This window comes from Andrographis paniculata, unplaced genomic scaffold (assembly GCF_009805555.1).
Source record: "Andrographis paniculata isolate CXL003 unplaced genomic scaffold, ASM980555v1 Contig71END, whole genome shotgun sequence".
Taxonomy (NCBI): Eukaryota; Viridiplantae; Streptophyta; class Magnoliopsida; order Lamiales; family Acanthaceae; genus Andrographis; species Andrographis paniculata.
The window spans coordinates 5038130-5182308 of record NW_026137608.1 but is presented as its reverse complement, the minus strand read 5'-3'; the positions used below and the strand labels follow the sequence as shown (position 1 = coordinate 5182308).

Below are 144179 nucleotides of genomic sequence, written 5' to 3'. Positions count from 1 at the left end.
ATTATAATATATGTATTATTTATAATGGATTATTAAAAATATTATAAAATAATTTAATATTTTATTTTAATTAATTATTATATAAAAATTATTAAATTTTGCCTAAAATACATTTAAAGTAATAAAAAGATAGATATTAACTAAAAATAAAAGAGTCTTTTAATATTAATACTATTTTAGTATTATTTAATATTTTCTATAAGAAAATAATTAATTATATTTTCTCTATCAGTCTCTAAGAATTATATTTATATTTTGTATAATTGGACTTAATATTAAAATTATTTTTATATTTATATAATTTTTTATACAAATATTATTATATTAGTATTTTATTATAGTATTATTATAATAAACTTGACTTTATACTAAATTATAATAATACATAATAATCACATGAATCACATGATTAAGTTGAATAAAATAATATTATCTATCATAATTATTGAAAGTAAACACACTCTAAAGTCTAAATATAGGAATGGAAGACTTAGGGGCAAAATTGTTCTATCATTTATTATTATTATTATTATTTTGTATAATTTCAATATATTTTGAATTATGAATAATCAATTTTTATATGAACTTGGTAATTTAATTTTTATTAGTAAAATAAATATAAAGAAATATGTGTAAATGTGTTGAAATTTCTAAACTATTTATTAATTTTATTTATTTCAATTTCTAAAGTTGTAAATTATGAGATATTAGTATATTAATATTTAATGCTTGATCGATAGCGATAAGATGAGTCAAGTTGTTCAATTTGAGGTTAGACAATTCAACTATTTTGTCATGGAAATAGTGCTGATTTAGAAAAATCAGAATAATATTGATTTCTCAAGTCGGCACACATAAAATATACAAAATAACATGTCTCTAAGTCAGCACATATACTATATTAAATAAAAATATTTGCTATATGTTCATACTTAAAATTTATGTTATATAAAGTATGTTTGTTAAAATAAACTGTTACATTTGATATATGAAATTATATCATGCGTTATTTGTTAGTTCATGCATTGTATTTATATTATATTAATATAAATTATGTATTCTTTGTAGTACTCTTATATGTTACGGTGTTAGAAAAATAATGTATTGTTAATATAATGTTGAATTTTAGTAACTAGTCGCATTTATCTTTATATTTTATATGCATATATATACTAATATGAATAAAATGATCAACATATATATATACATACATACATATGTACGTACATATTATCTAAAAAACTATTTGTTTTTTTTATAAATTAACAAAAGAGTAAAACTGCAAAATCTCTGGAGTTAGGTTAGTATTAAGTTAACTTTCGTGTATAGATGAGACGAAGCTAAGTTATCATTTTGAATTAAGAGTTATTTAATGTACTCTCTCTCTATATATATATATATATTTTTTTTATCCACAAAAAATTGTACACGTCATAGTAAACAATTCTTACAATTTCTTTAATTTATACCATTTAAGAAAATATTTGATAAAAATAGATTTGGTTAGATAGGATTTAAAACAAATATGTAAAGACCTCATGGCAGTCCGTTCCTCAAGCTAGTGATGGTCCTCTCAAGACTAAAGAAGTCAACGGTAGTTGACAAACATGCGCTCTGTGTAAACTTTGGATTGAATTTAATAGTCTGCAAATTAAATCTTATAAGGCAAGCTACACTAGTCTAATCATGTATGACAATAAGGCCCGGAGGCGTCAAAGATTTAAACCGATGATGTCACGGTCACAAGTCCACCATCACACCACCGGACCATTCCTTACCGAACATCTTTTATAATTATTCTAACCTGAAAGCAAAAATTAGAATAAATGCTCTTCAAGACAATTTCCTAAATTTTTCATGTCTTTGTTATTTTATTCTATATGGAATGAACAATACATTTCCTCGTAAAAACTAAGTACAATCTATAGTTTATTCCAACACACGTAATATGTTCGTACAACACAGTTATATATTTTTATGTAACTCTCCATGTGTTGGTTTGTATTTATATTTTATAATAACTACTCCTTCTATCTATTTTTTAATGTCATATTTAATATTTACAAGCATTTTTAGGCGATTAGGGTTTTTGTTATAAAATAATAAATTTGTCCTTAATCTTGTGTATAGAAAATGAAAGAGTAAATAAAGTAAGGGTAAAAGAGTAAATTTTGTGTATAAAAATAGAAATATGACAATAATTATTGGACATTTCAAATAAAAAAGTAGGACGTTATTTTGTGGACGGAGGGAGTATATTTTTACTATTTATTTACATAGCTGGTGAATTTTTAAATTAGTATAATAACCACCTGCAGTTGATGAATAGTTAAAAACAAAGTTGAAAATAAATAAAACTCTAGCTTTGTTTGCTTGCGGAATTTCAACCTAAAACAATATTGTTTTACTATTTTGTCTATTTCAAAATAATAATTTTATCTTCGTAAATAATCATATAATCATAAAATTATTCATTTTTTTTCACTATTATTACATAAATATTATTATTATTATTATTATTTTTACATAAACACACTTACAAGAATATATATATATTTATACTGTATCTCGACTATAAATATAATATCAATATTTCTTAAATCTTGTACTTAATATAAATCTACCTATTCTTTTAGGGTAGTATCGAATTCAATTTAAAATTTTTATATTTTATATTATACTAAAAAATAATTTTACATTTAAAATTTTATATTAATATCTATTTATATCACATTAATAAATATTTCAATCAAAATTTACTAACAAACATAGCTTAAAAAAAGGCAAAGGCGCACATTTGGTGGTGGGCTGGACTATTGATTGTACCATTATGGGCCTTCTAGAAAAGGCCCAATAACTAACAAATCTCTCTTAAGTTGGCCCAATTCATCGAGCAAAATCAAAATAGTGTGTAAATTGAAGAAAGCTTGTAATCAAAACAAACAGATAGAGAGAGAGAGAGAGAGAGAGAGAAATGGATAGTGTAATAAGGCCTCTTTCTTCTTCTTCTTCTTGTCCACTCATACAACATTCTTCTTCTTCTTCTTCATCGTCTTCGTCTTCATGGACGATGATATTACAGAAACCCTACTTCCAATCATTATCGATGAAACTTCATAATAGGGCAGCACAATTCTCTGTTCCTGTCTCCTTCAACCCTTCTGGGAATGCTAATAATGATCTCGACCTCTCTCTCTTCGACGATGGTATTTTTTTTTTTTATTTTATTATTATTATTATTATTATAAAGAATTTAGATTGTTCGGAGTTTCCCAAGAAGAATTAATATGATTATTAATAATTAATGGGTGGCAGAAGAAGCAGTGAAAGCGGCGCCGCCAATGCCTCCGACGGAAGGCAGGTACGAGGTTGTCATCAGCAATGACGTCATCGCCCGCCTCGACTTGACTCCATTCTATACAGCTACGGGAATCCGATTAGCCTCTCTAGACTCAGGTAATTAATTAATTAATTATATTAGCAGATGATGATAAACTGTGACTGCTAAGTACATATTTCTTGCTCACTGCATTAACTTTGATAAAAAATAATATTTTTTTTTAGTCCCTATCAAATTTCTATTTTTATTTTAGGATTCTAGATAAATTATGTTTGGGATTTGAATAATAAAGATTTTAAATTTGAATAGTTCTACGATGTGATATAAATAGGTATTGATGTAATGTTTTGAATGTAAAATTGATTTTTAGTATAATATAAAAAATAAAAAATAAAAAATAGGTGTTTGATTTGATGTTTTAAAGAGCGAAAAATTGAATGAATAATGTATTTGAGGAAAATCCCTCAAACAAACACACCCTAAATAAATATTGTATGAAAACTGTGTAGCAATTAATTTTTTTTTTTTTTGCAAAGATGATTCTCCTTCGCCCGAATTGACGCGTCACCGATGATGTAGCTCACCAATACTGATTTGGCGTTGCCGTGTTAGACACATCAGCGCCACGTAGGGCGACAAGTGAAAAAATTCACATGTCGCCAATGTGGCACCAAATCAACACCAGCGAGCCGTATCGTCGGTGACGTGTTGATTCCGATGGCGAAAGATCATTTCTATGAAAAAAATTAGTTGTGGTACAATTTCCATACGAGATCCATTTAGAGTCATAAAATAATACTACCTTCGTCCAACTCGAAGGGTCTCATTTACTTGTTGCGTATTGATATTTGAATATTAATTATTATTTCAAAATATAATATAAATTAATAAAAAAATTGCAAAAATATTTTCATTAGTGTTTTATAATACTAATAGAAGGACATTTGTACAAAAAAAAATTATATAAATATAAGGATATTTTTAGGGTGTGTTTGTTTGAGGGTTTGAATTTTGAGTTGGGATTTGAATAGTAAAAATTTTGAATTTGAATAGTTGTATGATGTGATATAAATAGGTGTTGATGTGATGTTTTGAATGTAAAATTGATTTTTAGTATAATATAAAAATGAAAAATAGGTATTTGATTTGATGTTTTTGGGGGGAAAAAATTGGATGAATAGTAGAAATCTAATTAAATCCCCCAAACAAACACACCCTTAATGTAAAATACAATAACGCAAAAGATAAATGTGATCATCAGAGGCGGACGGAAGAAGCAATATGAATCAACTAAAAGACTAACAAAACATTTACCCATTTTATTAATATCGAATATAGGCTTCCTAATAATATTTTTAAAATTAGATTAGATCTATGGTGATTGGTTATTTTGATAGGGAGAAATCAGCACATATGTTTTTTATTAACATACTACATATTGTATTAAATAAAAATATATGATCATTTATACCCATAAGTATGTTATATGAATACAAGATATGTTATGATATAATTTAGCATATGATATTTTATAATGTAATACTATCTGTCTAATTTCTATTGTCTTAAAGTATATTTGCACGGTTTTTTAGGTGATTGTCTTTTTATTATGAATTGACAAATTTGCCCTTAATTGTATGGTAGAGATTAAAAGTAATAAATGAATGAAGGGTAAAAATGTAAAATTTGTATTTAAAAAAGAAAATAGGACAATAGTTGTTGGACGTCCCAAATAAGAAAGTAGGACATTAGTTTGTGGACGGAGGAAGTATATGTTATGTTACATATGTTGATTACTTTTATATGCTGACTCGAACAAATCAATACAATACTGATTTAATTACTAAGCACCTGATATAGACTATAATAATATAGAAAGCCAAATCTTAAAAATCTGATTGTAATATTTTATAATATAAGCACTATTTTATTTTTTAAAAAAAATATATTTGGGTCGGTTTGTTAAAATATTGGAAATAAGTTCATAGTTGGGCTTCTTGTGTAACCTTTGGGTTTTTGTTGTATTCAATTAATTGAGAAATAAATTTTTATTTTTATTTTTAAAAAAAAATAAAATTATGATAGTATATTTTTAAATGAAAATTTCATTCTCAATTTAAATTTAAGATAAAGTTAAACTCAATTGTTTTAATATTATAATTTTTAAATTGCACTTAAATCAAAACCTTTTATTTTAAAATACTTGTGTGTTTAATTTGTATTTATATTTTGAATATCCATAGTTATTTAATATAATATTTTATGAGAGAATAATTAGTAATTTTGAGCTACGAATGTACGTTTCGATGCAGCAATGGCAAAGGATTATCTTGATCGTTCGATTGGATTTACAATAAACTATGAGAGACAAGATCCAAATGACCCTCGAGAACTATCAGAATTCCCCGACGTGAGGCTTTGGTTCGTACGATTGGACACTACGTTTCCATGGCTCCCTGTAGTGTTGGATTGGCGCGCCGGAGAACTTGCACGTTACACGGCTATGCTTGTCCCTCACCAGGTATAACATACATACGCATGGATCAGTTGTTGATCCGATCAAGTCAGCATAATGCTGATTTGACCGAATCAACATATGTTATAGAGGTGATCGACATATATTTATACATATTTTAACATATTTATAATACAATCATATGTTATACTAACTCAACATATGTTATATTATAACACATCAAATATGTATAAACAAATGTTGGTCACCTCTATGACATATGCTGACCGATCAAATAAGCATCACGCTGACTTAGCCGAATTAGCACAGAATCTCCGGCCCACATACATATACACATATAGGGATTTGATGTTGATTGGATCAAATAAGCATGGTACTTATCAGGTATACACATATATATGGGCACAAATCTGATGTTGATTGAGTCGAATCAACATGGTACTGATTTCACCCAATCAACATATATATAATAAAAGCATACAATATATATTTATGTTATAATATGTTATATTGTATAGAACCATCTCTTCCCATTTCTTTTTTCTTTGTCTTGTGTTATAAATAAATCATATTGTATTAACAGAAATATATATTATATACCTTCTTCCATACTGATTTGACTCAATCAACATAAAATTTGTTGCCACACACACATATATATATATATATATATATATCCGAGCTAGATAACATTAATGCATGCATACTCGAATAAAAATGAATTTATGTATATATATATATATTGTAGATGAGTATGAGAATGGGAGTAGTGTTCAATCCCGAGGCATTGGAGTTGTTCGTTGTGCGAAAGGTGATGATCGTGTACTCGTGGCTCAAGGAGCACGGCGTGGCGAAGCCAAGACTGAAAGCTAAGGACATGGCAAGAATGCTAGGGTTCGGAATTGGAGATGAACTCTTTGATTTGGTTGACAACAACCCTTGATGGTCTTGTTGTTACATGTAAATCGTCAACTATTTATATCGTAACAATTGTTTCTAATGTCTTAAAAAAATTTATATACATTCCAATTACACAATTGAATTCTTTTGTCCATGGATGTGAATGTAAGGTTCTCTTTGTTTTGTAGTTGGAACCAAAATTATTACTATTTGACAATGTGTTTCCAATTTATTCATAGTCAATGTACATGTAATTCCATGTAGGTAGAGGTGGGTACAGTTCGATTATTTGTAAATATCCAGACAATTTATATTCGAACTGAACTGAACAAATACTCGAAATTGTGAATTATATTCGAATCGAAATTCGAACCAAACCAGAATTTTAAAAATATATTACAAAAATTAATTAACATTTCAATTAAACAAAAATTTTTGCAAATATTTCAAACTAAACTGAACCAAATCGAAACCGAATATAATATAATTATTAATATACGTTGAAAATATAATAATATAAATACATTCCATTTGATTCCTTTCAATTAACTAAAAAAAATATCAGAAACCAAAACTAAATCAAAATATACGATATTTATATTCAAATTGAATTTGTTTGGTTAACTAAAAATTCAATTTGATCTTGTTCGATTTTTTTTACCCACCCCAAGTTTCCAACATGTCAAGATTTTTCACATACATCACATTCCATACATTTGAAGCCATTATTTTTATTTTTTCTAAATCCAACTTATCGCATGATTCACATCAAACAATATTTACTTCAACTAGCTCTCAATCAACACATTAATATTATAAATTTAACATATAATCAAATACCATCCCAACATTTTCAATTCCAAAAAAAAAAAAAAAAAAGCGTTTTAGATGCATATATTAATTAAATTAAAAAATTAATATTGTTCATATTTTGTATTGTATTATTGAAACATCATATGGATTATATTCCCAAACTGCTGTTTAATATATTGTTTAAAGTTTAGGAATTATAATTATCCTATTTGAGATGTATTGATGTATCAAGTATTTTTAATTATACATTAAAAAAATTGAAAAACATCACTACCAACATATTACAAAATGGACTTGTTATGATTAAGCATTACCATTTTAAAAATGAAAGAATATATTCCCAATGAATACAATAATCTATAATATATGTTACAATCAAACCAAATAATCATGGAATATATTAAACTTTGTTTTTCCATTCGATATCAAATATTATTTCTCTAATTGAATTATTTTACGTCCAACACAGTTTGGTTTTGGTTTGAGTGAGTTGAGTTTTCTTTAAAAAAAAAAAAAAAAAAAAAAAATAGTTTAAATAATATTTTGTTAAAAAAAATAATATTCCCTCCGTCCCATTGGAAGGGTGACGTTTGTTTTTTGCACATAAATTTTTGAATATTAGTATTATATTGGATTATAGTAAAAAAAGATAAAAATACCTCTATTAGTATGGTGTAATATAAAAGTAATGACATTTGTATTTATTATGTTAAGTAGGTAGTACAATTATTAAATTAGAAAATGATCATCTTTGTATTGGGACGGACAGAAATGAAAAATGATAACATTTCAATCGTACGAATGGAGTGTATTTTTATTAAAATTCGTACATATGAAATAATATTGATTTTGATTTGGAGAAAAAAAAAAAAAAAAAACCCCTTAATTATATATTGCATTGAATATCTATTTTTTTATTATTTCTGAATTACAAAACTAAAATATATTGCAAACCGTATTTAAACACAACCTTGAATATTAGCCCTGATTTTGATCACAATTAATAGCATGAAATTGGCGCAAAAATTACATATACTTTTATATTTATTTGTTGAGATATTTTAAATAAAATTGACGCGAAAAATAATATTTTCTTTTATAAAATTTAAAAATTAAAAATACACCATAAATTAAATATTTCCATATATATATATATATATATCGCTAAAACAACAACATATTCATCGTTAAAGTTTGATAACATTAAATAAATAATGGTCGAGAGATTACATCTATAATCTTCACATGGTACGGCCTAAAAGTGAATATATTATTATTGATTTTTAATTTGTAATATTCTTAACCACTCTCATTATTTGTGGCACATAATTAATTAATTAATTAATTAAATCATGTTCCGATTCTTTTCTTAAACCTACTTTAATTTTGATGAAATTGTAATATATGAATAGGAATATGCTCAAATGATTAATTTTTTTTTTTTTTTACAAGTATAAAAAATTACTATAATTTTATTAACAAATTTGACTATTATAAGTATAGATTCCATTTTGTTGCCGTCGAAAATATTTTCAAGTATTATTATTTAAATACAAATTAAAATTAAAATTAAAATTAAAATTAAAATAGAAAAAAAAGGCAAAAGAACAAATCCTAGTCATCAACGGCAAAATAAGCTTATATTATTATTATAATAATAATTATTATTATTAGGTATAGACACAGTTTGATTATCTACAAATGCAAGTATTTGATAATCGAATCGAATCGAACAAATACTCGAAATTACGAACTGTATTCGAATCAAAAATTTTGATTAATCGAAAATATTTGTAGTACTTGCAAATAACTCGAACCGAATCGAAATTAAGAAAAAATATATAAGAATATAATGAAAATTCTAATTAAATAAAAAGCATTTGCAAATATTTCAAATATCCGAACCGAAACAATACCGAATATAATTATTAATATAAATTTTAAAATAAATAATATAAAAATATATAAATATATTCGGTTCGGTTAACCGAATCGAAAAAAATATAAAAAATCGAAACTGAATCGAACCGAACAATATCAAATATGCAATCTTTGTATTCGAACTGTATTTACTCGATTAATCAAAAATTCAATTCGATTATATGGTTGGGTTCGGTTTTTTTCCCACCCCTAATCATTATTTTGCATTAAATCAATTACTAAAAATATATATATATACTGACAGAATACGTGGAATACATACGGAGTGTGTCACCAAAACCACAGCGCCCAACTGTATCTCTATGGTCACCCAAAACGACTCGAAACTTTGTCGTTTTGATCCCAGTGGGCTGCCCATGGTTTATATTTTTAAACTATGGTCAGATGCTGCTGAATCCAACCCAACTTTCACTATTTCCTATGGGTCCCTGGGAGAATTCATTATTGCATTTTGACCATTCAAATTTTTATAAATACCCGTCCCAAGCGTTTCCTAATTTTCAGACGCTCACACTTCTTTCATTCTTTCAATGGCGGTTTACGCAGCAGCCGGTCGATCGAGCGGACCGGTCATCCGGTCCATCACCATCGCCCCTACCGCCGGTTTCGGCCACCGCTACTCCGCCCATTCGCCGCCCTCCGCCGCCGCGCCGCCGTGCCGGAGGACGTGTCTCTGTGCTCCGACGAATCACCCCGGCTCGTTCCGGTGCAGCCGGCACAAAGGCGGCGGGCCGGGAAATATCTCGCAAACGGCGGCCTATGGGAGCTCCGGTGGCCGGAATATTTCGCGCCCCCCCACCGGGAAGAATTCTCCGGCGCCGATCGGTGGCGCGGAGGGGAATTTGGTGAAGAAGGCTCTGGCGGCGTTGATTCGGCCCTCTCTCCGTCAGCAGCGCCGCCGCGGCGAGTTCAGGTGCGGCCGGAGTAGGCTCTCCGTCATGTCGAAGGCTTGAGATGTGGGGATGATCGGAATTTAGCTTTCGCGGCGGCGGCGGCGGTCGGCCCTTTTCCGTCTGAAGCGCCGCCGCGGCGGGGAAAAGGTTTGAAATTTGGTGACTTTGGACGAAGCTGTGGCTACGGCGGCGATGACGTCACCTCGCCGGATTGGTTCTGAACGGAAAGATTTTTTGTGTTCCGGCGACCGGAGATGCGCCGGACGATAAAAGAACCAAATTGTGTGATACTGTGATTCGACTATTGTGTTTTTTTTTTTTTACATTACATTCCATTTGTAATTTAATGTATACTTTTATTTGAGATATCTAACATTTATTCTTTTGTATTTTTAGATTATTTTTTTATTATTTAAACAATATTAAGTATTTTTTATAGAATAATTTAAGATCAATATTTGATTAAAATTTTATTAGTCCATATGAGGTTTTAAAAATATTAATATTATATTGAGATATAGTATGAATAAAATAGAAATGATTAAAATAATTTTATTAATATTGTGTGATATAAATGTAATGATATTTGTGTAATATATTATAAGTTGTAAGGGTATTTATAATATTAGGTAAATAGTACAATTATTTAAAAAAAAATATTGATACTTTGTTATGGCAGATTAAAATTAAAAAATAAATAATTTATTATGAAAAGAAGGGATTATTAACTTTTTTTATACTAAAATAAAAATGGTATATATATATTTTTAATAATATTGATTATTCTTATTCTTATTTTGGACATTTTTGAAATTTTCTATAAAAAAAATTATAAGGAATAAAGAAATTGTACTAAAGTTGGTTTGAACCAATTTTTTTTTTTTTTTTTTATCTAAATCATAAAAAATTAGGTAGGTAATATAATACTCCCTCCGTCACAGAATTATAGTCTTAATTGAGTTGTGCACGGATTTAAAAAATATTGATATTATATTGATAGTTGGTAAAAAGTATAAACAAAAAACTTTTTTGTCCTTGTAAGTGTATTAGTGTAAAAAATAGTGGCAATTGTGTAATAAAAATGAAAAAGTAGAGTTAGTTTTACAGTGATACGATTATTTATGAAAATAAGACTATTGTTTTGAAAGAGACAAATAACAAACAAAACTATTGCATTGGAACAGAGAGAATAATATGTATTATACATTCATTTTTGTAAAAAATAGTACGTTTATTATGGCAAGAGAAAAATGCACTATAAATATGGTAAAGAATATTAAAACGAAGTTTATGATTAAATGGTATTTTTTTAATAAATTTTAATATTTTGAATTATTTTTAAAATAAAAGTTAATATATGATTTAAATAAAAATGAACAGTAAATATATTTTAGAAAAAAATAATAATACAAAACTTAATATTAAAAATTATTAGTAAAATTGTGGGTCTTATTAATTAGAAGTAAAAGAAAAGTCAGCTGAAATTTATATTTGCAGTTGTTGACAGTTGACCATGGACTGAGACTCGTTCAAGAGTCAAATCGGTTCATCTGTAATTCCAAGTGCACAAAAACTGGGGTAATGATTTTTTAAATTACTTCTAATTATTTTATTATTCGAATTTTGCCGTGTCTACAAATTATATATATATAATTATATTAATTAGATCAATTAATAATATAAAATTAATATAATTATTTTTTACTTATTCAGCTATTTGCTTAAATTAGTTTTTTCAACGATTCTCTCCCATATTTCAAAATATCATGAATATGTATTCCGTGGATAGTCTGTTGGTATAGAGTTGACTTGTGACCGTGAGGTTTGGGTTCAAACCCCCAATGTCTCGGGTCACCTGTCACACATGATACAAACACAAACCTACTAATCGAGTTGCAAGGGCAATCTACATCGCTAGAATCGTTAAGAATTATTCTAAAAACAAACCAAAATAGCATGGAACAGTAGGATAACACATAAGCCTTCCATAGGCCGATGAACTAATTCAGCTACTAAATCACAGTGCCGTAAAAAATGAATGGTCATAAGATAGCAGTCCATGCCAATATGAAGAATTCACTATCCTTAATATATCGGACTTATATTTAAATCGGGGTAACTTACCAGGTAGAAGTAGTGACGCCGGCTAGAGACCTATGCGACGAGAGCACTATCAAATTGCTCGGGAAACATACAGAATTCTTCTTATCTGCTCGCTTTCCTTGGTGGACAAACATATTGCTAGGCTTCAACCACCTTTTTCGTTTTTTGGCCTTCCTTTTTCTTACTGGATTTCTTTGGTTCCTCAGTTGTACCATTGGAGTCAGCTTCAATCTCAATTCGGGCCAACACAGGTTTCGGCTGTGCAGTGACATGGCCTTGCTTAAGCCCTCCCCAATTTGTCTCATTCTGCAAGAATCACAAAGGGCATGTGACTTAGACTGCTCCAAAAATCATAGCATTTTGAAAGGCTTGAGAAAATCAGAGAGAGAGAGAGAAACCCAAGTGACAGCACTGAATTGGTCCTCAGAGTAGCCGAGCTGGGTGTATATTCTCAAAGATAAACTCGGAGTAATTGGAGACAAAGCAATTGCTACGATCCTTATAGCTTCCAACACAATCACTAGATCCTTCACAAGTGAAACAAACTACTTAAAACAATTGAGCATTATTAGCAAGCATAAAAGAAATAGCAAGAACAGTGTGAGTGAAATAAATAGATGCACTGCAGATCTAAAAGTATTAGGATTTCAGTATTTCTAGCATCGTATGAAACAATTGGAATTTGTGCCGGATGGAAACATCAAAACTGAGTTCAAAATAAATATTTCACAATTTTTTTTTTTTGTTTTCCTACAGAATAAAAGATGGACATAAGTAAGAAAGAGTATAAACCTTGGAAGCCATTTCGAAACCAGATTCTCCTTGCTTAAAAAGTGACCATGGTGCTTTTTCATCAATATATACATTTCCAGCAATGCCAATGTCTAGAATAGCTGCGCAGGCTGATGACAGCTCAAGATTCTCATAGTGCTGCCTCGATTTATCGACCTATATGGGAGTGATAATCAAACAGTTAAAAACACCTTTCAGTTTCAAGTATATAGTCCATCATAACGATTTCACGGCTCTACAGGTGAGTAAATAAGTCAATGGGATCAATACATAGACGTATATAGCTCGTATCAAATACCCAATTGCCCTATATTGATTGAGAGATACAGCCACAAACCAGCTCTGTTTTCTGCTTATTTCTATCCATACCAAATCCAATAGCTGCCAAATCTTAATTTTTGGAAACTGCACCCCTAAAATAGTAATATGCATTCCCCAACATGCTTTCCAGAAAACTATCAATTCCCCCAATATTTCACTTACAAACTTGTAGGAATGTCCTACCATTTTCGTATATCTTACATTCTCAAGACTTGTTACATTATTTATGCAAAATATTCCCACTTAAGAAAATTTTTTTAAAAAAATAGTGGTGCTGTATAATCTCCAAAAACTTTTGATCAACATTTTGCATCATCTCATCACTAAAAATGATACTGCAGTTCAAGAAAATTGTATGAAAACTTAATGATGGATTTCCCAAGAAGAACTACAGGATTTCCCTCCAGTCCCAAACACTCAGCTGACCCAATTCACATTAGAAAGCTATGATCATTGTCAATCCAAATCAACCTATGAGATCACTGGGATATGTTCCAAACGGAAGTAGTACAATACATGGCTCTAATTAAACTAAGGACACCATTGGCAGAGCCCATCATGGCCCAGGGGGTGTAGACACACAATGGCTGGTCTGTTGGGTTCCTCTTACTATCAGATTGCATCATATATTTATATATATATGTATATATTTCATTCATGCATATTTCAGAACAATATTCTCACAGTAGTGTACAAACAAAGATTATTTGTATGAGAGTTTTACCAGCTTTTCCACATTATCCTTGAATGCATTTCCTTCTGCAGCAATCGTTGAATCAACAGCAATGGTAGATTGGCAATTTTTTCTCAAAAGCCCAAGTGTACGATTGAGAAGATTACCTGCATTAATGTTAGTGTACAGTCAACACATAACTGAGGTTTCCAGTATGAACAAATGTCATGCATACACAAACACACACCAGCACGTGGTACACTAAATTCAATTAATATATTATCCACACTTGAGAAATTTATAAGCAACTTTATTGGTTGTTCAGATTCAGATGAAAAGTTTAGTTTTTGCAAGACAAACTCCAGAATATCCTTTTGTTTGTCCTTTTACTTAAGCACCAGGGCAAAGAAGTCCTAATTCTATTCTAACCTCTTACAGGAACTATTTATCCCCAAAAATAAAATAACTAATCTGTTTCCCATATTAAGAGGAAAACAACATTGATACGTAAAGTTTAGATCCTGAAAAACCACCATATGTTGCTAATATAGTTTTCTTTTACTCAAGATTAGGGCAGCACAAACAGTTTCCAGTCATATTAGGTGAAGATTTGCTCGAATCTTTGAGATATTAATAAAGTTGTAACCATCACTGGTGAAATCTTCTATGTTACGAAAAGGGGACATGTAATGGCTCTACTATAGTCACATATTATCAAACAGGCAAACCAAGCATAAACACAAGTAGGTCCAATTAATTTCATTTGAAACCATGTTAAATATAGCTTCAATATCAATTCCAACTTTTTACACCGAGGATCAGCATGTGAAAAAAAAGGGCAAGGAATGCAACTGTGGAATGGAGAATATGAGTACCAATAGTATTTGCAAGATTCGCATTAATAATATTGATGAAACGGTCCTCTGAGTAGTCACCATCACAACCAAACTCCACCTCCTTAAGGAAGAAATACCTGACAGCATCAGCTCCAAATCTGTGCACCAAGTCAGTAGGTTCAAGAGTATTTCCCAATGACTTTCCCATTTTCATGCCATCCTAGTACATAAAAAGAAATTCACGTGTAGTGGGGGAAAAAAAGACAGACAGAGAGAGAGAGAGAGAGAGGGGGAGAAAATCAGGGGATGCATACAGGATATGAGATTTGAGAAAAATTAAGGAACACAAAACAACTATGAGATGACACATGGTTACCCATATTGTATTATAGTTGGAAAATATTTATTTCTTCATAGTATATACATTATCTTCTAAAATATTCATGTAAATATAATGAACCAGAAGATTAGCATAGCTATCCTTTTAGGAATTCCAAGGATGGAGAATTAAGAATAGAGCAATTGGGAATGAGTAAAATCAAAATTAGAAAGACTCTAGATGAGAAGTATATCCCAATTTATTCCAAAAGCTGGAAAATGAGATGTAGGACTTCATAGTTTTGATTTTAATGACATTAGAAACAGCCTGAACCCAGAGAAAATAAATCACAGAATATCATTTGAGGCTAACTTGAACACCTTTGTCAAGAATCCATGGCCAAAAACCTTCTTCGGGAGACTGACTCCAGCTGACATCAACATTGCCGGCCAATAAACTGCATGAAACCGTAATATGTCCTGCACATGATTATTATTTGTTATATTGACTTAGCAGTAGGAGAAATTTCTCGATACAATGGACCAGCTAAATTTAACTAATTTTGGTCAACTAGAGAGAAGATATTGCATTCAAGAGAAACAAATCAATGCTATAGAGATAAAAGCACAAAGAGATACATCAAGGATTACAAGATAATGTCCGTGCACGGAGCTCTTTCCAAAATTTCTGAACATATTCAAGGTTCTTCAAGATTAAGAGCCACTAAATAATCCTACAAATGAAATGGAAATAACATAATGAAAGAAAAAGTAACAACACCCTCTAGAATAATAATATAATAATAAGAAACTTCACTTTTAGCTGAGGAAGGAAGCCAATTAGAGTTAATAGTAGTTGGATGCACATGTGAGATTTGTTCAGCAAACACTCGGACCACAATAATTGCAGAAGTCATATAATACAAAAGGGAGGGCACAAAATACCTTCCCAATCAAGTGTAGTGATGCAGGCCAACCAGAGGAAACAGCAGCCTGTAAATTAGGTTGCTTCTTATCATCGGAAAGAGCAGATATGTACCTGCTTAATAAGAGGCCGTAAAAAATGCCCTTAGAATAAGAATCATATTTTCCTATTAAAGAGTATATGAGAAATTTACTAAATTATTATTACAACATTATATATAAACCCAAAATCTTATTATGTTTGAACTACTTTTAACGAATGAAAACATTAATAAATGTGGTGTGTTCCATCGACTACCTTTTTTTTTACTAATTCTTGTATCTATTTTCATGAGAAGTTTCTATGGAACACAATATACTAGATGCAAGTCTTAGGATGAAAGATTACCCCAACAAAGCATCAAACCATACATAAATAGTCTGCTTGTTATCATTTGGCACAGGGATACCCCAGTCCACTGACGCTCGGGAAATGGAGAAATCTCTCAGTCCACTTTTCACCCAGCCTTGTACCTAGGAGAGTTTATGAGAAAATAAGCATTATAATATACAATCAACTGGACTTCATACAAAAAAAGGTGATAGATTTTTCACTGTAAATTAAAATTTTGAAAAGAATAAGGCTCATCAGCTGAGGCAGACAACAGGAGAATATGGTGGAAACTCAAATAGCTGATGCTCGAAATATTGTTGTTCCACATACAGAATCAGATTTGTAATACAAAAAGCAGTATCATTGAAGGAGCCTTTTTCCGTATGTTAAAGCAACTAAAAACTACATAACGATAAAAAAGATACACTACTCTTAACAATTTAAACTTTTAATGGAGGGGGCAGACATTCAACAACGTGTAACATTATTATATCATAGCAGGAGGCTCAGAATTCCAAAATCTCCAGCACAATCCTTCTATGAAAGGTTTGATAATATCATTGTCAGCTGATGAGAAGGCATTTAAAAACGAAAAATAAAATAAAACTTATACACCTTTATCACAGTCAACTCTTACATTATAGGGTCCTTCAACAAATTTAAGACGTTTCTAATATACTGGTGATCAGCATGCCCACAACTTTGAGGTTGCAGATGTTGATCACCTTTTAGCAATAAATGAATTCATACCAAATTTTTTTCAACTTCAATGGACACAGAATTCTACCAACATTCATTTGCAATATCTTATTATAGTTAATTACCATGAATAAGGATTAAGACTTCAACCCTATGACACCCACAAATTTGTAATTGATCTGGTTGATTAAACTTGATTCAAGTATAAATGATTTCCAAACATAGGGGGAACATAAGACTTAGAAAAAAAAAAAAAAAAAACCCTTTGATAGCTAAAAAACCTCGTTCAAACGAAAGGAAGGCTGCACAAAATCGGGGTTATCTGCTAAAATCTCCTCTAACCGCTTTTGAAACTTCGATAGAGCAAAGAAGTAATTATCTTCCTTCCTGCGAACACAAGGCTTCAGATGGATGGGGCAGCACTCATTTTCCAACAAATCTTTCTCATCCTACAGGTTTACAAAGGCAAAATTGCAGGTCAACGACTAATCCCAAAAAAATAAAAATTGATGCACTAATTTACAGACCACATATTCAGCCACGCTTCTAGGACTCTCTCGTTCATCACTACAAAACAATGGCATTATACATGCTATAAACACACAAAGTCCACGTCAATAGAATCACCACCCAAACAGTTGAAACAAAAATAATTTTACAAAATCAGATCATTGAAGTTTTTCGAAGCTAACTATAAGACTGCTTAAACTATATGTAAATCATCAATTTCAGTTCAATTCTCCTCTCAGTGATCCATCAAAAGCATACAACAAAAGTCAAGTACGGTTTATTTCATGAAGAGGACTGACAATACTATAAACTATTCGAGTGCCAAGTGGCAAGCCCAATCAACATAGCCAAAAAATGTCAAATCAACAAAATGGAATTCCTGAAAATAAAAGTGGCATCGCCTAAGTCATAAAAACTCACCAAGTGATTTCATAAAATAAAAATATAACAATATATTACCTCTGTCTAATCTATCATAGCAATGCAACACTATCCTTTTTAAGTGACATACAAAACAGAATAGATGATTTTGAATGATCACCATAACATTTTCCTGTAATAACGTAATTCTAGCTCTTTAAACTACACTAGAATGCTAATAGAAGATACTTATGAATGTGGACTTGATGTAATATCTTTTCCGGTACCAAACAGTACCTTATATTCCTCACAGTTGACACAGTACAGGCCCTCATAATCTGCGCGGTAAATATCTCCATTGGCGAGCACCTTTGAGTAAAATTCCTTGACAATGGCTTCATGATCGGGGTGAGTCGTCCGAATAAACTTGTCATAAGATATGTCTAACTGCCAATAACAGGAGTCCAAATGCTGAATAAAATAGACACCAATGCACACGGTTTTAACCATCAAAATAGAAGATATGACAGAGAAAGAGAATACCTCACTCCAGAGTGACTTATAAGCTTGTGAAATTAGATCACAATGCTCACCGGGACTGGAACCATTGGCAGCAGCAGCTGCAGCAATCTTCTCCCCATGCTCGTCTGTGCCGGTGACAAATATAACACTCTTCCCCAGGAGCCTCTATACTTCAAAAATGTATAATATAAATTATCATATTTTTATGTTCTCATTCAGCATTTTAAGAAGTCAAAACACTTGGCAAGATCATCCACGGAAGTATGTTTACATATGTTTTCAACCTTGTTTTGACACTATTCATAACAGATTCCCTCTCTAAAATATATAATGTTCGATGACCATTTTTCATTAAAATTATTAAACCATAACCTACTTTTCTTATAAGGAAAAATGTATGTTTGCCACATCAAATACCTCTCTTTTATTGAATTTTTCTCTTCTCCCAAAACTTTTGAAAACTACAAGGGTGTCTTTTCCACTTCAAATCCATATTAACACTATTTAACATGATTCTCAATAAAAATATAATATTTCATAGATCACATTAAAATATTATTTAAACTAAAACTCAAATTAAAACTCAATTTCTACTTCAAATCCAAATCATTACTATTTTTCCTTTCCTTTTTCCAATAAAAATAGACTTCTCGATCCGTTTCAAAATAATAGTCCAATTTCCAAAAATAACCATATTACCTTATAACTGTCTCTACTTTTTCATCATTATTATACAAATGCCATTACTTTTTCCGCAAATACACTCACAAATAAATTTTAGCCTTTTACTATCTACTTTATACTCACTTTCAATGTGATATTATTCCTTAAATCCCATACCGAATCCCAATGGGACTATTATTATGGGGCCGAAGAAGTATTTCATTTCACAAACCATCACATACTATTTAAACCAATATTCAAATAAAAATCTCAATTTCAAAAGGTGTTTCTGGTTTCTACTTCAAATCTAAATCAACACTATTTTTCCAATAAAAACACTATTTCATCTCACAAAAATATCATAATCAAAATAATATTTAAATCAAAACTCAAATAAAAAACTTAATTTCAAATCAAAACCAAACAAGCAAAATTTTCAAAACATGTCTATACACGAGCTGTAAAGCTGCTGCAGTTGTATCATGTCATCAAGAAACCACTCTAAATGTTTGCAATTTCCAGTTTCTAAATTACCATATCTAGCAGAAATCAGGAAACAAATATAACTGCAGAAGCAAATAATCAACCATGGAATCCAATCAAGCTGCCAACCCCATTTTCACCAAACACACACCATTCACCACTTGCTCAATATCCAAAATTGTCGCTTCCAAATCGATTATACCCCCAAAACACAGAACTGTGGCTCTAGAATTACCTGAAAACGAGCTATGGCGTCGGCCGCAATGGTAGTGTAAGCGCTTCCCATGTGAGGAGGGGCATTTACATAGTAAAGCGGAGTAGTGATTACAAATGGAGAGCAGTCTGAATTTGCAGCATCCGCAGTGGTACAAGTGCAGTAGAAGGCGCCTCTGGTGAAAGAAATAAGCTTGGAATTCTTGAAACGCAATTTCTGACGAACCTGAATTGGTGAGGGGAAGAAGGAACGGAGTGTGCGGCGCATGGAAGATTGGAGTGTGGAGACCATAGATGGTTGCGGATTTAGAAGAAGAAGAAGAGACATGGACGATGAAGAAGAAAAGCTTGAGCTGGTCTTAGGAATGGTTTCGATTCAATGGCCAATTGGCGGCAGCTACACTCTGATAAGCTTCTCCCCTGCGGGTCTAATCGGGCCAGCCCGAATGGGCCTCGTGTCAGCCCGCGGGCCAATCAAAATCATATATATATATATATATATATTCATTTTTAGCCTTTTTCCCTCCGATTCCAAACTTCTCGGCTTCCACTTTCCGGTCTCGCCGGCTATCATCTTCTCCGATCGTCTTTCCTTCTCTGTCTGTGACTTCCAAGTTCTGAAATTTCTTTCCTACCGTTATCTTCTTATTCTTTCTGGCTTCGTGGTGTTATTCGTTTCTAGTCTTCGACGTCGTCATCCCTGAGAGTGTAGCTTCGCTGTCGTGGTCGTCGACTTGTTTTGTACTTCTACCGAATTTGTAAGTTCAATTCTTGGACTATTTTTGAATTATTTGTTGTTATTAATTTTACAATGCCGGCTGCTGTTGTGATTAGGGTTTGGATTATTTGATGTTGATTGTAATTAGTTGTGTTGATTTTTGATTGCTTTCGAAGGGTTATATTAGGTTGCTTTTTGTTGTCTTTCTGCATTCTTTTGTTGAAATGGGTTTAGGTGCTTACTTTTCAATCTTATACATGTTCTGATATCTGAAGCTATCGCTGTTACTTTATTTTTGACATTTTGGATTTTGACACTATAATACATTTTAAAAATTATCGCATCGAATATATTTTTCTCTCGGTTAGTAACTTTTTACTATTTTCAAAAGTTCAAAATTCTTTGGAAAGCCTTTGTCTTAATAAAGCTTACATTATTGAAAATAATGTAAATTGCCACTTTGAGTGCCTTGAGGTCATATTTATGTTTATGTTCATAGCTCGAACGGAATCGAAAGTAGAGTCAAATGGCTGAATCCTCTGACATAAACAACGAAGTCTATCGCGAAGGCAGTGAGAAGCCTCAGGCCAAACACAAAGGTAAGCATGACAAAGACAAGCCTTGGGATGATCCTTCCATCGATCACTGGAAGATAGAGAAGTTTTTTGTGTTGCCGCTGTCTTTAGGTTGAAGGAAGCATGACTGTCTGGACTACCAGAAAGACACGAGATCCTTATATAATAGTAAAGGCCAGAGATCTCATAAAACTTCTTTCGAGAAGTGTTCCTGCTCCACAGGTAGCTAGCATAGCATGTCTTTTTTCTTATGTAATTGCTTATTTTCATCTTATACAATATTCTCTGCTTTTATTGCACGGATTATAATTTTCTTTAATATATAGCCTATATGAAGCTTTTAACAGCTTTTTGTTGTATGATACTTGCTGATAGCAATGCTTTTCTTAGCAAGCTTTGAATATATTTGCTTAGTATTTGATTGAATCGAAACTTGATGATATCAATGCTTCTTGAATGCTTTCATTTGAACTCATGATCTATATTTCCTACAGGCAATAAAGATTCTCAATGATGAGATGCAATGTGACATCATCAAGATTGGCAGCCTTGTTCGCAATAAGGTTTTCTTTTTCCATTATATGATCATTATGCAGCTAACTATTCTTTATCATAACAATTATAGCCCAACTGATTTTCCATTTATTTCCAAAATAAGTTTTATAAAGGTATAAGAGCCTTTGATTCTTAGGAATCTAAGGGTGTTTAAATGAAAAAATTAAATGACATTGTCTTATAAGAACCTATATCTCCTATAATTCAATATTGTTATCGACATAATAAATGTTCTTTTTATTTTCTTATATTTAATGCAGGAACGATTTGTGAAAAGAAGACAAAACTTGCTTGGTCCAAACTCTTATACTTTGAAGGTTTGAAGTTCATCTTCATATTTAGTGATCTTCTGAATTAAAGCAAGGAATAGAATCAATAAAAAAAATACTGAAAGGGGGTTGTGGAAATTGGAAACGAACTATAATTTATATTGATTCAATGTTTGCACTACAAATTTGGTATATTAATTTCCGATTTTTCTTTTCATTTCCGATTGTTTTCCAATGACTTAACAATTGCTGAACTAATGCAGGCACTGGAAATTTTAACTGAGTGCTACATGCTGGTTCAGGTCAGTATTCACCATGTCTGAATCTTTAATTGGAGATTATAGTGAAGTGTTATTTACTAATCAATTAAATACTTATGTTTTCATTTGTAAGCATAATTAGGTGAACCTAATTGAATATTTTCACTATTACAATGATTAGGGAAACACAGTAGCTGTCATGGGTTCATATAAAGGTGTAAAACAAGCAAGAAAGGTTGTTGAAGACTGCATGCTAAATAAAATGCATCCCGTACAGAGTGTCAAGGTAACATTTTCTGCCATCTTGCCTGTTAGTTTAGAATTTTGTTAATGGATCTAAAGTGAGTGTTTTCCCGTATACACTGAAACCTCACATTCAATGGCGTCAGATTCTAATGATGAAGAGGGAACTAGCAAAACATCCTGAACTGGCAAACGGAAGTTGGGCTAGATTTCTTCCATCTTTCAAAAAGTATGTCATCCAGTCATTAATACCCCGCTGAAATGTGATGGTAAATTAATTCTTCCATTGGTTTGAAATGATTTGATATCCCCACCTTTTGTTTCCCAGAAAAAATGTGAAACAGAAGAAAGTTAAGGCTAAAGAGAAGAAACCTTACACTCCTTTCCCTCCACCACAGCCACCAAGCAAGGTATGTTTTGGCTTGTGGGCTTATATGCATATAATATATGGCGACTACCATCATTCCTTGTTAATTGTCTAGCTGAACACTGTGTATAAACTTGACTTTTGCCTTGACTTTTTTACGGTTAAAATCTGTTTCTCAATCTAGTTGCTTTTATGGCCATATAGAAGAGTGAATAGGTATGGAAAAAAAAAAAAAAAAGAAAAGAAATATTGTACTTGCCGTGGTGTGATTTCCAATTATTGTTGCTTATGAGATTGGGGTATCAAGAACTTTTTGACATGGGTTGTATGACAGACCTGTTACTCCTATTATTTATTTATTTATTTATTATTCTCTGATATTCTTGGAAATCTCGAATAAATTCAGATTGATTTGCAACTCGAAAGTGGAGAGTATTTCCTTAGTGATAAGAAGAAGCAGACCCAAAAATGGTTGGAGAAACAAGAGAAACAAGCAGAGAAAACAGCTGAAAGTAAAAGGAAACGTGAAGAGGCATTTATTCCACCCGAGGTTTGATCTACCAATTCCATGTCAATCGTAGATTGTAAGCCCTATTTTTTTTAGTTTAATTCTGATAATGATTGTTGGTTTGGTTTTCAGGAACCCACAAAACAAATGAAGGAGCATGCTTCTGATGTGGCTCAAACAGCATTGTCTCTGAAGGTAATTGCGATTTCATTATTTCACTTTTATCTGATTCTTGGGATAATGGGATAATGTGCGTTAATTTCTTCAGTATTCTGTTATGCAGAAAAAAGCCAAAGAATTAAAGAAGTTGAAATCTGGTGAAAATATTGATCCAAAGGCATACATTGCTGCTACATCGTCAACTTCAGAGATGCAAATTAAAAAGAAAGCAAAGAAGTCCAACAAGTAAAACGAATAGACACATTGGAGGATGTTTTTCGGTGGTTAAGAAGTCAACAATGCGAATCACACTACATTGTGTTAGAGATTTATTTAATTTCTTGAATTAACTCCTGTTTCTTTCAACACTCCCACACCAAGCTAGAAAGTAGAAAGTAGTTAAAACGTTTTTGATGATTTACAGATACGGAGACCCTTTATATACTATTCAAGTCCACGGTGGATTGTTAAGATCGAATAGATTCATTGTTCTAGATTAATGAATGCATCAAAGAAGTTTTTAAATATTCTACACCATTATAACTCAGCACAATTAAATATACTCTCTAGGCGCATTATTTTATTCATACTGATAAGTTGGATGATATATTGGTTGTAGTTTGCTTAGCGTCTTGTCCCAAGCCCTGGTTCCAAGTATTTTTTGCAGCGTTAATCACAATGTCCCATTTATATTAACTATTTGCGCATTGGAATTTTGGTGCAGCACATGCAAGATGAGGATGCAGGAAGGCCATACAGGAAATTCCGGTTGTCGAAATGAAAGTTAAGAATATTTCATTTATTCATCCAATCGATGCGACTCAACCTGGAGGACATGTACTCTTCAGACCTATTTGGTATTGCATTTCCAGTTTTCCAATATGTTATAACACCAATGCAATATCATCTTATCGACTTTGGATGGCTACATATCTAATAGTTTAAGTAATTTGCTATAGTGTTCTTTTCAAAGATCTCTCGTTTTTGGTCATTTTACATAATGACGATTATGAGGATCATCTTTCTGCCGAGTAAACTTATGCTTGTAGTGTCATGGTCTGCAATGTGTGACACCTAACTTGATTTGCAATACCCCTTAATATGATATTTCTACAATGGCGAAGCACGTAGTTAACATCCGAGATTCTTTCAGTGACCCTATATATGTTATGTGGAAGGGATATGAATATGCAAATAAAACACCCCACTTGCTCGATCTACTATGCTTTCACAATTTGGGGCTATTTATCACTGCATTTGTGTTGCATCATGTTTGAATCCACGGCAACCTTGGCCTCGGATTATAAAACTGTTGTGAGTTGATTTATTTGCATTCGGATTTCAAGCAAGGAAACATCATTCTTGTAGTAAGATCAGTGATGACCTGATTGCTGATACCTTGATAAGATTAATAGGAAGTTCTAACTTTGGTAAAAAGCCATTATTTTCTCAGCAATAGGGTTGTGAAATTGCTGGATTCGAACTCGGAAAAGGCGCTTTTTGACGGGACTATTTTTTCTTAACTCTCAGGTAGATTTTCATCTTCTCTTTAGTATCTTTATAATTCTATCATGCTATTTTGACTTACTATTGATCATTGATTTGTACCTATTTGTTTAAGCTATGCTTTTGATGTGCATCGATTTTAGATAATATTTAAATTTTTTGAAATTACCTTGATGTGAATTTTTTTTTTTAATAACATGGGAATTTGCAACCGAGCTTGATGTGAATTTTGAGTGAATGGCATGTTGTTTTGTTTGTGTTTTATAGGTTTCAATTTTTGTTTTTTCATTTTCTTGTTTCTTTGATGTAAAACAGTAGTAAAATTGAACAATAAAAATCAAATAATGAATTGAAAATTGCAAGCAAATATACCCTTTAATTTATTTCTATTAAAAACTAGTGATTTAGCTGCAATTCCTCAATTTAAATATATATATATATATATATATCCACGTAAGGAGTGGTAAGATAACATGTGATCGTTTCAAATCATGTAGATATCTTCTTGATTGAATTTGTCATATACAACTTTTCTGATCCAACTTATTCAACTAGTGTGATTATCAATATATATATATATATATATATATTTCTATAATTTAAAGTATACTTGCATATTAGATTCAAATGGAGTCATTGGAATTTTTCCATCAGCTCATAGTTTCTAAGTCCTTTTGAACAAATTTAGAAAATCAATTTACTTTGATAATTCAGTTAAATTCTCTTTGTTTCCAATCTATCTACTTCGAGCTTTTTTGTTTTTTCTCGAATTTTTACTATACAAATTTTACAATTCTTTAGAAAATATTTTCTTTCACAAAAATTTGATATATAACTATTATCCTAGTATAAAACACAAACACAAAATCAAAGAACAAAATTTGGACTTGTCGTTATATGTCTACTATTTTTTTAACTTCTCCTTTACTATAGAATTTGGTTATCAATTTTTACGTTTGAGAAAAAGTCAATTTCAAAAAATAAAAAATCAAAAATCAATTCTCTCTAACCGGTACATGTCAATAATGCTCACTCAATCCCCGTCGATCGATCATCCCAAAATAGATCTATCCAATGATGATATAATGAAAAATCGTATCAGTTAAAGAAATAAATTCAAACAGAGTGAAGTTCCTAAAAGAGTCGGGGAATTTGTTGGCGAGGAGGAACAATAATCTATATCATTATATGCATAAAAAAAAAAAAAAAAAAAATCCTCGACGAAATGTTTTACAAATCAAGAAATTATAAAACATGCCTGTAAGGGATGACTAAGTTGGCCGTGGGTGGGCAGATGCAAGATGAAATTAAACTCGTTGACACTTTCCTGGCATTACCTATCACTGGCATTACCTATCACACACGATTTGTCGAATATATTTTACTTTATTGACATAATTTACAAATTATTATGCTGGATAAGGAATTTATCAAATACACACTAGAATATTTAGAAGTATGAATATAGACATAGTTTTGAATCAATATTTGCCAAAATCATTAAAAACACAAAAACAAAATGATCCAAGAATGAGTCATCCAATTTGCAAATCGAGTCATACACAACACACCAACCACCCCACATGATCATGATGATCACTATCACATCCACTTCACACTCCATAGTGTACGTCTTCCTTCCTTGATTTATCGGAATCGGATCTAGTTTGCAGGTTATTAGATCCGGTCAGCAGCGACGGAATCGAGAAAAATTAAATATTTTGAGAAATATTCTACAAAATTATATAAAATCTAATCTTTTATACTTAAAAAAATGATAATAAAATTAAAGACCAAAAGTGCATATCAACCAAATTACAAAATTTTATTATTTTTTACACTATAAAATAAAAAATTAAAAGGAGGCCAAATTAATTAAAATTATATAATTTTATTATTTTTTACCCAAATAAATACATATATGTTGGAGGCTGAAGGTTAGCTACCCCAAATAGATAGTCGCTGCTAGTCGGGTTTACCCAAAGTCCATTCGAAAAATAGTAATTCCGGATTCTTATGCCATAAATATAATATAATATATATATATGGGCTATGTTCTTACTTAGAATTTATTTATTTATTTACCTAATTCCTACAATTTTTTTTTATTAAATACAACATGTAATTCATATTATGTGCAACGAATGTAAAGTAGTTGACGAAGAACAGCATCAATTCAAACTTTAAAAAATCATTTAATGGACTAGGTTTGAATTGATGATAGAAATTAAACGATGAGAAGATAAATTTATATCTAATTTTAAATTAATTATTTTTTAAAATTTTAAAATGATACTTAAATTAAAATTGATAACTATTTAAAATACAAATAAATGAACGTCATAGTCGAAATATGCCACTAATAATTTCCAATCATTAATCAATGTATAAAATAATAAACACAAAATAGGGGAAATGCGACAAACCCCATATGCATGCACCTTAGAAAATAATTAAAATATATATATATAATACATACATTGTGTTAGTAAACGTTATAGATTCTGTGTACATAAATAATATTTAAAATTATTTTATAATTAAAATACAACATAAGTATATGAAATATATATTTAAATGCACAATCAATTTAGGAAAATTTAAATCTACATTATTGCCAAAAAAAAAAAAAAAGAATTAATGGATTTTTAATAAAATTATTTGAAATATCTTTAAGCCAAATCTTTCCCACCAAATGGAGTTTAATAAGGTTATTTTTTAAAATATTTATTATATAATAAAAATAATTATAAACTAAGATTAAAATAATTAAATAATTTAATTAAAATTAAAATAAACATAGAAAAGTAGACAATTATGTGAGCAGTAATACTCTCTCCGTCCCATAAGTATTCATTTGTTTTTTTACATGTATATTAATATTATATTATATATAGCATAAATAAAATAGAAATGATTAAAATAACTTTATTAGTATTATGTGATATAAAAATAATGATATTTGTGTAATATATTATAAGTTGTCAGAGTATTTGTAGTGTTAGGTAGATACTACAATTATTAAAAAAAGAAATTAATGCTTTATTATGGGAGGGGCCAAAAATAAAGAAATAAATAATTGGTTATGGGACGAAGGGAGTATTTAGTAACACGATGAAATTATTATTTTAAAAAATAAAAAATAAAAATTGATGTTAATTATTAATACTACAATAAAAAATGTTAAAATAAAATATTAAAGTAATTTAAATTTATTTATTTTATTTAAAATTTATTCTTAAATTCAAATTCATCGAACCAAACAGACTTTACGTCATTTTTTAGCGGATCCGAAGTATTTTTTTAATTGATGAAAGGAATATTTTAAGAATGACTAATATTATTATAAATATATTTAAAATTAATATATTAAATATTATTATTATTATTATTATTATGATTATTGAATTTTAAAAAATAGAAAAGGCAGGCACGTGGAATCGATAGAGGGTGTGTCACCAAAAAGAGAAGGGTTACGTGGAGTGCATCTAAATTAGGTAGTGATGAAACGACGCAGCACCCTGTCGTTTTGCAGCACGTGCCTGTGTCTGCCCACACTTTCCAATATACCTCTCCCTTTTTAAGACTATTTATTTATATTATAATATGCCTCCTCCGCATTAAATAGACTCCCTTCTTTCGAAGAATAATAGTAATTTATTAATGTCTTAATTTATTCTTTAATTTTTTAATTTAATATAATTTTTTAAATGATAAAATTTTGATAGTTTTTTTTATATTAATACAAATAAAGGATGAAAGTATAAATAAAAAAATTGTAAATACTTTAAAGCATCTTAAAATAAAAATACTCCCTCCGTGTCGGATACCATGTCCACGTTGTCTTTTCTGTCCGTCCCACATACCATGTCACTTTCTTTTTTTGAAAAATAATTACACACTTTAATCTTATTTTAAATTTTTAATTTATTTTTTAATTTTAATTAAACTAATTAGTTACTTAATTAGTTACTTAATCTTAATTTATAATTATTTATATTATATGATAATTATTTTCACTAATATATTCTTAATTATCTACTAATTACACCTCTCCTAAAATACTGTGTCTACAGTGTAGCAGACACGGTATCTGGAACGGAAATAAGATGACGGGATGTATTGTCTATTGCAAATATATTTATTTGTTTAGGTTAGAAAACATTATTTTTGTTTATAATTTAAAATTAATTTGAGATAAGGTATTTGGTTTGAATTTTTATTTAAATAATATTTTATAAAAAATAATATATTTTTATTAACAACGGTATGAACCAAAATTAATAATGGTAAATTTAATTAAAATAACAACCAATACACCTTATTTTCGTGAGGCTCCAATTTAAATTTTTTTAAACGGCTTTAACTTTATTCTAGTGCATTTAAAGATCAAGTAGTGTGAGTCTCGACAGCACTCCACAAAGCTTGTCCGTCATCGGATTAGAAGGCGGCTCTAGCAATAGAGCCATTGCACGACGTCGAGTCTTAACGACTGAATTTGAGAAAATTCGATTAAAATATATAAAAAAATCGAATAAAATATGCATGAAAACTTTTGTCAACATAAAATATGTTGAAATTAACATAATTTGATAAAAATTAAAAATCTACGGATAAGTTACTAGGAAAGTAAAATGATAAAGCTTAATTTTGAATAAGATGTGTGTGTGTGCATCGTGTAAGTTTTTACTAAATATACCTTAAGAATTGAAAATGTAACAACTTCCTAGATTAGTTATTCGTTCAAGTCACGTCTTCACTTCATGAATCCATGTCGTGTTTTTTTTTTTTTTTTTTCTTATCTTTTGGTATTGTAATTGAGTTTTAACTGACCACAACTTGCTTTGGGCCTTATTGCTGGACAGTTTCATAGTTTGGGGGCTCTGGTTCCATCTTCGTTTACGAGTCTTTTCTTTCGAAGTCTTATCTTCTGAAATCGTTTTTTTTAAGTTCGATCGTCTAGAGTCTCATTATTTGGAGTCTTACTGATTGGCAAGTAGGGGTCTCTAACTTCGAAAGGCTCTGGTTATCTACAAGATCCCGAAGCTTTTTCCTGTATTTATTTTTGGTTAAATTTTCTTTATATTCAGGTGTTTTTTTGACTTGATATCCAATAATATTACAATATCCATTGAAATATTAGGCAGACAGACTATTGAGTTGATTAAGATAAATGGTTAATTCATTGTCAATTGAATACTTTTCACTCTCAAATAGATATTAGACTCTCGACTACAAAATTTAGTATGCTTCACAAAGAATAATATACATTAAAGTCAATATTAGAGAAAAATCGTTTTGAAATGAGGAATTTAGTTTGAGACAATTAGAGTTCTTCAAGAATATTGATTTTTATAGGTTGTCTATTTGTGTTTTTTATGCAGAACTTTTTGTACAAATGATGAGTGTTGAAGATACGATTCAAAACATCTAAATTTGAAGATTAAATGCCCACAATAATGACGAAGACACTGATGTTGCGATATTGAGAAGTTGTTCAGCGCTGAGCTATTACAAACCGCATTTTTAATACTAGGTTTGTGTTAGATGTTTATGTTGTATTTGATCGAATGATTGATTGGTTATTTAAGCCAAAATTTGGAATAGAGTTGAAAAATAAATAAACAATTTACGAATTTAATTCGTTTGAGCTCGTTAAGAACTTGTTTGTTAAGATAAACAAACCGAATATAAATATAAATTTTAACTTGTTATTTTCACGAACGAATTTGAACTTGTTCAAAAACGTTTTAAAAAAATTAAATTAATATTTTCATATTTAATAAGTAAATATATTTTTATAAATATAAGATATTTAATTTACTTTTTTTAAAGAGGGCGTTGTCTTGTATCTTAATCATAGAATAGAGAGGTTTTCGGCCTTATTATTTATTTTAATTATAATATATATATTTTTAAAATTTAACAGTTGGGTTATTTGTTTTGTGGATGTCGCCCAAATTAGTAATTACAAAGAGTTTGAGGGCTGAATAGCAATTAATGAAGGCACAAAAGTCACCGTAGAAAAGTGAGCAAACCCTTGGTGGGATTATAAATAGCTGTCCCGAGTAAGGCTCTGTTTGCCAATTTTATTACCAAATAAAAAAAACCGCTCCGGCTAACTATGGCGGCCTACGCAGCTCGTCGATCGGCCGGTCCAGTCATCCGGTCCATCTCTCCTTCCTCACGATTCACCCGCCGGTACTCCGCCCATTCTCCCTCCACCGCCGCCGCTTCCACCGCCCGCTCCTTGTCGTTCTCCACCAGGCCGGAGAAGACCGCCGCCGCCGCCGCCGCGCCCTGCAAGCGTACGTGCCTCTGTTCGCCGACGAATCATCCCGGCTCGTTCCGGTGCAGCCTGCACAAAACCGGCGGCGGATTCCAAAACAATTCGCCGCCGCCGGCGGCGGCTTGCGGCGGCTCCGGCGTCCGGCTGAACATGCGGCGGTCGGCGATGAAGAATTCGCTGGTGCGGATCGGCACCGTCGAAGGCGATCTGATGAAGAGGGCCCTGGCGGCGCTGATTCGACCCTCCTCCCACCACCAGCGCCGCCGCGGCGACTTCCGGCGCCGCCCGAGTCGGCTGTCCGTCGTGTCGAATGCTTTCTGATTTTTTTTACCATCGCCGGCGATGACGTCATCATTGATTCGTGAAACGGGACGGGAAAATTTTTTTTTTTGTGCTCCGGCGACCGGAAACCCGACGGATTCCTAAAGGAACTGTTACTTTGTATATAATAAAGTTGATAATTATTATTATTATAATCAGTAATTGTAATTATGAATTAAATTTGATAATTAATTATTTCCAAAGTGGTTTTTTATTTAATTAAATAAACATTTTTGTTATAATATATAGATTATTTTTAATTTTTGCTTCAATAATTGCACGCCGTTGAGTTACTCCGTTCCGGATGACGTCCCGTTTCGGGTCAGATTTGACGCCGTTTCTTGGCTTCTACGTTTTTCTGAGTGATATAATTAGGACAAACCTCTCTTTTTTCATTTTTCTTATATATTTAAGAATAATAATAAGTTTAGATATTTTTTAGTATTATTTATTATGTATGGTTGCAGCAGGTTAATGGTAATGTCAAAAAAGGTTATAGGGAAGAATGGTGACAAATGACTTTTGAGGGCTTGAAAACTATGCCATGTATTTAGTAGAATTTGAGTGGGACCACATTGGAAACTTTGGACAAGGATTAAAAAATGAGGAATTTCGTTGAGGATGGTCTGGTGGTGTAGAAGTTGAATTTGTGACTGTAACGTCGTCATAGGTTCAAACTCCCGACACCTAAAATTACATTTCACACATGGTTCACTTAGTGTGACTCTATCAGTTTATATAGGTTTCCAAAGCCCTCCGAAGCTAAGAATCATATGCATTTATTGGCCTACGATCGATATTTGACCGTCCAAAACCTCTCAAGGTTAAGGACTACGAGTACATCTTCAACTCGTCGGCCTTCTCATCAAGGGTCACGCACATACCGCACACGATAGTCTGAAGTCCTTTCAAGAGTAAGGATCGCAAACCTCGACCGTCAACAAGACTTTTTTGAATACTTGTTGAAACCCTAAGCCGACTTCTTTTATAGAAATGGTGGAAGGGGGAATACTAAAATTCAAAATATATATATTACACGGAAATCAAGTAATTGCATCAAAGCATGGCGGACCAAAATGTATTTTTATTGAGTTTAGAGATTTAAATTTTTTATTAAAATAATATTTAATACTATAATATTTTGGAGGAAAAAGAAAGAAAAAAAATTATTCATTTAATTTTCTTATTTTTTTATCATAAAAAATTAAAATTACGTGAACTTCTATGTATCAGATAAGTGTCATCATGCACATCTCCAGTGATTGAGGATTAATTGTAAAAAAATAATAAAAATTTACTTACGAGATAATTTCTATACAGACTCTAATTAAAAAAATTATGGTATTTAAAGAAATCGGGATGGAAGATGTGTATGTGTGTTAGTTGGGGGAAAGATGTGTAGTTCACCTTCGTCCCAACTAAATTTAAACTACATTCCTTCGGTAGGTATATTATAGTGTGTGTTTTTGAATGATTTTAATTTTTTATTATACAAATTATTGTTTTTTATAGAAAAAAATATTATTATTTCACCTTATGCAATATCATATTTAAATTACTATTGAAAAGATAATATATATACATACAATTCATATCCTATATCTAAATTATATAATTTTGGTGGAGATTTGAATTTTAAATTGAAATAGTTATATGATGTGATATAAATAGGTGTTTGATATGATATTTTGAATATAAAAATAATTTTTAATACTATAATATAATATAAAAAATAAAAAAATTAGTGATTGATTTTTTTATCTTTTTTTAAGTAGAATTTTGATGAATAATTAAAATCTTGGAAAATCTTCTCATTAACCAAACACACTCAAAATATTACTCCTTCCGTCCACAAACTAATGTCCTACTTTTCTATTTGGGACTTTCAATAATTTTTGTCATATTTTCTTTTTTAAACACAAATTTTATATTTTTACCCTTCATTCATTTATTATTTTTAATCTATACCATACAATTAAAGGTAAATTTATTAATTCATAAAAAAAGACAATCACCTAAAAAATTGTGCAAATATACTTTAGGATAATAGAAATCGAACGGAAGAGAGTAATATTTTATAATTTCCAAAAAAAAAAAAAAGTAAACACACCTTATACAATAGACATAGGGATTATGTATAGAGTGTGAGAGATTTGGATAAGTAGCTCTCTCTATCCGACCTCTCATGCATGCAAAAAGCCATTTTTACTATTTATTATTATTATTATTATTATTTAAAAACATTTGTATTATTTTATTTCATAAAATTTTGAAATAAAATACCAAAAAACACACAATAAAAAAAAAAAAGAAAAAGGAAGTTGCCTTAATTATTTTGTTCATTTTGTATTTTCATAAAATATATATATTTATGTTATATAAGAAAAATCATATCGATAATATTTTATATTGATTTTTTTTTAAAGAAAACATAATATATATATATTTTATAATATATAATTATTTGTATCTATTATATTTTTTTAAATAATATTAATCGAAAATTATATAATAAAAATTATTAAATATGTACAATCAATATTTTTATATTTGTATACTAAATAATACTCTCTAAATCCCACATATCATGTCCACGTTGCCGTTTCTGTCCGTCTCACATACCATGTCACTGTTTTTTTTAAAAAAATTATTACACTTTAATCTCATTTTAAACTTTTAAATTTTTTTTTTAAAATTTTAATTAAACTAATTAGTTTTCTTAATTTTAATTTATAATTATTTATATTATAGGATAATTATTTTTATTAATATATTTTTAATTATCTACTAATTATATCCCTGCTAAAATACTGTATCTACAGTGTAGAAGACATTGTATGTGGGACGGAGGTAGTACTATTTAATTTTATTAATATTGACAATTTCATGCTTACTAAGGGGGTATTTGGGAAACAACGTTTTGAAGAGCTTTTAGCTTATTGAACAGCTTTTAGCTGTTTGACCAGTCAAAACGTTAATTTAGGTGTTTGGTAAATTAGCTTTTTGAAAGAGCTTTTTCGACCCAAAAAGTTAATTTCTGAAAAGCTCATCTACTCAACGTTTTGAAAGAACTTTTTCATTTTAATTTTGATTATTCCTTATTTACCCTTAAAATTTAATTATTTATTTTTTACATATAAATATATTTTTATAGCAGTATTTATTAATTATTTTTAATATATTTAATTTATTAAATTATATTTTTATTTTTATTTTTGTAAATTTAAAATAACTATTATTATTAATTATTAGATATAAATTATTTTATTTGTAAAATATATAATTTAAAACTAAATCAAATAGAAAAAACAAAGGTTATTAATTTATTTATATATTAAAATAATAATTAACATAATAAAAATATATATACGAAATATTTATTATTTTATATTTTACATAATTTCAATAAAAAATTATTATTTTTTAGTAAACATAATTTTCTTGGATCTAAATAATAAAAATACAAATAAATATTTTATAATATTTTTATAATTTTCAATAATTAATAACAAAAATTCTAATAAATTTCAAACCAAAATGAACAAAATTAAATATTTTAAAAAATAACATATCAATGTCTTTAATAGTCATTTTATGTATAAACAGCTAATGTCAAACAGTTGTTTTACCAAACACTTTAATACAAACCGCTAATTGAATCAGTTAGTCAAATCAGCTAATTGAATCAGTTAGTCAAATCAGCTATCAGCTAACCTCTAATTGAATCAGCTATCAGCTAATTGCCAGTACCCTAAATAAAAAATATATATATTTATTATTTTTAGACGTACAAAATAACATAATATGTGTATGGTTAATGGTTATATGTTGCTGAAATTGAAAATTCAAGAAATTGATCAAAAAAAACACACAGGATTGAAAGAAATTTATTAACCCAATTTGATCATAATAATTTATGTTTGAGTTGCATATTTTTTTACTAATATTTTCAAGTATTAATTACAAAGAACACATCAAATAAATATATATATATATATATATATTCACTCTCGAATTCAACCGACGCTCGAGTTACTTTTTCAAGAAGTTCTAATTTTAATTTTATAAATAAAGCTATTAAATGAATCAAATAGTTTGTGAGTCAAACTCGATTTGACTCTTTTATAGAGATAAATAAATAGAACTTGAGCTTTGAAAATTATTTTTTCTGGAAACGAATAGTTGATGTTAAGCTCAGCATGCATACAATAACTCAATTGAACTAGTTATCGATAATATATTTATATTATATATGTTAATATAATATATATATATAATTTTTATACCAAAAAAAGTATTTATTAATAAAATTCTAATATTTTATTATGAAAAATTATGAATAAAATCATATGTATTTATTTTATATATTAAAAAAAAACATCTAGAATATATATAAAATTCAAGCCAAATTCGAACTCAATTTTGAGCCTTACAAATCGAACTCGAGTTTTAATTTGAGCTTAATGAGCTAAGTTCGAGTAATTATTTTCGTTCAGATTCTTAACGAGTCGAGTATGTACAGTAAATAAATTAAAGTCGAGCTCATTTAACATTTCTATTCACAATATATATATATATATATATATTATAATAATAATAATATAAAGAAAAATACTCTAATAAAAAAGGTAGGGCCAAAGAAAAGGAAGAAGAGCCGACCGCATTTATGTATTTATTGTATGCCCCAATAAATGTGATTCGTCCTTACATCAACAGCTAAGGTCCAACTTTCGCTGCCTCAATACTTTTTTTAATTCCAATATTTGTGAAGATTGAATAATAATAATAATAACATAGAGTTAATTTATTTGTATTTTAGAATGTTTTGGATTTTTGGGGTATTTTAAATGTAACAATGTTAAATGAAAATAGTCTTTTGAATAAAATAAATATTTAATATGATATCTAAAAATATATAAAAAGAAATTTGTAATATTTTACTAAACATAGAAAAGTCACGTTGGACGAGCCATGTGTGGTAAGTAATCTGAGACGTCGGAAATTTGAACACATAACCTCACGGTCATAAATTCAACTGTATGGAAATTGCAATTAGAATTGCGTATGGATGTATATATGTCGGAATAATAATAATATTATTATTATTATTATTATTATTATTATTATTGTTGTTGTTGTTGTTGTTATTTGTGTAGAGAGTATTAGTCAATTCGATAGAGACACACAAGTGGGCATTAAAATCGTATGATAATAATATATATATATATATATATTGTCAACTTAATTATCCCCAAAAAAACAATTCATATAAAAAATAAAAAATAAATAAAAAATAAAAGTAACTCTAATTAAATATCTTGAGGTATGTTTGTTCAACTTCTCGCTTGAAAATATCGACCCAACCAAATTCATTTTTTCTATTCAACCTTAGCTTATTTAGTATCGTATAAATAGAGATTTTTAGGGTTTTTAAAATTTAATTTAATTTTTATTTTTTTAAAAATATATATATAATACTCATTCCATTTGGATTTTTTATATCACTCTATTTCAATCCGAAAATTTAAAAATAAAAGTAATTTAATATAAAAGTTTGATAGATAAACAATAGAGTGAGAATATTACGAGAAATTTATTAAAGAATTAATAAAAATAATTATAAATTAAAAATAAGATAATTAATTAGTTTAAATTTAAAAATTATATATTATAAAATTTATAATTATTTTTTAAAAAAATAAATAAATTATGTGTCACATACGTAATAGAAAATATAAACAAATAATATAGAATAGCGAAAGTAATATTTATATGATACAACATAATTTGAAGTATTTAAGCACATTATTTTATTTATTATTTTGATCATTTAAATATTATCTGAATAGTCTAATGCTCTAATTAATTTTAATTTTGTATATGATACTCACACACAAATTATGGGTGTGTTTACTTGAAGATTTTGGCATTGATTTTTGGTTTTACATAGTAAACTTTTGAATTGAAATTATTATTTGATGTTATATAAATATATATATATTGATGTGATATTTTGAATGTAAAATTAAATTTTAATAAATATAATAAATAAAAATACATGTCATTTTTCATAAGTAAATATGACTATTAAAATGATAATACATAAGATATATTCCAAATCATTTTCATAAATAGTCTAATTTGAAATACAAGATTAATAAGCAATGTTACTTACCTAACTAAAATTATTATTTTTATTTACCTTATTATATACTCCCTCCGTCTCAATACAATAGTCTTGTTTATTATTTTTGTCCGTACCAAAACAATAGTCTTATTTTTGTAAATAACCATATCACTATAAAACTACTCTTACTTTTTCATTAATATTACACAATTGTCATTACTTTTTACACTAATACACTCACAAAAGCAAAAAAGTTTTTAACTCGTATTTTTTATCCACTACCAACATAATATCAATATTTCTTAAATCTAAACACAACCCAGACTATAATTTTGGGACGAAAGGAGTATATATGTTGGAGTTATATTAAAAAATACTCCCTCCGTCCCATGTAATATGGGTGTATTACTGTAGACACGGAAATTTAGGTAAAGTATAATTAGTAAGTAATTAAGAAGTGTATTAGTAAAAATAATTATTATTTAGTAAAAATTATTATAGATTAAGATTAAGATACGTAAATAGTTTAATTAAAATTAAGAAAATTATAAAATTTAAAATTTAAAAGGCGATTAAAGTGCATAATTATATTTTCAAAAATTGAAAAGACAAGTTACGTAGGACAGAAAAAAATAAAAAATAAGGACAAATTATATGGGACGGATGGAGTATATATATATATATATATATATAGTATTTTAGCCCAAATAAAGTAAAACACTTATAGGTAGTGATGGCTACATGGGAAGAATATGCAGCTTCCTTCCTTTGTCATCTGCTATTGAGTCCCATGTGCACATGCTTCTAAAGAAAATGATGTTTATATATCCTATTAATTTATTTATTTTTTAATTTAATTTTAATATATATGTTATATGTTTTTTTAAAAAAAAAATAAATTAAATTGATAAATAAATATGTCATCCTTATCTAGAATTTTGTGGATAGGATAAGAATAAACACTTTTGGAGATTCAAGGTAGCATTATTTGTATATTGTCCTCAAATCAAGTATATGTTTACAATGTGTAGGGACCATAGTGATGGAAAACGTCACATTCACTAATTTATTTCTATGTAAATGTATATTATATATTTTTAAAAAACAATATTATATTTTATTATTTAAATTAAATTTCAAAATTCTATGAATTGCATTTAAGGAATTATTTAAAGGTTGTATAGTGTTGTTTTATGTGTAGGAATTATTTTTTTTATTATTATTATATATATTATCCATTAAAATATAACTGAGGAAGATTGTAGTTAAACTTTAATAAAATAAAGATATATTTCCACGCCTTAAATACGTACTTTCGGGTAATGACTGCGGATTTCACGTTATCAAATACTCCATCCGTCCACTTACAAAGTTTATATTTACTTTTGGCGCGGTGTTTAAGAAATAATAGTATTTTAATTATAGTGAGTAGTTAAAAGTAGTGTAATGATATTTTTGCATTTATTTTTTTTTGTGTAAAAGTAATGATGTGATGTAAAGTAAGGGTATTTGTGGAAAAAAATAGGATATTTAATGAAATATTAACTTTGTAATTTGACGTCCTAAAATAGAAATATGTAAACATTGTAAGCGGATGGAGGGAATATATGTCTATGTATATATCAAGTAATATTTAAAACATACAAGAAAACAAGCATATTTGAATAAGTGGGCCTCAATTTTATTTTATTTTGGTCAAGAGGTATTGATCCTATATTTCTAATAATGGGCTAATTCATTGAAAACTATACTTATGTATATATATATATATTAGAATATAAAATTGGTGGGCTCGTAGTTATATGTCACGTGTATGGTTTCAGACTATAGTACTTTATTTTTTTTGTTTAAATGAAAAAAATAAATAAATATTGGATATGATATTATAAGGGAAAAAATTAAAATTAGTTCCACTATAATCAAAGTTTATTAATTTTGATTCTAATATAAAAAAAAGTTCATCAACTTTAATTTATTATAAATAATTTTAATCTATATCAGTCTTACTGGTCAAAAAATTAATATAAATTGCTCACATGGACGTAATGGGATTAATGTAATAATTAAGTTGGACACAATACGACTGTATAAAACAAAACACGATCGTATTCCCATAGTTAGCATATTCTTAAAAAATGAAACTCGGTAGTATTTTATGTATACACGGCCGTGTCCATAATTTAGCGCCAGCAGTGTAGAAAAAAAAATGGAAAAAGAGAGAAAAAAAGTAATCTAACAGAAATAAACGAAACTTGCACGTGGACAACGACAAACGAAAGACGGTGGGGCTCGAGACCTAAAGCTCTAATACCATATTAGATAATCAGAATGAAACGTTCAGGTGAGACGACCACTTACATCTTTTAGAATGCTAAATTATGTATAGGAAAAACACGGCCATGTTTTGCTTTCTAGAATATGTTGTCTATGCAAACACAACTTTTATTTTACACGGCTGTATTGTATCCAATTCAGTGGTTACGTCAATCCTATTATGTTTAGGCTATCAATTTCTATTGATTTTTCAATAGTGGAATTAATATTGATTGAAATTATTTTGTTGATTTTCCAATAGTAGAATTAGTATTGATTAAAATTATTTATAGTGATACCAAAATTGATGATTTTTATATTTAGACCAAAATTAACAAATTTTATTTATATTGGTACTAGTTTTGATATTTTTATATTACTATTAACATAGTACTATTTTTGTTCATAAGTTATGTTTAATTAATATATATGTTTAATTAGTAAATTTGTTTTCATATGATAATGATAATACTAAAATATTCTTATATTTTTATACTATATAATATACTTCATCCGTCCCATAAATATAGTTTTAATTGGGTTGGATACGAGATTTAAAGAATATTAATATTATATTGGTAGTTGATAAAAAGTATAGATAAAAGACTTTTTTGCCCTTGTGAGTGTATTAGTGTAAAAAGTAGCAACAATTGTGTAATAAAAAAATATGGGTAGTTTTATGGTGATATGATTATTTATGGAAATAAGACTATTGTTTTGAAACGAACAAAAATAGTAAACAAAACTATTGTATTGAGACGGATGAAATATAAGATAATAATATTTATTAATTGAAGTAAATATATAATGATTTAAATTAAAAATAATTATCAAATATAATATTTTTAAATTAATTCACCATATGATATAATAAGAAAATAATAGATATGACTCAGGTCATCTGTCATGTTCACCTAGCGTGACTTACCTGGCGGGCCTAGTTTGCATATATTAGATTCAAATGGAGGTTTATCCAGTGTGCACTTTCGGATAGCGACTGCAAATTCCTACGTCATAAAAAATATAGTACATATAACTTAATAATATGAATGTGAATGCGATGAGCAACTGACCATACATGATTCATTACTATTTTTATTATTTAACTTTAGATTATTGTATTATTATTATTACTATTATTATTATTATTATTATACTTGTATTTTCTAAACTTAGAAATAACATTATTGCTGCATAAGTTCAAGGCACAAAATACAACTATACAAGATTACAAGATAGTCAAATTAGCATCGTATTGACTTGAATGAGCCGGCACATATATATAACACATGTAGACATCACATGGATTTTTTTATTTTTTTTTATTATTATTATTTTTTATGTGTAGTTCATATTTATAGTTATAATGTGTGAATTTGTTAAGTCATATATTGTATTTATATAATCTTAACATAGATTATATGTTGTCTATAATTATATCGTGTGTTGACCGTCAACACTGTATTAAAAATTATACGAGGAGAATCGTTTGTTAGGAATTTATGAGGCGGTTGTGTACCACTGTTCCTTCCATTTTTTTTTTCTAAAAAAATATCAAATCAAATATTTTTTTTTTTTTATATTATACTAAAAAATTAATTTTATATTCAGAATATTACATCAACACCTATTTATATCACATCATACAACTATTCAAATTCAAAATTTTTACCATTCAAATCACAACTCAAAATCCAAACTCCCAAACAAACACACCCTTAAAGTAATAGAAAAAAATTTAAAGTGGTAAGTTGGGATGAATAAATGCACCATTGTTAGCCTCAAGGAAAAATACCTAATCTATATTGAAAGATACTATGTGAATTATAAATAAAATATATAAATATATATATAACTGACAATGTATGATAGTTATTTATACTATTTATGTTAAGATTGATCTCAATACAAAAAATATACTAACAATGCATAAATATATACTCTCTCCATCCCAAAATTATAGTATGGGTTGTGTTTTGTACGAGATTTAAGGAATATTGGTATTATATTGGCAGTGGGTAAAAAATACGAGTAAAAGACTTTTTTACCCTTACAGGTGTATTAGTGTAAAAAGTAGTGACAATTGTGTAATAATAATGAAAAAATAAGGGTAGTTTTATAGTGATATGATTATTTATGAAAATGAGATTATTGTTTTAGGACAGATAAAAATGGTAAATAAAACTATTGTATTGAAACGAATGGAGTATTATAAATTAACAGTAGATTGTAGAATCCACATAACACATACTTGTGCTATTGAGTCAAAATGAATGATGAAGTATTATCTTTTCAAGATTTTAGGTTAGCTTCTTTGAGAAATTGATCAAGGCATTTGCCTATTACAATTATGTATAACTAAAGAAGTCCACCATCAAATTTCCTAGGATAATATATACATATATATATATATATATATATTGTAGAATTTATTGTAATAGGTTAGTGGTTGAGGAGATTTTACCATTCAAGACATATATAATATTTTTTTCATCCCTTAACAAACTATTTATTTTTTTATTTTGGTCTGTCTTATAATAAAGTATTTTTTTTAGTAACAGTATTTTTATATTATACAATAGTAATAAGATTATTTTAATCATTTCTATTTTATTCCTACTGTATATCAATATAATAATAATATAATTTAAACTTCTTACAAAAAATAAACAAATATATAATTAAAGGACGGATAGAGTATAAAATCAACACAATTTACCTTTTTCTTAATACAGTACATATTTGTATTGTTTTTTTTTTTTTATTATTATAGATTGTACTGAAATCAACTATAACAGATAATACATATCATGATGAAATATAACAAAATTTATAGTTGATTTTAATACAATCTATAATATCAAAAAAATAATAATAATTATATAAATTTATTTAAGACAATATATATATATATAATGTTAATTTTTTTTTTATACCATGTGGTAATGGTATCTATGTGGGTTTTATGTCATGAAACATCAAAGACCAGAGCGATGACTGAACGCCGCCACCATCTCCGCCGGCGCCGTTCAATTTGGGGCTGAGATCCCATCGGCTCATCGGACTTATCTTCTTCTCCCTATTAACCAACGGGCTGCACCTCCACGAATTCGCCATTACCGATCTCCCATCAAGCGGACCCGAAAACGATACACAGACACCGCCGCCGCACTCCGCCGCCGCCGCCAACGGCCCCGACCACATACCCCTACGCGCCGCCGCCGCATTCGACGCTGGAAACTTGCTTCCGATCCTCCGAATTCCAGCCCACCTGGCGGCAATGTTCTTTTTGAGGAGCTTTCTCGTCTTGTTAATGGCGGAAACGAGCCTGGACGACGGCGACGGGGGTTTTCCGCCGGCGGCGCGCTTGAGGATCTCGAGGCGGTGCTTGGCGACGGCGACGCCGATGCTCTGGAGGAAATCGTGGGTGAAGAGAGGCAGATCGTCCTCTTGGAGATCGTTCCCGACGAATACTCCGGCGTAGTGATACACCATTTTTGGATCGATGTTTGTCTTAGATAGCCATGAGTACCAATCCATAATCAATCTCCACTTTCTACGTCTACATATACATATACATATACATATATAGAGAGAGAGAGAGAGTTGTTATGTGGGATTTTTATTTTTCTTTTTTTTTTTTTTAACAATGAAAATTTCATATATATATATATATATATTTAAGCATGTTACAAATATTATACTCCCTACATCTACATAAAATATAAAGATGCGGTGTTTAAGAAATAATAGTATTTTAATTATAGTGGCCAGTTAAAAAGTAATATAAAGATATTTTCGCCCTTACTTTTTGATGTAAAAGCAATGATGTGAAAGGGTATTTGTGGAAAAAAAGTAAAATAATTAATAAAATATTTATTTTGTTGGACATTTCAAAATAAAAATATGTATACTTTCTAATGAGAGGGGAGTACAATATTTCAAAAATATGAAATAATTAATTATTTTTTATCTCATCATATCATTTAAATATAAAATAATTAATTATTTTTTTATCTCATCTTATTATTTAAATAGAAAATAATTAAGTATTTTGTAATTGGACGATCCAAAATGTTGCACAGCCATATCTAGTGTGTCATGTGCACTATAGAAATAAAAATTTAAGAGATGTATAATTAATAAATAATTAGAAAATATATTAATAAAACTAATTGTAGTACAATACAAATAATTATATATTAAAATTAAATTAATTAAATAAAAAAAATTATAGAGTAAAAAAAATTAAATGTGTATTTTTTTTCCCGAAAAATAAATAAAATATAAGATGTGAGACGAAGTAAAATTGCAACATGAAAGGAAGATATATGATGAATTAAATTGGCAATGTGGAAAGAAAATATGAGACAAATAGAGTGAAAAATAGAATTAGTATATAATTTGTTTGATTATGTTTTTTCCAATTTTCTTCCAACCATCGTTATTATTTACTCCCCCGTCTCAGATATTTTGTGCGTCTTACTGTAGCCACGAGAATTTAGTAGGAGTATAATTAGTAAATAATTAAAAATATATTAGCAAAAATAATTATTCTATAATAAAATAACTTATTAGTATAATTAAAATTTAAGAAATATAAATTAAATTTTTAAAAATAAAATTAAAGTGTATAATTCTTTTCCAAAAAAGGAAAGTGACAAAATAAGTGGGATAGACGAAAATGGAAATGTAGACATGAAAAGTGAGGCGAGAGTATTATATACAATAATTTATTTATTTTTCTCCATTTTATTTAATACTTCTTCCGCCCTGCTGCAAGAGTTCCATGTTATTGTATTTAATATTAAAATATTTTTATATTTGTATAATTTTTATATAAATGTTATTATATTAGTATTATAAGATATTGATAGAAGTATTTATGTTTTTTTTATGATTTATAGTATATTTTGATATAATAATTAATATTCGAATATCAATATAAAAAAAAAAAAAATTAAACAATTGCAACATAACAGAAATAGTATATTACATCTAAATTATATTTAAAATAACACATTAAATACAATTAATTATTCATATCGTAGTATTAAATAATTATTAAAATTGAGTTTTTATAATTGTGTATTTGTTAGGTTTTTAAATTAAAATCAATATTATTTAATGGATGCCAAAAATATGGAAACTACCTATTACTTATAAGAGCTATTCCACTTAATACTCATTAATTTTAATTGAAATTTCAAATCTTTTTCTTAAATTATATTAAATATGTATAAAATAAAAAACGATAGGACATTTATCGGGTATTAAGAGAAACCCCCGTCTTGGATGGCCTTGGAACGCTGTTGTTTTTATTTTTATTGCTAATATTCCCTCCCTCCCATAACTATGTATTCATTTATTTTTAGAAATATTAGTATTATATTAGAATGCAGTAGGAATAAAGTAGAAATGACAAAAATAACCTTATTAGTATTGTGTGATATAAAAGTAATGATATTTGTGTAATATATTGTAAGTTGTAGGGGTATTTGTAATGTTAGATAGATAATACAATTACTAAAAAAAAAAAAAAGGAAATAGATACTTTGTTATGAGACAAACTAAAATGGAAAAATGAATAGTTTGTTATGGGACGGAGGGAGTAGTTTTTTTTATACTCCCTCCATCCCACATACCATATCCACGTTGTCGTTTCTGTCCGTCTCACATTTCATACCACTTTTCTTTTTTGGCAAATGATTACATATTTTAATCTCAATTTAAACTTTTTAATTTTTTTTTAATTTTAATTAAACTAATTAGTTATTTTAATTTTAATTAATAATTATTTATATTATAGGATAATTATTTTCACTAATACATTCTTAATTATCTACTAATTACACATCTCCTAAAATATCGTGTCTACACGGTATATGGGACGGAGAGAGTATATAAGTATCACATATTTAAGATTAATTTTTCATTTAAAATATTTTATTCAAATATAAAATTAAATTAAATTTAACAAAGTTATACCTTGAAATGAATTTCGACACAAACAAGAATCCATGCCGAAGATGGATTCACAAGTAGGATAGGATCTCTATATAGCAACGTTAGATTGTTGATTTTATACGGTAATGATCTATACTCTCTCCGTCCCAATAGAGTTGTCTTGTTTTTTCATTTTCGTTCGTCTCAAAATAATTGTTTTGTTTCCTTATTTAGTAATTGTAGTCTCCATAACAAAATTATTCTTACTTTTCCAAACTACCCCTAATTATTACTCTAATATATTTTTTTAAATCATTCAAATAGTAAGGGTATTTTAGTCTTTTACATTCTACTTTATACCTATTTTCAATTAAATACTATTATTTTTTAATTTCGGTGTCCACTCCTAGTAAGATATCTTTTCTGAGACGGAGAGAGTACAATATATATTATAATTGATCTCAATACAATATATATATATATATATATAATTGATGACAGTATATAATAATAATTCAGTATTAATTCAAATTCAGTTATATATATATATATATATATATATATATTGGTAGGATACTTAAATTTTCACATGTGTTGTAATAAATAAAATTGACATATTTGAACCACTCGATTGACCAAATTGCACATTAACCTCAACTACACCATTTAAAGGTATTTCAAACCATAAACCTAACTACTACTTTATAGTTTTCCCATTTTATTAGTATTTATTACCAATCAATTTGGACCCAATTGGGTTCTCTTTTGACACTCATCACCTAAAAATTAAAAAATTAATTAATTAATTAAAATCCCGACGCTTTCAGATCTATCTGTCACACATTATTCTTCTAGTTTGACTTACTTTATCGGGCTTAGTTCACAGAGTATTTATTATGCCGGAATTTACCGAGTAGCAATTACGGATTTCTCACGTTATCAATAAATAAATAAAAATTTCTCACAGACTATTTTTCAAGTGTGCACCGAATAAATATCTAACTGAAAGTATTAGCCTGTAAGGTAAATTTGGATGATGAAGTTTCTTCGTTTTAATATTTTTATTTTTATTATGTAATACATTTTTAAGAGTAAAATTGTTTATAATTTATGTTTGATTTAAAAATTGCATAAATTTTTCTCGTATTTTAAATGAATATTGCAAAAATAAATAAATAAATAAATAAAATCATTTTTTAAGAGCTCTTTTTCAATATTTTCTAAAACATAAGGCAATATTACACAATTTTTAGAGAATTTTGTATAACATTTTCTAAATACGAGCTAGCTCATATAATTTTAAATCATAAAAAAGAATATGGTATAAATCTCACATACCATGTATGAATTATAAGAAATTTTACTTTATTTTTTCGTATAAAATACTTCCTCTATCCAGCTAGAAACTATAAATATTTTTATTTTGGGACGTCTAATTACAAAGTAAACATTTCATTAAGTACTTTACTTTTTTTCACAAATATCCGTATTTTACACCACATCATTACTTTTACACCAAAAAGCAAAGGTAAAAATGTTATTACACTACTTTTAACTACCTACTATAATTAAAATACTATTATTTTTTAAACACCATGCCAAAAATAATTGTATATTTTATGTGTGGACGTATTACATTTAACAATAATTTTACCAAAATTATAATATATTAAAACTCAAATACACAAATATAAACACTTAAAGAACACACACCTATTATATTATTGCTTCTAACTATTTCTTGCTATTTGTAAATAATTACTCCTATCTCAAAATTGTTAGCACACATGTTTGAGGATGTGATTGTTTGTAATATGCAATTTTTAATAAAAATATATTTTTTAAAAAAATAAAAATTAATACCTTTTTTTAATATATTAGTATAGAACTAAAGGTCCCATTTTTATTAAATCTAATTTTGGTCCTATTATTCATGTTATTTTCATCAAAACCATCAAATCATATATTTATTGTTTAATTAATACATTATATAAACAAATATTTTTATATTGTTATATCCTAATATCACTTACTAATGTGACATGTGTTCTAAACTTTATTTCAAAATATTATTTAAAACTAGCCAATATATAAAACAAAATTATAATGAAATATGACAATGGAATACATAGAAATACAATTGAATTATATTTCGATATTTGATGTTAGTTACAGTGTTGGCTTAAAAAATAACCAAAGCCAAATTCTCATAAACATTCTCATAAACATTCTAAAGCTCGTTTGAATTGGCTTAAAAAATAAGCAGAAGCCAAGAGTAGAAAAAACAGTTCGATTTTATATTTTGTGAATAATTATAAAAGCTGTTTTTGCTTTTGAGGATAAGCCAATACAAATATGAATAAATAATTTTTTTTTTAGAAATAAAAGCAAAATATATATATATATATACCAATTATAATATTTATTATTAATTTCTCAATTATATATATACCAATTATAATATTTATTATTCTAAAAATAATACAATTTATTTAATTTATACATATAAAAACATATAGATCTATTTATTTTTAGACAATTATATTTTTCGGTTGTTATATTTTAAAAACTATGTAGTTTGGTATTGATTGGATCTAATTTTCGGTCACTACATTGTAATGATATATACACTATATATTTGTTGAAAGTCTTTAAAATATTGATAAGTGACAACTCTAGAAGTAGCGATTACTAATACAAATATATCTTTTCGGTATTATTTTTTAAATTTTGATTTTTCATTTTTTCTAATTTAGTTGTTTACTCCTACAATGTCGGGTTTTGATTTGAATTTAAATATTTTATTTATTTTTTTGTTTAACTAATATTTTTATATAATATTTTAGAAAAATAATTATACAACATATTTTTATTAAAAATTATATAAACTGAATAATAATAATAATAATTATGACTTAAAAATAAAATTATACAAATCCTGATTTTTAGTATTCTTTTTTTTATTATATATGCCACATTTAAATAATAATAATAATAATAATAATAATAATAATAATAATAATAATTCCCTCAAATCTCAACTTCAATATATGAGATAAGATAAAATAAAAACAAATTAAATATATTTACCTATATTAATATCACGTATCCATAACAAATAATATATTTACCTATCAATTAATATATTCGAATTTTTATTTTCAAAACACACAATAATATAATATATATATATAAATAAAATAATAAAAAAAGAACAAGTCCAAATCGCGTTGTAAATCCCAGCTTCGTCTTCGGCGTATTTGTATTATTACCACTTGTTACTCAACTCACCACTTTCAAAACCTCTTTACCCGCACCCCATCCCCACCCCACCCCACCCCCACCCCACCATTCAATCTTTCTCCTAAACTCAAAATCCAAAAAAAATAAATCAGACAAACAAAATACAAATCTATACTATGCGTTGTTTGGCATTATGGCTGAGGAAACACACACCAAATGTCCGAATTTTAGCCCATCAAAATCTCAGAAACTACTACAAGCACCATGATCGCCACCGCGCCGGCACCGGCGCCGGCGACCCAGCCTTTCTGGCATCGACGGTGCTGCTCGTCGGATCGGCATTCGGCCTCCACACGATCTACGGTGGAGATTCATCCGTATCGTATGCAGATTCCGGAAGCCAATTGAAGATGCAGCCGGAGAAGAAGCCGATTTACTTATTCAAAGGTAATTTGGTAATTTCCGTCGCTTAAATTTCATCGCCGGATCAACGCTAAATTTTACAATACGATCGTCAGATTCTTACCGGAGAAAGGTTTTCTTCAAATACGAGAAACGGATTCGCACGCAAAGTCCTCCGGAGAAGGTAATGCGATCGATCGAATCGATCTGTGTATCTGACTGATGATAAATGATCGTCTCACCTAAAAGCTTAATTATATACAGGTTTTCGAATATTTCGCATCTTTCCACACGCCGTCAGGAGAAACTTACATGACGCCCGCCGACTTGATGCGGGCCGTCGTCCCGGTGTTTCCGCCGTCGGAGACGGGCGCCGTACGCGGAGGATTTCTTAAAGGCGAGCTCGTCGCAACCGACCTACATTGTCCTCCTTCCGACTTTTTCATGTTGTTCGATACCAACAACGACGGCCTCATCTCATTTCCGGAGTTCGTACATATATATATATATACACGTATGTCGATGAATCTGCAGTCGTTACTCTTTACGATAAATCCGTTCCGTTCGTTCGATTCGATCGTAACAGGTACATATTCTTCGTGACGCTGCTAAGTATTCCCGAATCGAGCTTCTCCGTAGCGTTCAAAATGTTCGACCTAGACGGAGACGGGTAAGTACGTAAGAATCGATCAAATGTTCTAAACGAATTCGACTCGACTTTAATGTCGTCGTAACACGATCCGCGCAGCGGCATCGACAAGGACGAGTTCAAGAAAGTAATGTCGCTAATGCGCAGCCAAAATCGACAAGGAAAAACTCACCGGGACGGTAAGCGAATCGGGCTGAAGGTCAGTTCGGGATCCATCGAGGACGGTGGCCTCGTGCAACTCTTCTTCGGGAAAGACGGGAAGGATCGACTCAGCCACAACCGATTCGTCGAGTTCTTGCGAGACCTACGCGACGAGGTACAAGAACGCGGTTATAACATTTTTTCTCGATCATATGTAATAAGCTTTTCGCGGAATCGTTTTTGTAACAGATGCTCCGGTTAGAATTCGCTCACTATGATCACAAGTCGAAAGGGATGATCTCCGGCAAGGACTTCGTTCTATCGATGGTGGCGTCGGCGAACATCCGCTACATCGACAAGTTCCTCGACCTCGTCGACGATTTAGACGGCGAGCCGTCGCTGAGAGACTTGTCGATCACGTACGAAGAGTTCAAGAACTTCGCCGAGCTACGGCGACGGTTGGAGCCCTTCTCGATTGCGCTCTTCAGCTACGGGAAAGTGAACGGTTTGCTCTCGAAGAAGGACTTCAAACGAGCGGCTAAACAAGTAAAATCACGACCACAATTACGCGCACATATATACATTTACACATTCGAAAATCGATAATACTCTTACCTCGAAATTTTTCTTCGCGAATTCGATGCAAGGTCTGCGGCATCAGCCTCACCGACAGAGTCATCGACCTGGTGTTCTTCGTCTTCGATACAAACCGCGACGGGAGTCTGAGCTCCGATGAGTTCCTTAGAGTGCTAGAGCGACGCTCGGGCGAAGTCTCGCCTGCCCGCGAAGCCGGTTTACGAGGCGTCGTATCGTGTTGGCTCGATTGCACCGTCAACTGTTCTTCGAAGAAGCTGTCTATGATTCAAGGTTGATCGCATATAAAGCCATACATGTAAAGAACTCAAGAAAATGTATTCGAACACATATCGGCATCGCCCCTCGACTCAAGTAGTGACGTATTCTAGTTAAGTTCTTCTAAGAAAATGAACGTGTAGATTACGAGCATACGCAAAAACTATTCGGAAAGGTAAATCGAAGCATCAATAGAGATGGTAATAACACAAGAGTTAAGTTTAACAACGCAATCGAACTCAACGACAATTCAATCGATGTACACGAACAATTAGCGCTACACGAAAAATCGCTTACGCTCTTTGGCTCGATCGAGCCAAATGTAGCAGACATATTCTAGTTAAGTTCAAGTGTAGATTACGAGCATACGTAAAACGATTTGAAATGGAAAATCGAAGCATCGATAGAGATGGTAATAACACAGGAATTAAATCGAACTCAACCACAATTCAATCGATATACACGAACAATTAACGCTACACGAAAAATCGCTTACGGTCTTTGGCTCGATCGAGCCAAATGCAAAGCAAGAGCATCCCGAATTCTCATCCCAATCTCGTCGCTGTCTCCATCATACGCTCCGACAACACAACCCTCGTTGATTTCATCGTCGTCCTCCGGAAACACCTCGCTACACTTGATGAGAAAATTGTGTAACAAACAACACGCGACAATTACAAACGGAAACGCCTCGACTTGTCCCTTCCATTTTTTCGCGACAAGATTCCATCTTTTCTTAACCTTCGAAAACGCCTTCCCGGCGATTTCAATCCCCCGTCGATGCACCCTATTGAACACCATTTCCGACGAACTCGAGGAGCTATTTGGATTCGAATACGGAGTTAATAGCCATGGCAAAAGGGGATAACACGAATTGCCTAATATATATTGGGGAATCGACATTCCCGAATTTAGTTCGTACGAGGGACCGATCATATACTCCTTCGATTCCTCAATGCCGCGGTAAAGCTTCGATCTTTTTAAGACATTGTCGGGTTTCGTCGCGCCGGGCCAGCCGGCGGAGACATCTAAGAACCTCCCTTCGGAGTCTACCAATGCTTGGACTAATAAAGAATCTTTGGCCGCCATTGGAGACTCCAATTCGAAGCTTTGGATTCCTAAAACTCCACAGCAATTTGGGAGGGAAATCCAGCCGAATCCTACGACGATTCGATTGATATCCGACGAGAATTCGAACAAATGGCCGAGGTTTTCGACGATGGCCTTGCAGACGGAATAGAAGGCGCGGCAAGCCGTCGGAGAATCGAGGGAGAAGCGGCGGGCGACGGAGGAGAAGGAGGCTGCGTGCGACAGCCGGAAAAGAGTGGCGGCGAGGGCGGCATTGGGGGGGAGGGGGTGGAGGGAGGAGGAGGAGAGAGAAGGGGTGAGGAGGCGGAGGAGGAGAGTGAATGAGGGTTTGGAAAGATTGAAGAACTGGGGCCATCGGAGATCGGATTCCGGCGAGGAGAGGAGGGTGTCGAACCAGGTCTGCGGCGGCGGAGGCGGCGGCGGAGGGATTGGGGGGGAGGGGAGGGGGAGGAGGGAGAAGAGGCGGGAGAGGGAACGGGAGGTGGAGGAGAGGAGGGATTCCAAGTGGAGGGACTGGGCGGGGGAGAGGCGGAGGTCGTGGCGGAGGAGGAAGGAGTGAGCGGCGGCGACGGCGGAGATGAGCGGCGCGATTGCTCTGGAGAGGTGGTTCTGATGGGATCGGGATTTGGCGAGTTTGCTTTGGGATCTGAAGTTCAGCTGCTGGTGGCGGTGATGGTGGTGGTGGTGGTTTGTTTTCCTGCCACGGCGGCGTCCCTTGGAGGATCCGCCGGCCGGAGCCATTCCGGCGGTGACGATTTGGAGCTGAGCTGCGTTTGGGGTTTGGATTACTGTCTCTATACTGTGGGCGTCTTTGTCTGATTTGTGATTGGAGTGCCTTTGTAGGATTTATTTATTTCTTGCTTTTAATTCTAATCAGGGATCCGTTTGTTTGTTTTTGTTTTTTAATATAAATTAATAGGATTTCAATTTGTTTGATTTTTTAAAATAAAAATAATACCTTACGTTTTAATATCATTTTTTCAATTTTTTTTTTATTCAAAACAAAAATATTATTTTTTAATTTAGTAATTGTATTATTTATTTATAATAATTAATATCTTTACTATTTTTAATATATTATAGAAAGATTATTATTTTTATATCACACAATTTGATAAAAGTATTTTTATCTTTTACTATAAATTAATACTCTTTCTCCCATTTAATATGAGTTCAGATATAAAAATTTAAATAAAATATAATTAATAATTAATTAAAAATTATATTATCATAAATATTTATTTTATAATAAAAATAATTATAAATTATATGGTAGACGGATTTTAGAGAAAAGACGGATGGTAGATAGATTTGAAATGCAAATAGTAGACAAATTTCAGATTGCAGAACATATAAGCAGCAGATATGACATTGCAGACGAGATAAATTTTTAAAATTAAAAAAATAATAAAATTTAAAATATAATTAAAATATATAATTATATTTAAAAATAAAAATGACAGATTACATAAGGGACAAATTCCCAAGAAATTATGTGAGAAAACAAATTGTGCTGTGATTTTATAGGACCTAGATAACACAATTTTTTAAAAAAATAACAGGAAAAATGATTGGGTGAAAATCTTTTTTAATTTTATGTTGGCCACAAATTTGAAAATAAAAATAATATTATTATTATCCGCGAAATACTTCGCCACTGCAAAATGGACGTCTCCCATCTCCCCGCCACTACTCTCCGGCCACCGGCCAGGCGGAGCTCCGCCGCCGCTCCTTCCTTCGTCTACCTTCCACCGATCAAATACGCACTCAAAACCAGAAGAATCTCACCCTCTCTGAAAACCGGCGACCAAACGGCTCTCAAGCGAGCAGTTACCACGAGGAGCATCGCTCAAGAAGAAGTCTCGCCGAAACCAACGGCGGCTGCCGCCGCCGCCGCCGTCGACGCGCAGAAACTGGTGGACTTCCTGTACGCTGATCTCCCCCACCTTTTCGACGATCAAGGAATCGATCGAACGGCGTACGACGAGCGCGTGAAGTTCCGCGACCCAATCACGAAGCACGACACCATAAGCGGTTACCTCTTCAACATCGCAATGTTGAGGAAGCTCTTCAACCCTAATTTCGACCTCCATTGGGTCAAACAGGTTCGATTCTTAATTCAACCAACGCCAATTGCAAATAATATGCGCAATTTAGGCAATGGATGAAACCCCGCACCTAGGGTTCAATAACTGACTGAGGTTTTTGCAGACAGGGCCGTATGAGCTAACCACGAGATGGACAATGGTGATGAGATTCATTCTTCTGCCATGGAAGCCCGAGCTGGTCTTCACAGGGACCTCCGCCATGGGAATCAATCCTGAAACCGGCAAGTTCTGCAGCCACATGGTAAGGTGTTAATCAATCCCCAAATTGGAATACACTATGGTCAAATTTGGCACCTCATTACACTTCTTCGATCAAGGATTATTGGGATTCCATTAAGAACAACGAGTACTTTTCGATAGAAGGTTTGCTGGATGTGATCAAGCAGGTATATAATGCAATCAAAATCTCTCTGGTTTACGGATCGAATACACCTTAAATTTGTTGAATTCACAGTTGCGAGTGTACAAGACTCCAGACCTCGAAACACCAAAGTATCGAATACTGAAAAGAACAGCTAATTATGAGGTCTGTGTTGTTTCTTTCCATGGATATGCAGGGCATATGTTAGTAGTTTTCAGGAATTTTCATTGTGCAGCTTTCGATTTTCTGTGTTGTTCCTTTCCATGGATATATGCAGGGCAAATGTTTGAAGGTTTTTCAGGGATTTTTCGTGATGTTTGTGCAAATTACTGCGCATTGTTTGATTTTGAATATTTGGCTTAAGATTTCGATGTATCTGTAATAGGTGCGCAAGTACGAGCCGTTCATTGTAGTGGAAACAAGCAGCGACAAGCTATCGGGTTCGAGTGGCTTCAATTCAGTCGCAGGGTAAGATTTTTTTTACTAACTTGTTAACGAGCATACACTTAACATCTATACGAACCATTCGTCTGTTAGGTATATATTTGGGAAGAATTCTTCAGCAGAGAAAATTCCAATGACGACGCCGGTGTTCACACAGGCATTCGACGCAGAAACCTCCAAAGTGTCCATTCAAATAGTTCTTCCATCCGAAAAAGATATGAACAGGTGAGACACAACCAAAAAGATTATATTTTGCCGGAAAATGATGAACATTTTCATATAGCATCGAATAGTCTATATTACAATCATTGTTGTGTGCGTAAATTGTCCGAATGGTGATTTGTGGTTAGTTTGCCGGCGCCAAATCAAGAAGAGATCAGCTTGAGGGAGGCCGAAGGAGGCATTGCAGCTGTGTTGAGATTCAGTGGGAAACCAACCGAGGAAGTTGTCCGCGAGAAGGAAAAAGATCTTCGATCGAACCTTGTAAGGGATGGCTTGAAACCGAAAACCGGTTGTTTGTTGGCGCGATATAACGATCCCGGGAGTACATGGAGCTTTATAATGGTAAGCTTTACGGGCTTTACGCACTCGATTGATTTGCCGGGAACGGCTACTTATGTTTCCAACTTTGTTTTCGTTCTATTCATCAAAATTTCATTTTCGAAAAATCGATTACATCCTCTACCTATCTTTTGTTTAAAACATTTTGAGGAAAATATTGTTGGTTATAAGTGTTATTTCATTAAATACCTCACTTTTTTTTACATTACATCATTACTTTTATATAAAAAGTGAAGGAAAAATATATTGTTATAATTAAAATATTATTATTTATGAAATTTCGCGTCATAACTAAAACGTAAATATCTACTTTGTAGCCGGATAGAAGAAGTGTTTTTTACTATTTCCAAAACATATTTTGGCTTCTTTTATTTGGTGACGTTATTATTTATTTTTTTCAATTTCTTGGTGATTAGTTTTTAAATTATTAAAAAAATCAGCAAGTAAACAAAAAATATTTGTTTATTTATTTCTTATAGGAGTATTTTCTCATTTTAGATGATTGGATTAATTTTGATGATTGGTTTTATGTGAAGAGGAATGAAGTAGTAATATGGATTGAAGATTTTTCATTGGATTGAACCAACACGCCCACCTTCCATAATTGGTAAGGTTTCCTCTTTGGATATAATTATATTCTTTTCAATAGTATTATTATTATTATTATTATTATTATTATTTTAATTGAATATGTGTGTAAGATGGGATCCATATAAATTTAATTACATATTTACTTATGTTATTCTTACCATGAGTTAATGTAGATATATTATGTACTTGAATCAATGAGTACATATACGTATCATCGTATGCATAGAAGTATATTTTATATATATATATATATTGACCTAATGCATATAAATTGTAAATTTTAAATAAAAAAAAAAAAAGAAGAAAACCCATAAAAAATATATATATAAGTACTAATTTTGTTCTTTATATGTCTGGTAAAATTTAAAAAAAAAAAAGAAGAAGAAAACCCATAAAAAAAATATATATAAGTACCAATTTTGTTCTTTATATGTCCGGTAAAATTATATAATTTTGTTTAGATATGGAAACTAAAATATAATACTTCATTCGTCCACTTATAATGTTTATATATTTTTATTTTAGGACGTCCAATAACAAAGTTAACATTTCATTAAATACCCTATTTTTTTCCACAAATACTCTTACTTTACATCACATCATTACTTTTACGTAAAAAAAAAAAGTAAAGGCAAAAATGTCATTACATTACTTTTAATTACTCACTATAATTAAAATACTATTATTTTTAAACATCATGTCAAAAATAAATGTAAACTTTGTAAGTGGTCGGAAGGAGTAATATTTTAATGTAAAAATGAAACATATAAAAGGTAAAAGACGGTAAGTATTATAAAAAAATTTATTAAAACATAATTAAGTGAAAGAAAGGGTATTAGTAATATAGTTTTCATTTATTAAAGTAGGGATATTGAATAATACTCTATATGTTCCAACAAGGATGAGCTTTTGGTTACCAATACGAGTTAGTGTATATTAATAAATTATTAATAATAAGTTATGATATTATTTTATTATTTTTTATATAAATAGTATTGTTGGTATTTTAGATATTTTTAGCAGCATATCTTAATAAAATATATACTCTTTTCATCCCATTGAAAGGTTACTATTTTCTATTTTCGTACATCCTAAAATAAGGTTACCATTTCTTAATTTAGTAATTGTACTACCTACTTCACATAATAAATACACTTTGAACTTACAATATATTACACAAATGTCATTACTTTTATATTACACCATATTAATAGGGGTAATTTTATCTTTTTTACTATAATCCAATACAATACTAATATTTAAAACTCTATGTGCAAAAAGCAAACGTCACCCTTCTTGCGGGACGGAGGGAGTATAATATATACACCATTTTGTTGAAAATAAAATTTTATATAATACAAATAAATAAATATAACTTAAACCTAATTTTATTTATAAAAAAATGAGAAAATTTAAATATAAATAAAAATATTTTTAATTTAATTTAATTTAATTGATTTATATTTTTTTAAAAAAAGTATATATTTTAGATGAATAAATTTTTACTCAAAAATATAAATGGATCATCTTTTTATGAGATGGAAATAAATAAATAAATAAAATATATCATCTATGACGAGACGGATGGAGTATTTGTATTTTGGATGTCATTTTCCTAACATAGTAATCGGTAATCTTAATATCTAACTATCATAATAAATAATTCTTATAATATTATACAATATGTTTTTCTTTTTCATTACAATCTAATATAATGCTAATATTAAAAAATATACGGAAAAAAAATAAATAATACTCTTTATACGGGAGGGATATATATATATATACAAAACAAACATAGCCAAAATATTTCCATGTAAACCCAAACAAACAGTACTCTGTTGCCGGGAGTTCTACGCAATCAAATAAACTGTCATAACGTCCCAAAATACCTATTCAACAAATTCTTCATTAATTCAAATGATCGGAGCTACGGCGGCCGGCGGCGGAGGAAGCGGCGCCGCGGAAAGCTCTAGTACGACGGGAGGCGGCGATTCTGATAACGGTACCGTTGTAGTGCATGCGCTTGTGGCCGCCGAGCGCTTGGCCGGTCGGAAAATCCCTACCGCAGGTGGCGCACTGATGAAACAGCCGCCGGACCGGCGTCCACGTGGCGAGGCTCCAGCCGTCCGATGCAGCCGGCGGTCCGACGCTGTAGCTGGTTCTGTGGCCCCGGTTCTGGACCGCTACTCGACTACCGGGAAAGGGCGGTTCTGAGTTTGACCTGCTGCTAATTAAAACGGCGGAGTTTTGGGAGAGGAGGATCAGACCCTCCGCCGCAAGAACCTCGTCTTCCTCGTACGGCGGCGGCGGAATGGAACTCATGAGAGAAAGAAAAGCCATTAAGGTATATACGAAATCGAACTGAGGGATTAATTAATTATTGTGAATTATATGAACTGTATATATATATATATGTGTGTGTTTTTCTATTTATTTCCATGTTCAAGGTTTTTCATCAGATTTATATTTAAGGAAATACTCCCTCAGTTCATAAACTAATGTTATACTTTCTGGGACGTCAAACAATTATTGTCTTATTTTCTTTTTTAAACACAAATTTTATATTTTTACCCTCTATTCATTTATTATTTTTAATCTCTAAATACATTTAAGGGCAAATTTGTCAATTTTTAACAAAAAGACAATTAGCTAAAAAAACCGTGCAAATATACTTTAGGACAATAGAAATTGGACTGAGCAAGTAATAGATATGTATGTATTTAATGTATGTAATGCATGTCTGTAAGTATGGAAAGTTTCCTTGTTTATTTAACAACGTAACAATACTTTATAAGCCACTTCTAAGTTGCATATGATTTCAAATATTTTAGTGTGACTATTTTATATTTGTACTAAAATATTTGTACTTTCCAAAATCAATGTAGTATTTTTTTTAAAATTATTTCGTTTGTCTACATCTTTCCTATTTTAGTCAAAAGGCATTAATATATAAATATTAAAATACTTATGATTTTTTTAAAAAAACTAATTATCAAATTTTTAAAAGGCATTCGTTTATTAACTAATAAAACTATTATTATTTTTAAATTTCTTATAAAAAAGAATAACAAAAAACCGCTTTAAATTAAAAACAAATGAAATTTCAACGTTGTCACGAATAATTATTATTATTATTACTACTTCCTCTATTCGGCTCTAAAGGTCTCATTTATTTTTGGCGTCATTATATTTAATATTAAAATATCCTTATACATATATTTTTTACACAAATATCATTATAATAGTATTATAATACACTTATAAAAGTATTTTTCTCATTTTCTCCTTATTTGTTCTTTGTTTTTATATAATAATTGAAAATATAAATGGGACCCTTTAAGCTAGACGGAAGTAATATTATTTATTGTATAATAGAAAAATGAAAAGATCTTGAATTGAACAAAGCCTATAAGGGTATGTTTGTTTGGAATTTAGTACTTCTAGTTCTAGAAAGAAAAGAAACATTATGAAATATGTCGAACATACAATGAAAAAATTAATAAATATGAAGAAAAAGAAAGAAGAAGAGAAATATTATGAATAGATATATAGATATGGGACGGGAGGAATATTAGCATAGTAAAATCCAAAATCAAACCCCTCAAGAAGGGGTGGATGAACAAACAAGCTCCAATCGATTTTAAAAACTCTTAAATTCTAAAGAACATTCAAATAAAATTATTTTGAAAGAAAGCAGAATGTTTTTAACTATGCTATCACATCTAGGCATTCTTAAATTGTAAAAACAAATTAGTATCGAAAATGAACCTTAGCGTATGACTGAACTTCAAATTCACAATGTAATTATAAACACATAAGAGATTTGAATGAATCCATGAAGACATAATGAAAAGGCTAGCATTTTAGAATTCTGAAGCATTTGAATCAATGCAATTCTAACACCTATCTCTGAAAATGAAGAGTTAGGCAAAATTGGGAAAAGAAATTTGGTAATGTAAAACCCTAGAAATTGGATTACTTACGCTATCGGAAATCGAAGAACATTGAAAAAAAATTTGGACTATTTCTCGATTTATGCGTGCGCAGGGGCCATGCTAATCTTCTCTGTATCGTTCCAATTTTATCGGATGTCCCCGAAGGGACGAACCGTATGGGATGTCGTCAGACTTGTTGCCCGGTCTCCAATATTCTTCATTATTTATGTAAGTTCTTAAAATATGGATTTGAAATTTTGAAGGGTTCAAATACATTTAAATTTTAATTATATGATTGGACCTTATAAATTATAGAACAGAACTTGTAGCAGCAAATATAAGACCTCACATTTACAGATAAAAATAAAATAAAATAAAAAAATTCTACAAAATAAATTATAAATAAATCTATAGTTCCACTAGTAGTGAGTTTCAATACAGCCACTAAAAGAATTAACATACATAGATACTATTTTTGTTCCCATTGTACTTTATTTTAATTTTTTTTTGGATACAAATTTTTTATCATTTTCAATAAAAATATATTATTTTTTTTTTTATATCAAAACACTAACGAGGACAAAAATACTGGCAGAAAATTTGAAACTATTAATCTAACAGTAAAAGTACCATACTTCACGGCTATAATTAGCATTACATATAGCAAAAGAGCTATGAAAAAACCTATAGATTATATTAAATCTCTAGTTAACCAAAACAAAAAACTGCGATTAGATAACAAACATCCGTACGTCATAACAATGCATCTTTCCGAGAATCGATAGCCTTAATTTTGACTCACGTCGCGTGTTCCTCTGCCTGCTGAGAATACCCGTCATCAGTCACCAGTGTTATCTTTCCTTCTTCAGGCGAATCCACCTTCGCTTCGTCTTTGGGAAGAGCATTGCAGTGGATTGTATGCCACACGGGTCTTTCTTCTTGGAACAATCTGCGAGCGACAGAATCATCGGATAAAATTAACTACAGCATAAGTTCGTAACACCATCCCGGCCAATGACACACAACAACACACAGGAAAAGGTATAGGAGAGTCTTACGGGTGCTTGCAAAGAGTCGGACATTGGAATGTAAGTGCATATTTACAAGTCGACAGCTCGGTTATTGAGCTTATCATAGCTCGGGGTTCAGAGCACACAAATCTGACCTGAAATGGAAATGGAAGAGGGGTATGGTCAGCAATGTGTTAATAGCTCTGAAAATAAATATTTAAATGCGTACCTCTGTTTCTCGGGGCTCATTTGTTAAATCACAGAGAGTTCCATTTGTAAAAATATGAGCATGATACCTGAATATCATAGCAGTTAAGTTCGATTCGAATATATATATATATATATATATTGTAAGGAGCTAGTTCTTTTTCATGCAGTAAATATAATTGAAAGTACCTCTGAGATGCATCTTTAGATCGAGGATCCTTCAACGTGGACATATCAGATCGATTCTGATGGTAAGCCTCGGTAGCATCAGCATCATAAAATCCCAATACAAATTCTTGAACCACCTATACAATTAATCACTTGGCCTCATTTACAGGAACAAAAGAAAAAGGGAAGGATAGTCCGAGATAGAGGTATTATGCAGCACAAGCTAGTTAGCAAATCCTAAAATTAATTATTGGAAAGCAACAAGTACAAATGATCAAGGTTTAAACAAGCCAATCTTGTTTATCGTCGTGTTAGCCAACAGAAAGGTATTAACATATTGATAAAACTCCGATAGAGCAGATCATAGGCAGAAAACTACATATTCTTTGAATTTGCTAGCTGGAATAGAAAGAAACTATCTAAGCAGTGTCAAGCAAAAGCCGTGCACTATAAAATGATGTGCAACAAACTACCTTCTCATCCTCCACATGAATTTGTCGCAATTTATTTTGATAACAGAACTCATACGACCACCATCCCTCTTGCTGCAGTCAAACATTTAACAAATGTAAGTCTATATTGGATCACAAAAAAGATATCCCAGTGTGCACAAAAAGAAATGTATTCAAATTTCTAGTCATGAATAACAAAGCATATTTGCAGTGGCTTATAGAGATAAGTAAACTTTATTTCATTCCTCTTGATTTTTATGATCTTACCCTGATAAAGCACCTATCTTTCAACACTTCCAATAGTTCATCCGGCGTCTTCAATTTCACACGTGTCTCAGACTCAACAATCATGCTGCTTATATTCTGCGGAGACACTACCTTCCCGCTCTTGGATTTCTCCACTTTGGGTAAAAAACAGAGAAATTTCTCTCCATTTTTGTTGGGCATAACAATAGATTCTTGGTCATGATCCTGAGAAGTCAAAAACTAGTTAGAATTGTGGTTACCAAAATGAAAATGAAAATTTATTATTATAACACTAACTACAGTATTTGACCTACATGGCAATGCTACTCCAGTTTCAACCTTTTCAATTAAAAAAGAAACTATACCGCCAGTCGTTCTTCGCCAATTGAAGTTGGAGAAGCGAGATTAAAGTCTAATACAGAATAAACAATGGGAGATAAGTGTATTTACGCCGAGAGAATGATTAATGGGATACAGCAAGTAACAACAAACATATGCCTCTCAAGTGAATTTCTAGTATGAAGATTTTACTACCACAGTACCACTGCAATTCATCGTCATTAGTTTTCCCGTCAATTCTGTGTTCTACACTGATTTAAATCATTTTAGCAAGCCCTTTTTCACTCCTGAAACTAAATCCAACGATTCAAGAGGTGTTAAAGGGATTAAAGGATAGCTACAAACAAACAGACTTTATCCAAAAGATTACATGGCTATGCACCTACATAGAAAAAAGAAAAGGAATATTAACCAAAATGAACCAAGTTAATGTCACTAAAGGCGCCAAGAAAATTATCCCAAGTTAATGTCATTAAAGGCGCCAAGAAATTTATCCCAAGTTAATTTATCCCAGTAGAATGAACTGGATATCCCATGTACCCTCTGTATTACCTGCCTTCCACGCATCTGATACTATTTATCTTTTCAACTGTTGGCACATTGTAAACCTTGAGAAACAATGGGCTTAAAGATGTCTCTCAGGAAACAAATGTCTCTCCATAAGGATCTAGGTTTGATGAATTTCAACTTCCTTACCATTCCTCATGGCATAGGAAAAGGATATTAAACATAGAAAGGAAGGAAATGAATGTTCAAAGCAAAAAAAAAAATTATCGCAAACAGCTGAGAACAAATTAAAATATCTCAAGGAAGAAATCAAATATTGTTTAATGCTGTCAAAGCTGCTCAGCCTGGGAAGGTATAGTCATGCATATTCCACTTACTAATAGGATTAAAATCTCTCTGCCTCTATTTCCTTTTATTTTCTAGAATAGACGCGGTAAATCGTTAGGTCATGTGATAAATGGGCTAGCACAGGCTAGCTTGATTCTCATCGGAAGGCTAAACAAGGTTGATGGCATTAAGAGTCTCCAGCTCGTAGATTAACAAGCCAACTTCATTTCCAAATGTAGAGAATGCAAAAAACTAGTTCTCAAAATTTGTGCAAAACGATTCCAACTGAGAGGTTTCAAAATAGGTTTTCAACCGAGATCCCCTCATCTATATGCAAATCAAATAATTAATATATAAAGCAACATGGCGTTCTAATTGTAGGGGCCCTATATATACAATCCAGGAAACATCTTCTTAAGCAGTGAATTGACTTGCTAGAATATTCTAGTCAGAATGGAGATTATTACCAGATATGAACCTAATTGTATCTCAAATTACTGGGCAAACATCACAGATCAGGATGCTTTCTTGGGTTGAACAAATAAATCTATTAATGGATTTCGAATCATGCAATGGATATATTATTTCAACTTCAAAACTGAATGAGCGAAGTAAGTAGATACCAAGACAAATTGGATTTGCAATCAATGTCTTCAATACTTTAACACGCAACAGAAATACACTAACTCGGTGTTAGAGGTTTTCCATTGAAGTTAAGTTCAAACAAATTTTGACCATTTATATGATTATCATTGTATAATCTAAAATTTTAAAAATAAACTGCATAATATATAGTGTTAGGGAATTCTTTGTGACACGCGAAATATGCAATATAGGGTGTGTGCTTTTGGAGTTTGTTTAGGTTTTGTATTTTGGGTTCTTATATGTTTTAAGTTAAGCAGTTGTTGGATATGATATATTTTGTGGACATTGAATATTGGATGTGATGTTATAGGGAAATTGAGAGATTGTAAAGTAAAATATATATATAACAGAAATGACTGAGCACACCACATGATTTTCGTAGGTGATGTGTGATAGAAGAAGCTATTCCAAATCGAATTTTTTACTCAAGTATATGATATAATCAGAATTGAAATGAACAACAAATTTGATAGTCGGCTGTGCCACTTACAGGATGGTAAGGTGAGTCTTCCAGATGAAAATCAATTCTGAACTTGGGTTCCCGAGAGCTTCGACCAAAGGTACCACCTAAAATCAGACATGGTATGAACAAAGGGGCATATCACAGTTGACACAAACACTAGAATATTAACACTATTTCATAAGTGCTGCGAATAGCTGAACACATATAGAGACCATAGCACTGAAAACTAAATTGATGGAACCATAATATCTCACACTTCAACTCAATATTGCTCGACAAAACAATTTTTGCTCAACAAATGAACATAACCAGAGAAAAAAGAAGCTTTTAATTGCAATACGATGATTCTACAACTCCACACAATCTACAGAAATCTAGACAATTGATGCATCATGTCGTGTTATTTCATGGCCAGATAATGAATTTCAGTTGGACCAACTACATTGATATTCAGCACAATGAAATTTCATCTGCAATCAATACAAGTATCGACTGGTATTGTTAAATTGTTGGTACCTGTATGAGCTGGGATGATCTGATCCGAGGAGACGGCGCTGCAGAAAAGAACGGCAGCAAAAATTGCGGGTGCCCAACACCATACAAGCCTCATGTTTTGGGTACTTTCCCCGTGAATTGAAAATTTTGTTAACCCTAATTTTGCTATTTGATTTCCCCCAAATGGCCGATCAAAGCAGAAAACGATGAGTCGACGGTGAGCAAAAATCCGAATATTCAATAAGAATTAAATAAGTTTTAAGCATCGAAATTTTCGCTGTTAAATATTTATTATTTTTATAATTTTTAAAATTTCAACATTTTCAAATATAAACGGTTCATAAAATTTTGGAAATTTTTTGATCTTTTAAATTAACTTGAAATTTTTTTTAAAAAAAATTAGATTGAAAATTTTTTATTTATTAATTTACATTAAATATATATTATTTTTATAATATTATAAATTTTTCAGATAATAAAAAATAATAATATATTGTAAAATTTTAGATTTGAAAATTGAAATTTAAATATGACATGTAAAATTTAATTTAATTTTTAAATTGTTTATTGAACGCGTGATAAGTTATGACATGCATTGCACCAATGGCATTCTGCCACGTCAGTTACATGACTAACTTTATATCTTTGAACTATAAATTATTTCGTATCCCCTCGTCCGGAACATATGTACTCTCAATTTTTAAATACTCATTTCGTTTCAAATGAAATGTACTTTTAATAAATTAGAAAATAATACTTATCCGTCCATATTTGCTTTTGACGCAGTGTTTAAAAAATAATAATATTTTAATTATAGTTGGCAGTTAAAAGTGGTGTAATGACATTCTTGTATTTGTGGAATGTTTACTTTGTAATTAGACGTCCCAAAATAGAAATGTGTATACTTTTTAGCGGAGGGAGTAATATATTTTGTTTTATAATAGTAATAGTATTTTATTTTATTTTTTATTTTTTTTATGACGTGAGAATCCGCACTTATAAAAAAAGAATATTTTATTAGTTAATGAAAATATATAATAGTTTTTCACATTTTTTTATTTGACTTTATATATAAATTAATTGTATATGTAAATATGTATTTGTAATTTAAATAAAAATTAAAAATATTTTGATATTATTGTATAATTATTTTTTTCATTGGTCAAATTTTAAAGCATTCATTTTATATGTGTAAATATGTATTTATAATTTAAATAAAAATTAAAGGTATTTTAATATGATTGTATGATTATATTTTCTAAAATATAAAATGAATACTTTGAAATTTGACCGATGAAAATAATAAAAAACATGCATTGAATTAGGTAGGATGGAGTATTCTTTTTATATTAATAAAATTATTGGTATTTTAAAAATATAAATTTATATATATTATTTAAAGATTTTAAAATATATATTTAAATATTTTAGTATTATATTTCAATAACATAGGTATAATATGAGTATTATTTTATAAATAATAAAATTTTATATATAAATAAAATATATATTTATTAACTTATAATTAACTTAAATTAGTTTTATAAAAAAAATAGAGAGTTTTAAAATTTAAATATTAATAAAAAGATTTGTTTATTTAAAAAATTGATAAAAATAAATGAATTTTGAATGGATATTATTGCTAAAAAAAGTTATAAATTTAATTAAATTAATTTATATTTTTAAATATGTTTAAAATAAATAAATTTATCAAATATATATAGAGATCATATGTTATGAGAATAAGAAAAAAAAAATAAATCATTATGACGGAATGGAGAAAATACTACTTTCTTCGTCCCATTGAAAGGTTACTATTTTCTATTTTCGTTCGTATCAAAACAGGGCTGCTATTTTTTAATTTAGTAACTGTACCACCTACTTAAACATAATAAATATTCTTTCAACTTACAATATATTACACAAATATCATTATTTTTATATTACATTGTACTATATTTTTGTCATTTTCATTACAATTCAATATAATAGTAATATTCAAAAATCTACTGGCAAAAAACAAATATCACTCTTCCAATAAGACGGACGGAGTATATATTATTGAGGTCCGATACAAACTGTATTGATTTGATCGATCACTATATATAATAAAAATATATAGCATTATATAACAAAATTATAAAGGGAATAGAGTGTAAATAAAAGTATATAGCATGATATAACAAACCTCGGCACCTTCGAATTCATTTGTTACACATGATTCACGTAATGTGTCTTACCGTATGTGTGCACTTTCGGATAGCGATTGCGGATTATCATGCTGTTAAAAATTAAAAAAAAAAAATTAAGAATCTTACCAAAATAGAAAGTAGCACATTTATTGAAACTGAATGTAACATTAAATGTGAAACTAGTGATGTATAGTAAATGCGTGGTCCCGACGACTTAGTAATAATATTATTAAAAAGGAAAATTCCACATATTTTTTTTGTTAGTAAAATTATAAAATTGAATTTGAGGTTTTTTTTTTTTTTTTTTTTTAAATACATAATTTATTTGATTATTTACAACAAATAATACTAATTTTATTGTATTATTTCATTTCATATTCTTAAATTACTAACTAAATTTTAAAAAATATCTTCAACTATCTTTTTAATTTTTTTACTTCTTCAATAAACTGTGCCCAAATGAACTAATATTTGCTGACGCCGGACGTAGAAATACTATTTTTTATTATTTTTTACTATAAAATAAAAAATTTATATTTTTATTAATTTTGTATCGGATCAACTGTGCATAAATATAACGGAGGAAACATATATACTCCCTCTGTCCGGTTAGAAAGTATACATATTTTTATTTTGGAATGTCCAATTACAAAGTAATCATTTCATTAAATACCTCATTTTTTTTCACAAATATCCTTACTTTATATCACATCATTACTTTTATACCAAAAAAAGTAAGGGCAAAAATGTTATTTTACTACTTTTACCTAACCAAATCACGGCTCTAAGAGTCTCGTTTAATTTTTGTGCGTTGATATTTGAATATTAATTATTATATGAAAACATAATACAAATAAAGAGAAAATTATAAAAATACTTCTATTTGTGAAAAAAATATATAAATATAAATATATTTTTAATATTAATACAATGACGTAAATGAAATTTTTAGAGTCTAACATATTCATAAATTTTTTTAAGAATTTTTTTTTTTTACATAAAATATTACATTAAAAAATATATATATATAATTAAATCGACATTTGATTACGATTTTGAATATCCAGTTAAGACCGTTTCCAACCGCCTATTTGATAAATATATATATATACACATATATAAACCAAAAATAAAAATAACAGAAAAAATAATAATAATAATAAAGAAGTCAAAATTACAAGGAAGCGAGGCGATGAGATGACGTCGCCCACAATCTTGGAAAGCACGGAAAATCCCTGTCCCACCTTCACGGCATCATCCATGGCGACGGGCGAGACCAGAAGCGTTTGGCAATAGCAAGGCGACAATTGAATCGCAATTCCCCCACACACAAGTCTATGCATATATTTATTATTATTATCGCCATTAAATCGATAAAAAACATTCATTGTTCTGCCCGTCCTTTTCAACTCCATTTCGATTCCTTTTTCGATTGCGATGCTATGCTTTGGTGGCTCTCACGTTCCTCTGACACACCACGTTTCCTTTGCCCCAAACCTTTCTGTGGTCTTTCCATTGCGTAATCCGATTCCAGTCTTCGCATCCACGTTTTCAATTTCTCTCCTTATTTGTTTTTTTCAGAATAATTAATTCATGTTCGCCCTTTATCGGGAAAGGGGAGGAAGAAAACTTTGCTTGAGGTAGAAAACAGGTATCCTAACGCATTCGTCTTCACCTTTTCTTGTTCTTATTCAGATTTGGTGGCTAGGGAAAGGATTTATTAATCGTATTTGTTCTACACCTTTCGTTTATTTTTTCATTTTTTTTGGTGAAGGTTTCAGGCTAGGAATTGAGGGTTTTGAAATTAGCAATCGATTTTGGAGAACTTGGTGTGGATAGCTCTGCGATTTTGTATCTACGGTAGGTTCATTGATTTATCCTTCCATTTCTAGGTTTATCTGTTGGTAAATTTCCTTGGATTGTGGAGAATTGTTTTCTCAGGTGGATTGAATTTCTGTTGGGAATAAACTTGATTGAGGAACAGTAGAAATTAGGTATTCATTTGTCTGTATTGAGGATTAGATTCTTTGTGATTTTTGGCCATTGGTGACGATGGGAAAGCGTGGTGGAAAGGGGAAGAAATCTCCGGGAGATAAGGCCGGGGGAGAGTCGAATTTCCGGCAGGTTAAGGCAGTCGAAAACATTACCAAATCTTATGATGAGGACACAGCAGTGTTCATTTTGATGTCTAGGGAGCTCAAAGATGAGGGCAATAGGTTGTTTCAGATGAAGGATTATGAGGGAGCAATGTTGAAGTATGATAAGGCGATAAGTTTGCTTCCGAGGAGCCATGTTGACGTGTCGTATTTGAGGAGTAACATGGCGGCCTGCTATATGCAGCTGGGGATAACTGAGTATCCGAGGGCGATTCATGAGTGTAATTTAGCTCTTGAAGTCACGCCGAATTACAGCAAGGCCTTGTTGAAGAGGGCTAGGTGTTACGAGGCATTGAACCGGCTGGATTTGGCGTTGAGAGATGTTGGGACAGTGCTGAAGAGGGAACCGAATAATCTGATGGCCACTGAAGTTGCAGAGAGGGTTAAGCAGACGATTGAGAAACAAGGGCCGTTGGATGTTGAAATCCCTGTGGATTTGGTGCCATTGCCGGAGGAGCCACCGCCGCAGCCACCTCAAAGCAAGGCAGCTAAAGGGAAGGCTCGGAAGAAAAAATTGAATAAAGTTGAGGAGAACAACAGAGATGATGACATGAAAGAGGAAAATAAGGGTGAGGAAGAAATGAAGATAGAAGGAGAAGAGGTCAAAGCTAATGGTGAAGAAGCAGTGATGAAAATCGACGACGCGAATGTGGAAAAGAGAAGTGGAAAAACTGAGGATGGGAATAAGGAAAAGAAAACAAAAACTGCAAAAGCAGAGGCTGCAAATAAGGGAAAGAAAATCGGGAAAACTGTGGATGTGAATGGGGAAAGAAATTCCGAGGACAAATTGGTGGTGGAGGAAGAAAAAATTAGTAACGGCCATGGAGAGGAGCCGAGTAGGTCAGTGAAGTTAGTATTTGGGGAAGATATACGATGGGGTAAGATTCCTTTCGCCTGCAGCATTCAGAAAGTAAGGGAAATTGTTTCTGATCGGTTTCCCGGCTTGAAGGCTGTTCTTGTCAAGTATAGGGATCAAGAAGGTGATTTGATTACAATCACCACGACCGAAGAATTGAGGATGGCTGAAGCGAGTGCAGAGAACGGGTCGATGAAGCTGTATGTAGTTGAAGTTAATCCCGATCAAGATCCTCTGTTTCGGAAGATTAAAAATGATGAATTGGAAGGAAACATCGACAAGAAAAATAGTAACGAAAACGGACATGTAGGGGAAAGAAAGGAAGTGCAAAGTGAATCAGCTTGTATAACTGATTGGATAGTTCAGTTTGCTCAACTCTTCAAGAATTATGTCGGTTTTGATATCGACGCTTATCTCGATCTTCACGAGGTTGGAATGAAGCTCTGTTCGGACGCCATGGAAGAGACTGTAACTAGTGAGGAAGCTCAAGAACTTTTCAATGCCGCAGGCGACAAATTCCAGGAAATGGCGGCATTAGCTTTATTCAACTGGGGGAATATTCACATGTCTCAGGCGAAAAAGCGGGTGAATTTTAGCGACGAATCTCCCAGAGAATCCATGGCTTCACAGATCAAATCTGCACACGATTGGGCAAAGGCGGAGTATATAAAAGCCGGAGAACGATATTCCGATGCTCTAAGAATCAAACCGAATTTCTATGAAGCCGTTCTAGCTCTTGGGCAGCAACAATTCGAGCTGGCGAAACTTTCTTGGAATTATGCAGTCGGTACTGACGTTGAGCCGGAATTGTTTCCGTCGACAGAAATTATCGAGCTCTACAACAAGGCTGAGGAGAATACGGAAAAGGGATTGCAGATGTGGGAGGATGGGGAGGAAAAACGAGTCACGGATCTATCTCTCCCGAATAAAGTTGAACCTATCCTACGCGACATGAAACTCGATAATTTGTTGAATCATATAACAGAAGATGAAGCAGCGGAGCAGGCGGAAAACATTCGATCTCAGATATATATTTTATGGGGCACGATGCTGTATGAACGATCGATTATGGAATTCAAACTGGGACTTCCGGTGTGGCAAGAATGCCTTGAGGTTGCAGTCGAAAAATTCGAGCTTGCCGGCGCTTCTCAAACCGATATCGCTGTCATGATAAAAAGCCATTGTTCAAATGACACGACGTTGGAAGGTAACGTATAGATATGATTTTTGGAATATTTTGTAGGTTTTGCATTAGATGTTATTGAATGAGGTGTTTAGCATTTCTTCATTACGATGATGCAGGCTATGGGTTCGACATTGATGAGATAGTTCAGGCAATGAATGAGATGTATGATGCAAAAAACTGGCAGAAAAGAATTCCCTCGTTCCGATTAGAGCCATTACTTCGACGGAAAGTTTCGAAACTCAATTTTGTCGTTGAAAATGCATAAATGCGCCTGCGGAAGTGTCACTAAGTACATAAGCAGCTGTGCGTCGTGCTTGGCAGGACAGTTGGTCTATTACTTTCTCGAATTACATTCTTGGTGAGTTGAAGCTTCATATTCGTGATTTTTATGTTTAAATCGACGTCTAGTAGATATAAGGGACATTGTGCTCACAGAATTTTCAACTTTACTATGAATAAAAATAAAAAATAAAAAATAAAAAATGAACGGACGGATAGTCGAGAACCTCATGATAGAGTTCATCTCTTAATTGGGAAGTTATGTTGTTGCTAATGGGAAGTAGATAATTCCTCCAAATGTGATTTAGGTTTGAAGTCTTTTATCTAAAAATTAGGAATATCTATTCGATGCAAGGGTGTGTTTGTTTGTGGGTTTTGATTTTTTAATAGTAAAAAGTTGAATTTGAATAGTTATTAGATCTAATATAAATAGAGATTGATGTGATATTTTTAATGTAAAAGAAATTTATAGTATAATATTAAAAAAAATAAAAATAGTTGTTTGATGTGATATTTTTTTATGGAAAAAAGAATCTGCATAGTAAAAATCTGTGGTAAAATCCACAAAAGAACACAACCTAGATGATTTGAGTTTCTTGATGATGTCTTAGTAACCGTAGCTTCATCACACGAATGTAGCATACGCTTGTTTCTCTATTATGTAAGAAGCAGCCGTACATGAATATGGTTAATAGCTTTTTACTTTTACCTTTCTCGAAGAAGTTTTACCTGCTGATACAAGATATCAAAATATATTGCTGTTCGTTTAGCGAAGATCCACTCTAAAACATTCTCGAATAAGTATATATCACTTAAGTAATTGTGTATATTCTGCTGCTGCGCTTAATTTGTTAATGTCGACGTATTTAGTCAGTGCATTTGTTCTTAAAACATTGTCTATTGTGCAGGCTTCCATGTCTCTTCATCTGTTCATTTAATTACGTTGTAAAAAGCATGAGGTTTGTTGCGCCCGACTCGACAGGCAGATTGTTGTGTCTTTTCTTGTTAGTTGTTTTCTGCACGGCAGAATACAACGATCGATTGTTACACTAGCACGGCAGCTAGTTATTTAATTGATAGCAGGAAATCAGTAATTTTTGTGTTGAACATAGAGCGCCGGAGGATAATGTTGAAGGGGTAGAAACTACCTTTTTTTGTTTCTGCTCGACTCAGCACCGTCTACCCTGCCCCATAGGTAATTCTTGAAAGATTCGAGCAACATTATTTTGTTTCTTCTGTTGTATTTGTATTTGTATTGGTTGTATTTGTATTTGTATTTGTATTTTTATTTGTTGTATTGTATTGTATGTTTCTTATTGTCGAAGTGTAGGATTTTTTGCGCCCCGTGTAGTGTTTGTGTGTTAGCTCGTCGTCTGCATGTATAATCTTGTTTTTGAGACCAGTTTCTGTCTGTTGTTATTTGTAAGGAGTTTTAGAACTAAATTTGATTCGAATGGTCTCATTTGGTAATTGAATGTCTTTTCTTTGATGCTGGATTGTTATTCTTCGAGTGCATTTTAAGTAAATTTTCAGCCGAGTTTAATAGTCTGTAAATTAAGTCCGGTAAGACAAGTCACGGGAAGATGTCTTTGAGCTTATTTTTGGGAGGTTTTATTGGGTTATTCTTGTTCTATGTGATCTTATTTTGTGTATGAAATTGATGTAAGTTTACCTCAACTTTGCACAAATAAATTTAACCCTTGGATAGATAATAGTGGGTTTTTATGTATCAAAATTACTATTCAAATAAAAAATCAAAATAAATCAACTTTTTTTTAAAATATATATATATATATATATACATGAGCATATCATGATTCAAAATAAATAAGACTTAGCATTCTAATGAGCATTTAAAATTTTTGGTAGGTTTGTTTATTTATGCTTTCGAAGACATTTATATTAGTTTGCCAGCATAATTTTTAACAAAAAAAAATATTAATTTTTTGTAAAATATTATATCAAAATACTATTTAAATAAAAATGCATATGCAAAAAATATTAATAATCGAAATCGAATAGAACAAATATCAAATATGTAATATTTCAATTTGGTTCGATAATTCGATTCGGTGTTTTTGTCCAGCGCTAGGTCCTAGAATTATGCAATTGCTAACGAGAAAAAGTCAATATTACAATCTCCAACGCTAGACCATTTGCATTTTATTTATTTTTCTAAAAGACACCAAACTAAAAAATATGAAATAAAGCCAAAAAATTATGCTAAGACTGTAAATTTAATAATTTGAAGCCAACAATAATCTACAAATTTCATTTTATTCCCATTCTACAACTGGAAATGCTTAATACAACAAAAACAAACAAATATATATATATAAAATAAATGCTGTGATCACAGACACACACACACCAAGGGTCACAAGGCAAGCTATTTTCACTTACAAAAAACACCACAGTTTATATCAAGAAACCCGCGTCGAACGACCGACATTTCGACCCAGACCAGCACCCGAACCTAAAGGGACAGCGCTGTGACTATGGTTATGGCCGCCGTGAGAAGAATGGGACTCGGCTGAGTGTATATTGGAGCTTTTACTCACATCAATTGCAAGATGGTCGTTTCCATTCGCCTGCTGAGAATGGTTCGAACCGTTTGGAAGGTTTTTGTTTCGCAAAATGTGAGCCATCCCGATGATTCCTTGAGAATCCTTTGACGATTCTGAGTGCTCGATGTCTTCATTGTAGCCGTTTATCAAGAAATCCGAACAGTTCTTTTTGCAGCCATGGTCGAATGGGTTATGGAATCGACCATTTGATCCTCTTAGGTAGCTATACCGCATCATGTTTGTCATTTCGTTGGTTGTAATATTCCGACCGATCTGTAGGAGAAATGAAAGGCATATAATATAAAACAAACAAATTAAACGCGCAGCTACTAAGCTATTGTCATTACCGACAAATTTTCACTCAAATTTATCAAATCAAATACTTCCTCAGTCCCATAAGAAGGATACCATTTTCTATATTTTCTATTTTGTCTGTTCTAAAACAAGAATATCATTCCTAATTAAGTAATTGTACTACTTACTTAACATAATAAATACCCAACTTACAATATATTACACAAATGTCATTACTATTATATTACACCATACTAATAGGGGCATTTTTGTTTTTTGTCTTTTTTTTTTTTTTTTTTACTACAAAAAATCAAACCGTATTTTACTTCAAATTTTTACTATTTCCAAATCTAAAATTCAAATCCAAATCTTAAAGGAACACAGGACTAGGCATCAAAATGCAAAACTACGTCTTAAAATACGGGAATCTAAATGACGGTAGGCTTTTGAACAAAAAATTATAAGAAACCGAACATTTTAGCAGAAACACTTTTTAGTGTACCTGAGAAGCCTGCACACAAGTCAAAGCTCCAACGCTCGAGAGGAGGAACAAATCTGCAACTAAAAATGCTAAAACACCAACATGTTCGTTGCCAGCATGGCTCAACCATGCACCGAAGGAGGAGGGAGCCATAGGATCAGTCAACACTCCTGCAGAGAGACAGATTCTTATAATGACCTTGAATAGATCACTTCTAAAAATTATAATAACACTGCAACGAGGAGAATGATAAGATAAATCTTACGGGTGATAGCGACGGCTCCGGTAATTAGCATTGCCAGAACTTCCAGGACAAGAAACAAGAAAAAATCCCACTTGTTTTTCTGTTCCGTGTCAGCGAAAATAATCAGAGCATGAGACAATTCTTTATTAATTCACAAAAATCAGATTTCGGAAGAACAAAAAATTAGTTCCCTAATGAGATGAATAAATAGAATTTCTGACAAATTAAACATGCATATGATTTCAAGACCTTTTTTTTTAAAAAAAAAAAGAAAAAGAAAAGGTAGACTTCAAGGTACCTTGCCAATGCAATTCGAGACCCAAGGGCAATGATGGTCAAATTGTTCAACACATCGGTCACAAGTGGAACAGTGCTTTGCACGAAGAGGCCGAACAATCTAATCAAGTAAGAGAAGAGTCCATTACACAATAAACTCCATATTGCCTTTTCCTATATACATCAAGGGAGGTAAAGAATAAAGACCTTGCAAGTAGCACATAGTTGGGACCAATTTCCAGCAAGCAAAGCGGGATTATTCATTTCAATCTTGAGCAAGGGTTCCTAAACAAAAATACAAGAGTTAATACAATAATCTTACAAATAAGGATATTTAATAGAAATGATAGCTATGAAATCAACTATTAGCAGTCACAAAATACTAAAATTTATAAATAACAGAACTAGTCCTCATCTACAAAATAATCAACCAGAGAAAAAAAAAAAAAATTGAAAAAATGAACACTCTGTTGTAATAATGTTACAGGAAACAAATGGCAACTTACATCATCTTTCATGTGTTCTGGATCACGTATATGCATTCTAATATAGCCGGGATCCTTGCTAGGAAATGAAACGACAGCACATTAGCACACTGCTCAATCATAACCCCATTAGAGGATACAATTAATGAACTTGATCTTGACTTCCCGATGTATATTTTCTTTGATCACAAATGAAAACATAACCATCATCGGAAATCATAAGTCATATGAATATTCAACATTGAAGTAAAAATTATGTTTTTCCCAGCCTGCAAAAAGCTGGGCTCGTTAAGTATATAGCGTAACCATCAGTTAACTCAATTTAGTAAAACATATACACGTTATAACTTTTTCATCATCTAAATCATTTTTTCAAAAAAAAAATAGAAAAAAACAAAAAACAACCATTTCAAAGGACATGACAACTAAATATTAAAGTTTTTGCAGGAAATTGAGCGCAAAAATGCTCAAACATTTTGAATGAACCGATGTTACCTGCTACATCTATAAAACAGAAATAAACCAATGGTCGCCAAGAATACTCCCATCCATGCAAAAAGGCCAAGGGCAGCTGTTAGTCTTGGCAAATTTGAAGCTGCGATGATAACCATGAAACTATGTCTTTATTTTGAATAGAAGAAACTGAAAAAGGCAATGATAAAATCAGATCACTTCAAAATTTGAGATAAGTACCCATAACAACTGAGTGCACATATGTCACAAGCAGCAGGAAGATAATGAACCAAAGCAGTGGAGCAAAGCCTAATTTAGAGAGTTTGCCAAGGACGCTGTTATTATCCCACCGCTTCTCGTACAACTTTCTAGCATTTTCCTGATAATTCACAAAAATAGCATTACACAACTGTGACCGAGCAAAGAGTCACAAAGAACATCACCTCAATGATACGAATCTAAATCCATGTCAACTTCAACCTTTTCAGGAAAAGGCTATTAATACATGAAGGAAAATGAGCATGGATCACCCCTAAAGAGATACATATATACATATACATATATAAGTAAATTAAGACACATTGTAGTTCTTTATACAATTCCAAGGTCTTCCATCAAAACCTACATTTCAGCTCCCTTTATTTTGTCAATTTGGGAGGAACATATATGCCCAAACACCACTTTTTAATGTTTCATTGAGATTTTATTCCAAATCAAACCCACCTTTCAGTTGTGATCTACGACAACCATTTAAAACATCCAGAATCTTTATAAAGCTCAATTAGATTTGTGGGATTCGCAATACAAATTTTTGCCCAAATTGGCAATCAACACTAATTGGTTTATGAAGCTTACGAGAAAAAATACGACTTGTCGATGATTTTGATCGGTAGCAAGTTGAACAGGTGTGAGCCCTGTATTATCAGTAACCATCAAATCTTCCTTCTTCCCAGCCTGCACTAAGACAGTGCATGCTTCCAAGTTTCCCCTAGTGGCAGCCCAATGTAGAGGAGTGCAACCTACATAATAATTCATAAATATCACACTTCAGAACCAGGATGACAACAAAAGGTAAAAAATAAAAAACATTTAAAATAATAATAATAAAAAAAAGGAACACACACACACATTAATGTTACCGAATATAAATCAGTTAGCACTAACCTTCTTTGTCCTGTCGTCCCCTATATGCATTTAGATATAACAAAAGACGTATGCAGTCTGCAAAGCCTTTATAAGCCGCCCTATTGTCATTCCCAGTAAATTAAAAAACTATTTGAACCCAAAAAACAGGAATTCACAAATATATTACACAAATGAAAGCCAAAGAAAATAACAAATAAAAAGGATTTAAGTGAATCTAGCTTCTTAAGCTAAACTGTCTCCGCACTGGCATACAATTCTGTCAAGTTTTGGATAGATAAATTTAGAGCCTTCCATTATGCTAGGTGAAAGAGTGAAAATATTAGAATTAAGCATGCTTTAAAAAGCTTTAAATTTATAGTTCATCTGAAATTAACAGATCCATGAAACCAAAATAAATAGTAGCTGCACAGAACAATCAAATAATGATCCTTTAATGCCATGGATTGCTGATTCACCATTAGCTACAATCAGTGATAGCTAGCATAGCATATTAAGATCAAGGAAGAAGACATAGCAGGGCATAGACATTGTTATCAAGGGATTCGTGCTTCCAACCTAACCAATGGGTGATCCGTGGAATGGCCTTCACCCTTATAAGACAAGGGAAGATCCGCATTTTTCTAATGTGGGATATATTCAACACTCCCCCAAGATGATAATCTCGAAAATTCATACAAGATCCAAACCCAATACGGGCATCAAGGCTCTGATACCATGTTAAGAATGGATCCAAATTTCCAACCTAACCAAGGCTCTGATACCATGTTAAGAAGGGATCTAAATTTCCAACCTAAAACCAAGGGGAGATCCCACTTTTCCTACGTGGGATATATTCAACAGACATAATGAAGACAGATTAAATATGCATTCATATATCAACATTGACCTGTTTAACTCATACAATCCAGAAAAAAGTCATATAAGCTATGCTTAACATCGACACAATGATGGTCTTCCGGAACGAAAATAAAAAGTAAAAAATTGCAGCATCATAAAAAAGATCACTTCCATAAAATTAAAATGTTTCATCCACAGAAATCATGTTTTATTATTGTACGAAAGCAAAGTAGCATAAATAAACAGCCCTAAATATATACTTGAACACAAAAGAATGATTATATTTGTAACTTACCAGTGCAATGGGCTTCTACCATCGTTATCAGGAACATCAGGATCGGCATTCCACTTCGTAACAAGATGACAAAGGAAAGCTGTCTGACCATATTGAGCAGCAATATGGACTGGCTGCAATTAGAATGATTGTACATTTAGAAGGTGGGTAAATTATAAAAAAATTAACACATTAAACTTTCAATTAAAGCTTTCCACTAGGAAAACAAATTCTAGCACTTCCTCTGCTTTTCATGTAAAAGAAGATCCTGCACAAATTTGTTCCGATTACAGTTTCATCATTCGTGGTTATTTTGCCTGTTTGAATCTGTTAATTATCATTTTCCACAGTATGTTAGAGGTCAACTAATTGTCCACTTCCAAATGACTGTCTATCATCAAGTTAATTATTCAAGTACATGATATCTACATCCATGCTGTAATTTACTATGATAATTTTGCCATAAAAACAATGACGTAGTTGTATGACTGGTTATTCCTTACCCAAGTTTTTAGTTACTGAGATTAAATTTCTGAAAAAATAGTAGATAGTTATAAAAGGTGCGGCCACTTGATCATCTTTTGTAGCGAGGCGCAAATAATGAAGAGGCCTTGACACCAAGGTGTGCTCCATAGGTGAGTATTTACATTTATTACTCTCTCCGTCAAACATTGTGACACTTTGGTTCGCAAGCCATGCAAAGCCGGGCATTTCGGATCGTAGACTGGCCCCACAGGTCCACACGAGTCATTTCACCGCGCTTCTGTCCTCACTCACGCGCACCCTGGGAGACTTTCTAGGGTTCCATCTTCAAATTACTCTAGAGCAAGCACGCTTAATTCTAAAGTTCTTTCAATAGGGCTCTCGAAAAGGAATGTGCACATTGTAGACATGCTTACTCTATTCAATTCATTTAACCTATATTCAACCTCAGATGGAATGACATCGGCTCATCCACGGGAGTTGGCCTAACACCGGCCCAACTCCGGAGGCACATTACACACATAATTTGTCCTTGTTTTCTATTTTTGTCGGTCCAACATAATTTGTCCTTTCTTTTCTCGAAAATATGACTATACAATATAATCATATTTTAAATTTTATAATTTACAATTTTCTTAATATTAATTAAACTATTTAGTTATTTTAATCTTGATCTATAGTTATTTTACTAGACAATAATTATTTTTACTAATATACATTTTAATTACTTACTAATTATATTTTACCTAAATTTTATCTACGGTAATAAACCCAAATTATCTAGGGCGGAGGGAGTATTATAGTAATCTTCAATTCTGACATTTTTGTCAGCTTTAAAATAGTTCCCACTTCTGCCTCCAAACCTCTTGCCCCTCCACTCTCACCCACTCTGCTGAATTAATAAATTTTTTAGTTATAGTAAATAAAGATCATGCTTTGGCTTGACGATATGTTCGGACAAAACTTCATTAAAAGGAGAAAAAGAAAAAGAAAGAAGAGGATCACCCTCCCTGTTCTTCCTAAATTTGATAGGGGAACAAATTTCTGGTTTGCATTTTATTTAAAAATACTATTTCTAATATGGCGTAGTGTTTCTATTTATGCTATGTTATTAGCATTCATCTAATAATGTCATTGATTCAGTGTGGAATTATGGTATGCAGACACCGCCGAAATCTTATAACATACATTCTAAATTTTGTAATAAGACTTCTAAAAGTGACATCACAAGATTCAGACATCTTGTGGGACAATATCTCCAAGCACATATTGATTACATAGACTTTTGCATATTATGTATATATTAACACTTATGCCCATGTCACGCAATGCACACCAATATATATATATATACATATATATGTATGAAACTAACCTGATAGCCATTCAAATCAGCTGCATTGATTTGTGCTCCCTCCTGCAACAGAAGTTCAGCAACCTGGATTGCACCCCTTACTGCACTCCAATGTAGAGCTGTTTGGCCTGTATGATCACGAGCATTAATATCACCTTCATGCTGTCAATATCGTAACAGAACTCAATCAGAAGATCACAGCAGTCTGCCATAAAAGCAAATATTAAATCTAGAATGTAAGAATAGCAATTTCTATTAACTACTTAAAAAGGTACACCGTGCCCCATTTTGACATATTATCTCGGCAAAGATAATTTAATACAGTTAAACTAAGACAAAGATGCTGACATCTTCATGCTAAAATCGAAGGCAAACATATATATAACACAATTTCATATTTTTAATTGAAGATTCATTCTGAAACATTTGTGATTTTCACAGGAATAGCTACATGTCAATCATTCATAAACTTTGCCTTCAATGCATCAACGACAAGCTCGCAATTGAAAATTGTCCAAGATTATCAACGTGATATTGCAATAAATGTAATTTCCTCCACATCCAATAAGAACAGATCGCCAAAACCCCAATTCAGAACCAATTAAGTTCCAGCAACCATAGCCAGCACGAAAGGGAAGATCGATCATACCTCAAGAATGTATTGAGCAGCGGCGGTCCGATTGTTAAGCGCCGCCCATTGGAGGGCGTAGTAGCCGAGGGCATCCGGCTCCGAAACCGAGCACCCCTCACTCTCCACCAACCGCTGCAGGTTCTCCATATTCCCGTAAGCCGCGTTCGTGTACACATCGTTCCTCAAGGTCTCATCTTGAACCGCCGCAGCTGCTTTCTCCTCCCCGCCATCTGCGAAATTCTCCGATCGCTGACCTCCCACCTCCGGCTCCACCTCCTCCACTATCTCGATCTCCGACGCCATATTGCAAAGTCCACGATAAATCGATGATGCGCACGGAGATCGAGATAATTCAAATCAACGATCAAGTATGGCGTGTGACCCTCGCTGTCTATCTATCTATCTATCTATCTATCTATGATCTATCTATCCACAATATGAATTTACGGGCAATTTCAATCGCAGAGGAATTTGACCAATTCTAGGGTTCTTCCTGAAAGGGAGGAAATTGGATAGGACTAGATTGATCAGATTTCAAAGTTTTGGGGCAAAAATGAAAGAACCAGGAAGTAATGCTTCCCTCATTTTTCGCTGAATAAAAATCTATTTTCCAAATTAAGACAAATAAATAAAAATATATTTCATAACATTGGCGTAGATCTTTTCCATATTCTAAATATTTTTATAAATTTTGTATTATATGCTTGTCTTAAATGTTTGTCGCGTATTGTTTTTAATAATAATATACTTTTATTATTTTTTTATAAAATATTTTAAAATAATATTTTTTTATCATAAATAATTATATCATAAAATTATTTATATTTTTTATCATTATTGACAAATACTACTATTTTTTATATTAATACACTAAAAAAATAAAATATACATATTCATATTTTTTATTCATTATCAATATAATATTAATATTTTATAAATATTGTGTTGATCACAAATTCGTCTCTTATTTCAGAAAAGACACAGATAATAATAAATTTTAACGAATTTGCTTAGTATTTTAGTTGGGGTATTTTTCACGTGACCTATGGTGAATTGTATCTATTATCTTTTTTTAAGAAAGTATATTAAATATTAATTTTTTCTCTTTTGTAAAAAATAAAATGTATTATACATATATTAAAAGTTGTATTTATATAAATTTGATTGGATAAAAAAATATTTTAAAAAATTAAAAAATATAAATAAAAAATAGTATTTGATATAATATTTTGTAAATATATATATATATATTTAATATGATACTCCCTTCGTCCCGCAACAAATGAACCTTTTTTCTTTTTTGTCCGTCTCATTAAAATGACTATTTTTTATTTTTAGTAAATTTATTATTTTAAACATATTTAACAAATATAAATCAATTTAATTAAATTTTTAACATCTTACATGTATGACCCACTCAAAACCCTTTTATTTCTATCTCTCATAAATAAATAAATATTTTTATCTACATTTAAAATTTTTTAGTTTTAATAAAATTAGTTTCAAGTTAATTATGAATAAATAAATTAATTTTTTTATTTATTTGTATTATATAAAATTTTATTCTCTACAAAATGATATCTATATTGTACATATTTTATTGATATATAATGCTAAAAATATTTAAAATACCAACAACACTATTCATATAAAAAAATAAAAAAATAATATTATAATTTATTATTAATAACTTAATAATTTACGGTACCTAAAATATTGTGTCCTTAATAAATGAATATATTTTTTAAAAATGAATAGTATCGTATCAATAAAATGACGTAATGTAACAAAGCCTTAATAATTGTCTTATTAGTGTTTTTGGTCTCTACTCCAATGTCTTTAAATATTGATTAGTGTAACTCATAAATAAGAAACTTTGGAATTGTTGCTATTGAATTTGTTGATTGGTCAATATGTTTGGCCGTTATTGTTAAGCCACATTTTATATTTAAAATATTTAAAGTGGAATTTTTATTTTATTTTATTTTTTTCAGCTTATGCCCTATGTGAACATAGAGACTTATGTTAAACTATGAAAATCATGCTTTGTTTTTTTTTTTTAATATTTTTTACTATCGGTCCGCTCTAAAATTTTTATTTATTTTTTACGTATTGATCTTTAAATATTAATTATTATATTTAAATGTAGTATTTTCTTCGTTCACGAATAAATTATACATTTACTTTTAGCGCGGTATTTAAGAAATAATAGTACTTTAATTATAATGGGTAGTTAAAAGTAGTGTAATGACATTTTTGATCTTGTTTTTTTTTGTATAAAAGTAATGATGTGATGTAAAGTAAGGATATTTGTGTAAAATGTGAGGTATTTAATGAAATGTTTACTTTGTAATTGGACGTCCCAAAATAGAAATGTGTATACTTTCTAGCCGGACAGAGGGAGTATAAATTAAGAAAAAAATTACAAAAATACTTTCATTAGCGTCTTATAATACTTAGAAGAATATCAGTATAAAAAATTATATAAATATAAATATTAAGTATAATGACGCAGAAGTTAAATGTGACACAGATGAACGAATAGAGTATTATTTTTTAATTGAAAAGTTATGGTATTTTTGCCATTAACTTTGCAACAAATTGGTACAAGAGTTGAATTTTTTTTTAAAAAAAAATTAGTTGGTAGATTAGGTTGATTGGTCGTTGGAAATCCTAAACCTTCCCCCACCCCACACCACCCCCTTTAGTTCCTCATCATTTTTTATTCATTTGTAATATATACATCTATATATATATAATTATAATGAATAGAAAATATTAAATTCTAAGTGTGCAAATAAGAAACATGTTGTAAAGTTAGCTCTCCCTCTTGTTGTACAATTCTCGTTCCGCCACTTAAGATCAGTAAATGAGAGGTCACAAATTTTGTGATACTCATACTATTTTTACTTCAAAAAAAAAAAGAAAAAAAAAAAAAATATTTCATATCTATTTTATATTTTAGTAAAAATAATGTAATTAATATCAAAATACTCTTAATTTTTACTTAAATTACAAATATGTCATCATACGTACAGTGAATTTCATACATTAAATCAACGGAAAAAATGTCAAAATCTTTTATACATTTTCACTAACCAATAAAAAATTATTACTCATTCCATCCCAAAACAATAGTTTCATTTTACCATTTTCGTCCGTCCCAAAACAATAGTCCAGTTTCCATTTTTGGTAACTAATTTTTCACATTTTTTACAAAACTATCATCACTTTTCATAATAATTACATAAAGTAGGGGTATTGTAGTCTTTTAAAAAAACTTTTACACCCACTATCAATATAATATTATTATTCATTAATTCTCGTGTCCATCCCAAATGTCCATATTATTTTGGAACAGATGAAAAATTTTATAATATATTATAAAATTTCAAGAAGCTCATTTGGAATGAGATGGATGAAGTATTATTTTTAAATAAATTTTGTGTCTAAATGGAGAAATATTCAATAAATTATACTCCTTCGGTTCACCATATATATATATATATACTCTTTCCGTCCTAAAACAATTGTCTTGTTTCCTTATTTAGTAATCATGGTCTCCACTCTATAACAAAATTATTCCTACTTTTCCATATTACCCCTAATTATTACTCTAACAAACTCTTTAAAATCCTTAAAAAAACAAGGACATTTTAATCATTTATATTATATTTTATACCCACTTTCAATTAAATATTATTATTCTTTAATTATCGTACCAACTCTCAATAAGACACTTCTTTTGGGACGGAAGGAGTATATTTTTTGATCCATAAAAATATGTACTTTCTATATGTAACAAAATATGTTTACCAACTTCTTAATTTATATCATTCAATATTACAGTTGTTCACAAATATATCACAATTACATATTCAATTTCTCTAAAAAAAAAAAATTTCACATAGCTACTTCATTCATATATATTTTTTAAAAATATTTTTATTTTATATTGCAATCAACTAATATAATATTATAATCATTAAAATATATGTCAAACAGTCTTGCTATTTTGATTGTGGTTTAAAATTGAATTTTAATTAAATAATATTTTGATATTAATATTGTATAAAAATATATAAATTTTTATTTAAAACTGTGTAAATTAAATAATACTATATTTTATTTTATTTTTTCCCTTAAAAAAAAAAAACAAATACATCCAGAATATTTATTTGTCCATACATGGCCAGAGTCAACTTGAGTTATTAATTTCATATTAAGTAGTGTGTGTGAATTACATATATTTTTGAAATTCTCAATCATGATACCAAATCACATTACTAATACTAAATTTGTGAGCCTCTAACCATCTCATTTACTTTTTTGTATTGATTTTTGAATAATAATTATATCAAAATATAGTATAAATTAAAAACAAAAATTGCAAAGTGTCTTACAATACTAATAAAAAGACATTTGTACAATACATAAAGATATTTTTAATGTTGGAACTGAGTCAACTCAGCACTAATTTGATATTGTCCGTTTTGGGCTGAGCCCGCACGAATTTGTTTTTGGATATCTTCCAAAAGGCCCCTTACTAGTGGAGTTCACTTGGAACTTATAAGGTGTGCAATTTTCTTCACAACTTTCAATGTAGGACTTGGGTTTGCACCCGAACAATCCTCCCTTCAAACCAAGGACCAACCAATAGACCTTCCTTACCAACCTCAATCGGGACCGACTTAACACCGCCAGGAGACTTTCGACACAAGGCACATCCGCAGGTCACGAGGGCGAGCCCACCACCACAACCAATGTCCAATGTCATCCAATCCACTTCACCATCACTGTTGGGACTGGGTCAACTTAGCACTAGTATGATATTGTCCGTTTTTTGCTGAGCCCGCACGGATTTGTTTTTGGATATCTTCCAAAAGACCTCTTACTAGTGGAGTTCACTTGAGACTTATAAGGTGTGTAATTTTCTTCACAACTTACAATATAGGACTTGGGTTTGCACCCTAACATTTAATGTTAAGTACAATGATAGAAAAGGTAAATGTGATGATCACATTTAGTTTTTTCGTCATTACACTTAACATTAAAATATTTTTGTATTTTTATAATTTTTTGTACAAATGTAATACTAATGAAAATATTTTTGCAATTTTTTTTAAATTTATACTAAGTTTTGATTTGAATAATAGGTTGAATATAATTTTTCTTAAAATAAATTAAACATATTTTTATGAAAAATTATACAATTTACATAGTGAAAAAACTAAAATTAAATTTCAAATAATCAAAATTATTGACAGAATTATTTTTGAAAATCTTAAATCATATTCACTGGACAGTTTAAAAATAGTGAGATATTCCTATGTGTTTTAAAATATGTTGTACAAAATTTCAAAGCATCTAAATTTAACAAATTGGTGGAGTATTTGTGTTCAACCACTGTATTATGTGCAGAAGTGTTCAAACTAATGAATTATAAATAATTATGCCTAAATTTTTTAATAATCATATTTGATTTGAGTTTTTATTTAATAATATTTTGATATTATGTAAAAAAAAATAATAAGAAATCATGTGAGTAAATAGTATTGAAATATATTTGAAATAAAAAAAACAAATAATTGAATTTGAAATTAAAATTTTTATTTGAGTTTTCATTTATATAATATTTTTTAATAAATAATATATACTTATGTTTAAATTTAGATAATATTTTAATATAATTAAAAAATATTAGTATATTTTTATTAAAAAATATATACAAAGGAATAGGTGTGTTTGGTTAACTTTTCGGCGAAAGTTAACACTATATTTTCATTTTTTTTTAAAAAATATTACATTATATGAAATTTATTCAAAATTTTTTCAAAAATTTTATTTATATCTCTCTTTAATAAATAAATATATATTCATTAAAACTTCATATTTATTTATATTAATCATAAATAAATATTTATATTTTTTATTTATATTATATAAAATTTTATCATCTTCTATATTAAATATATTTTATTAAAAAATAATTAAACACATTTTTTAAATTTTTTTAATTATATATATTACATTATAAATTAAATATTAATTAAATAAATCACTTCTATACCAACTTTCAAGTCAATAATCCAACCGTTAAATAATCGCACCGTAATTATTTAAAATTAAAACCAAATACATACTTAAACATCGACGAGACGACTTTGACTGTGAATTTAAATTTGAAATTCAAAAAACATAGAAGCAATTGATGTCACCGCCATTGCAGCGCGTGGGCACGTGATCCGAACGTGCAGCGGCCACAATTGCTGCGAGACGCAATATCCAAAACACCCAAAAGCGGTCGAACTCGAATTCAAAACCTTTGCATCTTGCCCCCTCCAAAACCCCCTAATATCAATTTCCCCCCACAAAAAACCCTAGAGTCAACCCTCACAAAAACCCTAGTCAACATATACAACCCTTTTCCGTATCACATTTTCGTCGCACGCCACTCGATTCTTTTGGACGCACCCGCCCCCCTCACCCCCCAGACCCCTCCCCAATCCCACCCTACCCAACAATCTCTCTCCGCTTCGCTCTCCTCTGCTAGGTTCTCTCTCTCTCTCTCTCTCTCTCCTGTTTCCCATTTCTGCGCTCTTGTTTTGGCTTGTTCTGGTTTCGGACAAGGTGCTGTTTGTGTTTTTTCTTTAGTTGGTTCGAAAGCGAATTGTTTGGGGCAAATGGAGGCTGCTAAATTGGGTTCTGATGCGGGTGCTTTGAGGAAGCATCTTGTCGTCTGTTCGTTTGTCGAGGCTGCTGTGGTGAACTTTCTTTTTGCAGCTCCCAAGTCTCTAGCTTGCCTTCTTCTGCTGGTAATTTGCCCTTTTTTGTTGAACGTTACCGTCTCTGTTTTTGAGGTCAATTTCTCGGTCTGGAGTGGAGTTTTTGCTGTGGTTTAGTTTCCAGGAACTTGTTTTCTGCTTATTTTTTGAATTCGGTGGCTTTATTGTTTGGAGGCAGTAATTGGAATTTTGTTTATGGTTAATAGTGTGTAAATCTTAGGTTTTTACCCCCAATTTATGGCTTTTTAGATTCTGAAAGTTTTTGCGAAATTAGTTTCTGAAGAGATGAAAAGAGACTGTTGAGTTTGTGAAGTAGGGCGTGGGTTCGAAATTATTGTTGTTGTCTGCTTGTTGGGGCTATGAACTCCATGGCTTTAGCTGATTTAATTTCAGATGGTGATTGTTGTTTGTGAAGCTTTGAAAATATGCATCTGGAAAACTAAGATTTGATTTTGCTTCATCTTTGTTGAAGTTAATTTTGGAATGTTTTCGACGAACTGTTCCATTGCAAAGAGTTTACTGTTTTATTTGGGGAAACATTGTTTTTGTTGGTAGTGTCTTAATGTGCTTGCACTTGTAAAAGATTGAAATTTGACAAATCCTATGCTTATATACATCGCGGCATTATAGTCTCTCTTCTATGTCCCTTTGAAGGATTTAATAACTTTGTAATCTTTTTGATTCCGGAGTGCGAAGGAGTTTGAGGATTTTTGGATACAGAGTGTGTTTTGATCAGAAAGCCCTTTTTCGAGTAATTTCTTGAAATAAATGTTCATAGTTCAGTCTGTTGTTTCTTGGTTTTAGCTTTTATATCTGGTTTGGTTTTCGTGTTCGATAATATTGCACACCCAATAATACAGATCTGGGCTGGATACAGGTTTTTGTGATTCAAATGATTGTGTTTAATTGTTGGAAGCTAAAAAAAGCTATACAAGTTTCATATGGGAATGAGCTTCTAGAAGTTCTCCGATCCATCTTCATTTTGGTTTAAATTTTTTATGATTCTCTAGGTTATACTAGTTGATGATTTGGGTAAATCATATTTGGAACTTTTGTCAAATAGAATGCTGTATTTAGTATCTACACTTTGAATTGGTGTACTCGGAAATAGTAACATTTCTAATTCGTGCATAGCTTCCTACATGTCGGTTTTTTGCAAACTTGATTAACTCAACCTCGACTCTTATCATTTTGTTGATTGAAAAACATTTACATTTACTTTTGCAATTATAGAATGTGTAGATTCCTCTCAGCAATCTAAGTGTTGTTAACAGACCGGAACGCTGCTGAACGGCGCTGGTGACTTACTGGACTGGACCGACAAACGGTAAAAAATCCCCGATTCTTCACAAAGAAATCAATCCAGCAAAGCAAACCAAGTAATAATCTCAAAATGGACAATTTTTGCAGGTTCCCAATGGAAGAGCTTGCGAGATGCGCGAAGCCCGGGCCAGAAAACAAAGATGCGAGCGACACAGAGGATGATAACGAAGATGACGACGAGGAAGCAGAAGAACCTGACGAAGATGACGACGATGCTGGCGATGAGGACTTCTCGGGCGGCGAAGAAGGTGGAGATGACGACGAAGGGGATCCCGAGGAGGATCCTGAGGCTAACGGCGATGGGGGAAGTGACGACGACGATGAGGATGACGACGAGGATAATGGTGAGGACGACGAGGAGGGTGAGGAGGAAGATGAGGACGATGACGACGAGGAGGATCAGCCGCCGGCGAAGAAGAGGAAGTGAACAGCTTGGGGGCGGCGGCGGGCCGCCGGAGAAGGAGTTAGCAGCTTGTTTGTTTTTACTTCAACAGAGTAGGAGATAAGATTTGATCATCGTTTTCGTGAGTGAACTGAAGTGAAGTGAATTGCATTTCATCATTTGACAGAATTTCTGGATTTTTAAGTTATGTTATGTTAGTTGTATGATTTTTAATTTTATGTCTATTGTCTATTTCTCTTGTTTTCACCAGAATTTTTTTTGCAGGTGCATCAAAATTATTCTCTATTTTTATAAAAAAAATAAAATTAATTAAGTCTTGAATGTATTAAGTAGTGATTGAATGTTACTGTTTAGATTTGTAGTATACAGATTTGCAGTATAATTCAATAAATTTGCACTGGTGTTTAGAATTTGTGTTAATAAAATTATCATATTGAGGTTTGTCACAAATAATTCGTCTAGCATAACTTGTCTTGTCAGACTTAATTTGTAGGGTATTAAATTCAGTCGAAAACTAATATAATTTGTCTTATCGGACTTAATTTGCAGGGTATTAAATTCGGTCAAAAATTTATCCAGAGTACAGTCGTCGAGTAGCAGCCGCAGATTCTTGCATTATAAAAAAAAGTCGAACTTGATTTTGTGCCAATTGACTCAACCATCGAAACAAACATCTTGGAGTGGATCTCCAATCCAAATTCGAGGACATAAACTTATCGTATATCTAAGTGTGTTTGTTTTTTTATTTCAAATAAAAAAATTCTACTATTATTCACGTGGCACAGTTTCTAATAAAAATTAAACAATATTCTATTACAAAATATCACATCAAAATATTATTTAAACCAAAACTCAAATTATGGTTCTAATTTCAAACCAAAACTTTAGGTCCATCACATCTCAACAATTTATTTAAAATCTTAGTTAGAATCAAAGATCAAGTCATGTATACCGGGAATTGATGAACAATGTACCAAGGCATAAAGCAGAATAACAACTCAGAAGCAGCTTGTGTATCCAAAAGATTTCAGAGAAACCGACGGAGATGAACATAAAATAGCTGATAAACCACAAGAAAGCCTGACAACCGTCCCCGAAGCCATTTCAAGTTCCATTGGATCCTTTTGGTTAACTTTGTTAAAATCTCCGGCCAAATAAACCTGAGACAAGAAACAGTGTAGTAACCATTATCGTTTAGCGCCATAAAGAGAAAGAACCACAGAAAACTGCGCTTGAAATGTCGTAATACATAAATTTCACAGATGGTCTCCAAATATGGTTGTTAGAACATAGATGAAAAATGATAAAGCTAATTATCATAAGCATAGCTATGAAAAAGTTCAAGCAGTACAAATTCTTACTATCATTTGATCAAAAACAGGTTTGATTTCATCGGTCTTTTAAATTTAGATAATAGATAATAAAAAATAGGATCCACAAATTGTTGAATTAATAAGTGAAAAGTGGTGCGTGCACTTGTAGTAGTTCTATATGCTCGTAAAAAAGCCACAAATACAATCAAATGAATCCACAGCCTTTTGCTACGGTCAATAATCCATGTTGCCGTCCATGAGATAGGAAACTTTCAAAGGAATGCATTATCTTCTGAACTACTCTGACACATCTATGAATGCATTCACCGTGTTTAGATCTTATTTTTTTTTGAATAAAATTAGATTCAGTCACACAAATAACCAATTTTCTTTTACTTAGTATAGCAACATCGTTTTCTTAGATAAAAATAACAAATTAAAATTCTCGATAATCAAATAATTTCCTTTAGTTCATCTTCCAATTTAAATTCAAATACAACATATTATAGTTACATAAATTGTACTACCTCCGTCCAACTCTAAATGCCACATTTACTTTTTGCGTATTGATTTTTTAATATTAATTATTATATCAAAATGTAGTACAAATCAATAAAAAATAACAAAAATACTTCAATTAGTATCTTATAATACTAATATAATGACATTTGTAAAAAAACATTATACAAATATAAAGATATTTTTATTGTTAGGTACAATGACGCAAAAGATAAATATAATCTTTAGAGGCCGACGGAGGGAGTATATAATATATCCTAGGACGGCCGTTATGGTTCTGATAGAGATTATTCACCACCTTGCTGACATGAAGTATAGACTCGTAGGAGATAAAATATTAAATAACACACAAGGCGTACATTAACATAATATATGCAACATATGTGATAGTCCAAACTACGCATACTATATAATTGATCTCAACACAAAATGTATATTAACACAACACACACGAATATGAATTGGCCACAATGATAACGCTATGTACAACATGACAATTTATATTAATCCCCAATCAATACCTTAATCATTCCCATATCTTGTAATCAACTACGAATCTTACATCCAATTACATCGTGCAATTATTCTATAATCCTTAAGGTTATATCCAAGATACATGAATAAAAATCACTATTTACTACCTTAAAAAATCAACAAAGATGCACTCAATTTCGCATTCGAAACACTTCATAAACACACAAAGGCAATACCAAGTATATGCAAAAAATCGATACAAGGCCAAAGTATTAAAAGGCTCCAAACAAACAACTAAGAATAATCCATAAAATCCTTTAACAACCCATCATTACGACAACCTTTATCATTCAAAAATTAAACTTAAACAAACAAATTCGAAAGCAATATTTAGCCAAGCACGGACCACATACATACATGTTCATGCAATCAAGCCAAGCAATAAACTCAATACCCAAACATTATCATCAAACTTAAGAACACTTATTCGACGTAACAAGATCATACTATCACTTACTACTCGGGAAGCTTCCCGGCACGAAAAATGGCAAACTTTGACATCACCGAATCGGCATAGTCGATCCCATTTTCCTTAAAGAGCTCCTCCATCATCGCTTTAACCCTCTCCGGCTCCAAGCTCTCGCATTCGACTTCATACATGTCCCCAAAGCTGTACTTAACTTCATCCACCTCCAATTTCACCCCTTTCCATTCATACACATTCCTTATGTTCCTAAACCCTCCCAATCCCACAAAACCCTTAACCCCAAATTCCTCCTTCACCCTCCTCAAAACCCTAGAATCCAAATCGACCAATTTCTGAGGTTCCATGGCGCATTCCTGACCGGCGGCGGGGTTCACTTCCTCCTCGTCTTCCTCGACTCGGCTGACGCCATTTTCAATCACGGCTTTCGCCTTCAGGCAGGCGAAGCATTTAGGGGGATCGGTTTTCTCGTGGAAGCGGAGGCGGAGAACGGCGCGCCGAGAGCTGAGCTCGGCGGCGGAGCCGTCGAAGAAGGTGTTGTGCTGATGGTGAGTGGCGGCGTGGAATGGAGCCAGTAGAGAAAGGAGGTTCTGGTGGGAGGATTTGTCTCGCAATCGGAGCTTCACTTCGACCTCCATTAACAATCTCGAAAGAGAGGAAGGCCGTATTTTTTTGAATTGATGAATCGATCTGAATGGAGGAAGGAAATAGGGGTGGGTGGGTGTGGCAATTTGGGGTTTAAGAGGAAAGGCCGATGCGCCGGGACTTGGTGGAAGAGTCGACGGCGGAGCGGTTGAAGTAATCAAGGAGGGAGGAGGCGGTGGTGGTGGAGGAGGTGGCTGTGGCTGCGGCTGCTGCGGCGGCGGCGCGTTTGCGGGCTTCTTCGAGCTCTTCTCTGTCCTCAACGCTGACGTCGATCTTGGTAGGCTTTCTTCTCAGCATCGCGGCGCTCACTGATTGCAGTAACGGACCATCAAATTCGTTTATGGGTGTGTTTGTTAGGGGTTTGTATTATTTATTCATTTGAATATTACATATTTTGATTTAAACTAAGTGGTAATGCTTTGTTGTAAAAAAGAAAAAAAAAAAAAAATCGAGACTAAAATCTTATTGAAGAAAATAAATATTCAATGATTATTATTATTTTTTTTTGTACATTAAAGAAATGATTTAAGGGAAGACGAGTATGTAAGTATCTAAATAATGTAGCTAATAATCAATGTTGTATTCTTTTGTAGATCTTACCACATATTTTTACAGATTATTTTTATTTTTTTTTCTAAAAATATAAAATTAAACAATTAATTTTATTTTTAATATTATAATATAAATTTATTTTATATTCAAAAAATCGTATCAATACCTATTTTTATCAGACTGTCACAAATCCAACTCCTACATCATCAGACCATCCTTTACGGGACATAGTATACTTTTATTTAATTTAAAGAATGATGGTGCTATGCGTATACTTGTGCCGATGATCCACCATGGATATAGTATATTTAGATCGGTCATTTGAACTTGTGGGACCTAAAGGAGATGGGAGAAAACGGTGAAGTATCTTTCCATGATTGATTATTTAAATTAACTATATGAGACATGTTTCCTCGAAAAGCATTTAAGAAGAGTTTTTTTGAAATATTTAGATTCAAGAGCTACCATGCTGTTACAATAAGTTCATAATGATGTTTTTGCCTCAATTAAATCTCCATTGGGTAAAAAGCTCTTACTTCATACTCTATGTTGATGATTATAATAGAAAGACTTTGGTCTACTTCTTAAAACAAAAGAGTGAGACATTTGATACTTTTAAAAATTTCAAAGTATCAATTGAAAGAAAAGATGATTATAAAATTAAAATTTTGAGACAACTGATGAAGTGAATATTTGTCAAAAAAATCACAAAAAAATTGTGATTTACATGATATTTAGTGACTTATGTATCAAGATCACCTTAACAAAATAGAATTGTCGAGAGAAAAATTTGAATCATTCTCGATATAGTAAGGTCAATGCTAAAGTCCAAAGGTATGCCAAGAAATTTGTAGGTAAAACCCGTATCATATGCTGTGAATATAATATCCGTGATTGTCAATGATGGTGGGTATCTTCAATGTCAGATGTATTTGAATTGCCTTGGCAGGAGTAAATACTCTGTCTTGGCAATTTATGATCGCATATGAACTTGTCATCTTGAGATCAGGGGTTTAAACTTCCGACGCCTCCGACATATTTGGTTTAGAATTTTGCTTCCTAATTTATCGTTGATTAATCTATTGATTGGTCGGAAGTCTATTGCGAAATTGTTCTAAAAACATTTCTTCATTTACGTTTTGTCGTCAAAAGTGAATTATGTGCAGTTAAGGTCAAGCAAGGTAGTTGATGACTAATACATTATAGGCGACCAATATTATATCATGTGTTGCTAGTTCATGTGTATGTTATGTGCTTATAAGAGTATGTCATGTGCTAAAATCAACTGTTGTATGTGTTCTGTGAGATTATATCATGTGTTGTTAATTTATGTGTTGTGTATGTATTATATTAATATAAATGATGTGCTGTCAAAATAGTAATATCGTGTGTTGTTTGTTAGCACGTCGGGTGCTCTTTATTAAGCACTGTAGCTGCAACCATGTATATATATAAATACAAAAAATCATCTATTTGAACTTTAAAATCTATAATTACGAGTCGCTTTATTGAATACAATTTTCCATCCGTAGAAAATAGCTTATCCTCGTATCTAAAGTTATAAATAAAATCTGATCCACATTTTAAAACGGCAAAAAGCATTCAAATCGCACCAACTCCGAATCTCTAGCACTTCTCTATATATTCGAACATTTCTCCACAATCATTTTCATCGTCTCATTGTATACATCACCGGTAATCTATTTTCTTCGCAATTAGTTTCTACGGTCTTCAAAATGAACGGCGATGATTGGAGTCTTTCCGCGGTGGTGAATGGCGCCAGAGCTGCCCCACACCTCAATGACCATCCGGAAGATAATCAAAATCCTAATATCAACTATTCATCACATAATATTTTTGAAAATAATAACGAAGATTTTTTTGTTGGAGACTATACTATCTCTAGCTGCAGCCAAGCCTACCAAGAACTATGCTTCGGCTCTCCGCCGCCGGTGGGGCCCAAAGATATCCCGCCAATACAATTATCTTCATCTCTGCTCCCGCCGTTGCAATACTTCGATCAATCCCAACACAACCAGTTTGGGATGACAATGCAACAAAATTTTTCTCCGACGTTTACTGCTGTTCAAATTCCTGAAAATAACTTTCGGTTTCAGAGTAATGCCCCCGCCGCCACCGCCACCGCCGCCACCGCCGCGGCTGCCGTATCAGGGCCCTTCATCAACTTTCGGCAGCCTTATCCTCCACAGGCCAACCGCCATCAAATAAGGTAATAACTTTTGAGTATGTTTGATTACTCATTTAGTTGAAATTGAACGCTATAGTCTTGATTTTTATTTTTATTTTTTAAATATTACATACGGATTTACTCAAAATTTTATATTTTTAATTTTCTTTTAAATAAATAAATATATTTATATAAATTCAAAATTCTTTGTTATTTTCTATAAAATTAATTTATATTAATCATATATAAAATAAGTATGCTTTCACTTCTTTATATAATATAAATTTTATTTTTTATAAAATAATATTGATATATAATAGTGAGTGGATAAAATATTTTATCATAAATAAATTATATATAAGTTAATTTAGCAGATAAAAATAATTTGATATAATTTTGGAGACGGAGGGAATGTACTATGTTATAAATCAAATATTTATTATATAAATCATCTTCATGTAACTTCCAACTGCAATTTGGCCAAACACACTCTTAAATAGTTGGTCGCTTTGAGTGACTATTTAGTGCATAAAAGAGCTAAAATCATGTTCGAATGTTGTAGGAAACCCCCCAAGCAAGAAACTGTGGTGGAGAAAAATTTGGAAGAACTAATGGCCGAATCATGGGCATGGAGGAAAGTCGGGCAAAAGGCCATCAAAGGATCTCCTCATCGAAGGTCTTTTTTTTTTTTTTTTTTTTTTTTTTTTTTCCAAATAAAAATGGTGTTAGAATTTAGTATCTAACAAATTTTAATATAGTTCCTTACATGAAACCTTAAAATCATCGTTTGTTGTTGTAAAAAACATGCAGGATATACTTTCGTTGCATTGCTTACAGGGGCTGTTCCGCCAAACGGAAAGTAGAACAACATGCGACTGAGGCCGAAAAATTCATCGTCACCTATTACGGTGAACACACTCATCTCATTCCCCGTCTTGGCCACTAGGAGTGTGGCCAATCCTCGGACATGGAGTGCGGTAGAGACAAGATACGGCCAGCGGAGGAGAGAATCAAACTAAAGGGACTACTTATTAACAATAATATATATATATATATTTTTGTCGAAAAGAAATTAAATTAAATATCTATTTCATCTTACAAATACATTATGTCTAATATTCAACTTTTTATCATTATCAAAATTTTCTAGAATTTCATTATTAGAGTTATTAATATATTTGCTTTGGTATTGTGCCTTATAATTTGATTTTGATGTAATATTTTTGTTCAAAGTTTTATAAGTTACTACGGATGTGTTATTCCACCAAATTTTTTTTCAAAACTCCTCTTGTTTAACATAAAAGATATACAATATACATATATTTATACAAAATGTATAAATATATGATATATATTCACTTCATAAAAAAAATCAATAATTTACTACGGAACATAATTTTATATATTACGATACTTCCTTATGCCTAACATAAAAAATAATTCAGATAAAAATTACGAAACACTATATATGTGTATATATATATATATTGTTACAATCTATTATGTTGCACTAAGTTAGTCTCTTACATGCCCTAAGATTGCACACACAAGTGCCGACTTAATGATAAAAAGATGATCTCAAAATAAATAAAGAAATATGAATAAACCTAAAATTAAAAGAATTAAGAAGAAGAACACGAACAAGAAAAATGAGTATGCGGAATGATAATAGAAATTTGAAATGTTAAATAAGTGTTTAAAATCCGACTCTTGATTTTGTAATTTTAAAATCAATTAAATTGTCAAACAAAATAAGTAAATTCCAAAAATATATTTATTATTATTATTATTATTATTATACACAATCTATGAACTAGCTAGATGTGTCTTAAACTAAATAGAAAAGTTTCACAAATGACCATTCGCAAATTATATTAATTTAGAAAAAAAAAAAAAAGATATTCTGATCTTAATATATTCAGTTTCCTTTATTTATTTTTATTTTGACTTATATTTGAAAATAGAAAAAAACATTCAAATCGCACAAACTCTGTGTCTCATACTTTTCTATATATTCGAACATTTCTTCATAATCATTTTTATGATCTCACAATATACATCATTTGTAATTTGTTGTCTTTGCAATTAGTTTCTACAGTCTTCAAAATGAACGGCGATGATTGGAGTCTTTTTGCAGTGGTGAATGGCGCCAGAGCTGCCCTACACCTCAATGGCTATTCGGCGGATAGTCAAAATTCTCATGTCAATTATTCACCAGAAAATATTTATGAAAATAATATGAGAATTTTTTTGTCGGAGACTACACTATCCCAAGCTGCAGCCAAATCTACCAAAAAATGTGTCTCGGCACTCCGCCGGTGGGGCTCGAAGATCTCCCATGAATTCAATTATCTTCATCATTGCTCCTGCTGATGCAATACTTTGATCAACCACAACATAACTAATTTGGGATGACAATACAGCAGAATTCTCTCCCATGTTTTTAGCTGTTCAAATTCTCAAAAATAACTTTGGATATAGTGCCCCTGCCGCAACAAAAGAAGATAAATTTTTTTAAGTATGTTTGGTTACTCCTTTAGTTGAAATTGATGCTCCTGATGTTTTTTTTTTTTTCAAAATATTACATATGAATCTAATAAAACTTTTGTATTTCTAATTTTTCTTAAATAAATAAATAAATTTATATAGATTCAAAATTGTTCATTTTTAATAAAATTAATTTATATTAATAGCATATAACTATAAATATGCTTTAATTAATTAATTTATTTATATTATATAAAATTTATTTTTACGAAATAATAATTTTTAAACACTTAAATACATAGTTTAAAATTTTTTAATGACATATACTCTTCCATCTCATTAAATTATGTTAATGTGTCCAGACACAAAAATTCAAAAATAATGATATTTTAATATAAAAATAAAGTAGGTAAAAAGTGAAGTAAATGCATTATAAAAAAGTTATTAAGGAGATAAATAAAAAAAATAATGAGAAAATAATTACTATTTTATTGAGATAAAGTAATAAAAATTGACCAAACACAATCTTAAATAGTTCGTTTCGAGTGAGCATTTAGTGCATAAAGAGCTAAAGTTGTCTTCGAACGTTGCAGAAAACCCAACAAGCAAGACACTGTCGTGGAGAAAAATTTGGAAGAACTAATGGCCAAATCAGATCATCAAAGGATCTCGTCATCGAAGGTTTTTTATTTTTTATTTTTTCTTTCTCTCGAATAAAAATTATCTGAGGTGATGTTTATCTATCCAATAAAACTTATTTTGCCGTGTGTTTATTATAAAATGAAATGATTCGGACATAATTAATCTGCGAGGAATTCATTTTTCTTTGCTTGCAGGCTATGGAGTTTGGTCTAATCGATGGTTCTGGACTTTTCAAGTCTTATGGATCTGTTTTGAGTCTCGGTAATTAGAATTTTGCTCCCTAAATTATAATTGATTAATCACTTGACTGGTGACTGGTTGGAGCATACATTTTATAAGTCTACACATCTCTCGACTGCTATTATAGTTGCATTGCGCAAGCACACATATATATATATATATATTTGTCGTCAAAAGTATGTGTTGAAGCAATAGCTGTTACTACGAAATTTTGCAACCCATCAAAAGTGAATTATGTGCAGTTATGATTAAGCAAGGTCTTTGATGACTGATATAGACTACTAATATTATGGTTCGGTTGCCTTTTCATGCATAAATTATTTGTTTGTTTTGGAAAAATCTAATTAATTTCTTGACCGTTAAAAAATTATATTACAGATAGTCATATTTTCTTGTTAAAGTAGATATACATTATGCGTTCACGCTCCATGTGCATGTATTGAAATAAGATTATCAAACCGAAAGTAAATGCTTCTCCTCGATTAAGCCAAATCCCAAATGTCTCGACGTTCTTTTCAATATCTTTTCTTTGTCTATGAAATATATGTTTGGTGCTCCTTCCCCAACCTGGATTTCACAAAGAATACTTTCTCTCTATCTTCGCGAGTAAGAAGAAGAAGTCGATTAGATTTTTATTATAATTCAGATTGAACAAAGTTATAAGTAATAATGATTTTTTGTGATTCTAAATCAACTATATATTTTATTTTATTTGAGTTTTAAAAGTTTTATTAACGTGTGATCTAATATTTCTAGATTTATTTTATAATAATAAAAAAATTTGAAAAATTTGTAAAAGAAAGTAACAAATTCATGACCTAAAAAAACCTAAATAATAAAAATTGTAACAAAAAAATTATAATGTTGGGATATTTGAACTTACAATTTTGCAGCATATATGGTTTGTCCTATAAAATTATATATATAATAATATAATCTTATTATTTATCAAAATTTTCTATTATAACAATTGAAAATTAATATAATATAATTGTTTTTATTTTTAATTTATAAATATTATTTGTTTTTTTGGAATTTACTATTTACTATTATAATTTTATATATTAAAGTAAACTAATTCTTTTATATAAATATTGTTAATTTCTTTTTAAATTTTTAATATTTTGGCATTTATAAAAATAATTATATTTTTATACAAATTTCATATTGGACAACTATTTCAAAAATAAAAAACTCAAATATTTTTATAATTTCTATTTATTTCACATATAATAATAATTATTATTATAATTAATATAAAATTAAGTGAATTATATGTCCCTATTTATATACAATTCATCCTAATGGAAGGATGTGATTGATTTGGTTCAAGGGTAAGATTATTCTTATTAATTATTAGAATGTTTTAAACTATCTAGAATCGTTTCTACTTTTTTATTTTTATTTTTTGGTAGAATCATATATATCATTTGTACAATATCAAATAGATGAATATATATTAGGTGATGCCGATTTTCAACAATAAAGAGTAAAATTTAAGAATCCCTAGACACCGTATGATACATAAATAAAATAGGAAAAATAACTACTACATACTGTAAAAGTAAACGGTGATCCCCAAAAGAAATTCCAAATGGTAATCCCCAAAAGAAATTCCAGTGAATTTGATGTAGATTGAAGATGGTTTTTTTAGGTCATGAACAGACCTATTTAAAACCTATGTCAACCGCCACAACCAAGTCGTGCCTTCATATCCGCTCGCCGGTTGTAACTTCTCTCAACCGTCTTAGAACTGCTTTTCGTCCGACCGGCATACCTGCTGCTACGTCTCCTCTTGCCCGCCTTCCACTTGTCCGATCCGCTCGCCGATTGTAACTTCCCTTATATGCCTTCTAAGTCAGTTATTAGATCGTGCACTACCGGTTATAACTGATAGAGAAACCTCTTCGTGTTTACAACCGTCTGAAAAACTGTCTTTGGTCGCATTTATATTTAGCAACCGTTTGCTCGACCCTATAACTTTGAAAACAACCTTCGCCTTTTTAGACGGATCATAAATCACCACCCGACTGAGAAATCGTCTGGACCATCCACCGACTGAACCTACCGAATAATCCAACGATTGACCAAAGGACTAATCTAGATACTAACTGGTCGCTAGACCAAACGACTAATCAAGTCGCCCACTCGAGCGACCACCATTCAGTCCCTTCAAACGGTTGAACAACTATTCATCGATCGCCCAATCAAGCGATCACCCTCCAGTCCCTTCAATCGGCTGAACAACCATTCGTCCAGACGATTCATCGATCGCCCAATCAAGCGACCAACTGACCGTCCTTTCAAGCAGTGACTGAACTACAGTTTGACCTAATGATCGGCCAATCGATTGGGCGATTAACAAGTTGCTTAATTAAGCGACCAATTAATAAACCTTTCTTCGCCCGACCAATTAACAGACTTTTCCCCTTGTCCGACTTCCGTGTCTGCCATTTCATCTTTCTTCGCCCGACTTCATTTAAAACCCTACTACCATTATCAGACCATTGAACTATACATCAATCCAATCCAATTGATAAGCCCATTCTAAAAAAACCATTTTTTCTTACTCAACAATATTAACATATGATTTATCAAAAAGTGCTTTCAAAAGTATTAAAAATAACTAATATATATATAATATATATATATATATATATTGATACATAAAGATATTTATAATTTTAATATTCCTAAAAAATATATGAGTTAACTCGGCTTGTCACCCAGCGGATTTGATTGTTGGGACTAAATTGTAGCTGATCATTGCTGTGGCGGGCTACCCATTTAAAGGTTTGTTAATAGGTTATAATAATTTGTAAATTAATTCGCTAGTCTTATTTTACAACTATATGTGTATCATAATAGACTTATGGTAATTGATAAATTTGGGAAATTGTTAGTATCGTAATTGATCCCTTGTGTCACCGTATCAATTCTTTGTGCATGTGACACGCCTGTATTTGTAGAATTTTTCTTACATTTAAAGGGATCAATTATTTATAATTGGTCTGCAAATTATACATATGTCAAAGTAGTTTATTGAACTAAGTTAAATTTTGAATTATTTTAAATATGAGTCCATTCAAATTAATTATTTTCAAATCAAACCTCTAAAATAGAAAAAAAATTTCTAAATTTGAGCAAGATGATTCAATCTAAAAGCCCTTAGAATATGAGTCCAAACACAAAAGAAAATGGACAAAAACTTGAGGCCTAATAGACTAAAGTGAAGAAGCTACTTTGAAAGTAATTAACATGAGAAAAATATATAATTATGAAAAAATAAAAAATAAAAAAACTAAAACAAGGAAGACATAGGTTGTTTTTGTTTGTAGGTTGTGAACCCGATTTTGACTATTCATTAAAAGAAAAAAAAAAAATCTAAAAAATACCAAATTAAATATTTATTTATTATTTTTTATGAGGAATTTTGTCACGGACTCAATGGTGAGGAGTGTTAAGAATGTGTGATGGTTGTCGATGGCTACATCAATATTAATAAAAAATATATGGTCTCCCGTCCAACTAGAAATCATATATATTTATATATTGGGACGTATAATTACAAAATAAATATTTTATTTTTTTTTTCACAAATATCATTGCTTTACATCACATCATTACTTTTACACCAAAAAGTAGATGCAAATATGCTATTACATAACTTTTAATTATTTACTATAATTAGCATACTATCATTTTTTAAACACCGCGCCAAAAGTAAATATTTACTTTCTATGCGAACGGAGTGAGTATATTTTTGTGGCTTTTATTATATTTGTCTTAAAGAAATAATTTTATTTAAAAATATTTTTAAAAAAAAATGGAATTGAAGTGTAATTCTTCATGTCTATTCTAAAACTAATTTTTAACAATAAAAAGAACTACACTCTTTTATCTCTTTTATCCAGTAAAATTATATATAAACACAATTCACTTTGTCTAACTTTCAATGTGGAATGATTAATTAGAATTGTTTTCCTCAGCTTGTAGTACCATTAACCGATTATGAGAATTCCAAATTTAATTTATGAAAATTAAATTCTATCGATTAATTTATTCAAAATCAATTATTCAACAATATCTATCTACTTATATTGTGACTATGAATTGATTAACAACCTAATTTCCATAAGAAATGATTTTGAAGAACCCTCACAAAGTAGGATTAGATGAAATATCTACAAGGAGGCCTTAAGCATCCTTTTGTCGGCGGCAATCTTGAGGCACCGAGCAATCAAATACCGTGTTAAGAGCAAGTGCAATGGTATAGAGAGAAAAAAGCTTGTTAGCTTACTTGTCCAAGTAATATTCTATATTTTTATAGGTAAAGAGAGATAAATTGAGCAACAGCTCTATTTGAGAGAGAAAAAAAAAAAGAAGAGAGAGAAAAAAAGAAGAGGAGACACAACGAGGAGAGAGAAAGTAAAAAGAGGAGAGAAGAAAGTAAGAATGTGGAGAGAAAAAAAATGAAGAGTAGAGAGATAGAGAGAAAGAAAGAAAATGCATAGCCTGAATTAGGTTTTGCCTGCACTAAGCACGATCAATTTTTTTCATTTTTTTTCAATCAAAATATAAGCCATTACATTTTATTTTTTGAAATATCCTGAAATAAATCTTCTAATCTGACAAAGAAGCTGTTTATATTAAAACCATTGCAATTGCTATAGGGGATCAATAATAGAGAATTCTTCAGAATTATACAATTATACCGTTGATAACAAATAAATGAAACATAATTGATGAGTAATGGAGCAAGTGAAAAATTGAAATAGTACATCACACATATTTTGTTATTTCACATTTTGAAATATATATATATATACATTTTATATTATTGTCACATTTTTTTTATATCTAACAATAATAATAAAAAAATAATTCAAATTAAAAATGTGTATGTATATTGTTACAATCTATTATGGTGCGCTAAGTTACACTCTTACGTGCTTGCAAGTGTCCTGAATTTTTTTTCAAACAAAATATCACATCAAATACTATTTAAAGATAAATATATACACGATGTTTTGAGTGGAATAATTTTTATTATTTTAAATATTTACCAAATAATATATATAAAAATGATGTAGTATATAAATTAACAAACAATTTCAAAATTTTACAATATACAGTATGTTATAAATTGATCTCTATGCATTGTATGGTATCTTGTCTATGTTGTCACAGGCTCTTTTCATCCTCGTAGTGAAACGGCAACGGAACGGATTTGAATGCTCGATATTTCCCGACGTTGTTGAAGTGCTCGTTCTCCAACCTGCAATGTCCGAACCGCGGCGGCATTAGCGTCGAAAAACAAGCCGAGCCGAGCCGAGCCAAGTAAGAATCGATAAAATCATAATCAAACCTGAAGAAATTCCAAATGCCGCGGCGCAGAATCTCCAAGCAGGCGACGGTCGCAACCATCGCTTGCTTATGAAGAAACGGCGCTTCATTGAGGTCGAGAACCAGCTGCATCCACACGAGCCTTAGGAGTACGTTCACAACCTGCAATCGACGATGCGCCATTTATATATTATAAAATCAACTAAAATAGATTTATGGAACATATGAATTTTGCACGTGCACAATGACGAGTGGAGGACAGTGGGATTCGAATACGAGACATTATGGCTTTGATACCATGTTAAGCTTTTAGGTTAAACAGTTAATTAATACGATGCCAGAGCCAGAACGCGTCGTGTTCGAGTTCCGCGGAAAACCATTTATCATCGCGATAAAGATGTGCGCGAGTGGACGATGATGAATGGAGGACAGTGGGACTCGAATACGAGACATTCTTTTAGGCTAAACAATTATTAAGAGGATATCAGAGCCAAAACGTCTCGTGTTTGAGTCCTGCCAAAAACCATTTATCATCGCGATAAAGATGTGTGCGAGTGGACGATGACGAGTGGAGGACAGTGGACTCGAATAAGAGATATTCCGACTTTGATACCATGTTAAGCTTTTAGGCTAAACAATTATTTAACAGGATATCAGAGTCAGAACATCTCGTGTTTGAGTCCCACCGAAAACCATTTATCATCGCGATAAAAATATGCGTGAGTGGACAATGATGAATGGAGGACAGTGGGACTCGAATACGAGAAAAACATCTCGTGTTCGAGTCCCGCCGAAAACCATTTATCATCGCGACGAAGATGCGCGCGAGTAGACGATGACGAATGGAGGACAGTGGAACTCGAATACGAGACACTCCGACTCTGATACCATGTTAAGCTTTTAGCTGAAACAATTATTTAACATGATATAAGAGCCAAAACATCTTGTATTCGAGTCCCGCCGAAAACCATTTACCATCATGACGAAGATGCGTGGAAGCGAACGCAAAAAAAAATTTCGATGCAAATGCAACACTACTCACTATGGCGACAAAATACACGGCCCGGTTCGATATCAACAGCTTGTCGCGCAGCCACGGATGGCGCGCGTTCTTCTGCAGGAGGCCCCAGTCAACAACGATGTCCCAATACGTGTTGCACAGAGTCGTAACCCCCGACGTCGACGAAGCCATGACTCTCCAGAAAGTTCCACCCTTCTGAGAATAAATCGTTCGCATCACGAGCGCCACGACTGTCGACAAGTATTTGAGGCTGTTGGGTCCCTGCATTTCAGCACCTTTCTCCTCGGACAATCGCCGGAGGCACTGTGTAGTTCAGACAAGCCCGAGTTTAGACACCGATGTTGTAAAAGCGTGGCACGCCGGGTAACAGACATTGTTCGACTCACCTGAAGAAAGCGCCACCAGAACGGTATGATCGCCACGACAATGTACACATTTTTATACACGTTGCTATCAAGGAAATCGTTCGATCGCTTCTTGAAGTCCCCCCACACATAGTAGAACACATAGAATTGCAAACTCCTAAAAGCTTGAACCTGAACCATTTGTTCTTACACGATTTATCGGATAATCTGTTTTTTAGTCGCTAAAAACACAGTAACTTGTACTAATGAATCTCACCTGGCTTGTTAATTGATCCGCCAAGAAGAAATCGGACAATGTTACCTACATACAACATAAGGTACAACTAACTATTCCAGTTCTTACATATATATATAAATCTAAATCGAATTTGAGATCGATACCTTGTAGAGTGGTGCAAAAATGCAGTGCCACGCGCAGCGGAGGAGGAAGAACCGGCTCGAGCGATAAACGATGTTGAAAGGACAGAATGTAATGATGAGAACTGCCTGCGAGATAGAAATATTGAAAGATTAGTATGCTCTTTAGTCGAGGATCGAATACAGCGCGCGAACTTACGATGACTAAGGTTAACGGAACTAATTCTGTTAATGTCTTGAAGTTTTCAGTGCTCCGGTCCATCTCCATGTCCAAATTCGAGATCACGGCAGCTAAGGCGAGAACTGATAGGCCCGACGCAACAAGGAACACTTCCCTGAATCCTAACTCAGTTCCCGGCTTGAATCCGAAGATAAAAGCGTAGTTCACTCGGTATCGCCTCCATAGGTAAGTGTTCGCGCCGTACATTATCATGTGTAAGACGATGAATCCGAATAGGCTGCGAGTCGACGTAAGGTAAATCTTATTAGCTATTTCGAAGCGAAAATATTTGTCAATACAGTCCGCGATTTCGACTAACACCTGTAGAGAGGGAATATGCTTTCCATGTACTGCTGCCGCCCTTCGTGATTAAGAAGATTCCGGGCGTGCACAATGACAATTATCGTAGCGACGAGCGCGATCGCGCACCCGGTGAAAAGACCTGCGCGCAACGGTATATTTGTTTAGTCAATCAGACAATTGATCGTTAGTGCGGGGTATAGTATCCTCGGACTCACCGAGGAAGAACGTTGTCCGGTGCTTATCCTCCTTAACTCCGGCGGGCCTCAAGCATTTCATTCCTTTCCTTCTATTCCCGTTCGTAAAATGCTTGATGAACGTCGATTCGAGCCTTGTGATGAGCTTGTCAACCTCGTCGGATGTTCCGAGATACGACTTATCCACCATCTCTAAGTACGATTTCGACGCGCCCCTTGAAGTTATCTACAAGAAGATTAACGTGCGTTTAGATATGTTTTGAAAGTATTGTTGGCCCTGAAAAAACGATTAACTATATGTTTTGAAAGTGTTGCTGACCCCGAAAAAACGATTAACTCACGCACAGTAGTAACAAACTTAAAAAATCAACAAAGAAAAATCTCTGAACAATTGAACTGCGAATGAACATTAACTAGCAACAAGTGTTTTGAAGATACGTGTTGGGAAAATATCATTTTGAATATGAGTCGAGTCGAGTCGAGCTAACCTATACCTTATCATACTTCTTCATTATCTTGGAGAATGCAAGCATGTTCAAGAAGCTGCACGAAACACAATACAATGATATTTGTGAAATAAATTTTTTAATTTTTTGAAGATTTTTCGAAGGCGAAGAAATTTTATTACCAATAGCTTTTTAGCAACCGGAGCTGTTGGTAAAATTCGATGAATGCGATTTTCAGCTTCTCCTCTGTCATTTTCAGCTCATCTTTGCTGAATGAAAGCTCCGATTTTGAGCTCCCTAAAACGGTCCTTAATGTCGACACAGGCGTCGCCGGATCGACATTGATCTTCACGTGATCCAAAACCTCTAATGGCGCCGACCGGAAGTCTTCCTCGATCATTTCCACTTCTTGAATTGCCTCCATTCGTCGAACATCTTCAAAAACACATAAAAATGCACTGTATTTTAGTACTCATTACAAGCGTAGGACGTATCATAATAGTCTACATAATTAATAGCAGATAATAGTTCATATAGCACATGCCACAGTTCATCTAACATTGAAACATATGTATTAAGGGTATGTTCATTTTTGGAAATTTTCAAAAAAATTACTATTAATCAATTTAATCAAAGAACTATTTTTTATTTTATATATTATACTCTCTTCGTCCGCTCTAAGTATCACATTTATCTTTTGTATCATTGCACTTAACGTTAAAAATATCTTTCATATTATAAAACACTAATAGAAGTATTTTTATAATTTTTCTTAATTTGTATTAAGGTTTGATATAATAATTAATATTTAAATATCAACAATTAAAAAATAAATAAGTAAATAGGATCCTTTGAGTCGGACATAAGTAATAATAAAAATCAATTTTAGTTTTAAAACATCGCCTCAAATTTATTTATAACACATTATACAATTATTCTAATCTATAACTTTTACTTTTAAAATCTCAAGTCATAATCCAATACTTTTAGATAATAATTCCGATAGCATAGGTCATAATTAATTTCAGCGCAATAAGCCAATTAGATTCCCAAATTGTAATGTCGTATTACTACCTTGCTTCGAGGTTACCATTGACGCCGGAATCTCCGCCGGCGACGGAGATCGAACGGAATATTCCGGCGCAGGCACGATTCCGGAGGGCTTAACGACTCTAATCCTGAGAGCAATGAGCGCATCCATCTGCTTGCTCAGCCCCTCCGCCGCCGCAGCCGCCGCCTCGACTTTTTCGCGGTAGAATTTGAGGACCTTGTTGAATTCGTGATCGAGTCGCCGGAAAAAGAGGAGCTCCTTCTCGCCGCCGTCCTCGGCGGATCTCAAAAACATGGTCTCGTAATGGCTGTCGGAGCCCCGAACGTCGCCGACGGCGCTGACGAGGATCACCTGGTCTTCGTAGTTCTTCTTGGGGGAGCCCGTACCCGAACCCGAACCCGACTCGGGCCTGTACCCGCCCGTTAGGCCGCTGAAGGCCCGGTAGAGAGTCTGCCTCCTTTTCAGGCGCGGCGACGAGGAGGAGACGGCGTCGTCGTGGTTCCGTCTGTGTGTTAGCAGATCTTTAAGGATTTCTTTCAGACCGTTGTAGTCCACGTAAGCTTCCTGCCATTCCTGCACCATCTGCGCGGCGAATTCCTTCCCGAATTTCATCTCCGGCCGTCGGATCTGCGGTGGCGCCGCCCGCTCCTTATTTGAATTTTGGTAATTGGATTCAAATTTTATTTTATTTATATATATATATATATATATTTTTTTTTTCTCCAATTTCCGTCGACGTTTTCAACGTTAGTTGGCTGGTTGTCTCTACGCGGTTTTTCTTATTATTATTATTTTAATTTTACTTTATTGGGTCGGATGTACTGCTTCCTTCTTCCTATATTTATTTATCTGCTTGTTTTTGTAAAAATTTCAAAAATTATGGTACTTCCTCAATTTCTAATAGATTTGTCTCGTATATTATTTTTGTCTATATTAAAATAATTATTTTATTTTTTTATTTAGTAATTATAGCCCTTATTTTATAATATAATTATTTCTATTATTTTAAACTATTCATCATTATTATTTTAATCTATTTTTTAAAATCATTCAAAGTAACAATATTTTAATTTTTTACCTTATGTTTTATATTATTTTTAATTAAATAGTATTATTTGTTAATTTTCGTGTCTATTCCCAATAAGATATTTTTTTTGAACGGATGGAATATTATATTTGTATGTAATATAAATAAAGATAAAGAAATTAAATTAAAATTTAAAAATATTAGTATTATATTGAGATGCAATAGAAATAAATGTAAAAGTAATATATTTGTATAATATATTATAAATTTTAAAAAAATATTTATAATGTTAGGCAAATAGTACTGTTACTAAAAATAAAAGTAGATACTTCCTCCGTCCAAACAATAAGTATACATTTACATTTGGCGTGGACTTTAAGAAGTGAGTATATAAAGTAGTGTAATGACATATTTGCCCTTATTTTTTTGGTATAAAAGTAATAATGTGATGTAAAGTAAGGGTATTTACGGAAAAAAAAGTATTTAATGAAATGGTTACTTTGTAATTCTCCCAAATTAGAAATATATATACTATATAGGTGAACGGATAAAATATTTTGTTATGGAACAAACTAAAAAAAAATAATAATATTCTCTTCGTCCCACTTAAAATATGCACTTTTTTATTTTCGTATATTTTACTTATTCTGTCATTTTTTTTAAAAAGTATTATATATTTAATTTTATTTTAAAATTTTTAATTTAAATATTTTATCAATTTTAATTTAAATTATTTTTATTAAATAATAACTATTTTTGTTTAATATATTTTTAATCATTTATTAATTATATTTTTTTCTAAATTTCTTAATCCTGTAAAAAGTAAAGCCGACACCGTGGGAACGAGACGAGTAGTTTACAAAGGACATAACAATATTTTTTCATGAGGATGTCTTTTCGTACAGGAATTGATTGGCGGCTCCCAGGATCTTGAGTCCTGATCTGATCCGAACCGTACGTGTGTTGGGAGTGGACGGTGGGGATTGTGTGGGCAGTTGTAATCTTGCTGTCATCTGGAGCAGCAGTTTCCATAATTATATGTGTGGTGGGCTGATTTTCTTATTATTGTAATAATTGATGTTTTAGATAGACTGTAGAATGTATAATGTAAATATTGACCATTAGAAATTGATTAATGTATAACAGGCTGTCAATAATAATGCTATATTTGGAGATTTATTCATTTGTTTAGGGTTTATTTTTTTTTTTTAATTTAAATAATATTTCACCTATAATATCCATGTTATTACAATCATAAAACTTTAGGAAAGTAAAATTAATAATATACTACAGCTGTTCAATTGAAATATTGTTATTTTTTATTTTTGTTTGTTCCAAAATAAGATTATCATTTTTTAATTTAGTAATTATATTATTTACCTAATATAATAAATACCCTTACAACTTACACTATATTATACAAAATGTCATTACTTTTATATTATACAATACTATGAGGGGCATTTTCGTTATTTTCTCTCCAACCCATTATAATACTAATATTAAAAAACTTACGTGCAAAAAGTAAATGGCAACCTTGCACCGGGACAGATGGAGCGTTAAAATATACTCCCTCCGTTTCAAAAGTATAGTCTTATTGTGTTAGGTACAAAATTTAAAAAATATTGATATTATATTGATAGTTCATAAAAAAGTAAAAATAAATGACTTTTTTGTCATTGTGAGTATATTAGTGTAAAAAGTAGTGACAATTGTGTAATAATAATAAAAAAGTAAGGATAGTTTTATGATGATATGATTATTTATGAAAATGAGACTATTATTTTGAGACGGACAAAAATAATAAATAAGATTATTATATTGGGACGGAGCGAATATTTCAGTGTGTTCGATACACACATTAATATCCTAATTTCCTATTTTAAACTGTCAATATAACTATTATTTTATTTTCTATTTTATACAAAAAAAAATTTTATTCTTTATATATTCACCATTTTTATTTTGAACATATTTTTTCTACCTGTCTCATAAAAGGATAAAATTGTTAATTATAATAAAAAAAATACAAATATGATAAAAAAAAAAAAAAACCTTTGAATTATAACAGATAGGAGTATTCCATATCCGATGGTACAGTCATTCAATCAGACATGTTTATTAAAAGGTAGTAGATTTTTTCAGACATATCTTAATATAATAAACTGTACATATCACATTTTGACATTATATTATATAATTATATGTAGCTCAATATATTTTTATTTTAATATAATTAAATTACAACACTATAAATATATAACTTACATAACAAATATTAATACAATATATAACATAGCGTATTATATAATTTTATATAGTACAGCGTATAGTAATTTTAACACAATAAATAAATTGTACTCTCTTCGTCCCAATACAAAAGTTTTGTTCATCATTTTTGTCCGTTCCAAAACAATAGTCTCATTTTTATAAATAACCATATCATTACAAAACTACCCTTACTTTTTCATTATTATTACACAATTGTCAATACTTTTTACACTAATATACTCACAACCGTAAAAAAGTCTTTTCTCCATAATTTTATCCACTACAATATAATATCAATATTTCTTAAATTTCGTGTCAAACACAATTCAGACTATAATTTTGGAACAAAGAGAGTATAATACAGTAGTGTATATAACAACACAATATATCATTTCTATATAACACACTATATCTGTATCTGTTTTGTGATGAAAATTTAATTATGTGCTAATTTAATCAAATCGATGCAAAACATCGGCCATATGTATTTGTTTATTATATAATATTATAACAATTTAAATTTATATGAAATATAATAATTTATTAAACTATTATCAAATAATTTAGATATGTTTAGTGCCGTATCTTCTAAATTCCAATGCATGAACCAAATTGTAATTATCTAATATACATGTACTAGACTTATTTGTTATTTTTTATAATATATGGACTAGATGAAGAATATTATTGAGCCGCGTTTTGTGGAGCAGAATACGTGTCTAATATTTAATTAATGTAATTCTTATTTTTCATCTAATAAAACTATTGAATACATATGAACTTATAATATTATTTTATAGTAGTTTTTTTTATATATATATATATTAATTTAGTTCTAAAAAAATTTGTGGTGATTCTTATAAAGTATTTTAGAGGAAATGTAAAGCTGAAAAAAAAATGACAGAATCTTTTAAATTAAAAATTTTGGTTTTATGAGTTTACCTTTTTATTTTTTTCTTTACATTTCCTTTAAATTAAAAATATATAAAAACACGCCTAAAGTTAATAAAAACTTTCATAATCATGTTAATTTATTGAAACTTTTACATAGAAATTTATAATATAATTGTTATAATATATTTGGGCTTGGTCGACCATTGTCGAACCAACTTCTTTTTGTTTTTAGTCATCGGATATTGTAAAGATGGTAAAAAAAATTTAAATATTAAAAAAAAAAATTACTTTTATAAAAAATTATACGTGTTGAAAATGACAAAAAAAAAAAAAATGAAAACAAACACACCCTTAATAAATTTGCACATATTCTTAGTAGAAAACTTTGAAAATTTTCGATCAAGTTAATCATGATATAAGAAATAAGATTTTTGTGTATTTATTGTGATAAACATGATAGTGATTTTGATTTTAAAAAGCTTTGAAAAAATACCATAAAGATAAATGAAATTAAGAATGAATAATGAGAATGATTTTTTTTTTTTCCCTATTTTGTTAATTTTTTACCTTATAGAAAAATACTATTTAATTTTGAAAAAATATCACATCAAATGTATATATTTTATAAAATATCAAATCAAATATAATTTTTTTTTTCTTTTTCAGACTACAGACAAGATCTGCAGATGTCAGAGGTTTGAATCAATAATTTTACGGTCACAAGTCCACCCACACATCATCCGATCATCTCATACGGACAAAAGTAAATCAGATTTACACTTTATTAAATTATTAGAGTGAGGTTTAGTATTGACGCACAATATGATGCACCCTATATAATTATGTGGGCGGGGGATATATAGCACATCACTAAGCTAGCATATTAATTTGAAACAATTAATAAATCGTTATAAGACAAGTAACATATATTGTGTTATATAATGTGTTATATATTATATGATGATTTGCTTTTTTCTTTTATTATTTTTATTTAAGAACATTAGCTAATTGGATCAAATTATTTTTGTGTTGAATCAAAATATATATTGTTGAAATTAACATATATTTTACTATATATAAATATATAATATATTATATGTGTTCTTTATTATTATTTTTATTTCCAAAAATAATTATAGTGAAATCAATAATGATATTAATAAAATTCCAAAGTACTCTCTTCATTAGCAAAACATTACAAAAAGAACAAATTTGCATCATAAATATAGTTTTAATTGGGTTGAACATGAGATTTAAGAAATATTATATTATATTGGTAATGGGTAAAAAGTATGGATAAAAGATTTTTTTGTTCTTGTAAGTATATTAGTTTAAAAAATAGGGGAAATTGTATAATAAAAATGAAAAAGTATAGGTAGTTTTACGGTGATATGATTGTTTATGAAAATAAGGCTATTATTTTAGAAAGGATAAAAATGATAAATAAGACTATTGTATTGAAACGGAAGAAGTATATTATTATTATTATTCAATGAGAGCAGTGAATTATGTGGTTAAAGAGTCTTTCATCTATGAGGTTAGCATTGACTTTTTTTAATTTTGTAAATATATATATATATATGTTATGCGTGAGGTGGGCAATGAATTGTGTGATCAAGAATCTTTGTTCCATTAATCGACCTCTGAGTATGAGGTCATGGGTTCAAATCCCCAATGCCTCTGGTTACCTGCTATAATATACTTCGATAGTATCTCCGATTTGTAATGTTATGTTTTCAAAGATAAAACAATGTTTGATTTCGAATTAGGTGGCATTCTAATATTTTGAAATTCTAATTACAAACTAAAACGAGAAGGCAAAGAGATATGCCGAATGCCTGAAAACAAGAGATGATTTTCGAAAAATGTAGTTGAAAAAGATATATATATATATAATATATTTTTTATTTTTATACAAATAATCAAATTCAAATAAAATATTATATTTTATATCAATGATATAATTTTCTATACCTCATTAAGAAAATAAAAATAATAATATCACAAAACAAACAAACCCTTAAAGCTTTTTATGCATGTTGTTGAAACTCTAATTTATTTTGGCATATGGTCTTCCTATTTTCCTACTGCTGCCTTTTACGGTTTCCATTAAGAGTAATTTGTCTTATCAGGTTACTCCAAGAGGCTGACAACAACCCTGCTTGTCTTACACTCTCTCAATTTGTGAGCTCAAAGACAAATGAATGGATGTTTTGGTGGTCAAATTTCATCAAAATTATGCAGGAATACATCATTTCATTTATGTGCAAAGGGTTTTAATTGATTTTGTCTTACATGCAAAGCAATGTGGCTTTATAGATAATTGTAAGGAGAGAGTGTGGTTGTTGAAAAGTTTTGAGAGTGTGTGTAGTGAGAAAAAAAGTTAGTTAAACCCTCTCAACCACAACCATTCTCTTCTCCATTTATTGAGTGAGTGCTAAACACTTTTATCTTGCCGGAGACCTCGTCGGAGGAAGGAGAAATAGGAGTTCTGATCAGGAGAAGTGTCCAGATTCTGAGCAGCTCTACTCCGTGGTCGTTGTCAGCACGAGTTTGTGACAACATAAGTCTGTGGAGGGAATTTTCAAAGTAAACCATGTTAGGAGGATGAGTTGAAGGAGTTGTGGTTGTCTTTGTTCTTAATCAGCACTAATTAGTGAACTTCTCTTGGATTGATATCCCCCGGATGTAGGATTATTTATATCCGAATCGGGTAAACAAATCCTTGTCTCATTTACTGCTTTATATTTCCGCATGCATTCAGTTGACACTAGGGTGTTACAACTGTAATATAATTACGCTTCGAAAGTTGGCCCTTAAATAGGTGTTGGAAAGTTATTTGGTACAGCACCTAATTCTTCCCAAAACATTTCATTGATTTAGCCTAACATCACATTTGTAGTAAATTGCCTAAATAACCTAACCTAATCTATCTTCATATTTTCATGTAGTTTGAGGGCTAGGTTTGCTTGATTGTATTTTCTTTTATATTTATATTATTTATTTATACTTAATATTATTTTTTATATAAAATATATTTATTTTTATTTAATTAATCACATGTAAAAAAATTCAAAATATTACATCAAATCAAATATTTTTTTTTAATTCAAATTTTTTATTATTTTAAAAGCAGCAAAACACAACGAAACAAATATAGGAAATTTATATTATGATTTTTAAATTGAAAAAATATTTTCATAATTTATTCGAACTTATTTTTAAATCTACACTTTCTATTTGATTTTTTCCCAATTACATATTGTCTTTACCAATAATAATAATAATAATAATAATATATCTAAGCATTTTTTTTTTCTTTCTTGGCATGCATCTCCATGATTAAGCCTCGGTTTAATTACTTATGTTTTTAATATTCTTTTTGCAATATTCATCAATAATGTTTTTTAATACTTCATCTATCCGCAAAAGTTAGAATATTTGGGTCCGACACGAAAATTAAGAAAAATAAATATTTTATTAAAAAAAATAATAAAAATAAAAAAATAATAGAGGATATTTTTGGAAAGTAGGTTAAAAATTTAAAAATTAAAAAGAAAAAATGTAACAAAAGACAGTGGCATTGTAAATTTAGCAGACAACACTAAAAGTAAGAGTAAAATTGACTAAGGAAATATTATCTTAACTACTTGTTATTTAAATATTACATTAAAATTAAGCCCAAGCCCACTCCATTCCATACTTCAAAATGAAAATCGTGTTGGACTATTTTGTTATTAGGTTTAGTAACTTGACTTAATTTAGAATAAATTTAGCCCAATTTTTATAAGTTATACTCGCTCCGTCATCTAATTGTGTGCTCATTTGACCGGGCACGGGTTTTAAGAAAAATATGTAAGAATAAAATTTTTTACCTTTTTTTGGTAAAGAAAAGTGGTATTTTTTTACTAAAAAATGAAACGAAAATAAATTTGGATGACAACCAAAAAAGAAAAGTGAAAATAGATTTGAATGACCGAGGGAGTAATAGTTTTTATAGAAACATGATCGATCTGTGGGAAAAATAAAAGATTAAACCTTTTTTTTTGTGTTTGTTCGTGGATTTGATTTTTGGGTTTGAATTTTTAAATAATTTAAATTTAAATAATTTTTATGTGATATAAATAGATATTGATATGATATTTTGAATATATAATTAATTTTTAATATAATATAATATAAAAAAACTAAAAAATAATTGTTTTATTTATTTATTTATGTATTTTGAGAAAAAAAAAACTTGAATAATAAAAATCTTATAAGACATTCACAAAAAAAAAACACATAATTTTGTTTGATTTGAGTTGGAAAATAATAGTTTTACTATTCAGTTCATAAGATTCTTAATAGAAATATAATATATTTTTTTTTAAAAAAAAAAATTTATTTATGACACTAATTAAATCAAAATAATAATAAAAAAAATCCAAATACAAACCAAACAAATCCATTTTGTTTTACTTTTAACAAAGGTTTGGCTCAAAACCTTTGTATATTACTACTACATGCGTGACAAACATCGAACTTAATCTTTAAAATCCGACTTGCAATTCTAATTAATTGAATTATTTTGACAACTTTTGCGAAGATATTACCATATAATAAGAAATTAAACCTCGTTTACAAATTTCTTTCAAATATATCAATTTCGACAATTTTTATTGTACACATTGTGGTAATTGTACCACGACGACAGCGAGTGCAAATAATAGCCAAACATGAGTCGCAACGAGAAAAGATATTTAAGCTTAGGGGCAAAAATGAACGTAAAATTTAGGCACCACACGTATTGTGACGAGTTAAAAGACAAACAACGTTCATGTGCAATGTAACATGGGAATTGTCCCCACGACATATATATATATATATATATTCGACGACAGACCATACATTCATTCATGTCTTGAATTGGCTTCTTTCGATTCTATTCTTTCGCCACACAAATCTCACTTTTTAGCTGTCAATCTTTTCGTCCGTTCATTTTGAATCGCTTTTTTGTTTTTCACTATCAATATCCCAATTTTCATCTAAAAATATACTTCCTCCGTTCACAAACTAACGTCCTATTTTTCTATTTGGAATGTCTAACAATTATTGTCCTATTTCTATTTTTATACACAAAATTTATTTTTTTACCCTTACTTTATTTACTTTCATTTTCTATATACAAGATTAAGGGTAAATTTGTCATTTTATAACAAAAATCTTAATTGCCTAAAAATGCGTGTAAATATCAAATAGGACATTAGAAAATGGACGGAGGGAGTATCATTCAATATTGATATGAAATACTTGAAGTTTGATTATTTCATGTTAAAAATAATAATACTTGAAGTTTGATGACTTTACATTTTTATTATTACTCTCTTCGTCCCACATATCATGTTCATATTGTTGTTTCTGGCCATCCCACGTTCCATGTCACTTTCCTTTTTTTGGAAAATGATTACACATTTTAATCTATTTTAAACTTTTTAATTTATTTTTTTAATTTTAATTAAACTAATTAGTTATCTTAATCTTAATTTATAATTATTTATATTATAAGATAATTACTTTCACTAATATATTCTTAATTATCTACTAATTACACCCCTTATAAAATACCGTGTCTACAATGTAGCAGACACGGTATACGGGACGGAGGGAGTATTATTGTTCAAATATCTTAAATTTTCTTTCAAAATATTATATCCAACATACATTTCATATAAAATATTATTTCAACAATTATTTAACCTAAAAGTATATATATACACACAATAGCACTAATAAATTTTTTTATTAAAACTTTTTTTTCAATAAAAAATATTATACTAGTCCTAATTTTTTAATTAAAATATTACTATGAAATGGCTATTTTCACTACATTTCATTTGATTGCTAACAATAAACATTTTTTACTAATTCGGATTGATCAACTTGATTGATTGTACCTAATTTTTTTTTAATAAAAAATTAAACAATTGTCGTACTTATTAATGATTTAGTAAGAAAATTAAGGTTGAAGGTTAGAATTTTGTTAATGTAAGTTCACTTCTAAATCAATTGATAATTTGACTAGACTTTTAATTATTTTTATTTAAAGTTTTTTAATTTGCCTTTTAATTTTTTCTTCTATTCAAAGTCTAACATACAAAACTTTTAAGATATGTATGCAAACAAGAACTCTCATATATATATATATATATATATATATAGAGAGTAAATTGCAAAAAATATCCCACACTTATACCCTATTATCATTTTTGTCCAGTATTTATCTCTCTGGCTAAATATATCCCACATGTTTACAAAAGTCGTTATTTATGTCATTTTCTCGCGCGTGAAATTCACACCACGCGCCCTTACGCGCAATCACGCGCGGTCAAAGGATGGAAATAACGACTTTTAAAAACATGTGGAATATATTTTACCAGAAAGATAAATACTGGACAAAAGTGATAATGAGGTATACGTGTGAGATATTGTTTGCAATTTTCCCTATATATATATACATATATATTTTCTATATGAATTTTGTAAAATAAATAATTATAAATTAATTTTCTTACAAATTTTTTGCGCTCATTTCTATTTTTATTCAATCACTCTTTTTTTTTCCTACAAAAATCGAAGATAGCACATGTATTATGCATTCAAAATATCATACTTAATAATTCTATGATCATATAAATATCAAAACAATATCAAAATGTAAACAAACACATCTTAAACAATTTAAAATAAATTAATCAATTTTTTTTTCAAATATATTATACCTTGAATTGTTATACAAATAATGGTGCCTTTAACTATGAAATTTATTAAAAATAAAAAGGTTTTTTCTTGGTTAATTAGACATCTAAAAATATTACCCCCCCTCCCTATCTGATATAATAGTCATAGTTACCGTAAATAAGAAAATCTAGAAAAGGTATGATTAGTAAATAAAAATAAATATATACTAGTGAAATTAACTATATATAATATAAATAGTTATATATTAAAATTAAAATAACTAATTAGTCTAATTAAAATTTAAAAAATATATAAATTATAAAATTTAAAATATAATTAAAACGTGTCATTTTTTTTTAAAAAAATAACATTAAATATGGGACGAATGAAATAAAAAATATAATATTATATATATGGGACAGAAGGAGTAAGTTTTTGTTATTTTATCTATCAAAGTTTTAATATTAAAAAAATTATGGACACTCGTATTATCATTAAAATTTATTTATAATGAACCCAAAGTACTTTAATTTTTTTCAACTATGTATTAATTAAAAACAACTATTTTAATTTGTAAGATTTGAGACTTTTGGAAAAAAAAGACAAAATTGATAATTACTTCAAGGACTTGAATTAAGTTTATATGATTGGACAAGACTAGTTACAACTTGTCATCACATAAAAAGAAGACAACAAATATATACTTAAATAACACAACATAAGTGTTCTCCAAAAATACATATGTCGTCTTATTAATATTCAAAATCAACGTGTAAAAAGTAAGTAAAATTTTTAAAATCGAACGAAAATAGTATTATATATTGTGTGGATTATAGTCATATTTTACTTTATGTGTTACATTTGTATTATATATATCAATACAAAGTTTATAATATTGATTTATATTTTATGTGTTGTATGTCAATATTTCAAGTATTGTTAGTTCAATAATGAATAATTTCGTTCAGCATACAAACAACTTCCATGATAAGATCAAAAAAAAAAAAAAAAAGGTTAAATTAAGGGTGTGTTTAGTTTGTTGTAATATTGGTAAAATTAAATAATTTTTTTTTTTTTTATAACGTGGGAATCCTCAGTCGTTAGTCGAAAGTCTGACAAGGCAACTCGCACTAGCCAAACCATGCGTGGCAGATCTGAACAAATAATTTATTTGTTTATAAGAGCATAAAGATTGTATAATAAATAAATAAATATATATATACTATATACTATCTCCATCCCGCAAAAAGAGTAACATTTGCTCTTTCCATATAGATTTTTGAATATTAGTATTATATTAGTTTATAGTAAAAAAGACAAAATTGCCCCTATTAGATTGTGTGATAAAAAAATTATGACATTTGTGTAATATATTTTAAGTTATAAAGGTATTAATTATGTTATGTATGTAGTAAATTACTAAATTAGGAAATTGTATTTTTTTTTTTTTTTACAGACAAAAATGAAAAAAAATTGTATTCTTCTTATGGGACGAAGAGTATTAAAAAATAAAATAAAATAGAAGAAGCATGACCCTTTCATTTCATTGCTTCCATGTCTGCAGCAAACAATTACGCACGTACGTACATACATAACTATCACAAATTTACACACAATAAATCCAACAATGGCGAAAAGCAACTTAAGTTCCAATAAAAATACAATTAAATTAGAATTGGCACAACGCAAGAACGAATACCCAAATAAAATAAAATAAAATAAAATAGCACAATCCCACATTTCCTTATCATTGCAATCTATCTAGAAAACCTGCAAAACAAATAATCAAATAAATTAATAAACCATATCATTATCCACATTAATTAATTTACTCAATTAATTGCAAATATAATACTACGTCTATCGTGCAAATGGGCGTTTATTTGATCGGATAAGAATTTTAATAAAATTTAATAATAAGTAGTTATTTTTTTATTTTATAATAAAAAAAATACATAATGATTTTTTAATATTAAAAAATAAACAAAAATAGTGAGTATAGATTTGAACGGGAAGGAGAATAATATAGCAAACATACAAACACAAGCAAAAACCCTAATTCCTGAAATTAAATTAAGCTACTGAAACTCAACTGGAATGTTCTAGAAGGCGCAAGTGAACCCCGGCGGCGGCGTTTTGCCGCAGCTGATGAGGAGCTGCAGAGCGATGGGGACGGAGAGCTTGATGTTCAGAGCATTCAGCTTTATGGTGGTGCAGAGACACAGGGCGGCTTCCACCTCCGCCAGGCCGGAGATAATCGGGCAGCATTTGTTCTCGGCGGGGTTTCCCACCCCAATGTGTACGGCGCCGCCGAGGAGGTCCACGCAGGCGCCGAGCTTCAGCGCATTTATCGGGCAGGTCGCCGCCGCAGGCGACGGGCAGGGTAGTTTGCTCTTCGGCGGGTTTCCGCCGACCACCACCGGCGGCAGGGGCAATTTGGGTAATCCACCCACCGGCGGGAGGGGTAATTTGGGTAATCCGCCGACCGGAGGAAGACCGACGGGAGGGAGGGGTAATTTGGGTAATCCGCCGACCGGAGGTAGGGGCAATTTGGGTAATCCCCCAACCGGCGGGATGGGTAATTTGGGCAATCCGCCGACTGGAGGAAGACCGACGGGAGGGAGGGGCAATTTGGGTAATCCACCCACCGGCGGGATGGGTAATTTGGGTAATCCGCCGACTGGAGGGAGACCGACGGGAGGGAGGGGTAATTTGGGTAATCCGGCGACGGGAGGGAGGGGCAATTTGGGTAATCCGCCGCCCGGCGGCTTGACAATGGGCGGATGGGAGCAGGGGCCGCAGTCGGGTTCTGGGTTGGCGGCGATGGCGGCGGCGGCGAGGAGGAGGAGGAGGGCGAAAATGGAGGAGGAGTTCATGGTGGAAGAATGGAATAGGGATAGGGATGGGAGAGAGAGTGGGAATTATGAATGAATATAAGAAGAGAGGAAGTGGGGAAGAATACAAATGAAAATTAAAGGGAAGAAAAGGAAGAAGGCATCATGTGAAGAGAGAGGCACATGCATTACATTACGTATTCGCTCCTAGACAAAACATGCTAGTTGTCAACTGCCATGCAAATTACCTATTATTATTATTATTATTATTATTATTATTATTATTGTCTCTCTCTCACTCTACCCTACCCCCATGCATTCTTGCCAACTCTCTCTCTCTCTTCAATATTCTCACTCATCATGCAAATTAATTGATATGAGCAACGCAATTATACGTTAGAGCTATCGTGATCACTTATTAATTTATTCCTATATATATATATTTTTTTCAATAAATATATTATCCAGACAGACTCGATCCCCTGTCCTATTAATACACCCTATCTCTTATCCCTACATAAATAATGTATATATATACATATATGTGTATATATACAATTATGTGTGTGGGGATAGGAGGATAAAATTTATTTTTAGGACAAATGATCCATGAGATTATTCAAAATATATACTCATTTGTCCAGTAAAATTAGCATATTTGAATCTGACACAAAACTTGTAAAAAATAAATATTTTATTGAGAAAGTGTTTAAAAAAAAAAAAAAGTAATTATGGATATTCTTGAATATTTTAGTATACATATATCTATATTCAACAAATTAATTAACAAGTGGTAATTGCAATAATTTAGTATTGATATATAGTACTGTATATGGTTCCATATATATTTTTTTTGTGTATATACGATTAAGTTTCTTGTATAACATTGAGAAGCACAATTGTGACTTTGGAGGTTTGGAAGTTTCGGAAAAAATAAAAAGTTAATATTTAATTTGATATTTTATGAAATAAAATTATATTTGATTTGATATTTTTTAAAAAAATGAAATAAAATAACTATGCTCTGTCATCAAATTAATTATGCAATATTATTTTGTTCTTCACTCAACAATATTTATAGTACTTAGCCTAGCTAATTATCTAACATACATGCAAGAAAATAGTTACACGTAAGACCAAATATATACAATGAATCTGTGTGTTTTTTCACTTAAAATTTATTTTTATTTTTCTTTACAATTCAGTTTTTACGAATCTCTATGAAATCTCAAGTTAAAGGTAATAGAACTTTAATTTAGGGTTTCAAAATAATATATACAAACAAGGAATAAAAGTATATAAAATATATTTCAAGAGATATAATCAATTTACTTTAGTTGTAACATAAATCAAAGCAAGGTAAATTCCAAAAAAATCAATTGTATTTGAGATGGCAATGAGTCTGGTACATCCGAAATCCGTCGTAGACCGAACCATTTAATTGGCGTGGGATTTAACTATATTTGGTTAAAATTGTACGTGTGTTGAGTATTATATAATTTTTTTTGGATACAGTCGGATTTGGGTCTAAATTGAAGTAAAAACTTTAATAATTGCAAAAACATTTTGGATCTATAGGATCTATTAGGTATACCTTGAGTCGGATTGATATATAGTTGCGTCTAAGTATAATCGGATATCAGAATCAATTATATATATTCGAATTAGGTCTCAAGTCCAATTTCCGTCTAATCAGAGAGTCATGTTTGTTTGTCGATTTGATTTTTGGTTTGGATTTTTAAATAGTAAAAAGTTAAATATGAATAATGATTTGATTTGACGTGGTATAAATAGATATTGATGTGATCTTTTAAATATAAAATTAATTTTAAACATAATATAAAAATTAAAAAATACTTATTTATTTTGATATTTTTGAAAGTAAAAAATAAAATTAATAATAAAAATTTTATGAAAAATCTACCAAAGAACACAATTAACTCCAAACTTCAATGAAATTTAAGAAGATTGATTTATATATCCTATTCACATCAATAATTTCCAAATTCTTTTTTCAAGAGCGCCACCGAAAGAACTTTAAAATGAAGCATACTTGTATTAGAATAAGAACAAATATGCTCCAAAAACTTGTATCGATCGATCGATCGATCTCTTAAACCAATATATGGTTATATAACATGTCCCGATGAATTTCTTCAACTTGGAGAACTCGATCAGCCCAAAGAAAACCTAATTTATGTCATGATTGGTCCATAATTTTCATAACAAATGGAATCAAGACTAAGTACAAAACAATATAATGCATAAATTATTGAAATGAAGCAAGAACAAGAAACATGTATTGCATGTGAGACTTGGTTTCTAATGTTTTGTTTGTGTTTTTCTTGACTTGCAGAAGCTGCTGCAACAAGTGCACATTGCCAGTGTGTTCGATGGTTACATCCCTTCATGATATTTCTATTTTCAAATTGTTCGATTAAAACGTTAGATAAAAAGTTTGAAATATTAATTGTATATAATATTATTTCCGTCTCGGTGATCTAACTCGTAGAGTGATTGAGTTGGTCGGGTTCGGGTTGATCCCTGAGATAATTGTTTGGACTACTTAGTTATTAAGTAATGTTTTAGTTGGTGATTTTTTATTTTTATTTATTTAACAATGATTTGAATATGATATTTTGTAAAAAAAAATAGTGTACTGTATATTGAGAATCTTGAAAATTAATGATGCAAATAAATATAAATTGAAAATAGTCACCATCGACAATATTACTATTTTTAGGATTTTGTTGTCAAATGTTGTCGATCTATCTTTTTTTTTATTTTTTTTTTTTGTGTTCATGTTATTCACACGTTTCATCTGAAATAATCCAACGAAACAAATTGATGTTTTTCTACTTTTTCGGGGCATTTGCTTTAGTTTTTGCAATTACTTTTATTCTTTTCTTTTTTTTGCTTTAGTGTTTTTAGTTATATTTGGTTTAGATTTGAGCTTTTAATTTAAAAAGTAATATTTTGATACGATATTTTGTAGAAAAAAAAAATGTGTAATATCTCTTCTTTTTCTGTTTTCGTTTAAAGTGAAAAACAAAGTTTCACAGATATTTCTTGTCATATAATATATATATATATATATATATTTGGTCTTTCTATTTTATTGTATTTTTATTTTTATTTTTGTAATATTATGTACACTTTAAATTAGTTGCAAATTATGTGTACCCACATTCAATTATTATACTTGGTATGGACCCAAATTCCCCCTCTGTGCAATCTTGTTCCTGAATAGACTTTAGATATTTGGCAGCTTATCTGCACATTGATAAATCCTTTTAAAATTTTGTAACAATATCATATGTATATGTGTGTTTCGGTTACGTGTTGATTGGATCAAATCATTATGATGTTGAGTTGACCCAATTAGCAAATATCTATAAAGAAAATAACAAATAATGATATAATATGTAACATATATTTGAATAGTACATTATATAATTATATGTAGCAAAATATATTATCATACAGTACGATAGTAATTTGATCTGATGTGCAAATGTCTATAAAAAAAAAAAAAAAAAAGAAGTAGTAAATATGGAGTAATATAATATATAACATATTATATAATACAACATATGTTATCTGTTTTGTAACTATTTGCTAATTGTGTGAGGGTAATGTGTTAATTTGCTAATTATTTTATATTATTTTGCTGATTTGATCAAATCAGCATGATATTGATTTGACTAAATCAGCACCTAATAGCCATGCAAGTGTGATGCAATCATTAAATTCAAACATGGAAAAAATCTGTACATCTTTGTAAAAAGTTTCAAACTATTTGAGGAAGGGGGAGTGAAAATTTTGAAAGTAATAAAAAAATTGTCAGTTTCAATAAATTTGAAAATAATAAAAAAAAAATTAAGTATTGAGAGAAAATATAACTTTGTTTATCCAATTAATTTATTTTTTTTAACTAAAATAATTCCTAATATATAATTTATATACATTCTCACAAAAAATTAACATTCAATTCAAAATATTATTTTTTTTATATTATCGATTTATTGTACTCCATATAAAAAGAATATTTTAAAACTAGCGTATTAATCAAACACACATATAAGGCTTTATTTTTGCAAAAATTATCGTTGGGGAATATATATAGTACCAAGATTTTTTTAAATATATATGTAAAAAATGATAATAAATATTTGAATAAAAATAGATAATCTAATATTTTAAATAAAAAATAAATTTATAAAGTAATATTTTTTATATATATATAATGTGTATTGAATAATGTGATGTGTTTCAAAAAAAAAAAATTACATATATGAAAACATTTTTAAGAACACAAGTAAACAAAACAAGTGATATAGGTCGGAAATGAACATATAAAGTTGGTATAATAGGTGAATTCATGATATTATAAGTTTACGGGAAACTCGCTATACATAATGTATTTGTACATTGTGTACAGCGAACCATGTGCGGCAGGTGATCTGAGGCGTCGGGAGTATAAACCCATGACCTCACGGTCACAAATTCAACTCCTACACCACCAGAGTATCCCTTGCGAGACAAAAAAATAAAACCTAAATTGCATATGCATGTGGTGGGGATGGTGACAACCTAGAGCAGTGCCTATCTATGAGTTGGTGCACATTGTGATGAGGCTGGATTTAACTTTCTTGCAATCTTGTAAACTCATCACTCAACTTTTCTTGTGGTCACTATTATATATACATATAATATATATATATATATATACACTGTGGTGGAATCAACCGTAAAATTTTGGGGGATGGGAGGCAAAATATCAATTTTTTTTATCGATTTAATATTTTCTTTTCGATTTTTCTCGGCACAATTGGTTATAAAAGAAATGAAAAAAATGTGAAAAACTAAGTGTTTTAAAGAAAAATTTAACAAAATTATATAAAATTTAATATTTTTTACTTAAAAAAATTAAAATTATTTTTACACTATAAAATAAAAGTTAGAGGGCAAGTTAATAAAAAATACATAATTTTTATTATATTTTGCATTAAAAAAATAGTATATAAATTTTTAGGACTGCAGGGTCAGCTGCCCTCAACCTCTAGATAGGTCGTCCATATGTATATATATATATATATATTACTTTCTCAAAATCGCTATTGAATGTTTCCTTGATTTAATTTTTTTCTCTATTTCTCTAATTTGAAATGTCTAAAAATTTTTTATAAATTTTCTTTCTTTATACACAGATTTATCTTTTACTTTTTCTAAAATTAATAAAATCATTTAAAAAAAAATTAAGAACAATATAGTTTTATAAAAAACTATCATAATTATATTACATCTAAAATATCACATTAAAAGTAAAACAAGCAAATAAAATGGGTCGAAAGCAAGCGTGCAGTAGCATTTAATCACTTAAATAAGACAACTACTAAACTTCGTTAGATATTTGATTGTAATAGTTCTTATGCATTCTTTGGTTGATTAATTAATAAATAGGGATAGAAAAATGAAAGGATTGTTATTGAAAGTTTCGAAGGCTACCGTTAGTCCACTATCACAATATTACAAGGGCTCAAATCACCGATAAACTCCAAATATACCTATCATGTTTCATTGCTCATTTTACAATATCATGCACGGCTAACTAGTTGTCACTCTTAAATACTCCCTCCGTCCCGCCTACCATATTCATATTGCTGTTTCTGTTCGTCTCACATTCTATGTCATTTTTTTTTAAAATAATTATACACTTTAATCTCATTTGAAATTTTCTAATTTAATTTTTTCAGTTTTAATTAAACTAATTAGTTATCTTAACCTTAATCTATAATTATTTATATTATAAGATAATTATTTTCACTAATACATTTTTAATTATCTACTAATTATACTTATCATAAATTCTCGTGTCTACAGTGACCCAGACATCCAACGTGAGAGTAATAATATCATTAGATTTATAATCTAGCTTAGAGTAAGATTATCTAAGATTTGGTTGATATTTTTGGTTGGATCTCCCATTTATCATTCTTTTGATATCACTTCCGACAGTGATCTTAGTAGTTTGAATATTCTTTAAAATATAAAAAATAAAAGACACGAATTGAGAGAAATCCTAAACAGAAACTCTCTTCTCAATTTTACATACAGTGTTGGTCATACCACTATAAGAAAATATCATTTTTGTAACGAGATTTTTTCGTCTTTAAATTTATTTTTTCCATTACTAATGATATTAGAGACGAAATTAATGATAGAATTACGTTAGCTACGTGATCTTTAGGGGACGGAATTTCATTACAAATATATTATTTTTTTTGGTAGTGTACAACCATAGAGTTGACTATATAAAATAATACCATTAATATTCTTTGCATCGAAATGAAAGAAAATGTTTTCTAACAATTCAAATATTTCATTTGCTATTTTATATGTATTTTTTGTCTCTTCTAAGGGTGTGTTTGTTTGGGGGTTTGGATTTTGAGTTGAGATTTGAATAGTAAAAATTTTGAAATTGAATAGTTGTATGATGTGATATAAATAAGTGTTGATGTGATGTTTTGAATGTAAAATTGATTTTTAATATAATATAAAAAATAAAAAATAGGTATTAGATTTGATGCTTTTGAAGGAAAAAAAAAAAAAAAGGGATAAACAGTGGATTTAAAATCCAATCCCCCAAACAATTGGACAAAAAGAGCCCTTCAGTCGTTCTATATCACTACACTCTTGTGTATATGCGTACAGACTTGTTGTTTTTTTGCAAGGCCAACAACATGCCAAAATGGGTATCGAGAATTTTTTGGATTTAACAGAATTGATGATGAAACAACTACTGGGATATATATGAAATATTGCATGTGGAATTCAAAGATTTTTTTTTCTTTTATTTATTTATTTATTTATTTTTTTTGAATGCAAATTATCAAGAATCTACGTTTTAATTTGAAGTAAATATGACTTTTTATTTTGATTTTTTTAAAAAATAAAAAATAATAAAAATATGCATCTCTCTCAATTAAAAGTATATTATTTCTCTAACAAAATATCAGACATAACTGTCATTTAAATACAAGAAATACTAATACAATATCAAAGTAAGCAAATTCATATAATTGAAGTAAATAAATATAATTTTATAAATTAAAATCTATCAACTATTTATATGATTGAAATCGTCTACATATAAAAATTTGTGGCAAACAATGACAAAAATGGTATAGCAAGAATATATTTTCTAGGGATAGACTCAATTGCAAAGTTAAATGGATCGAACTTGAATGCGACGAACATAAGATTTCTATAGCTTTTCTGGCAATTGATGGGTTGAATTTGTTGAAACTAGCACAAGCAACAAATTCCGAATTAGGTCAAGAAAGCCCTTAAAAATGGAAGAGAATGAGTACCAAATAAGGTTTGTGCCATCAAGAGCACTTCCTAATACAATGTCTAAGAAATTTGACTCACATATGTTATGGAGGTGACCAACATATATTTATATATATATATCAGTATATTTATAATACAACATATATTATATTATATTATAACTCAGCATATGTTAAGATGTGTATAAATATATGTTGGTCATTCCGATAGTATATGCTATGCTGATTCATTCAAATCATCGGCATGCTGACTTGGCTGAATCAGCACAGGATTTATGGTCCTATCTATCGTATATTATCAATTTTAAAATATATTTAGAAGCAATATATTATATTTATGGCATTTATCTTATTTAAGAGATTTATAGGAGTCTTACCTTATTTAGACGATTTGTATATCATTATAAATATGTGCGTATTTTTATGATTGAAATAGAGAATTTCAATTTCATATTCTAACATGGTATCAGAGCCAAATTCTCTCCGAGTACATCCATGACCTGATATATCTCATATATATTTTTATATTTTATTGATGTATCTGCTTCTATTCACAGTCATGCTCGGTCATGCTATTATTTTTATATCCTCTCCGTCTTTACTACTCCACTGAAAGTCTACTTTCGACTTTAACGTCGTTGAGAGTCTTGTGAGGGAGTCCTGTTTCTGACTTTAGCTCTTTTGTGAGCGAGCGAGTCCTGTTTCCGACTCTAGCTCTATAGAGTAAACGAGTCTTGTTTTCGACTCTAGTTCCATTGTGAGCGAGCGAGTCTTGTTTCCAACTCTAATGATGTTGAGAGTTTTGCTTCTGACTCTGATCCAATTGACAGCTACACCACCTTCAGTCAATCTTGGTAAATTTAAATTCGTACATGGAAGATCTCGGCTATATCTTTTTCGCTCACTTCTAACAAACCCAAGTTTGTTCGATTATATATTGAGTTTGAGGAGGGATGTTAAAATATATTTAGAAGTAATATATTATATTTCTGATAGTTATATTTAAGAGATTTATAGGATTCTTGTCTTATTTAAAGGATTTGTATATCATTATAATATGATTGAAATGAAGAATTTCAGTTTCATATTCTAACAATCAACTTATATCATATTAATATACATCAATTATGGCATATATTGCATTAATTCATTTATGTATTTGTACTAGTATATATGATAATATACTCTTGTGGTAAAATCAATGGTAAAATGTACATGACAGACTATCTGAAGCCTTGACTAGAAATTTAGCGATTGCCAAAAGAGCAAGTAAAAACAGCTATATATATATATATATATATATATATATATATCGACAACATTGCAAGATATGGCGCGATCGAACAACAATAACTAAATGAAATAACATTGGCGCAATCGAACAACAATAACTAAATGAAATAACATTGGCGCGCGAACAAGCAAAGAATTCATCGACAAATTGCTCATTATTAGTTGCGCCGATAAATTATTATTCGTCGACCAAATTCACCCCCAAGCTATCTAAACGCCTCATCATATACACATCGACATCGTCCACGTCTCGAACATTAATCTACGACCACACAGTCAAAACTGTGATAACAAATTTTACTCGCAATTTAATTAATTGTACAGTTTTGGCCGTTGCAATGATGAGCAATGGTTTGTACAATGGTCACGACAAAATTCTTAAATTGTTCTTGTCGAGGACAGATAATATTGCACAATTATGTCCACAGGATTCAGATATTTTCTTTATTATTATTATTATTATTTGTAACAAATGGTTGCCGTTAATCTATCTTGCCAGACGATCTAACCTTCTGGTTTTATTTGAGCTGACGTGTTCAAGTAAAAAGTTGAATCGTCGACTTCTAGACCTCATCTTCGTTAGCCACTGCAATATATATATATATATATATGACAAATTTCTGCTTGTGGTTTAAGATTTTCTGTAATAAAAAAAATTATAAATAAAAATAAAATATTGCATGGCTGTATTTTTATTTGGAGCAAGACATTCGTTTGTGTTGTTATTAGAGTTGTTACTTGAATAGAATCGAATATAAATTAGTATTTATTCTTTTGTACAAATTGAAATCAATACTATTTACTTTATATAATTTCCAATAAAAAAAAAAAAATACTACTTCTTCCGTCATGTAAATATATGCTCATTTGACTGGATACGAGTTTTAATAAAAATAAGTAATAATTGTTAATTTTTCCTTTTATAGTAAAAAACAGTACAAAGTGAAATGATTTTTTATTTAAAAATAAATAAAAATATTTTTCAATGACAACCCTAAAAAAAAAAGTGAGCATAAATTTAAATGACGAGGAAGTATTTCATTTCACAAAATATCACATCCAAATTTTATTTAAATAAAAACATAAATGACCATAACATTTCAAATCAATTTCAAATGATAATCATTTTTTAAAATAGAATCTCAATATTGTTAAACTCGAACCTCATCTATATTCCATAAATCCCTTTCTTTTGCTTTGATAGTTTTTTCCACCCTTTATTAAAAATTGTAAAGATCACATTACTTTTTGTGTACAAATATAAAAATAAAAATAAAATAAAATAAAAATTGACAAACATATTTCTATTAGTATCTTAACATTTGTACAAAAATTATTTTATTTGCGACTCTTTTATCATTTTATGACTTTAAGTGGATCCTATCTAAAAATAATATCGTAAGTAAAAGATTTTCGCTAAAATGGTCCTCCAGTGCCGGACTCGCCACGCTGGTCCGCCGTTGTTGATATGGCACTGACACGGCTGATATATCATCGCCACGCGTCACCAATATGTGAAATTTTATTTTATTTTTACAAAATATAATGATAAACTATTTTTAGAGTCATGTATATGAACTTCTTTTTCATTTTTAGAACATTTAAATGGACTATGTCTCAAAATAGTTCTGCAAGTAAAAATTTTCGGTTATCATTTTTAGAACATTTAAATGGACTATGTCTTAAAATAGTTCTGCAAGTAAAAATTTTCGGTAAATGGTCTCATGGCGTTGACATACGCCACATCAGTAGCAGCTGCCAACGTGGCGAATCCGGCTGGAGGACCATTTTAGCGAAAAAATTTTACTTACGAGACAATTTTCAGACAGTGTTCACTTGAGTGAGATACGGCACTAAAAAAATAATTTACCAAACAAAAAGTAAATGCACAGACGGAGAGGGAGTATATATTTTTATAAATTTTTCACAATTTTTATCTTTATTTTTTATTCTAAATAATTTTATGTATTGTATTTAAAAAAAAAAAAATCATGTGTACCTAAAAGAAATTGCAAAAGATTTAAAGCCTACCAAACTATAAATAATACTAGCAAAATAAATAATAAATAAATAAGATGAAAAAAATATTAAAATGATCTTCTTGATAACTATTTAAATAGATTGTTCGAGGTCAACTTGTTATATCATCTCCAACCCATAAATTCCATTTATCCAATTTTATCTCCAAATATGCAGTTGCTACAGTAATTTTACTCAAATTATAACTCCATTTTTCCCTATTATTCTTCAAATATTCAATTTTTCTTATTATTTTAAACAACTTTTTATTTTTATAATTTTAAATAAATTTTTTAAAAATTTAAAAAAATAAAAATTAAATTTAAAAGTCAAATTTATAATTTTTAAAATTAAAAAAAAATTAAAAAAATAAAACAAACACACCAACCATAAATAGTGTTTGCGTGCAACACCAAAAATACACCAAAAATAGTGTATGAATTGGCGTCGATTGGAGGGAGACAGCGGCAAATATGAAGATGCGCCGTCAATTTTGACGTTGCAATGGAGATGGCCTTAGTATGCTTATTGAGCCAAACTTCGAATAAGTCAAAAATGTATCATATCCAACTATCATGCTCTCGCACATGTATTGATTTTTCAAACTTTGAGTTCAATAATTGTGTAATGTTTATATTTAATCCTTTGATCTGGCTAACTTGATTGTGCAAACTTCCTTTCAACTCTAGCTTATTAACTATCAATTTAATTACGTTTAATTGAAAAAAAAAAAAAAAACGAACCATCAATTTTTGTTGGATAAAAAATACAATTATAGATTAAATATATTTAGTAAATGTAAGCATCTTATGTACAAAAACCCGATAAATTATTAATTAGGTAACTCAAAATTTATTATAACCAAATTCATCTTAGAATGATTTAAAAGAACTAAACCAACTCAATGAAAAAACTTTTAGAACAATTGAAACATAGATTTATTGACATCCTACTTCCTACAAATTATCGCAGTATCATCGAACTAACATTGCTTGACATGACAACCTACTTCGAACTAAGGATACTTAAAATGGGTTTTATATGCATTGTGCGCCACAAAGATATATAAACATCGAAAAACTTACATAATTAGATTCAAAGGCGAGCAAAAACCATCTTGTATACGATTAGAACTTTATCGTATACTTCCTAGGTCATTATATGCTCTCTTTCACTCAATTCTCCAACTTCCAATCTGCATAAGATTATTAAGAAAAATAATGTTGGATCAAAGTGAAAGAATTCGACGGGCATGACCTAAAATTTTAAATTTGTAAATTAAATGCTAAGTCTACCCAATCGGGACACATCGATTTGTAGTACTCGGCAACCTTCTTGCATTCTTGTGCTTCATTTCCCTTTTCTTGGATGCACCTAATTAATATACATAGTACATAAAAAGCTCAATTAGTAACATGCATTTCTGACATATGGCAAAATTTTCATTTAATTGTGTTGTGAAAGAGTTCTGTTAATAGATATTTGATTTAATGGTAATATATATTTGATGTGTTTTTTATGATAAAAATAAAATAAACTTGAATAAAAAATTTATACGATATTTTTTGAAGAAAAAGAATTAATGATCGAAAACCACATCCAATCACCCTAACATTGGGTGTGTTTGGATGTGTTTGATCATGGCATTAGTGCATGAGATTGACATTGTGCAATCTACAATAAAATAATCATTTTAACCTAATAAAAATTGATTTCATTGCATTTTTAATTAAAAGAATGAAATCACATTTTAAAAAATTTCAGTTGTTCTTCTATGAGTTTTATCATACGTTTTTATTATTCAGATTCTTTTTTCTTTCCAAAACTATCACATCAGTTACTTTTTTTATATTATATTATAAATTTATTTTACATTCAAAATATCGTAATAATCTCGATGTATATCACATCAAACTATATAAATTCAACTTTTTACTATTCAAAAATCCAAATTCAGAAACTAAAACCCACACACAAATACTCCCCTAAAAAAAAGGAAATGGGAAGGATTTTAAAATGTTTATTATCTTAAGAACAATGTAGCATTGAAAGATATTAATGTTGACTATATAGTTTTATTACGTAGCAAAGAACATGCAAAAAAAAAAAAAAAGAGAGAGAGAGGCATGCGTACTTATGATACTCATAGTAACTATCGTAACATCGTTGCTTCTGATTGGAAGAGTTATCTTTCTTCGATTGAGTCGAATGATCGAAATTAATCTCTTCCTACATTTACAAGAGTAAAGAGTGATTAGGTGAAAACACATCAAACTATAACCCACATATATCTTGTTACCGAACTCCTAATTTATTGTTCGCAATAATGAATATATATATAAGATATCAATCAAGATAACAAATATACACATCAACCTAGAAAGAAGAATACACATATAGTGAAGTTAATTTGCCTATAAGAGTGTGCTTCGATTTCTTTTTGAAGGTTTACTTTTTATATTAAATATTCTTTTTTTTCAAAAATAATCAAAATTAATATCTAATTGTCATTCAAAATATTATAATAAAAAAAATTAAAATATTCTATACAATTTCAATTTGAAACTACAAAAACTCTAATATAAAATATCGTAAAATATCAACATTATAAAGTAAGTAAATAAATAAATAAAACACGAAGAAAGACACCCTAATATATTCTACTCCCTCCGTCCACGTACATAGTATTTTAAATATAATGGACAGTTAAAAGTAGCGTAAAGACATTTTTGTCCTTTTTTTTGTATAAAAGTAATGATGCGACGTAAAATAAGAGTATTTGTGAAAAAAAAAATGAGGTATGTAATAAAATATTTATTTTGTAATTAGACGTCCCAAAATAGAAATATGTATATTTTATAACGGGAAGAAAAAAGTATTGTTTTTTTTTTCTTTATAAAGAATTGAAATTGAAACTTTAATTTAAATAATATTTTAATAGGATATTTTATTATAAAAAATTATTACTATTATTACGAATGACATGAGATGAATAGAAATGGTTTGTGTCTTGAACACTAACAAGGGCGATAATCTTCCATTTTTATTATGATATTGTTAAGGGTCAGTTTGGGGTGTGTTTGTTTGGAGATTTGAATTTTTGAACAATAAAAATTTTAAATTATAATAATTGTACAATACAATATAAATAGATGTTGAAATATCGTAATAGTAATTTTTAATATAATATAAAAATAAAAAATATGTGTTTTATTTGATATTTAAAAAAAAAATTGATAAATAGTGGTAGTTTGGTGGTAAAATTTTATAAGAGAACACACCTATGCCCATCCAAAGTTGGGAATATGCTCTGGCCCAAATATTGTTTTTAATATTAGTTTTGTCTCAATTCAAATTACTATTTTATTTTATTATTTTTGTCAGTCTCACTTAATTTTTTTTTATTTTAATAAAAATAATCATACATTAATATTAAAATATCATTTATTTACTTAAATTATAAATAAATCATCTAAAATATCATTGAGTTTTATATAAATTACAAACATATTATTATAGTACAATTACTTTATATATATAATTAAAGGATAAAATTGTCAAAATTTCTTAGATATTCAAAGGGCCGATAAAATATTACTCTCTCCATCCAATCTACCATGTCCATATGTTCATATTGTCGTTTATATCCGTTCCACGTCTTATATCACTTTTCTTTTCTGGAAAATAATCACACCTTAATCTCATTTTAAATTTTTTAATCTATTTTTTAAAAAAAAAATTAATTAAACTAATTGGTTATCTTAATTCATAATTATTTATATTATAAGATAATTATTTTTACTAATACATTTTTAATTATCTACTAATTATATTTATTTTAAATTTTCGTGTCTACCGTAATCTGAACATGCAATGTGGAATGGAGAGAATATTATTTATTAATCTACTATAAAATTTCAAAGGAGTACGCGTTCAAAAGAGACGGGAGTAAATTGTATGAACCACCCAAATTCAAAGACTTATTGTGTCTCTAGTTTAATTTGCCAGTTATTAAGTTCGACAGAGAATTTCTTAGCACTCTCAAATTGTAGCTGCTCCTACATTATCTATAAAAAAAAATAATATATTTATCTCTCCTCAATAAATCAATATTTTTTATATATATTCAAAACTCCAATTTATTTATAAAATTAACTTATATTAATTATAGATAAAAATTTATTTGACTATTTATTTGTATTTATAAATATTTTATTATTTATAAAATAATATATATATATATTATATTAATTTTATTAAAATATAGTATTAAAATAATTAAATATATATTTAAACTTTTTTACTCCTATGATGTATATTAGATCGTAAATCACTTATAACCATTTCCACTACAAAAATTCAACCTAGAACCGATGTATCCTAATATTTTTACCATTTTATTTATTTACAAAAAATAAAAATAGATATCTCAAATACAATTTATAAAATTATTTTAAATAAAAATAAAGTAAAAATACCCAATAAATTATCAAAAAAGACCGTGGATTTTTATTATTCACCTTACTTTTTTTTTTCTCTAAAAATATCATATCAAACAATTAATTTTTTTTTTCTTTTATATTATACTACAAATTTATTTTAGATTCAAAACATCACATTAATCTCTATTTTTATTATATCTGTTCAAATTCAACTCTATATTATTCAAAAATAAAATTCAAATTCAAAAATTAAAATCCGCAAACAAACATCCAAAGAGATTTTAATAAAGCAAGAGCGACAAATTGACCTTATCAGAGGAGTGATCGGCGGTGGCGGCGGAGGAGGAAGGCGGTGGCGGGCGGGAGACCGGCGGCGATTGTTGGGGCGGGCGGGGGGCTTGCTCCCCCCTGGCCACCTTGTTAACGTCTCGAGCCCTCATCTTGTCGTGAGGCTCCACAATCGACGCAGACATTATTATTCTGTATATATATTTATGTATATTTTTATTTATTTTTTTTAGCAATCGTAATTGCAAATTTGCAATACTCTTATCTCTGCGTGTGTATTTATGCAATTGATTTATGTCTTGCTGCGGAGGAATTAATTAATTTAACTGGATGGGATTGCACTGCATGTACTCTGTTTGAAGAAGACGAGGAAGAATAGGGAAGATTGTCTTTTGGACACGTGTCAGCACAGCGTTGAGCCGCCTGGCAATTGCCGCAAATGCGTGTCGAGGCGAGACGTACGGTACGGACTTTTATTATGTGCCGTCACCTCTATGATTAATGCAAGTTAATGACATGCCAGATACTCCGTCCCGTCTGTCCCATGTAATATGGATGTATTACTATAGATACGAAAATTTAAATAAAATATAATTAATAAGTAATTAAAAAGTATATTAATAAAAATAATTATTATTTAGTAAAAATAATTATATATTAAGATTAATATAAGTAAATAGTTAATTAAAATTTAAAAAATTATAAAATTTAAAATACAATTAAAGTGCATAATTATATTTTCGAAAATATAAAAGACAAGTTATGTGGACGAACGAAAATATAAAATAAGGACAAATTATGTGGAGATGAGAAGTAATTAAGATGCGCGTATGGTAGAATATTTTTATTTTGAATATTCACTTTATTTCACATAAAATCATTTTTTTTATCACATAATTCTTTTTTTTAAAAAAAAAATGATTATGTATATTAATTATATTATTTTTAATTTTTAATTTTAATAAAATTATTTAACTATTTTAACATTAATTTATAATTATTTAAAAGAGTTCATAAAATAATTAAAATTTAATTAAATTTATTTATATTTTTTAAATATATTTAAAATGATTAAATTTATTAAAAAAATAAAAATAAATTATGCAAAACGAATTAAAAGAAAAAACAATAAAAAATATCTGATAAAACGGTAAGAGTATTTTGTATTGAAACTAATAACATATATTATGTGGAAACTATTACCTCGTATTGTATTAAAATTAATCATTGACATGTACTTCCTCCGTCACTTAATTTGTTCATTATTTTTATTTTTATCCGTCTCATATAATTTATTTTTTAAAAAAATATAATTATACATTTTAATTATATTTTAAATTTTATAATTTATAATTTTTTTAATTTTAATTAACTATTTAATCATCTTAATCTTAATTTATAATTATTTTTACTAATATAATTTTTAATTAGTTAATATAGTTTGTAATGAAAGAGACGAAAATGCCCCTACTATTATAAAAATAATGATATTTGTGTAATATATTGTAAATTGTAGGGGTATTTATTATGTTACATAAGTAATATAGTTACTCAATTAGAAAATAGTACTCTTGTTTTTTTACGGAGAAAAATAAAAAATAATATTTTTATAGGACGGAAGCGACGAAGTAAGTATATTTTAATAAAATATATACATAGATAGTGTAAAAATTTAAAATATTTATGTTAAAATACAAAATAATAAGAAAAGACGAAAAAGAAAAAAGCACAAAGTGATACCAAATAAGACAATAATAACTCACCATTTGGATAATAAGATCCTCTAATACCAAAGGATTGATCATTTCATAGTCATAACACTTCAATCCCTTTTACCTTATAGCAACTCTAAATAAATAATAGCATCATCACCATTACCTCTGCTACATCTTTGCCTTTTTCTTAAAACCATTTAGTCATAACTCAAACACAAGTTTGTGAACCTTTTGCTCCTCCGGCGGCATCTCCTCCAACTTCACAGTCACCAGCCCCGTCGCTGCCTCGTACTCGAAACCCACCGGAGACGGCGACGTCGACGACGATCCCACCGTACACTTCCTCGGCTTTGTAGACGAATAAGCGCCGAACCGCCCGCACCCCTTTACATCGACAGAAACGACTGCCGTTCCGTCGACCTTCCAATCATATTCGAGCCCGTCTATCGCTCCGCCGGAGTTGAACATGTCGATGAGGCCTAGCGGCGCGAACTTGATGCCGTCGGAAAATGTCTTGACTGGAGTGATTGTGTAGACTTCGTGTTCGAGGACTTTAAGCGAGACCGGCAACGAGACATTGCTCGATACGACGGCGAGAGTCGCGCCGTTGTGAGAATATAAAGCTACATTGCCATCCCAGTTGGAGTCGGGCGCGACGTCCGAAAGGAGATGGACGTCGCCGCCGCTGATGTGGCCGGTTATTGGCTCGGTGTTTGTCGAGTGGAACGTGTTTTTCCTCTCCGCGCTGTTCCACGCCGCGCCCTGGCAGTTGTATGCACCCAACACGCCCGTGTGCTTGTTCATGTTCCATATCTTCAAAAGACTGAAAAAAAACACGATAATTTATTCAGAATGATAATTCTAGGCGCAAACGAACTTAACTTCAGAGTTCTGATTGGATCCGATGCGTTAGCCTGCTATGTTCATCGACCTGATGCCGTCGCGAGAAGGGTCGGCGAATAGGCAATCTTTGGTCGGGCGACCGGGCAAACGGGCGCGAAGAATCGAACCGTCGGGTAGCACGAGCTTTTTCAACAGATTGAAGTCGTGCTTCCCCGGAGCGTCGCTGCGGAGACATACGAAAGCATTAGTATCATACGTAACAATGAGGCGACTCGACTCGACTCGACTCGTTACCTAACGTAGACAGGTCCGCCGCTAATAGCCCTAGCCGAGCCATGGTACTCAGCCGCCGGGTGGAGAGAATGGAACATATCCCAGTCGGGGAGCATGACTTCACCGAGGAAGACGCTGTTGTAAGCGACAGCGGCAATGTGGATAGTGTGCGACACCGGTTCGCGCGGGAAGAAGTCGTCCGACGCCCTCACAATCGCGGTTTGTTTCGAGCTGTTTTAATTCATCGACACATTCATCATTAATCGAAAGACGCATCAAACTAACGAAACGAAAGATCGAAGCATACCAGTACAACGATTCGAGGTTGTGGCTCATACAAGCGATGCATCCATTGTCGGGAAAATGCCTGGCGACGGATGCGTCGAGGGCTTGATGATACTGCGACGTGATCTCGACGCGCCCGCCGAACCCTGCCCCGAGAGTCTCGAGTATGCACTGCGCGTCGACCTTCACTCCGTCGACGCCCGCAGACGTCAAGTAGCTATGCAGCTCAAAGAAGAACTTGTACACGCTCCGCGGATTCACCAACCCAAGCCCTTGCAACGCAATCGCGTCAGTTTTCCATCCGGGTTCGTTCTCCATCACGCCGTCGCAGAGCTTCGGATACTGCATCGCCGATTCGTAGTGTTTCATCTCCTTCACGCCGGGCCTCACCCCGCCCCAATACCCCGTGATCGCGTGCCAAACGTACACATACTTCAGCCCGTACTTCTCCTTCGCGACGCTAACAATATTTTCGATTCCTTTCGAAGGATTGCTCGGTTTTTGAAACTTCTCGTTCTCTTTTATTCCAGTTAATCTCAGCAGCCTCGGCTGCCCGAGCTCCTGCTCTGTTTCTCGATCGTTGTCGGATGCAACAGACTGCCATCCGTCGTCGATGATGACGAACTTCGGAGGCGTCCCGCCTGATTTTAGACTTTCGAGCCCGGCCTCGACTCCCTCCTGAGTTACCTCCTGATAAAATGCGTCCCAAGTGCACCAACCGAAGTAATCGACGATCCCTGGCAACTTCTTTTCTTCCCGCAGCTTGAAACTCCCTAAATGCAGCTTAACCGCCTTGATCGCCTCGTGGATCGTTAGAAATGGATCGATCCCGGAGCTAATGTAGACCAAATGAGTGAAGATCGATGCCGTTGCGTCGATATCCCCGCTTTCGAGGCACAGTTCGAGCTCGTCCCTGTCGTTTCCTTGAAGGCATGCTTTGAAGGGACCTTCGATCAATGGCAGGAAGACTGTGTAGACAATGTTGCTGTTTTTATTGTCGTTGTCGATGATGTGCGATCCTTCTTTGGTCTCCACCAGCAAGAACTGCGTCTCCATTGGGATGTCGCGGCCTTTGTCTCCCATTTTTTGGGCCATCCACCATAGCTTGAACCTGAAACAGGCTAAGAATCGGACGTCGCGGAATGCGCCGAGGGAAACGACGTGGCGGCTGCTGTCTTGATCAAACACGGCCCCGAGAAACACGCCGTCGACCGGCCCGGTCGTGGAGGCGGACGTCGGGACGACATTTTCCGGCACGTTGGTGAGGATGGTTTTGTTCTTCACTACGAGCTTTCCATCTGCAATCCGAACAGCCTGCTTGATGGTCATGGCGGATTTGAATTTTCTTGGTTTTGTGTATCCTGCTACAATGGCCACTGCAAATTATGAGATGTTGAAATAGATTGTAGGATTGGTAAGTGATGAATCACGTAGACGACGACAACAACAAATTAATTAATTAATTAAAAGATAAATTATTGGTAACTGTGAAGTGCGAAACACGATCAACCGACAACAACAAAATAATCTTGAGTAAAGCATAAACATAACAACAGTTAAGTCAAATCGAATAAAATAGTTTGCACATGGTTTACACAAATATCAGCGTAATAATCTACAATAGTAGTTGTTTATAATTCCAAAATTTAAGTTTTTAAAAGGGTTAAATTATTTAATTTGAAATTAATATTTTTATTTAGATGGATCAGAAAGCCCTACACAAATCCACCCCTTCAAACCCAACTAACCCGAAAATGACTTGTTTAACTTATTTAATATTTTTCTAAACATGTCAGAAGACCGAGCACGAATTCGATCCACTCAAACTCATTTATTCATTTAAAATTTTTCTAAAATTAAAAATCTACAAATTAAACAATAATGCTAGACAAGTATCCAAAATTTGTCAGGATACTATCGAACAACGATAAATTAATCCACCAAAATAAATATGAAACATACAAAACTAATTCAATAAACAAGAAAGCATAAATATTCCTCCATCAAATAATTATTTTTTGAAAAACAAAAATTAATATTATTTTGCATATATAATAAATACATTTATTAATATTAATATATTATAAACAAATTTTCGCATGAACCAATATACATAATTAGATAAAAAAAAATTAATTCAAATTTAATTATTTTGTGTCAAATTTGTATCAAGATGTTGTACCCGGGAAGAAAATTTTTCAATTCTACTTAATCCTTATTTGTGCATGTCTTTGCAAAATGGTATTTATACTTCTTTTATCCACAAAAAAATGTATTTATCTTACACTAGCAAACCATGTGTAATAAATTACCTGAGGTATCAGGTCTTTGAACTCATGACTTTACGATCACAAGTCTTTTATCTTACCATTTTAGTTTGTTTTAGGGTGTTCATACATATTTAGAAAAAAGTTTTTAAGTCAATTTTAGATTTGTACAAATCCTAGTTTCCATTTATTATATATTTCTTACAATCAATTTATTTAATCTAAAACTAGATTACTAACTAAAAAAAAATTCTAATGTTACTCCTAAACAAAATACAAAATACAAAATAATATTATTATTCTCTCCGTCCCATATACCACATGTCATTGTGATTATACATTTTAATCTCATTTAAAATAATTAATTATTTTAATATTAATTTATAATTATTTATATTATAGGACGTGAGACGGAGGGGGGAAGTATATTTTTATCTGAGGGATTATATAATAGTTAAAGATTTTTAGCATAATTTTGTCTCCACTTATTGTACGTAAATCCCACATGTCTCTGCACATGGCAATTTCTGTATTAAGTCGGGCCGAAATGATAT

At 30.6% G+C, this 144179-nt stretch overlaps 19 protein-coding genes and 1 non-coding gene across 27 annotated transcripts in view; 8 read left to right on the top strand and 12 right to left on the bottom strand.

Annotated features, from left to right (window-relative positions):
• The first annotated feature begins 2926 nt into the window (after positions 1–2926).
• Positions 2927–6963, top strand: LOC127264738 (protein CHLORORESPIRATORY REDUCTION 6, chloroplastic). The gene is made up of 4 exons (XM_051294241.1): positions 2927–3206; positions 3316–3456; positions 5653–5861; positions 6565–6963. Exons 1-4 carry the CDS (start codon positions 2975–2977, stop codon positions 6757–6759), a joined length of 777 nt encoding a protein of 258 aa, XP_051150198.1. The 5' UTR covers positions 2927–2974; the 3' UTR covers positions 6760–6963.
• Positions 6964–9955: 2992 nt separating this feature from the next.
• LOC127264886 (uncharacterized) lies at positions 9956–10754 on the top strand. Its single transcript, XM_051294455.1, has one exon. It carries the CDS (start codon positions 10001–10003, stop codon positions 10421–10423), a length of 423 nt encoding a protein of 140 aa, XP_051150412.1. The 5' UTR covers positions 9956–10000; the 3' UTR covers positions 10424–10754.
• A 1790-nt stretch (positions 10755–12544) lies between these two features.
• On the bottom strand, positions 12545–20876 carry LOC127264895 (methionine--tRNA ligase, chloroplastic/mitochondrial). The gene is made up of 12 exons (XM_051294473.1): positions 20176–20876; positions 18816–18959; positions 18570–18719; positions 17684–17851; positions 16719–16843; positions 16352–16445; positions 15788–15886; positions 15128–15308; positions 14304–14419; positions 13259–13414; positions 12865–12993; positions 12545–12772 (listed from the first exon to the last, which is right to left on the bottom strand). Exons 1-12 carry the CDS (start codon positions 20479–20481, stop codon positions 12605–12607), a joined length of 1836 nt encoding a protein of 611 aa, XP_051150430.1. The 5' UTR covers positions 20482–20876; the 3' UTR covers positions 12545–12604.
• A 16-nt stretch (positions 20877–20892) lies between these two features.
• Positions 20893–25493, top strand: LOC127264896 (KRR1 small subunit processome component homolog). The gene is made up of 13 exons (XM_051294474.1): positions 20893–20911; positions 21371–21470; positions 21558–21668; positions 21941–22009; positions 22262–22318; positions 22534–22572; positions 22712–22816; positions 22920–23002; positions 23102–23183; positions 23547–23690; positions 23781–23843; positions 23917–24053; positions 24532–25493. The coding sequence occupies exons 3-13, from the start codon at positions 21570–21572 to the stop codon at positions 24593–24595; spliced, it is 942 nt and encodes a 313-aa protein (XP_051150431.1). The 5' UTR covers positions 20893–20911; positions 21371–21470; positions 21558–21569; the 3' UTR covers positions 24596–25493.
• A 5885-nt stretch (positions 25494–31378) lies between these two features.
• LOC127264913 (uncharacterized) lies at positions 31379–32542 on the top strand. The gene has a single exon (XM_051294509.1). The coding sequence runs from the start codon at positions 31438–31440 to the stop codon at positions 31921–31923; it is 486 nt and encodes a 161-aa protein (XP_051150466.1). The 5' UTR covers positions 31379–31437; the 3' UTR covers positions 31924–32542.
• A 10773-nt stretch (positions 32543–43315) lies between these two features.
• Positions 43316–43903, bottom strand: LOC127264843 (uncharacterized). The gene has a single exon (XM_051294385.1). It carries the CDS (start codon positions 43901–43903, stop codon positions 43316–43318), a length of 588 nt encoding a protein of 195 aa, XP_051150342.1.
• Positions 43904–49728: 5825 nt separating this feature from the next.
• Positions 49729–51616, top strand: LOC127264842 (calcium uptake protein, mitochondrial-like). The gene is made up of 7 exons (XM_051294384.1): positions 49729–49999; positions 50071–50138; positions 50219–50442; positions 50541–50624; positions 50703–50919; positions 50994–51290; positions 51392–51616. The coding sequence occupies exons 1-7, from the start codon at positions 49729–49731 to the stop codon at positions 51614–51616; spliced, it is 1386 nt and encodes a 461-aa protein (XP_051150341.1).
• A 32-nt stretch (positions 51617–51648) lies between these two features.
• LOC127264975 (protein ALP1-like) lies at positions 51649–53506 on the bottom strand. The gene has a single exon (XM_051294594.1). The coding sequence runs from the start codon at positions 53424–53426 to the stop codon at positions 52089–52091; it is 1338 nt and encodes a 445-aa protein (XP_051150551.1). The 5' UTR covers positions 53427–53506; the 3' UTR covers positions 51649–52088.
• An 809-nt stretch (positions 53507–54315) lies between these two features.
• LOC127264693 (uncharacterized) lies at positions 54316–56951 on the top strand. The gene is made up of 8 exons (XM_051294194.1): positions 54316–54790; positions 54897–55034; positions 55111–55179; positions 55248–55319; positions 55540–55622; positions 55692–55823; positions 55949–56162; positions 56696–56951. Exons 1-8 carry the CDS (start codon positions 54350–54352, stop codon positions 56738–56740), a joined length of 1194 nt encoding a protein of 397 aa, XP_051150151.1. The 5' UTR covers positions 54316–54349; the 3' UTR covers positions 56741–56951.
• A 1710-nt stretch (positions 56952–58661) lies between these two features.
• Positions 58662–59093, bottom strand: LOC127264839 (zinc finger protein 36-like). Its single transcript, XM_051294383.1, has one exon. The coding sequence runs from the start codon at positions 59091–59093 to the stop codon at positions 58662–58664; it is 432 nt and encodes a 143-aa protein (XP_051150340.1).
• Positions 59094–60763: 1670 nt separating this feature from the next.
• Positions 60764–60857, bottom strand: LOC127265119 (U6 spliceosomal RNA). Its single transcript, XR_007841912.1, has one exon. It is a non-coding gene; the product is annotated as a U6 spliceosomal RNA (small nuclear RNA).
• A 420-nt stretch (positions 60858–61277) lies between these two features.
• On the bottom strand, positions 61278–65784 carry LOC127265087 (protein OS-9 homolog). The gene is made up of 8 exons (XM_051294770.1): positions 65569–65784; positions 65080–65156; positions 62793–62996; positions 62547–62618; positions 62095–62210; positions 61928–61994; positions 61747–61853; positions 61278–61637 (listed from the first exon to the last, which is right to left on the bottom strand). The coding sequence occupies exons 1-8, from the start codon at positions 65660–65662 to the stop codon at positions 61487–61489; spliced, it is 888 nt and encodes a 295-aa protein (XP_051150727.1). The 5' UTR covers positions 65663–65784; the 3' UTR covers positions 61278–61486.
• A 3299-nt stretch (positions 65785–69083) lies between these two features.
• LOC127264874 (protein PHOX1-like) lies at positions 69084–73540 on the top strand. Its single transcript, XM_051294435.1, has 5 exons — positions 69084–69390; positions 69514–69599; positions 69681–71958; positions 72054–72295; positions 73125–73540. Exons 3-4 carry the CDS (start codon positions 69792–69794, stop codon positions 72200–72202), a joined length of 2316 nt encoding a protein of 771 aa, XP_051150392.1. The 5' UTR covers positions 69084–69390; positions 69514–69599; positions 69681–69791; the 3' UTR covers positions 72203–72295; positions 73125–73540.
• Positions 73541–74476: 936 nt separating this feature from the next.
• LOC127264980 (protein S-acyltransferase 24-like) lies at positions 74477–82206 on the bottom strand. Its single transcript, XM_051294599.1, has 13 exons — positions 81760–82206; positions 81132–81272; positions 79295–79407; positions 78181–78260; positions 77872–78035; positions 77257–77395; positions 77059–77158; positions 76585–76642; positions 76286–76363; positions 76101–76199; positions 75824–75902; positions 75580–75728; positions 74477–75056 (listed from the first exon to the last, which is right to left on the bottom strand). The coding sequence occupies exons 1-13, from the start codon at positions 82042–82044 to the stop codon at positions 74640–74642; spliced, it is 1902 nt and encodes a 633-aa protein (XP_051150556.1). The 5' UTR covers positions 82045–82206; the 3' UTR covers positions 74477–74639.
• A 6009-nt stretch (positions 82207–88215) lies between these two features.
• LOC127265062 (uncharacterized) lies at positions 88216–90470 on the top strand. Its single transcript, XM_051294734.1, has 3 exons — positions 88216–88556; positions 89801–89853; positions 89937–90470. Exons 1-3 carry the CDS (start codon positions 88425–88427, stop codon positions 90274–90276), a joined length of 525 nt encoding a protein of 174 aa, XP_051150691.1. The 5' UTR covers positions 88216–88424; the 3' UTR covers positions 90277–90470.
• Positions 90471–91135: 665 nt separating this feature from the next.
• Positions 91136–93832, bottom strand: LOC127265091 (triphosphate tunnel metalloenzyme 3). Its single transcript, XM_051294774.1, has 2 exons — positions 93076–93832; positions 91136–91412 (listed from the first exon to the last, which is right to left on the bottom strand). Coding segments are annotated over exons 1-2 (606 nt in total). The 5' UTR covers positions 93681–93832; the 3' UTR covers positions 91136–91411.
• An 11004-nt stretch (positions 93833–104836) lies between these two features.
• Positions 104837–109762, bottom strand: LOC127265089 (phosphate transporter PHO1 homolog 9-like). The gene is made up of 12 exons (XM_051294772.1): positions 109123–109762; positions 108231–108483; positions 108097–108145; positions 107624–107828; positions 107427–107547; positions 107085–107343; positions 106910–107014; positions 106785–106829; positions 106550–106699; positions 106185–106466; positions 105165–105304; positions 104837–105074 (listed from the first exon to the last, which is right to left on the bottom strand). The coding sequence occupies exons 1-12, from the start codon at positions 109709–109711 to the stop codon at positions 104981–104983; spliced, it is 2292 nt and encodes a 763-aa protein (XP_051150729.1). The 5' UTR covers positions 109712–109762; the 3' UTR covers positions 104837–104980.
• Positions 109763–121530: 11768 nt separating this feature from the next.
• Positions 121531–122961, bottom strand: LOC127265032 (36.4 kDa proline-rich protein). The gene is made up of 2 exons (XM_051294682.1): positions 122105–122961; positions 121531–121781 (listed from the first exon to the last, which is right to left on the bottom strand). Exon 1 carries the CDS (start codon positions 122885–122887, stop codon positions 122114–122116), a length of 774 nt encoding a protein of 257 aa, XP_051150639.1. The 5' UTR covers positions 122888–122961; the 3' UTR covers positions 121531–121781; positions 122105–122113.
• An 8841-nt stretch (positions 122962–131802) lies between these two features.
• On the bottom strand, positions 131803–138537 carry LOC127264737 (putative cytochrome c oxidase subunit 6b-like). 3 transcript variants are annotated; one of them, XR_007841841.1, is made up of 5 exons: positions 138263–138537; positions 135647–135741; positions 134808–134886; positions 134598–134707; positions 131803–132079 (listed from the first exon to the last, which is right to left on the bottom strand). XR_007841841.1 is itself a non-coding variant. In XM_051294239.1 (4 exons), exons 1-4 carry the CDS (start codon positions 138425–138427, stop codon positions 134684–134686), a joined length of 363 nt encoding a protein of 120 aa, XP_051150196.1. In that variant the 5' UTR covers positions 138428–138537; the 3' UTR covers positions 134345–134683. The 3 variants fall into 3 exon arrangements, 1 of the variants encoding a protein (XP_051150196.1); XR_007841842.1 differs by lacking the exon at positions 131803–132079 and adding an exon at positions 132837–132976; XM_051294239.1 differs by lacking the exon at positions 131803–132079 and having other exon boundaries at positions 134345–134707.
• A 1439-nt stretch (positions 138538–139976) lies between these two features.
• The window catches only part of LOC127264868 (probable galactinol--sucrose galactosyltransferase 6), a 5033-nt gene continuing 830 nt past the window's right edge, over positions 139977–144179 (bottom strand). For 3 of the 6 annotated variants that reach the window (XM_051294425.1, XM_051294426.1, XM_051294424.1), the window contains exons 2-5: positions 141381–142719; positions 141095–141304; positions 140889–141023; positions 139977–140780 (exon numbers count right to left, since the gene is read on the bottom strand). In XM_051294425.1, the coding sequence (XP_051150382.1) occupies positions 140159–140780; positions 140889–141023; positions 141095–141304; positions 141381–142719 (2306 nt within the window). In that variant the 3' untranslated portion in view covers positions 139977–140158. Of the gene's footprint in view, positions 140781–140888; positions 141024–141094; positions 141305–141380; positions 142735–144179 lie in introns of all 6 variants that reach the window. The other 3 variants (XM_051294422.1, XM_051294428.1, XM_051294427.1) reach the window with 2 other exon arrangements.

Bases quoted from the DNA above. Each gene is read 5' to 3' on its own strand.
- LOC127264738 (XM_051294241.1), top strand. From the start codon at position 2,975: ATGGATAGTGTAATAAGGCCTCTTTCTTCTTCTTCTTCTTGTCCACTC. The intron at 3,457-5,652 runs GTAATTAATTAA...GTTTCGATGCAG, and splicing joins ATTAGCCTCTCTAGACTCAG to CAATGGCAAAGGATTATCTT. The intron at 5,862-6,564 runs GTATAACATACA...TATATATTGTAG, and splicing joins CTATGCTTGTCCCTCACCAG to ATGAGTATGAGAATGGGAGT.
- LOC127264975 (XM_051294594.1), bottom strand. From the start codon at position 53,426: ATGGCTCCGGCCGGCGGATCCTCCAAGGGACGCCGCCGTGGCAGGAAA.
- LOC127264896 (XM_051294474.1), top strand. From the start codon at position 21,570: ATGACTGTCTGGACTACCAGAAAGACACGAGATCCTTATATAATAGTA. The intron at 23,844-23,916 runs GTAATTGCGATT...TAATTTCTTCAG, and splicing joins AAACAGCATTGTCTCTGAAG to TATTCTGTTATGCAGAAAAA. The intron at 24,054-24,531 runs GTAAAACGAATA...ATTTTGGTGCAG, and splicing joins AAAGCAAAGAAGTCCAACAA to CACATGCAAGATGAGGATGC.
- LOC127265032 (XM_051294682.1), bottom strand. From the start codon at position 122,887: ATGAACTCCTCCTCCATTTTCGCCCTCCTCCTCCTCCTCGCCGCCGCC.
- LOC127264913 (XM_051294509.1), top strand. From the start codon at position 31,438: ATGGCGGCCTACGCAGCTCGTCGATCGGCCGGTCCAGTCATCCGGTCC.
- LOC127265087 (XM_051294770.1), bottom strand. From the start codon at position 65,662: ATGAGGCTTGTATGGTGTTGGGCACCCGCAATTTTTGCTGCCGTTCTT. The intron at 62,997-65,079 runs GTAAGTGGCACA...TTGACTTCTCAG, and splicing joins AAGACTCACCTTACCATCCT to GATCATGACCAAGAATCTAT. The intron at 61,995-62,094 runs GTACTTTCAATT...TATGATATTCAG, and splicing joins TCTAAAGATGCATCTCAGAG to GTATCATGCTCATATTTTTA.
- LOC127264895 (XM_051294473.1), bottom strand. From the start codon at position 20,481: ATGTCTCTTCTTCTTCTTCTAAATCCGCAACCATCTATGGTCTCCACA. The intron at 15,309-15,787 runs GTGTTCAAGTTA...TTTATGTACTAG, and splicing joins GCCATGGATTCTTGACAAAG to GATGGCATGAAAATGGGAAA. The intron at 12,773-12,864 runs GTTTCTCTCTCT...TGATTCTTGCAG, and splicing joins AATTCAGTGCTGTCACTTGG to AATGAGACAAATTGGGGAGG.
- LOC127264874 (XM_051294435.1), top strand. From the start codon at position 69,792: ATGGGAAAGCGTGGTGGAAAGGGGAAGAAATCTCCGGGAGATAAGGCC. The intron at 71,959-72,053 runs GTAACGTATAGA...ACGATGATGCAG, and splicing joins AAATGACACGACGTTGGAAG to GCTATGGGTTCGACATTGAT.
- LOC127264839 (XM_051294383.1), bottom strand. From the start codon at position 59,093: ATGGCTTTTCTTTCTCTCATGAGTTCCATTCCGCCGCCGCCGTACGAG.
- LOC127264693 (XM_051294194.1), top strand. From the start codon at position 54,350: ATGGACGTCTCCCATCTCCCCGCCACTACTCTCCGGCCACCGGCCAGG. The intron at 54,791-54,896 runs GTTCGATTCTTA...AGGTTTTTGCAG, and splicing joins ACCTCCATTGGGTCAAACAG to ACAGGGCCGTATGAGCTAAC. The intron at 55,824-55,948 runs GTGAGACACAAC...ATTTGTGGTTAG, and splicing joins TCCGAAAAAGATATGAACAG to TTTGCCGGCGCCAAATCAAG.
- LOC127265062 (XM_051294734.1), top strand. From the start codon at position 88,425: ATGGAGGCTGCTAAATTGGGTTCTGATGCGGGTGCTTTGAGGAAGCAT. The intron at 88,557-89,800 runs GTAATTTGCCCT...TGTTGTTAACAG, and splicing joins TAGCTTGCCTTCTTCTGCTG to ACCGGAACGCTGCTGAACGG. The intron at 89,854-89,936 runs GTAAAAAATCCC...CAATTTTTGCAG, and splicing joins CTGGACTGGACCGACAAACG to GTTCCCAATGGAAGAGCTTG.
- LOC127264980 (XM_051294599.1), bottom strand. From the start codon at position 82,044: ATGGCGTCGGAGATCGAGATAGTGGAGGAGGTGGAGCCGGAGGTGGGA. The intron at 79,408-81,131 runs GTTAGTTTCATA...TTCTAATTGCAG, and splicing joins CTGATTTGAATGGCTATCAG to CCAGTCCATATTGCTGCTCA. The intron at 75,729-75,823 runs GTAAGATTTATC...GTCTCTCTGCAG, and splicing joins CGGAGCCGTCGCTATCACCC to GAGTGTTGACTGATCCTATG.
- LOC127264843 (XM_051294385.1), bottom strand. From the start codon at position 43,903: ATGGATTGGTACTCATGGCTATCTAAGACAAACATCGATCCAAAAATG.
- LOC127265091 (XM_051294774.1), bottom strand. From the start codon at position 93,680: ATGGAGGTCGAAGTGAAGCTCCGATTGCGAGACAAATCCTCCCACCAG.
- LOC127264842 (XM_051294384.1), top strand. From the start codon at position 49,729: ATGCGTTGTTTGGCATTATGGCTGAGGAAACACACACCAAATGTCCGA. The intron at 50,443-50,540 runs GTTCGTACATAT...CGATCGTAACAG, and splicing joins GGCCTCATCTCATTTCCGGA to GTACATATTCTTCGTGACGC. The intron at 50,920-50,993 runs GTACAAGAACGC...TTTTTGTAACAG, and splicing joins TGCGAGACCTACGCGACGAG to ATGCTCCGGTTAGAATTCGC.
- LOC127265089 (XM_051294772.1), bottom strand. From the start codon at position 109,711: ATGAAATTCGGGAAGGAATTCGCCGCGCAGATGGTGCAGGAATGGCAG. The intron at 106,830-106,909 runs GTATCGATCTCA...TGTTGTATGTAG, and splicing joins TTTTTGCACCACTCTACAAG to GTAACATTGTCCGATTTCTT. The intron at 105,075-105,164 runs GTTTGATTATGA...CGGACATTGCAG, and splicing joins GGCATTTGGAATTTCTTCAG to GTTGGAGAACGAGCACTTCA.
- LOC127264737 (XM_051294239.1), bottom strand. From the start codon at position 138,427: ATGTCTGCGTCGATTGTGGAGCCTCACGACAAGATGAGGGCTCGAGAC. The intron at 134,887-135,646 runs GTACGCATGCCT...TATATTAATTAG, and splicing joins AGTTACTATGAGTATCATAA to GTGCATCCAAGAAAAGGGAA. The intron at 134,708-134,807 runs GTAGACTTAGCA...AATCTTATGCAG, and splicing joins AATCGATGTGTCCCGATTGG to ATTGGAAGTTGGAGAATTGA.
- LOC127264886 (XM_051294455.1), top strand. From the start codon at position 10,001: ATGGCGGTTTACGCAGCAGCCGGTCGATCGAGCGGACCGGTCATCCGG.